The sequence below is a fragment of the Mytilus edulis genome, chromosome 13 (assembly GCF_963676685.1).
Source record: "Mytilus edulis chromosome 13, xbMytEdul2.2, whole genome shotgun sequence".
Lineage (NCBI taxonomy): Eukaryota > Metazoa > Mollusca > Bivalvia > Mytilida > Mytilidae > Mytilus > Mytilus edulis.
Genome location: NC_092356.1, coordinates 58,079,856 through 58,202,386, shown reverse-complemented (window position 1 = coordinate 58,202,386; position 122,531 = coordinate 58,079,856). Strand labels below are relative to the sequence as shown.

The 122,531-nt window shown below is 31.6% G+C and overlaps 5 protein-coding genes and 2 long non-coding RNA genes across 8 annotated transcripts in view; 4 read left to right on the top strand and 3 right to left on the bottom strand.

Annotated features, from left to right (window-relative positions):
* Positions 1 to 25,709: 25,709 nt before the first annotated feature.
* Positions 25,710 to 33,779, bottom strand: LOC139500775 (neuroglian-like). Its single transcript, XM_071289615.1, has 10 exons — positions 33,707 to 33,779; positions 31,644 to 31,700; positions 30,924 to 31,032; positions 30,013 to 30,389; positions 29,430 to 29,564; positions 28,704 to 28,806; positions 28,252 to 28,448; positions 27,577 to 27,720; positions 26,636 to 26,794; positions 25,710 to 25,864 (listed from the first exon to the last, which is right to left on the bottom strand). The coding sequence occupies exons 2-10, from the start codon at positions 31,690 to 31,692 to the stop codon at positions 25,842 to 25,844; spliced, it is 1,296 nt and encodes a 431-aa protein (XP_071145716.1). The 5' UTR covers positions 31,693 to 31,700; positions 33,707 to 33,779; the 3' UTR covers positions 25,710 to 25,841.
* Positions 33,780 to 36,268: 2,489 nt separating this feature from the next.
* LOC139500434 (fibropellin-1-like) lies at positions 36,269 to 88,010 on the top strand. Its single transcript, XM_071289173.1, has 24 exons — positions 36,269 to 36,322; positions 38,137 to 38,349; positions 38,968 to 39,025; positions 39,644 to 39,661; positions 59,754 to 59,777; positions 61,618 to 61,725; positions 62,097 to 62,126; positions 63,117 to 63,137; positions 64,267 to 64,371; positions 65,421 to 65,522; positions 66,762 to 66,776; positions 71,695 to 71,796; positions 73,103 to 73,117; positions 73,629 to 73,730; positions 74,296 to 74,310; positions 75,856 to 75,957; positions 77,682 to 77,705; positions 80,174 to 80,275; positions 81,901 to 82,002; positions 83,243 to 83,251; positions 84,389 to 84,490; positions 85,864 to 85,872; positions 87,339 to 87,440; positions 87,817 to 88,010. The coding sequence occupies exons 2-24, from the start codon at positions 38,137 to 38,139 to the stop codon at positions 88,008 to 88,010; spliced, it is 1,674 nt and encodes a 557-aa protein (XP_071145274.1). The 5' UTR covers positions 36,269 to 36,322.
* Positions 50,947 to 56,236, bottom strand: LOC139502160 (uncharacterized). Of its 2 annotated transcripts, none has more exons than XR_011658742.1 (2): positions 54,791 to 56,236; positions 50,947 to 51,836 (listed from the first exon to the last, which is right to left on the bottom strand). It is a non-coding gene; the product is annotated as an uncharacterized lncRNA (long non-coding RNA). The 2 variants fall into 2 exon arrangements; XR_011658743.1 differs by lacking the exon at positions 54,791 to 56,236 and adding an exon at positions 53,239 to 53,764.
* A 556-nt stretch (positions 88,011 to 88,566) lies between the features above and the next one.
* Positions 88,567 to 95,170, top strand: LOC139502159 (uncharacterized). Its single transcript, XR_011658741.1, has 3 exons — positions 88,567 to 88,577; positions 89,817 to 89,927; positions 93,017 to 95,170. It is a non-coding gene; the product is annotated as an uncharacterized lncRNA (long non-coding RNA).
* An 8,129-nt stretch (positions 95,171 to 103,299) lies between these two features.
* LOC139502158 (uncharacterized) lies at positions 103,300 to 107,691 on the top strand. Its single transcript, XM_071291536.1, has 5 exons — positions 103,300 to 103,338; positions 103,673 to 103,717; positions 106,104 to 106,276; positions 106,931 to 107,047; positions 107,487 to 107,691. The coding sequence occupies exons 3-5, from the start codon at positions 106,178 to 106,180 to the stop codon at positions 107,571 to 107,573; spliced, it is 303 nt and encodes a 100-aa protein (XP_071147637.1). The 5' UTR covers positions 103,300 to 103,338; positions 103,673 to 103,717; positions 106,104 to 106,177; the 3' UTR covers positions 107,574 to 107,691.
* Positions 107,692 to 117,004: 9,313 nt separating this feature from the next.
* LOC139501988 (uncharacterized) lies at positions 117,005 to 119,312 on the top strand. Its single transcript, XM_071291307.1, has 2 exons — positions 117,005 to 117,153; positions 117,947 to 119,312. The coding sequence occupies exons 1-2, from the start codon at positions 117,081 to 117,083 to the stop codon at positions 119,158 to 119,160; spliced, it is 1,287 nt and encodes a 428-aa protein (XP_071147408.1). The 5' UTR covers positions 117,005 to 117,080; the 3' UTR covers positions 119,161 to 119,312.
* Positions 119,313 to 122,267: 2,955 nt separating this feature from the next.
* The window catches only part of LOC139501990 (uncharacterized), a 54,903-nt gene continuing 54,639 nt past the window's right edge, over positions 122,268 to 122,531 (bottom strand). The window contains exon 4 of the transcript XR_011658705.1: positions 122,268 to 122,374. The gene's annotated coding sequence lies outside the window, so the exon portion shown is untranslated. The remainder of the gene's footprint in view (positions 122,375 to 122,531) is intronic.

Sequence of the window (122,531 nt, the reverse complement as noted above, 5' to 3'; positions counted from 1 at the left end):
TTTGTTTTCAAATTGAAGGTTAGATTTTATTCCCGAAAAGTAACTTTAAAATTTCAGTTATTTCTCATACTAGTAGCCCGTTGCATTGTTTCTGTCCCTATCCAATATACCCTCATTTTCCAGTGGCAGTCCAATTTCCCCGACCATCATCTCAAATGGCCTCTATTATGACAAGACCTACCTATTGTATTTATTGTGACCTTGTTCTCGTCCTGATTATGCATGAAATATTTGCCACTGGACGTTAAGCAACCAACAATCAATCAATCGATCATTGTTTCTGGGAAGATTCTTGAAGGGTCATAACCTGCATTAAAGAGAGCAATACTGTTTTGAGTATTAATAGGGCCATTTTATTGACTTCCTGGTTAAAATCTAAATTAAAATTTGGAATATTTACTCACATAATCATCCACCCTATACATTTAAAAATCACTTAAAATTTAGCAGAATTTGAAAGTTTAACGAGTACCCTTTTGATATAGTACACATTTAAACATCTTTTTTCATCTCGGTACAATATCCCATTTTAAAAATAGTACATTTATGAAGGTACTTCATGCGTGGGTACCGGACTGGTATCCTGTAACTGGGATCCTATTAATGACGAACGAAAAGAAGATGTCAATGTATTTATATAGTGGTGTAAATAGTTATTAAAGGTACCAGGCTTATAACTTGATACGACTGACGCGTGTTTCGTCTACACAAGACTCATCCGTGACGCTCAGATCAAAACAGTTAGACAGCTAACACAAGTTTAAAAAGCATTGAGGACCGGAAATTTACCAAAAGTTGTGCCAAATATATGCCAGCTATCTTGAATAATTTCACATTTTAATATGAACTACCTATTTAAAAAGACAATGGATTGCACGTGGAACGTTCATACTTATCACTAGAGAGGTCAGAACAATAATGGTGACATTTACAATCTGATTATATATAACTGTGTTTAATGTTATAACGCACATGTTAATTCAGATATCCGATATCTAAGAACACAATTATTTAGAAGGTTTTGGTTTAGTTTAATGGAGCTTTATAGGGCTGAATTTACAATTTCCCTCGAAGTTTAATATCTGTGTTAGTTTACATATTTCGTTAACTTGGGCTATATCCTTTAAATTAACCGCTTTGAAAATCAGTCTGTGCCTATTATTTCTTATACCTATACCAAACTAATTGCAACTGAAAGTTTAATTATAAACACGTTTTTTAGGATCTCCATGTCGAACATCTTTATTGCGCCTATGCTTATCACCTATTCATATTTAATCCGCAGGGCATGTAATTACCGGAGACCATTAGGAAATGTGTTATCCAAAGGACCGAAATATCGTGAGGCTAAAACAATCAATTAGAAATACAACTTGAAATACTGTTGGATTTAGTCTCTAATTAAGCAAGACAATAGGCAAAACTCGAAGAAGAGGGTTCATTTATACCTATACTACACCAATTTTTAAAGACCAAAATGTTACAAACACTCTGCCCTTCGTAACAAATGTGGTGTTTTCCAAGCTGATAAAGCTCAAAACACAGTCGTGTTCTGTGTTTAAATCATAATTAAATAAAATGCTTGATAAATGATTACTTCTAGTAATTTTAGTCCTCCATGATCTTAAACTTTGTACTTTATTTGGCCTTTTTATCTGTTTGTATTCGAGCGTCACTGGTGAGTCTTTTGTAGACGAAGCGCGCGTCTGGTGTAAATACAAAATGAATCCTGGTATCTATGATAAGTTTATTTAGGTATAAACAATCCACTTGAAAACTCTACAACACTAACTCAAGAGGAAATCCTGGATATGCATAGGTCTGTTCTATATTCCTTTGGAATATCAACGGTAGATGAAAAACTGGATCTTCCATTTGTGAAGTGTAAACCTAAAATTGATAAGTGATCCTACAAACAACGGTATGTTGCTGGGTCTTCAAACTGCTGCACGAAACCTCTTTATAAATCATTAACATCAATTTTATTAGCAGTTAAAGCCAGGCTTCAAAGTTATTATGAAACAGTCTATGTTAGAAGTGGTGAAAATCAATTCATAAGATCTTTAAGGGTACTTAAATTCTAAGACTCTGTCATCTTTAAATAGTAGTAAAACATTTGATCTTTCTACACTCTACACAAGAATTCTATATTCCAAACAATTGACAAATTGAAAGAGTATTGCTTTGTTTAATAAATACATTGCAACTATCTTGTTTTTATGGAGACATACATCCTACTTTGTAAAACAATCACCGTAAATCCATCATTTTCTACTGTGCCAAGCCAGGTATATGAAAGTTGTTGTCCATTCGGTTGATATGTTTTAGCTTATGATTTTAATATTTGATAAGAGACTTCCGTTTTGAATTTTCCTCGGAGTTCAGTTTTTTTGTGATTTTATTTTTCACCTGATTAAAACATAAATTTCTCTTAAATCATAAAGATGCTTCCATTCTTAAATTTATTGATTTTTTTTATTGACAAAATATTTGTTAATTTTTGTAGACGTAGTTTTCAGAACCTATTGGCATACCAGTTGGAAACAAATGCCCTTTTCTTGTCTACTTATTTTTTTATTCTTATGATGCTTATTTCATACATGAATGTCTTAAGAAGAAAGCAAGCCGGCAGTATCCTTTTACTTTACTTTCCGTTATGCATGTTTATACTATTCTCTCACGCCATCACGAGTTGGTTGACCGTTAGGGAATAACCGTTTCACAAATGATAACAGAAACGTTCCTTACGTCGTATCGACAATCCCCATCCCTTTGATGAATGTGACCTACCGAATATGACTATTTACCGGATTTGTTATAACAAAAGCAACACGACGGGTGCCACATGTGGATTAGGATCTGCTTATCCTTCCGGAGCACCTGAGATCACCCCTAGTTTTTGGTTGGGTTCGTGTTGCTTATTCTTTAGTTTTCTATGTTGTGTCATGTGTTTTATTTTTTGTTCGTTTGTTTTTTCATTTTAGCCAGGCGTTGTCATTTTATTTTCGATTTATGAGTTTGACTGTCCATCTGGTATCTTTCGTCCTTCTTTTATTTCTAGGTAGCCACGTTCCAGAGGCACCTGCATACGGCGTATGTATCTCCCAATAGATACGATATTTCTGGAAGTTTTGCTGCTCACAAGCCAAAAGATATTAAAATAAAAGTTCGAAATGGTAAAGTTGAAGTCATCCTTTTCGTAAATTTTTAGACGCGTTCACGAGAGTTGTTGGAATATCCGTTTCACAGATGAGAGCGGATATGTTCCTTATGTCAAAACTACAATCACGTTCATATCTCACGAATGTGTCCTGCCAAATTTAAGTTATTACCAGGTTTGTACTAATATAAGCTACACGACGGGTGTCATTTATGAAGCAGAATTTTCTTACTTTTCCAGAGCACCTGAGATCACCGCAGCTTTAGTTTGGTTCATGTTTTTCTATGTTGTGATTTATGAACTATTGTTTGTCTGATTGTCTTTTACATTTTAGCCATGGCGTCAGTTTATTTTCGATTTATGAGATTGAATGTCCCTGTGTTATCTTTTGCACCTCCTTTAAGTCGAGTAATGGATATCTTTCAAGGATTAAAAAAAAATCATTAAAATAAGTTCATCTACAGAATCAAACCACTATAACAACTAATGGCTTATAAATATAATAATTAATATTAACATGATAAACAAAAACAAATGCATGAAGCATTACAAATGAACAAAGTCATCTACACAATTCATTCAAAAAGGGTTTCTTCGGAAAATGAAATGCACTGATCTCTGCTGTCTTTAAAGGATAAGTTCTGAAATATTTCTGTTTTCCATGCTTGACAGTATTTATAAAACTGGTAAATCAATCAAAGCATCAGCTGGAAGACAAAATTTCTAGGAGAGTAAGTACGCCTCCAAAAATAGCTGCAGCAAACCCATGAGAGTGATGTCTATAGCATTCATTACAAATATCCTTGTCACATGTTTTACAGCGTCGATCTGCAGATCGATTGCGGCATACATCACATTGTGAAAACCCTGATCCCATGCTGAAAGTCTTTTTGATTACGTCTATCTGAAATATGGACAATGATTATACATTATAACATGATGGTTCTAACCTTTCTAAATTAAACCGACAACACTATTAGAAATCTAGACTTAGAAATTTTTCTTGTAACATGTTTAAATGACGATTATCTGAATCAAACTTGATAGTCTGTTACTGAAAATTCCAAATGTTCAGTAGCTTACGTTTGCTAATGGGTTCATAGGTGTTTGCCGTTTCTACCTTTTTAGACCATTGTTTTTTTCAATTTATTTACACTATCATTTCGGGGTCCTTTATACCTTGCTATTTGGAGTGAGCCAGTGCTCCGTGTTGAAGTACTTTGACTAATAATAATTTATTTTTACAAATTGTGACTAAGATGTAGAGTTGTCTCATTTGCACTTATACAACATCTTCTTATATCTACATTAAATAATACAAAAATATGTACGAAATAAAAATGAGCTATAAAAAAAACAATGTTTCCTGTTTGAATTGTTTTACAAGAGTTGGTTTATTGCCCTTTATAGCTTATTCATATGGACAAAAGTTCCGAATTAAAAGCCGTACATTGACCCATAATTGTTCACTGTTACACATCATGACTTTGAAGGAGATATGTATCATTGGTACTGATTTTGATTGATAAGTAAACAATATTGTATCCCCTGCACCTCTCAAAAAAATATCAAAACTGTAAAATGATACATAAATATTAACACGAAGAAACTGAGGTTCGGGAATATTACTATTTACGAAGGTAGTGTCGTCGCAATGGCCCATCATTTTAAAGATTTACTATGACAATTACCGGGATAAATTTTAATTTCGAGGTCTTTTAACACAACGATCTCTTTAATTTTCACATTGAATAAAAATATTAATGGTACATGTAAGATGTTTTTGAAATGTTGGTATCAGTGTAAAGATTGAACAATAGATGAAGTAAGAAGAAAATATTTTTTTATTTTTTTTCAAGAAATACATGTGCCTATTGTGTCAAGTAAAGTTACTTAATTTGAGTGGTTTTTATATTGGCACAAAACATGCGACGTTTTTTTTTTCTTGATTAATTTGATTTAAAACCTCACTTATTTATGGTCAAAGATGAAATTTGCATAGTACAAAAATATAGAAAAGATTACAATACAAAACAAGCTATCAAAAGTGCTAGGTTTGTTATTTGATACACCAGACACTCGTCTCGTCTACATAAGACTTATCACTGACGCTCAGATCAAAATATATAGACAGTCAAACAAATGCAATAGTTGAAGAGCATTGAGGACCCAAAGGCGAAGGTAATCTATGCATCGGATACGAAATTCTTAGTATCTCGAATAATTCATACTTTTGTAATCAGTGAGTGTATAAAAATTACCATATAATTGATATTCATATCAACACCAAAGTGCTCACTACAGCGCTTCTGACTCCTCGTGGACGAAACGCCAACGGCAGTGCCATCGACTCAGTGGTGCAAAAAGTTATTAAAGGTACAAGGCTAACAATTTAATACGCAAAACACCATCACCATACTCTTATGTAGGTATAATAAAAACAGAATAAATACGTATAAGTGAACTCGTATCTATTAAACGTTTAACTTGAAGAAGTACAAATAGACGAGAGCATGCTTTGTTATAAATAATATCATTATGCGTGTTCCATGAAGCTGCATGGTAGAATGTCGATTATTGGTTTGATAAACCAGATTAAAAACTATCTATTTATTGTTTTAAAGCTATATGTTTTCTAGGTTCGTTTATTCAAAAAAGATGTATTGTGATAATTGGTACTATTAGATCTAATTTAACAATTAATCTACAAAACAAATTTTATTGAATAACATATTGATAGCCAAACATACAAAAGAAAAGAAACTTTTTATTGACGATTTGTAAGTTTGAATAACACTTTCGTATCTTTCTCGTTCAAGTTTGTATTTATATATTATTATAACATTAAATTATCGCGTTGGTTAATTCTTTTAAAAAATGTCTACTAATATAAGTAAGACTATGCAAATTTTGTATCTTAGATTGTATATTTGATTAGATAAGAATTTACAAATGTAATAAGTGTAACTGCATCAGTGCTTTTACCAAATATCTAATATCATAATCCTTGGCAGGAGGTAACAATTAAACTTTTACTGCAAATTAATTGTAGTTACAGATAAAAAAAAGTTTGTTTAAAGTTTCCACATGAGTGGAGCGTTTCGTTATAATCTTGAATGAAAAAAAGTCATAAATAAATTTATTAGTTAAACATTTTAAATTCATATAATCATAAAAAACAAATATTTTTTGATTGAAACAGAATGCTAACCATTTCGGAAACATTCCAATAAAAAGTCCAGTCAATCTGACATAAATTTTACCTTAACCTTGAAGTAAGTGCAACAGAATATTTTAAAGTTTAAACCTTAGCGTTTTTTACCCAAATATACAAAGAAAAATGTCCCATAAAATCTTACTTAAGGGAAAACTAAACAAAATATGATTTTTGAATTCCTATGGAGATTTGCATTGATATATGGGAGCTTACTCTACAAAAAAGGGCAAAAATATCAATATAAATTGATTCAAAATTAAAATTTTATAGCTTTTATTCAATTTTTTATGAAGCTACAACCAAGATTTCATAATTCATTAGTTGACCATTAAATAGATTGTTCAGCATTTCAAGGTAAAAAATCTCAAATTTTATAGAACTAATTAAGCATATATTCTTTTTTTTGTGATTAAAAGTTTATTTAAACAAGGTAGATGCTGAAAAAATATAATATACAGATATAAACAATACCAAATATTCACATTATTTTTTCAAAATGACCACAAGCCATAAATTTTTAAATTCTTTAACGAAAAATGTGCCAAAGAACGAAAAAAATACCCACAACACTTCGGTTTGTATATTTCATTAGCAGAAGATTATATAATGAAGTCAAATACGAACTTATAACCCCTTCAGAGTATCATATGTTACATGAATTGTTAGAAAATCAACCAAAAACTGGCAAAAAAGACTATTTTTTTCCGATGTTAATATCCATAAGAAATTAGAAATGCAAAAATTGAGTTTTCCTCGAATTAGATTTTATGGGACTTTTTTCTGTGTATATTTGGGGCTGAATGCTAAATATTAGAATTAAAACATGTTTCGTGCAATAAGTTTGAGGTTCTAACTTAATTTGTCTGTACTAAAAATATAACAAGGGGTCAAATAAAGGTCAACATATAATCATAGATGTTTATCAGTTTTCCAATTACCGGAAGTCTAAAAAGGTTGTCAATTATAGATTGTACAGCATTTACAAATATTAATCCGCAAAAGGAAAACAAATATTTTGGAAACATTCTAAAATCGCGGTCAAAACAATACAAAAGCAGTGATCCTTATGTATTGGCACATCTACAACAATGCAGATTTAATTCAACCTATCTAAATTATAACTTTTAAATTGCTGGAACACATATCTAATACATTTTTGTAATAGTAAACAGAATATGTCGTACATTTTTAATTTGTCTGATGGACGAAAATAGGGGTACAACAGTCACCATTGTGTTATAATTTTATTCACTATAGAACCAAAAACATATGCAAAAAAGAAATACAAAAAAGGCTAATAGACAAAGCATATGAGCAAAAATGAAAGACCATAATACAAATATTAACCATAGCAAAATAACTAGATGACGAGATGTACAAATACCGAACCACGTTAAATGGATATCACCAAATCTACACTAAATAGTAAAGAAATAATCAAGATGACAAAGTAAGGAATAATATATCACGTTATTAAGCATGATAAAATGATAAACACTGTCAGTACCCAGAGTTTATTTGACCAATACGATTATCATATATTGTGAAATTGGAATTTGTCTTGAATTTAATAAAAAATAATAAACATCAATAAATTTGAAGACTTATTAGCGAATAGGAAGTTTCCTTTTATAAATAACAAAAATTACAATTACGGTGTGATATGTAAACGTATAAAAGTATAACCAAACATTTTTGAAAAAAAATAGTTTGCCTTTCCCTTCTTAATATATTTGTATTATTACTCATAAAAGCTCCTACCTTTTCTTATTTTCTGTAACAATCTGACGAAATATGTAGGTTTAATTGTAAATATTTTAAATATTGTTACAAATAACTGTCCGTGTAATAAGTTACAGATGAATTCACAATTGACATTAATTTTTAGCTGACTGCATCTTTATTCTCAATCATTGAGACTTCTTTCTGCTCAAGCGAAACACACTTATATCAGTAGACTACTCTTTTACTGGGAATTTTATTCTTGGTTCCGAGAAACTAATCAGTTAAATATAGCACAATTTGAAATCATAATTACGATTACTTCCAAGTAAGGATAAACGATTCACAGAAAGTAAATAAAAAAAAATAATATATAGGCCATCCCAGATTATGTTACAACCGGGTCCGTGTTGCTTAGTCTTGAGATTTATTTTTGTATTTTTTTTACTGTTGTTTGTATTTTTTATGTTTTATTAAAATCAATTGAGTTGAGGAATGATCCAGTATATCTTACTAAAATCCTTCGTAATTTATTCAATTTTCTATGTGCATACTCAGAGGATGATAAATATTTCTTGTTATGGAATACATTTTTTTCAGCATTTATTCTCATATTTATTAAAATCAATCGGGTTCAGGACCAATCCAGTATATCTCATTGAAGCTTCGTTATTAATACACTTTTCTGTGTATATACTCAGTGTATGATAAATATTCCTTGTTATGGAATACATTTTTCCAGCATTTATTTTTATATTTTGTTAAGAAAGTCAGATCCACAAGAAGAAATTGATATTTTATGTGTATCTATTACGGCAGACACTCCTGATTCATTTTTAGACATTGTAAACAATTCATGATGTAGGTAAGCTGAGGTCTAAAATACGTGGATGTATTTGTTAAGTATACAGAACTAACCAAGCAGCATGCAAGATCGTGTAAACACATGAAGGCAATTTGGTAGAAATATATGATGGATAAAATACACACCATATCTATAACACATTGCAGGATCTATCTAAACGCTCTAACATAGGAGGAAAAATAAGAATGTGTCCCCAGTACACGGATGTCCCATCCGCAATATCATTTTCTATGTTCAATGGACCGTGAAAATGGGGAAAATCATATTATAGGAAACATGTGTACTAAGTTTTAAGTTAATTGGACTTCAACTTCATCAAAAACAACCCCGACTAAAAACTTTAACCATATAGTACTCTCTCAAATAGAGACTACTTAACTATATTATTCTCAAGAAGAAAAGCAAACATACAGTAATCTCTCAAATAAAGACTGCTTATCTTAAGTTGTTCTCCAATAGAATTACAATTTTTTTATATTTGATCTCTCAAATAGAGTATTAAATTTATAAGCAATGATCAAACAAAAAAGATGCTTTAAAAAAGTAATGATAAGAAAAAAAAACATTAAGTAAATTAAATTTTCATAATGGAAGGATATTTTTTTTTATCAAGAACAGTCAACACAATGCAAAAATTAAAAAAAAAAGCGTTGAATAATATAGACATATTTACTACAGAAAACCTACCCAATGATGAAATACCTCTTGAAGCCAAAGGTTTTTAATTTATTCGTAAATCTGCAAATAAAGATGAAAAACAAAAACTATTACATGATTTGGACGAAATGAGATGTAAATTTCAATTTGAAGATATTTCCAATACAGATTCAGAAGAAAATCAGGATATATACCGAAAAATGCAAATAAAACAATTTAATATTATCTATATGCGACAAAACTGGAATTCAGCAAATTAAAAATGAACAAATATTAGAGACAATCTCAGTTAAAAGGAAAGGATAGATTTAAACAATGTACGAGCGAATAAAAATATTATAATTGAAAAAGGTAAAACGAATTCATCAACAATCGTTCTTGATAAGAAACTATACATTAAACAGGCAATGATTATACTTAATAACAACATACATTATGAAACAATCCAGGAGTGTCATACAGGAGAAATTACAGAAACTATATAAAATAGAATGCTGAAAAGGTTACATAATAACAATTACCTTGATAATACTACATATGAGTATTTAACAAGATACGAAAATAAGAGACCATGAAGATTATATATACTACCAGAGACACACAATTTACATCAAATTGATCGAGACAAAATAAAAGCAAAGAGTGGACACTTAAATGAAGTTCAAATCCCTAGCAGACCAATTGTATCGTTATGCAAAAGTCCTGTTGAAAGAATTGGTCAATTTCAAACCAGTTGTAATCAAACTGTTGACATACACTTTTATCAACAAAATTGAAAGTGTATAAAATATCATATTATGCAGTTTTGATATTTCGAGTATGTACAATTTGCTTAATTTACACACAAAGAAATAATTGAAGCGTTCGATAGAGCATGGCCAACAATGATTGAAATTAATTATGATATACCCCTGCCACCTAAGAGTGAAATTATGGAGCTATTGAATTACGTAAAAGCAAATAATGAATTTAATACTTTAATATTCAAACAGAGATGTGGGATTTTTATGGGAAACCCAATGAGTCCTTGTTTAGCTGTTATCAGAATGTTTGAAAAAAAATCAAAAATACTTGATCTATTCCCGTTCAAAAACATATCGCTGATTTACCAATTTATCTGAACGATGGCTTTGTTTTATTTAATTCAAGTGACGATAATCTTATAGTGTACATCGCTAAAACACCGTTTAATTAGATTAACACATGAGATATCACAAGGAAGTATACAGTTTCTAGATATAACTGTCTTCAAAGGGAAAAGAGCAAATTTTTGACATCAAACTATATAGAAAACCGACTGATAATTTCCAATATCTGGTACGAACATCAACCCACCCTACATCAGTAAGGATTCATTACTGCAGAAATTATTCGCTTATAAGATCTTGCAATAACTTGAATGACTTCAATAAAGAAGTTCAATTTTCTACACTTCTTAAAAGAGGATATTACGAACATGAGATTGAAAACATTTAAACCAATACAACAAAACGAGAAAGGAAACACACTTTGAAATATGATTATAAAAACAGAAAGCGGCGCCACCACTCGTTTCTGCAACATGATTTAACCCAGCATTTAAAAGAATCGGCAGAGATTTAAGGAAAGATTCGCACCTAATCGAACAAAACAGAAATACAAAAACTATATTTCCAAAACCACCGATTATTGCGTACAAAAGACATAACAATCTAAAAGAATACTTAACGAATTCAAAAATGATATAATCCTAAAAATGAAAAAAAGATAAAAATATCACACACAATAAAATAACAGAACAGCTAAAATATAGAGAGAAATATATCACAAAACATGAAGGGAGAAAAAGAAATAAACGAACAAGAACGTATAAACAGGTGTCGTATCACCATCAGAGAAATCAAATTGGAACCATTCTAAAAATTACAAGAAAGGCAAATGATAGGCTACGGAAACCTGATGAGGATAAGCCTAGATCTACATGAAAATAACCAAAACACCTATTTCAGTATTTGAACACAGATCGAAATTGGATTTCTATTCTAAAAATGCACACACAATAATTATACTGCAAACATGCAAGCACGAATTTCTTAACAAAATATGAAAATAAATGCTGAAAAAAGTGTTCAATTACAAGGAATATTTATCAAACATTGAGTATGCACATAGAAAATTGAATTAATTACGAAGGAATTTAATAAGATATACTGGATTGGTCCTGGACCTGATTGATTTTAATGTTTACAAAGTTTGTGTAACTTAAAAATAGTGGATTAAACTGGTCTCATTTTTCAATGATGAGCAATAAATACATATCAAAGGTATAATGGTTATATCTTAATAAAGCAAAACTTGCTTGCAATTGCATAGAATATAAAATTCAATGGTTGCCTTTTTTCTGAAAAAATGCAAACATGTTTCTAAAATCTTATATCTTTCGATGTGATGTCAAGTATGAACGTTGTACAGAGATATTTGAATCTTACACGAAAACCCTTTTGTCCTCCATTCTTCAATAAATATACGGAAAACCTTATTACCCTGCGTTAGAGTAATTTATCGCAATTTGATAGGCTGATATTGTCCTAATAAATTTTAGTAAAATAGTTTGCCTTTCCGCTAATAATAGATTTGTATTATAACTCTTTAACAGCTCCTTACCTTTTCTTTTTTCTGTACCAATCTGACGAAACATCAACGTTTAAATTGTAAATATTTTAAATATTGTTATAATTTACTGTTAATGTAATATGTTACAGATGAATTCACAAATGACATAAATGTATAGTTCACATTTTTTTACACTCTATTGAGACTCCTTTCTATTTAAGTGAAAGACACACTTATATTACTAGACGACAGTTAAACTGGGAATTTTCTTGTTGCTTCCAAAAAAACTGATCAGTTAAATATATCATAATCTTAAATCATAATTAAGTTTAAGTAAGCAAAAAAGATTTACAGAAAGTAAATAAAATAGTTAAATATGTTGACCGTTCCGGATTAAATTACTACCGGGTTCGTGTTGCTCAGTCTTTCAAGGTTTTTTTTTGTGTGTGTTTAATTTAGTTTTGTCTTGATTTTTTATGTTTTCTCGGATTCTTTTTTCAGTTGGTTATCATTAAAAAAAACAATGACATTTTAAAAACATATATTCAAGCCAATGCAAATTATTTAAATTGTTGTTATATATTTCGGAAATTGAATAGTATGTTTAAAAGTACAATATACTTTTTGATGACAGAAATCAAGCAAAATACAACTAGACCATTTGGAGATCAGCATACGGTAATAAGCAACGACCAACTGTCCATATAATTTGAAATACTAAACTGGCCCTAGTCTAAACAAGATGTCAATAGATTCAACTATCAACCCTTAAACTCCCCAAATCAAACACATTGAAACATAAAACTTAACAGAACACCTCATCTGATTCCCGACCTGTGTCATGAAAATGCCAAAGTTTCGTTTTGTTTTATTATTTAAACACTTCAAGGGAAAAATAAAAGGAACATAGAATACATTAACAGTAAGTGAAGTAAATGCACTTAGCTCTAAAGTGAAAGTATCAGAGACGAAAAACATAAGCAAGCACATCGATAATATCAAATACAGTACAGAGGTTTATTATATGACTAGAAAAATTTCTGTTTTCTCATTGGTTAAAAGTATAGGAAATCCGTCTTTTATAAAACGTTATATTTACCGCTGCAAAAATAACGAGAGGTTAATATAAACAGCGCCTCTGTACCTATATATAGATTTTTCAAGGTAACGGCAATGACGTAAGTTTTTGACGTCGGGTAAATTCCCATTTTTTCAATGTTTTCCGGTTTTTGGTGATTTTTCTTTCCTTCTTTTTTAGTGTATTTCTTTTTAGTTATATTTTTTGACTGAAAAGCACATAACTTATTTAGTATAAAAACAGTTGGCAGTTTAAACAGCATATTTCGAAAATATTAGAAAAGTAATTTTACAAAAGCAATAGTTGAGTTTCGGTTTCAGTTAATGCAAAAATTTATCAACCTAAGAGATAATGACCTTCACACTCAACCGTTGTTCTCCGTGAATAATATATATCTTAGGTTCATAAAATCATTGTCAGGGGCGGATTCTGGATTTTGGAAAGTGGGGGCGAAATTTTTTAAGATCACCGAGCGGAGCCAGGCGAAAAAAAATTAGTACCTTTTTATGGCTAAAAAATCATAAAATAAGTTTAAAATGCACCGGTTCCTGACGTGGAACATATCTATTTTTCAGTTGCTGTAAAGTGTAAGGGTTGGACATGTTTTATGCTGTATTAATTCTCCCTATCAAGTGCTATCATAAAATGATAGTATTGATCAAAAGCTATTTACTGATATATTTGATGTGGGACTTTTCAGTTAAACATAGACATGGCAAATTCTTGTGTGTTATATGTTAAATTAGGATAAACTTACAGATTTCTGTTTGTTAGCAAAATATACGCCAGGCTATTCAATGAAATTTACAAAACGACCGACACGAGTTAAAATACAAACAAGCAATGTTTAGCCAAATGTTTCGTTGAAACGTTTCACCCAATCAAGAGAAGTAAGGGGTTCCAAATTAACCAAAAGGCTACGAATGAGTCTGAAATGAAAACAAATTTATGAGTGCCGGTCGACAAATGGAGACATAAAGGCAGTAGCCTGGTTGCAGTCTGGTCTTGAAAAAAGTATTTAATATATCAGTTCGGCAAAACAGACATTCCGGTCAGACATGGAAACCCGGCCCCCAAGAAATTACGCCCGTTTTTATTCATCATGTTCATTTAATGCTAAATAATTCTTTTGGAAATTTTTGTTTCTAATATTAAAAAAATATGCACAAGATTATTGTTTTCAATCCAGATATACGGCCTGAATATTTTAGATGATTTCAGCTTTCCAATTGTGAACTTTCCGTTTCTAAGTAGCAACATTCCAGCAGCACCTGCATTCGGGATATATATCTCCAAATTGGTACGATATTCCCGTGCTTGTATTTCCTATCATGATTTTCTTGATAGAGGGTTGCTGCTCACAAGGAAGCTATTAAACCAAGAGTTCCAAATGGTGAAGTTGAAATCATCCCTTCGTAACTTTTAGGGATGCCATCACGAGTTGGTTGGCCGTTTCACAAACGAGATCGGATATGTTCCTTACGTCGTAACTACAATCCCCTTCCCTTTCATGAATGTAACCTACCGGATTAGATTATTTACCGGATGTGTTATCACATAAGCAACACGACGGTTGCCACATGTGGAACATGATCTGCTAACCCTTCTGGAGCACCTAAGATCATCCCTAGTTTTTGGTTGGGTTTGAGTTGCTTATTATTTAGTTTTCTATAATATGTCATGTGTACTATTGTTTGTTTGTTTGTATTTTTCATTTTTAGCCATGGTGTTGTCAGTTTATTTTCGATTTATAAGTTTGACTTTCTCTTTTACTAAATTCTTAACAAAATATGAAAATAAATGCTGAAAAAATGTATCCCATCGCAAGGAATATTTATCATACATTGAGTATGCACATATATATAATGAATTGAATTAATGTGGATAGGAGTGGATAGGTCCTGGAGCCGATTGATTTTTATATGTACAAAATTTGCATAACTTAGAAAATAGTAGATTAAACTAGTCTCATTTTCTTTTAATGAAGAGCAATAGATACATATCAAAAGTATAATGGTTATAACTTAATAAAGCAAAATTTTCTTAAAATTGCATAGAATACAAAATTCAACGGTTGCTTATTTTATGAAAAAAGCAAAAATGTTTCTTAAATCTTGTATCTTTTGATGAGATGTTTAAGCCTCGGTCACACCTTACCGGATAACTCGAACGGACGCCTAACGGATAAATTTGTTTCAATCCGTTCATGTCCTATAGACGTCCGTTGTTATCCGTTAGATGTCCGTGCATATCCGTTGCAAGTCCGTTAAGCGTACGTTTTATCCGTCGACGTCCGTTCTGTCCGGTGGAAAATTTTGAGCATGTTCAAAACTTTGAACGGACGTCCAACGAATAAAATGTCCGTTGAACGTCCGTTAGGTGTCCGTTTTGTACGGTACTCGTCCGTTTCGTTTCCGTTTTGTATCCGTTACGTGTCCGTTATACATCCGTTGGAGGTCTGGAAGATAAGTTCACCAACGGACTTCTACCGGACGTTTAACGGATAACACGGATGTTGAACGAATGTGAAACGGACTTCTACCGGACGTATAACGGATAAAACGGATGATGAACGGATCTGAAACGGATAAACGCCAATTGAAAATTTCGCGTCAGAAATGCCAATTATTGGTATGTCAGATTTTTAAGGTTCATGAATTCGTATTATTCATTATCGACCTTAGAGTAAGGCCGATTCTTCACAATCAAGCGGCTCTTATTCAGGTCATACACTGACCTTTTGCGGTATTTTGAAGAATAAACCAAAACCAGTTACACCTAAACGTTTTGAATATTTATGCGATGTACATGTATTATTATTGTCGCCATTAATTCTTCTGTATATATTGCTCATCCGTTTTATCCGGTACGCTTCCGTTAGGTGTCCGTTTTATGCGGTACTCGTCCGTTGGATGTACGTTCGACATCCGTTCTGTCCGGTACGTTTCCGTTTCTCGTACGTTGCATATCCGGTGTGTGTCCGTAAGGCATCCGTAACACGTCCGTTTTATTCGGTCAGTACATCAACGGACTCCCAACGGATAACAATTTTGCCAACGGACAACTTTTATTTTCATCCGTTAGGCGTCCGTTCGTGCTATCCGGTAAGGTGTGACCGAGACTTTAATATGAACGTTGTATAGAGATGTTTGAATCTTCCAGAAATACATTTTTGTCCTATATTCTTCAATAAATATACGGAATGGTTATTTCTTAATAAGTAAAACATGCTTGAAATTGCATAGAATATAAAAATGTTTCTAAAATCTTATATCTGTCGATGTGATGTTTAGTATGAACGTTGTATTTGGTGTTTGAATCTTCCAGGAAAGACTTTTGTCCTTCATTCTTGAATAAATATTCGGAAAACCTTATTATGGCAATGTAATATTGTATTAAAAGATGTTGGTTCGGTTTGTTTTATGTCAATTGGATTTATCTCCCTTATACCGTTTACCTAATAAAATAAATTGTTGTTTTATAGTCCTAATATTCTTAATATTTCACAATTTAATCTAAATATATTTGGTCGATATTGTTTAAAAAAAATTGAATATAATAATATGTAATATAACAACATTAGGATACATTCGTAACACAGTGTGTAATAATGTGTAAACCAGACATAATAGGTAAATATAGGCATCCTTGTGTTTTAATCGTATTAACTATAAGAACAAACACATATGTCACAATGAAACACAAAAAAGGCAAGTAGACAAAGCAGATCAGAAAAATGAGAGACCAGAATAAAAATATTTACCACAGCACAATAACACAATGACAATGTACAAAAGTACAGAGCCAAGTTAAATGGATTTTACCAAATCTACAATGAACAGTAAAAGTAATATTTTAAATGAAAAATAAAGGATAAGTATAACACCATATTAAGATGATAAACACAGTCAGTACTCTGAGTCTATTTTACCATTGCGATTGTCATTCATTGTTAAATTGGAGTTTGTCTTGAATTTATAAAAACAATAAATAACCATCAATACATTTGAAGAGTATCTAACGAATTGGAAGTTTCCTTTTATAAATAACAAAAAGTTAAAATTACGGTGTTATTTAAACGGATTAAATTATAATCAAAAATTGTTTGAAAATCCAAGCTCATATCATGTACATAGTTAATTTAATATTTAATAGTTTGCCTTTCCGTTTTAGAAAGATTTTTACTATAACTCTTTAACAGCTCCTACCTTTTCTTATTTTCTGTGACAATTCGACGGAACATCAACGTTTTAATTGTGAATATTTTAAATATTGTAACAAATTACTGTCAGTGTAATATGTAACAAATGAATTCAAGAATGACATGAATTTATAGTTAACATTTTTTTACACTCTTTTGATACTTCTTTCAATTTAAGTGAAAAGTAAAATCACAAAAATACTGAACTTGGAGGAAAATCCAATCGGAAAGTCCATAATATAAGTATCTATACTATTACACGAGAAGACCTCATTTTTGGTGTCGCTTCTTTTCTTTCCACAACAAATTAATCAACACGCCTCTGTGTCCTATGGGTACAGTGCATAGTCGCATTTGTCATCCATTCATATGATTATTCAGATTGAGTTATTTTGGGAGAAAAACGAGAAAAAAGGCATCCGGATATTGTCCCGTCATTGGACGAAATTTTTAGTCTGATTAGACTTCCGGTTTGCGTTTTTCTGTATACTGTATTTTAAGAATTCTATCTGCTATCATTTTCAAGTTTACTATCCACGGCGGTGACATAGTTTATTAAATAGAGAGGGTCTGTATACTATATCAATGACCACCATGGTGTCCACGGCGGTCACATAGTTTATTAAATAGAGAGGGTCTGTATACTACATCAATGACCACCATGGATCGATTAGTAAACTTAAAATTGAAAGTAAATACACTATATTATATACAGATAAGCCCTAAAATTATTCTAGTGAACTTTTGATACCTTTTCTGAAATTCTCCAGTTATTAAATCTTTTACAAAATTCATTGATTACAAAAAAAGAAGATGTGGTATGATAGCCATGTTGAGACAACTCTCCACAAGAGACCAAAATGACACAGAAATTAACAACTATAGGTCAACGTACGACCTTCAACAACGTGCAAAGCCCATACCGCATACTCAGCTTTAAAAGGCCCCGAACTGACAAGGTAACACAATCCAAACCAGAAAACTAGCGGCCTTATTCATGTACAAAAAATGAACGAAAAACAAATATGTAACGCATAAACAAACGACAACCACTGAATTACAGGCTCCTTACTTAAATGTTCAGAACATACTCAATGTATTATGTTCATATTGAAATTGATAGAAAACCAAAAATTGAGAATTTTGGAAATAAAGGAGGAGGGATATAAAAAAACATTTTCCTGTCGCCAATAACGTATGACTTATGATACTTTTGCTGAAATTCCCCTCTAAATGTATTATGTTCATATTGAAATTGATAGAAAACCAAAATTGGGAATTTTGGAAATAAAGGAGCAGGGATTAAAAAAACCACATTTTCCTGTCCCCAATAAACTTTGACTTATAATACTTTTGCTGAATTTTTTTTACATAATTCTTCCAACAACACTTTACATACTTTCAACTACGCTCTGAATGCCCGCGATTTCGCGGGTGTGTTCTAGTACAAACTTATATTACTAAACTACAGTTAAACTGGGAATTTTCTTCTAGCTTCCAAAAAACTAATCAGTTAAATATATCACAATTTTAAATCATATATAAGATTACTTTCAAGTAGGCCTAAGGATAAACGGTTTACAGAAAGTATACTGACCGTTCCGGATTAAATTACTACCGGGTTCGTAGCTCAGTCTTTTAAGTTTTGTGTTGTTGTGTTTTATTTACTGTTGTTTTGATTTTTTATGTTTTCTCGGATTCTTTGTTCTGTTGGTTATTATTATTTTGTTTTGGACATTTTTAAACGTACATACAAGACAATGTAAAATTCTTTAAATTGTTGTTATGTAGTTCGGAAATTGCATATGATTAGAGTACAATATACTTTTTGATGACAGAAAACAAAGAAATTAGAACTAGACAATTTGGAGATCAGCATACCCCTATAAGCAACGGCCAACTGTCCATACAATTTGAAATTCTAAACTTGCCCTTGTCTAAACAAGATGCAACAATCAACACAAAAACTCCAAAAACCAAATACATTGAAACATAAGAATGTATTCTTCTGACTTTTCAGTCTCGTTCAGTATCGTTGAAATCTCGTTCTGTAATTATTTCCAAAACATGGGTCACAAGTGGAAAATAGCAATGAATTTGATAAATAGCATAATCAAACTTAACTCTGTGAAAAAATTGGGTATTTCAAATAATTATTTTTGAGTAATCAAATTTTTAAATTTTATTACCAATCAAGTAAGTCTTTTTATCCAAAATTTTGAAAACATGGGTGAGGGATACAAAAAAAGATTTTACCAGAAACATGTACATCCCTCATCCCTTTTTCTTTTAAATTTTTTTAGACATGTATTTTTTCAATCATTTATTACAAAGAAGTTAAAAAGATATGCAATTTGTAATTAAAACTGAGAAAAATCAACAAATTTACAAAATTGACAACATGGTAAATTTGACACAAAAAAGCATCAAATATGATAAAACTTTCTTATATTAACACCTACCTATAGATTTTTTAGTTCAAATTTATTCAGATTGGTCCCCTTCATCTTCATTAAAAGTATGACAAAAAGTTTAATTGTGGAATTATGATTTTTTTTCATGATAATAGCCCAAAAATAGGTTAAAATTGATGAAAATTTGGAAAATCATCAAAATTGGGTACTTTCAAAGGGCCGTAGCAAAACAAAGTGCACCACCATTATTATGAATTTTTTTCACCAGTTATTTTTTTTACAGTCACATAAACCCAAAAATCATGTTTAGAAAAAAGAGTTTAATTCTAGAAATTTGTACACATGTACATCCTTAACAGAACACCTCATCTGATTCCCGACCTTTGTCATGCAAATGTCAATGTTTCGTTTTGTTTCATTACACTTCAAGGGGAAATAAAAGGCACATATAATACATATATTACCAGTAAGTGAAGTAAATGCACTAAACTCTAAAGTGAAAGTATTATAGACGAAAAAACATAAGCAAGCACATCGATAATATCAAATACAGTACAGAGGTTTATTATATGACTAGAAAAATTTCTGTTTTTTCATTGGCTAGAAGTATAGGAAATTCGTTTTTTATAAAACGTTGTATTTACCCCTGCAAAAATAACGAGAGGTTAATATAAACAGCGCCTCTGTACTAAAATATAGATTTTCCAAGATAACGACAATGACGAAGGTTTTTGACGTCAGGTAAATTCCCGTTTTTTCTTTGTTTTCTTGTTTTCGGTGAATTTTTCTTTTCTTGTTTTTTGTGTATTTATTTTTAGTCATCTTTTGTGCCTGAAAAGCACATAATATATTTTGTATAAAAACAGTTGGCAGTTTTAACAGTATATTGAGAAAATATTAAAAAAGTATTTAAGAAAAGCAATTGTTGAATTTGATTTCAGTTGATACATAGATTTATCAACCCCAGAGATAATGACATTCACCCTCGACCATTGTCCTCCGTGAATATCATATTTCTTGGGTTAATAAAATCATTGTATCAACATCATTAATAATCAATACTTGTATACTGGGTACTGTGAATAAGTTCAGGCTGATGGAACATATTCGTTAAAATAAAATAATGCCATACAAAACACTGTTAAGTTTGACTGAACCTCAAAGTTATTATTTAAAGAAAAGATATTTTCTAGGGCGATATCAACAATATATAAGAAACATTACTATAAAATCGAACGCCAAGGTATATTAAAAAACGGAAAGTTTCTTATCAAATGACAAAATCAAAAGATGAAACACTGGAAAACAACTGCCATATTTCTGTACAAAGTTTCCTTACTAAGTAAATATTGGATGTAACCTTGTTTTATTTTTCAATGATGAGCAATAGATACATATTAATGCTATAATGGTTATATCTTGAAATAGCAAAATCGGCTAGAAATTTCATAAAATATAAGATTTAATTGTTGCTTATTTCCTGGGTAAAATGTATGTCTTAAATCTTATATCTATCAATGTGATGTTAAGTATGAACGTTCTGTAGATATTGGAATCTTCTATGGAAGATCTTTTTGTCAATAATAAATATACGGAATAAGAAACTTTTATATGACACAGATAAATTTAAGAAATAACATTTGCACAGTAAAATGAAAAATATTTTATTTATTGAAATTGACTGTCAATTTGATCTTTTATATTCCAAATTAACAAGAGTAACAGGAACAACAAAAATCTTAAGCAATAATCTTGATGAAATGCCACAGTTAAGTAAATCTTAATTTCAATGCTTTTACATTTTGTAATCTTAACGAGTTTAAAAACCAAGTTATATGTTTTACGTACGTAATTCAAGAATTTCTGGAATATAATTCATCCAATGAGAATTATGTATATAATTCAGGTTTGTACAAAAGACAATTTGCCCCTTACCGTTCCTCATTGCATTATCTACATTCAATTATTTTTAGCACGTGAAAACTATTTATAAATTTTCTTTGTTTACGTTGAAGGCATCGCCATTCTTTTTTTTTAATATATTTAACACAATTAATCAACTAATTCGTATATATCAGCTGATATAAAATTCGATTCTAAGTGACATTCCTTATCAATAAGGATTTATCTGAACATTAATGTGTTGTTTTAATTACAAACAGTTTAATACACACATTTCATGAACTATTGGTGAACTTTCGAAACCTGAGATAGTTATTTATAACGTGATACAGAGGATAAATTTCTACACATCTATTTCTTTTAATCGTACGTACGTACATCAACTAAAACAATATGAGTGGTAGAAAAAGGCCACATAAGCAAAACATTGATAATAGTAGAAATTGGCCAAAAGAAACATATCTGGAAAAATTAAAAGAGATTGGTATCGGGGTCAATGCAACGTGGAAGGTAGAAATGCTTCGCCAGTTGTATTTGGCTAATAAAACAAAAACTCCGTCTATAACACTTCCTGAAATATCTAATCAGCCTCCCGTTAATGAGTTGCAAAACTCTACAAATACGAATTTGAATGATCAAGAAGTAGGATTATATCACCCGTCAACGCTTCCTGTCGTTAATGATACGCATATTCATACGCCAGGCATGACAGGTAACACACCTAATCTTAACAGTGAGGTACTCTTCAGGGAATCTGCGGCAGCCTTTACTTCAGCAACAGAAACTCTTTCAAATATCGCTAAGCTCATGTTAAAAACTTCAAATACAGAAAATGTTACCGAAAAGGAAGCAACAACACCTACACTTGAATCTGCAATAAGATGTTCTAATAGCCGACCAACAGATTCCGCTGCCGATGCTACATCGACAGGAAAAGTGTACTACGCCGAAGATCTCCCAAAGATGGATTTCGTTGCACCTTCCATCAAAAAGCAGATAATAGAAGGTAGGGACATTAACCTGGATACATTATTGGCACCTAAATATGATATACCTCAAAACCAAACTATGCAGTCAAGGGGGTTTACCGTTGAGCTTTCGAGTAAGAAAGACGTAAGATTGGACCACAATTTCCAGAAATACCGTAATATTATGGGGAAAGCTTTCCCGCAGAGAAAAGTTGAATTGGAACAATATGAATCTGACATAAACGAAATATCACAAAATTACGGCCCATGTTTCTATACATATCACAAGATGTTTTCTGCTAAAGCAGCTGCTGCCATAGTTGAACACAATATTGTTATCAACTGGTCAAAGGTCGATGACAAATTGTTGAACCTTGTTACTCATAATGTTCAAAGCAGAGCATGTACTCACTGCGGGGAATTTGACCACACATCAAAATTCTGTGAAAAGGCAAAACACGGCAATCCAACTTTATCCCAAGGGGCTACAAATATTCGTAACACAGATAAGAGGGGCAGACCGGTTTCTAGTATTGCAGGGGCAGAACTCTGCAATAACTACAATTACGGCACTTGCTATAGAAGGGAATGCAAATTCATGCACGCATGTAGTCAATGTGGGTCAAGTGGGCATGGTATGAAAACTTGTAGTTTAGCCAAAAAACAGACAAAACAACCAAGGTCAAACAATGAAACTGCAAAATTAGATAAATTATCCAACTTATCTAAAGCTTCACAAAAAGAAATGCCAAAGGCAAACATCTGACTAGATATTTCACCTATAAACGTAAACAGACTTGAATACGAACTTAAAGAACACTCAGATAAACAATTTGTTATGTATCTTTTGAATGGTATACGTTTTGGTTTTGATACATTAGTATCTATACTCGATTTACCTACGTTTGAATGTAAGAATTTACTTTCTGCCATCAGAGACCCCGAAAGTGTTAATATGCTTTTGAAACAAGAAATAGATAAAGGATATGTTACAGGCCCGTTTAGTAGTCCACCTTTCGAAACTTACCGTGTTAGTCCTATTGGGATTGCAGAAGGCAAATATTCTGGCAAAAAACGTCTTATCCTTGATCTATCTTCTCCACACGAACATGAAACACATGAAAGCATCAATAGTCTTATAGATAAGGAGGTATGTTCGCTATCTTATGTAAAAATAGTTGACGCAATAAGGGCCATCAAGCATTTCGGAAAGCAAACAATTCTAAACAAAACCGATATGACCGATGCATTCAAACAGCTAGGGATTCGTAAAGACCAGCATCACTTATATTGCATGAAATGGAAAAACAATTATTATCATTATGTAAGACTTTGTTTTGGTTCTCGCAGCTCGCCTTGCATCTTTGACAATCTATCACGGGCTATTTGTTGGATAGCAAAGGAAAATTACGGCATACCAGTTATACTTCATCTCCTAGATGATTTTCTCACTATTCAACCACCGGACTCTTGCGGATTTAGAACAATGGCGCTAATAACGCTTATATTCAATCGTCTAAATATTCAGATTTCTAAGAAAAAGACTGTAGGTCCCACTTGTACTATCGAGTATCTAGGAATCATACTAGACACTGTAAGTTTTGAAGCAAGATTACCTAATGAAAAGGTAGAAAGAATTTCAAATTTTATTGACAGTTTTCTGCATAAAAAATCGGTAACGAAAAAAGAATTATTACAACTGTTAGGACATTTTAATTTTACGGCCAGAATTATTCGTCCGGGTAGATCGTTTGTCAGCTATCTCATTAAGTTATCTACAAAAGTTGATAAACTACATCACTATATATCATTATCAAAAGACTGTAGAACTGACTTAATCATGTGGCGAGATTTCCTAAAAGGCTGGAATAGAGTTACTTTCTTTTATGACGAACATATAACTTTAGCTAGTGACATTGAACTGTACACATATGCGGCTTCTAACTTTGGTTTCGGAGGTTTTTGTTCAAGGTAAATGGTTTAGTAGTACTTGGCCTTCTGAACTATCAACTTCACTCGATTCAGACATGTCCATGGCTTTTAGAGAACTGTACCCGATTGTTGTTGCATCTTTATTATGGGGGCACTTATGGAATAAGAAACGTATCATGTTCCACTGCGACAATGCAGCCGTTGTTAATATAGTTAACAAAGGAAGATCTGAAGTGCTAGACATTATGAAGTTAATGAGAACACTAACATGGCTATCCGTTAAACAAAACTTTACTATTCAATGTCAACATATTCCCGGAGTTAAAAATGTGATAGCTGACTCTTTATCTCGCTTTGATTTTCAGACCTTCCAATAAGCAGCACCAGCAGCAGAGACAGTACCCACTCCGTGTCCGAAATCTTGGCAAGTAATGTGGAATTAAATGCAAAAGTTAAAAATTTAATTCACAACTCCATCGCAAGCAGTACGCGTTCGCAGTACGAACATGGATTTAAATCATACAAAAACTTTTTGTGTCTCTCCGGTTTTAAGTGGGATGATAAAACAGATATGCCACCTCTAACGGAAGATATTTTAATGCATTACGCTACACATTGTCACGAAAATCTTAAGATAAAATGTTCTACAATCAAAATGTACATTTGCGGTTTACGATACATATATCTTCAATCCGGAGTACAGTGTTTATTCACTGACTGTTGCTCTTCAAAACTGCTTAGGTTAGAAACTATTTACTTTTAGTCTACTGCTGGTTGGTTTGTTTTCGTCAATAAGGAATCGGTTATTCGTTGACTTTATATTACGTTGTTAATATTATTTTACGCTTATTATATGTAAAGCAATATTTGTTTGTTTGTTGTTATAATGTTAGTTTTTTAACCTTATTAAGACATGATTGATTATGGCGAACGAGACTTTAAATTTATAAGCTGGGCTTATTTTAACATTAAACAGACTAAACCGGATCAAAATTGCAATATAGAAATACCCATTTGTGTATTGAATAGTATTCTAACAATTTTAAACACACAGTTGTGAAAAAAGTCCCTTTCACATTGTCTCTAGACAAGTATCTGTCATTTAGTACACTGTCGGTTTATGCACTTGAAAATTATGTATCCCTTTGTTTAAATTCTGAAATAAAAAGAAAATAAACGGATAGTTATAATTTTTATAACGAGTGAGAGTATGGAATCACTTGATATCAACTCTAGCTATTTAATTTATATTTATAATAAAAAGAGGTATTTGTAAATAACGAGAAATAGTATCAAGCGATATCAAATCAGCATACGTTTTTTAATCTCTTTCGGTAAACATTTTCCATTTGTTGAAAAGAAACGTCTGCTACACTTGATCTAGGATTTTGCATATGCCGTCATATGTCATGGCACAGCGAGAAACATTTTAAACTTCTTGTACGTTTCAGAATGTAATAAATCAAGCAAGAGTAGTTTGTATCTTATTGATGAAATGAAATATCGAAAAAAAAATATCGAAAATGTTGACACCTGTATGGCAAAAAAACTATGTTAGAAAATTTAGAATAAGAGAAAACATTTACGGACCTGAATCATTCGATATCTTTAACTGTTTGAACACATGTATCTTAAATGTAATTGTAATCCGTGGTAATCAAATCATTAAAAAAATCTCACAAAGACAATATATTAAACTATAAACTTTACGTCTTTTTTCGAATAATTTAGTTGATGTCTAGTTGAAGTTTCCAAAGCAATACATACATTTTGAATTTCAAACTATATGTATACAAGACATTCTGACAATATACAAAGGGTAAGATATATAACACTGACAAAGAATTATTCATGCATAAAGTAGTACCTTTTGCGCACAGTCTTTCATACGATGTTTAATTTATGTAGAGACTTTATTATATCTTACCAAAGACGTTAAGATAGAAATCTGAGAACAAGTAACCATACATATTTGAAGCATTACATTGGAGTACCATAGCATCGGTCAGTCTTACGTCAGTAATAGTGACGGTGCAATCATTTGGATTCTGAAATCTATTTTCTGACATTGCTGAGATGTTAGATTCTACAAAAATAAATGTGCTGATATCATTATAATACATGTATAAACGTGCCGTTCTTAACATAAACGAACTAAACTGATCATTTCATTAAGAATATAATGCACTATTATTTTGCTATATTTTCAAAGTTACACACTTTTACTATGAATCAAGGTTCTCATTCACAGTCACACTTTTCGACATGTGTTTGTCAGTGTCAGACAATTGACAATTACACGTTGATGAACAATTGATATTTCGTTTGTGGTGACCTGATTTGCTGTCGTTGTTAAAGGGATATTTCCGTTGTTATTCTGTGGTTTACATGTTACAAAGTACTAATATAAAACAAATTGTGTGTGTTTTTTTCTGTGTTGAGTGTTCTTGTGTATGTTTGTACTGTATTCCTCTCAAATAGTATTGTCATTTTAGCGGAATATTAAACACTGCTATATAAGCGGGAGGTTTTGCTAGCCATAAAACCTGGTTAAACCCACAATGTTTTCTTAAAATGTCCTGTACCAAGTCAGTGGTATACTATTTTTGCCTCTATCTAACATTCTAAAAATAGATATCAACCAATAAGATGAATACCATGCGTTTGAGCATAACTCAAAATAGACAACTACATGTTCCGAAATAACAATTCCAACTCGTTATATGTTGTAAGACAACGCTATAAATGAACAGTTAAACATGTGTATTTCCCAGTGCGTTAATCAATAGAAGTCTTAAAATAGAGACGTGCAATGAAATTCATGCAAAAAAACTGCGTATAACAGTCAGACAGATGATATATTCCCACCTTTTAGTGACACGCTATTTATATACCAGCTTATTTCAGGAGTAGGGAATCCTCCTGCTTTACATGAAAAAGTAGCAACTGTTCCTACTCTACTCTCAACATGAATATCACTTGGCTGACCTCCCTCAAGCCAGAACGGATTAGCTAGTGAAAGAAAAAGTAAAGTGCGAAAAAAGACTATTTTAAAAGTTGAAAATACGAAATATATGACATGAATTTCTACCACTCAAACACACGTTTTGAATTGTTATGCATTGTAATATCATTTACAAAGTTCTTCTTGTCGTTCTACAAATGTAATAGGTCTAATAACCTTTTTTTAAACAAGTTATCGTCATAATTGTCGTAACTGAAATTCCTTCCCTTAATCCACGAATGTGTAATCACCCTTTATCACAGGGTGTGTACTAATATGAAACACACGACATGTGTTGTATGTTGAGGAGGGGTTTACCCTTCCAGAACAGCCGAGAAGACAACCAGATTTTGGTTGAGGTCGTGTTCGTGATCAGGGTTTTATTATATCACATTAATAGGTTTTTGTTAAGAGATGCAAGTAGTATTTTTCAATTGACGTAAAAATCAATTCGTTCATTCAGCTATCATATGTTTCTTTTCTGAAACAGGTAATCAATTGATGCTTTACTAGGTATGCACAGAAAATAAAATACAAACCTTTGACGATAAGGTTTATTACGTGTTCTATGCTGTCGCCAGTTCGATCCTCCACGTAGCATGTATATTTTCCTCTATCTGTTAACTGCAATCGATAAAAGCCTAATTCTTGACCATTAATGCTGATTCCTGTTTTGTTTTTCACCAACAAATTATTGTAATTGTTAGAAAATGACCATTGTATGCTTGGGGATGGACTGAAAAGTAAAACATATTTGGAGATCTTTGTGATTTCAAAACTATAGTTACATCCTGGACGTTTTTGCACAGATTTAAAGTTTTCAGTTTGAGTAAAACTGTGAATAGAAGTCGCCTCGATATAATTTTATACAAAAAATGCAAGTTGAACACAAGTTTTCGTCATTTTTTGTTGCATCTTTGAATATATTGACAAACAACTCGAATAACAAGGATTTTTACATTATCTAAACGACTTTAATACTTGAACTTACTTTCCTCCGAATATACATTTCAGCTTCAAAGGATCTCCCATAATTCCAATAGTTTCTTCGGGTGAAGCCCACATTAGATGCGGTCTTATAAATGTATTAGCATCTAAAGACAAAAAACTGCATTGCAAATACAATACTTTCATACTGTGTATAGAGTTGACATTCTTTTGACATGTGTTATTGACATGCTTCACGGTATCATTTAAAATTAACTTAATACAAGGAACTATTGAATGTTGATCGGGTAAACGCTACAAGGACGTTTAGTATTATATTTGGGGCAGTACAATTTGGATTCAAACTTTGTAAAGAAAAGCAGCAGGATGGATTCCTGATTCTTGTTCCAGGTAAGGAAATTGGCCATTCGTTGCCTTTTTATAATCCTTCGTAACATACTTTTGTATAATTTGGAGAATTTGACTTGAAATATGTATCGTTAAACAATTGTTCTTTTGCTACAAGCGTTTTCATGTTCAGGACACATATTGAACAATAACTTTTAAGAGCAACACGATCATACAAGACAATTTCGACATTCAATAGTTAAAACAATTTCAGAAAGCTCCTATTAGGCTGGCTGTGTCTCTTGTCCCCAACACTCGGATGTCAAAATACAAAAATCTTTAAAAGGTTAAAATAGTTATGGCTAAAAATGAAACTTCTTTTACAAAAGAAGTCAATATAATCGCTGGTACTTTACAAATTACACTGTTGAAAAAATACAACCTTTCTTTCCAGTTGGTTTAATGACAGTTCCGTTAGAAAACGTCGTTTGCCCAGCCACGTCATTACTTGCCATACAAACATACAATTTGCCATTTTGATAATCTTCGTCTTTCACGTTTGTAATATACAGATTTCCTGTGAAAAATTAATTTTTATCATTATTCTTGCATTCTTTCCATCATATGCATCTTATCAGAAAACAACCTGATATCAATTTTTTAACATATATAAATAGGCAAATTGTGATTTTGTAATTTACTAAGAAAAGGCATCATTTGAATTATGCCAGAAAATAAATACCTGCAAATTGTCAGGTTTCCATAAAAAATTGACTGTCCACAAACCAAACAAAAGTTACGACAATGGGACGTATGATAACTTTTCCGTGCTAAGACAAATGTTCTAGTATAATGTACATTAGATACGCTGTTTTAGTGCGATTTTAAATCACCTCAGAGTTAGCCATGGCGTTGTCAGTTTATTTTCGATTTATGAGTTTGACAGTCCCTCTGGTATCTTTCGTCTCTCTTTTAAATAGACAATGATTATTATTTTTCTAACAATCATTAAGAAAATGTTTTACCTTTTAGGTCTTGAGAAAACCTTTTATCGTCAAAGTTAACTTGTGTGACTGATGCATCGATTAGACTCCATAAGACCCAGGATACATTTGCTTTGGGCGTGCTGTGAGGAACTAAACAAGAAATCTTCACCGAGTGTCCACGTTTTACTTTAAGGGTAACATCCTTTGGATCAATAAATTCTTCCAGTTTGGCTTTCTTAACTGTAATTTTGTCTGATAGTGACACACCTTCAATATTCCAAGCTTCGCATTGGTATACTCCTTCATCTCTTCGTTTCGTTCTCTTCATAAGGAGTGTACCAGTATTAGATTGCATAAATATTCGGCCCTTGTGTCGAATGAGGTCAAACACCTTTCCATTCTTTGTCCATCTGTAACTTATATAAATATTGTTTAATTTTAAGGTTTAAATTGCTATCCAATTAGTCCATAACAATATTTTATAAATCGCACACATGAACTGAAGGACAGTTTGGAAAAGGGAACAAAAAGACGGCAACTTATCAAATTAGTTTCATATATAGTAATTTATCTGTATGCTATTGCATGTGTTCTTGTAATTGTTTCTTTCATTTGTGCGTTTAATCTGTTTAAATAAAAAGACAGAATAAAATGGAAGACATATCGTCTGAAATTACAAAGTCATCATTATATAGATAAAATGACAAAGATTGCCAAATAAACGGTTACACTCGAAATATATTTCACTATTCTTCCACAGTTGTTGTCGTCTAAAAAACCAACGCCAGATACAGAATTCATAAAACGCTCATGTCGGTGAGACGAAAAAAGTTAGGAGAAGAAAAGGGAATCTCTTTTGATCTCAGATCTTCAGGCAAATGGTGGAGGAAAGTTGTGAGACTTTTCATTTATGTTGTTTTATATACATGTATATATAAAAGATTACATACTGTGGTTTTGGAACACCATTTGCTACACAACTTAGCTTCATTTTTTCTCCTTCTTTGAAATAAACTTCTCTCACTCCAGTTTCTGTTATACTTGGTGGACGATTTTGGTCTGAAAAGCATTTTCTGCTTTAAATTAATTCGAAGTAAAACGCTGATTTTCACAATTCTGTCGTGAAAATAGCACAACATATAATTACTATGTACTAAACTGTAAAAAAAAAAAAAAAAAAAGTTGCAGACCGCTCCCTTGTATTTCGTGTATTTGCAATTTCGATTATTAAAGGATTTATAAGTGGTTGCTAATGAGAACACAAACATTCATGAAAAGTGGGAAAGTAAAAGCTTGCATCAGTTCACTTCAAATTTAAGAGATTTGATTTAGAAAATATATGACTAGGGAAAGAATCTGAATCGTGTTCGCTTGTTTGTCGAGCTCAGTTGTCGTGAGACCTTTATTAGAGAAATATTCTTGAATTTTTTATGCAATTCGTGTGAGTAGTTTATTTGAGACTGTTGAAACCTGAGAGCATGAATTTCATTACAAAACTCGATTGTCTCCAACGGGAATCGTATCCAGGACCTCTGGGTTTCAAGGTAGTGTGTAGACCGACTGAGCTAGAGAAGAACTTATTAAGCTAAACCGCTTACGACTGATAATTTACTAAGGGAAGCAGTTCAGTCACATTGTGAAAAAATAAACAACAAAAACTAAATACTCACTGATAAACACTAAATCTGCAACCAAACGGATAAGGAACGACGGGTTCATAGCACTGTCTGTTCATATAAAATAAAATGTGTGTAAGTCGAGTAATAAACACTAAATCTGCAACCAAACGGAGACGGAACGACGGGTTCATAGCACAGTTTGTTTATATAAAATAAAATGTATGTAAATAAAGTAATAAGCACTAAATCTGCAACTAAGCGGAGAAAACGACGGGTTCATAGCACAGTCTGTTCATATAAAATAAAATGTGTGTAAGTAAAGTAATAAACACTAAATCTGCAACCAAATGGAGAAGTAACGTTGGGTTTATAGCACAGTTTGTTCATATACAATAAAATGTGTGAAAGTAAAGTAATAAACACTAGATCTGCAACCAAACGGAGAAGGAACGACGGGTTCAAAGCACAGTCAGTTTTTATAAAATAAAATGTATGTAAGTAATGTAAAGTAATAAAAACTAAATCTGCAACCTAACGGAGAAGGAACGACGGGTTCATAACACAGTCAGTTTTTATAAAATAAAATGTATGTAAATAAAGAAATAAACACTCAATCTGCAACCAATTGAAGAAGTAACGACGGGTTCATAGCACAGTACGCTCATATAAAATAAAATGTGTGGAAGTAAAGTAATAAACACTAAATCTGTAACCAAACGGAGAAGGAACGACGGGTTCAAAGCACAGTAAGTTTTTTATAAAATAAAATGTGTGTAAATAAAATAATTAACACTAAATCTGTAACCAAACGGAGAAGGAACGACGGGTTCAAAGCACAGTCAGTTTTTATCAAATAGAATGTGTGTTAATAAAGTAATAAATACTAAATATGCAACCAAACGGAGAAGGAACGACGGGTTCAAAGCACTGTCAGTTTTTATCAAATAGAATGTGTGTTAATAAAGTAATAAATACTAAATATGCAACCAAACGGAGAAGGAACGACGGGTTCAAAGCACAGTAAGTTTTTATCAAATACAATGTGTGTAAATAAAGTAATAAACACATAATATGCAACCAAACAGAGACGTATCGACGGGTTCAAAGCAGTCAGTTTTTATAAAATAAAATGGTGGTAAGTAAAGTTAAGTAATAAACACTAAATCTGCAACCAAACGGAGACGTAACGACGGGTTCAAAGCACAGTCAGTTTTTCTGAAATAAAATTAAGTAAGTAAAGTTAAGTTATAAACATTAAATCTGCAACCAAACGGAGAAGGATCGAACGACGGGTTCAAAGCACAGTCAGTTTTTATCAAATAAAATGTGTGTAAATAAAGTAATAAACACTAAATATGCAACCAAACGGAGAAGGAACGACAGGTTCAAAGCACAGTAAGTTTTTATCAAATACAATGTGTGTAAATAAAGTAATAAACACTAAATATGCAACCAAACGGAGACGTATCGACGGGTTCAAAGCAGTCAGTTTTTATGAAATAAAATGTTGGAAAGTAAAGTAAAGTAATAAACACTAAATCTGCAACCAAACGGAGACGTAACGACGGGTTCATAGCACAGTCAGTTTTTCTGAAATAAAATGGGGTAAGTAAAGTTAAGTTATAAACACTAAATCTGCAACCAAATGGAGAAGGAACGACGGGTTCAAAGCACAGTCAGTTTTTATAAAATAAAATGTATGTAAGTAAAGTAAAGTAATAAACACTAAATATGTAACCAAACGGAGAAGTAAGACATGTTCATAGTACAGTCAGTGTATATAAAATAAAAGGTTTGTAGTAAAGTTAGAAATAGTAAATCTGCATCCAAACGGAGAAGTAACGACGGATTCGTAGCACAGTCTGTACATATATAATAAAATGTATTTTAGTAAAGTAATAAACACTAAATCTGAAACCAAACGGAGAAGGAACGACGAGTTTATGGCACAGTCTGTACACGTAAAATAAGATGTATGTTAACATTGTTAGTTGAAAAGATAAGACGTGAAACGTTTTTTTAAAATGTAATATTTCATGAGAAGTAAAACATGAATTAAAAATAATTAAACAAGACAGCTGAATGTAATTACTTATTAAACTAAATCACTTTACCTTAATTATTTAGAAGTTTTACTCATACAAACTAAAATCCATTTATGACAAATAATAAATAGCCAGGCATTCCCTCCCTAAATAGCTCAGACTAATAAATATTTGATTTATGAATCTACAAAAGCTATTATCTTAGCAATTTAATGTAATTTTAGGGAGTAATGTACCATCTCCAGCATAAATCTGAATATCAATTAAAAAAACAACTTTGATATGATATTGTTATAAAAAAAATTATTCTGATGCTTATCTCCTATATTTTTGTCATATGATAATGCTTAAGTATGTACAACTGCACGTAGACAGAGATCAGTAGACATCACATTGCATATTTCTTTATGAATGATAGAGAGGGGTTAAAACAATACACTTTTTTATTCTATGGTTTGCTGTAGTTTTGTATTTTGTTGATTTGTAAATAAATCAGGCCATTGGTTCTTCAGTTTGAAATGTCTTAGATGTATGATTAAGTGTTATTGACTTTGAAAAAGCTGTAAATACGTGTGAGTACTATCAGATCTGCACTTAATGCCTTCTTGTTTTGGAGATGCATGTATAGGTACCCTATCCCGTCCACTGTGCATTTTTGATCGATGCATTTGTAAACTTTGTTTGGGTTGGGTTGGACTGATTTACTGGACTTGCTGATGTTTGTATATGTACTGTGGGTGACCGTGTTATACTTGTATGAACTTGTGCTGGAACTGCACTGAACAGGAACTTTGAATATTGGAATAAGAACAACCTTGTATAAAAAATGATGTTTATTGTTTTCTGGTCACGAATGCAAATTACCAGAAATGCTTGTCCAGGTATCAAGCTGGTTTCCAGGCGAGGTTTATTTAGGGAATTTCTTATGATTAACAAATGAAAACATTCAGTTACGCTGTGTACTGAAGGTAACGCTGTGAATCATGTGACTCGCATACGTCACATATAGACGGATTAACTAAATTATTGAGAAGGAAATTGCGCAAAATTATATAATCCTTTATTTGCTATCTTTTGTGAAAAAGTATTTGTTAATTGACCTGTAAATTCTTTATATAATGCAATTTTACCAAACAATGCTATGAAGATTAAAGTAACGAAACTATACTAAACAGATATCTGTAAAGTTATAAAACTTGGAAATGAACTTTATTATAAAAATTATGAAAATAAGAATCTTTATTAAAACATATTATTTACAATAAAACATTAAAATCTGAAACAAAAGTTAAACGTGAATTTCCGCTGTCACACATTTCTGCTTTTTATCGATTCAACCCCTTTTCAGCTGATTGTACAGTTTGTTCTGATGTTGTACTGTTTCAAATCAGGGGAGGGTTGATTCTGTATGTGTCTGTCCCAAGTCAGGAGCCAGTAATTCAGTTGTTGTGGTTTGATGCTGTATATCACATTTGTTTTAGTCCATTATTTTGTGAATAAATCAGGCCGTAAGTTTCCTCGTTTAATTTGTTTAACAAATGAAAAATGTTCAAGAATTCAAACGAGAAAACTTACAGCCTGATTTATTCATATGCTTTAAAGGAAGAAATGATTGTTCCACCCTACTTTTGTATGATACACCGACTAGTCATTATTTCAGGAGGCTCGCGGGTATAAATATTTCAGAAAAAAATTAATCATTTATTTTTCATTAGAAATTTTATTGATTACCTTAAGTAGTTGTTACTTTATCATATGGTACAAAAATCTTTCCAAAAAAATCAATTCGTGTTGGCGACAGGTGACTTTTAAAATGTAGATATCATTGAAAAACCTCAAAATTATCTCCCTTTGGTGCAAAAATGCCATTTTTGGGCATTAAAATTGAAATATCTGTTTTAACTCATCAGTGACCTCTATTTTATTATTGTTGTTGTTTTCGAATAAGCTGAACATAAACTAAAAAATTGTAAAATTTAAGCGATAAAGTTCATTTATAGAAAAATATAGCGAAATCCTATATTAAATTTAAAAAAAATGATTAAGACCCGCGAGCCCCCTTAATGCATGTGTTTCGGGTGCGGTATGATTTTATTTCGGTTATATAAAATATTGTTTCATTGATTCTTAATTTTCACAGAAAACAATTCACCCAGAAAATCAGAAAAAAACAAATGTGTTTATCTAAATGTATTGAATATCAGACGCGAAATAAACGCAATATTTAGTTTCCAAAAATGCTATTGTATGCTGTTATTGAAAAAAATAATTTATGATTTTTTGAAATACAGTCGAAAAAAATATTTTCCCCGAGAAAAAGCCATTCCTCACCCCTCTCCAAGGGTGAATAGTCGTTCTAAGCTATGTAGATGACCATATTTTAAAATGTACAACAGTCTTATGTCTGGCTTGATTCAGTATGTAAATTAAATGACCTTTGGTTGGTTGTTTTTTAATGAAACATGTATTAATTGAATTGTCGCAAAACATGATGTTGCTGACACAACATAGATTCCGTATAGAAATGATTAATAATATAGTTTATCATGTATTGTAATTATATGTTGTAATCATTATGTCCATATAGAGGTTACAGTACGATTTATTTAGAACATGTCTTATCTTACATATTATTATGTCATGTACATGTAAGTTCCACACAGTGTATGTACAATAACTCGTAACGTAAGTTGTTTCATTTAATTCAAAATGTAATGTATCTCGGGGGAATCATAAGTATTAGAAGGTCTCGCGTTCACCCCGAATGAGGGAGGTCATATTTGGTATGCAGTTGTACTAGCATTTACTTATTTTATTTCCGTGGATATTTGTTTACCCTAACCCCGTCAGTCATTGTCCATTGCGTTTGATACTTTTACTAAGTTGCATATAAAAGTTGTTGATTAGGTCAGTTTGAGGGAGAACCATTGGTTATAAGTCAATGTTAATTGGTATGCAGATGTATAAGATCGTATAAGCAGTTTCATATCAATGGAAGTTTATATATTCGCCAACCTCTCATCATATGAATTTTAAACAGAGATTAAAAGGAAGTCGTTACTGATGTCTTATGAATTTGTTTTCATCTCTTTTCTTTAGAACAAACTAAAACAAATTATTTGAAATATAGATTTTACATCGTTATAGATAATGTATAAATGAACACGTTGGATATTATGTATTTGATGTCGTTTTTTTTTTTGCAGAGTATCTATAAAAAAGAAGATGTGGTATGATTGCCAATAAGGCAACTGTCCACAAGTGACCCAAATGACACAGAAAGTAACAATCATAGTTCATTGTACGGCCTTCAACAATGAGCTAAGCCCATTCCGCATAGTCAGCTATAAAAGGCCCCTAATGACAATGTAAAACAATTCAATCTAGAAAACTAACGGCCTTATGTATATAAGAAAATGCACGAAAAACAAATATGTTGCACATAAACAAACGACAACCACTGATGAATTGCAGGCTCCAGTTAACTCATGTGCATTAGAATTAAACCTTATAACAATCATTTTATCTCGGCGTCTGATATGACATAACATAAGAAATTGAGATTACCTTCCGAAAACTTAATTTACATGGTATTAAACATGTGTAACTGCTTACTGTGAATTATTACGTAATTGTTTAAATACTAAGATTGCATTTATCTCAGATAAAATCGACAACTTGTTGTCCCGTGTTGCCTGTGTTGTATTTGTTTTAAAATCAGGTTGGCTTTTTCCTTTACTCTAAGTAGCTTATTCTTTTAAGAAAATCTATGAGAAGAAGGATTTATTTTAGCTTCCAGATCGCATGTGGTTACCCCTAGTATTGTGTTTGGTTCGTGTTAATCGGTCTTTAGTTTAATTACCAGTATATTTTATAAAAAAGAATAATTGGTATGATTGCCAAAGAAACAACTATCCACAAAATACCAAAATAGAACAGACATTAACAACTATAGGTCACCGTACGACCTTCAACAATGAGCAAAGCCCATACCGCATAGTCAGCTATAAAAAGCCCGATAAGACAATGTAAAACAATTCAAACGAGAAAACTAAACGCCTTATTTATGTCAAAAAATTAACGAAAAACAAATATGTAACACATAAACAAACGACAACCACCTGACTTGGGACAGGCACATACATAAATAATGTGGCGGGGTAAAACATTTTAGCGGGATCCCAACCCCCCCTAACCTGGGACAGTTGGACTTTTTGTCGGTTTTCAAAGTATTTTGCAGTGACGCATCTAGGGAGGGTTGCAGGGGTTGGAACCCCCTTTATAACGATTAATGCATTTGCATAGGTACATAGAGTTTGAAACCCCGTTTTCAAAGGACTGGATCCGCCCCTGTTCATTTTTGCCATGTAACGTTAAATGTATTCAAAACAAATCTCTAGATATATCAGGGATGTATTTATTCTTGTCCTTAGCAGTAGAAAACTAAATATGATGAGACTGTTTATTTATTTCAAACACTTGTTTTTTATTTCATTTAGATGAAGCACGTTTTGTTATTTCTGTGCATATTTTGGATTGGTTGTTCTTGTAAAAATATCCCTTGTTATTATGAACCAAACAATGAGCTAGAGTGTATAGAGTTCATTAAGTTCCCTGAGGAGCACTATGGGTGTAGCTATACCAATAAGTCGCTTGTCTTTACTGGTTCTTCAAAACTTATTGGAAAGGAACTTTGGATACAAGTACAAAAAGTAAGAATTTTAATTTAAATTTGATTTTTTAAAATTAAGTTTTGATCAAACAATGTTTTTACTTAACTGCATATTACAATATTGTTAAGTTGTGCAGAAGTGATCTACACCTTAAATCAATATCTCAAAAACATTCTTATTCTTCACACCAAATGGACACAAATCGATAAAAATGGAAGATATTGATGTGAATATATTAAAGTTTAAAATAATACCGTGCAAATAAAACATTTCACATTCATTGGATTTTTTTTTGCATAACGTGTAACGAGCGATAATATAACTTCCCATACATTCACATCCATTCTGATAACCCATCAGCCCTATGTGACGTCATGTGGTCGGGGGTTGTTAGCTTAGGTGCGTAAGTACATTGGTAATATATGGTAAAAAGGTTAAAACAATTTTCTTTTTTATACCTGCCCGTGTATCAATCATCACCCATATCAGCCTTTAACTAACGCCTCTGGTCGATATCTGTACGTGTATTAATCTGCATTTATATGCGTTGAAGATTAGATTTACAAAAAAACAAATAATAAATCTGATATCAATTGAATTCCGGTAATGACCGTACCGTGCTCATTCTGTACCATGTGTTTTATGTTTTGTTTATAGAACCAAGAAACGTTTTATGTCAGGAGACAGGACGGAGCATGTAAGGATAAGTGTTGTGGTATGTTATCCTTGTAAAAACTACTATTTCGTTTTCTAAATTAATGTTCCTTCTTTGCTTTGAATAGTGATATTTTCTGTGCATTTAAACATTTTATTTATAGTATTTAGTAACAGAATAAGCAACAGTATTGAGTAATGTTCATGTACATGTAGCATAAGGCAAAAGATTAATAAAAATAATAAGATTATAGTACACGTTTATTTGTTGTTTACAACACAACCATAACACATAGAATAATACGATCATGCTGCAGTAATATACAATATTACCACACATTTATAGAACAAACACAATTGACAGCTTTTTAGGTTTTGTTCATATAGAATAAAACATTAAAACTACATGTTTTTGTAATACCGAACCCCAAAAAGGGAGAAGTTCATGAAATCTGACAAAAACAAACGCTTAATTATAATTACTTACAAAACAAATGAAAAGCAACTGTCATATATAACCTAGGAAAGTAGACAAGAACATGATAGGTTTAACATGGTTCTATAGCTAGCTAAGCATTCCACTTTATGGTTTGTCTTCCATTATTTAAAGTAGTTCAATTGTAATGTCATTTCATCTTTCGTATAAACTCTGCATACATGTAGTAAAATTATTTCGCAGATACATTTAACCGAGTTGGTAAGTATATTTATAGTTTCTAAAAACAATGTCAAGATCAAAGATGGACCTGGGAGTTCCCTTTTTTAAATGAGGTTCGTGTCGCCATTTTCTTTGTTTGTTTAATTTTTGGTCAATCAAGCCGTTGTTTCGCTTTCCTTTTCATTTGAACCGATGTGTCATCAGCTGTATACGAGTTTTGTTTTTAAATCCAACTGTTTTACATGAAGACACCCAACTTCCATCGTATAGACTTCATGATGCATTGGATAGTGTTCAGTTTTCGTGTGATAAGGTTCATTTCATAGATACTGTAAGCAATAAGTTTTCATATTAAATTAGTGTCTGACTAGGTTGTAAGGGATCAACCATTTTCAGTGGGTGGTGGGCGTTTGTCTTTAAGTCATTCGACGCCATTAATCAAATTGTTTTTAAACAATATTTTTTTCTCCTCAAATTGAGGATCAAAATATTTCTTAGCCTCATTGTCGATTAAAACAAACATAAGTAGATAGTGGGTCTGGTTTAAATCAGACATTTATCTTTATGTTGAAGACTTTCATCATATAATGATTTCGTTCAATTGTGTAAACACGTGTATTTGTTTATGTGATGATAGTCTAATGTATGGACTTTATTTCAATAAACTGACTGACTAACTGACCGACTGATCTTTTATTAAAACTATTCAACTGAAATGTGACGGGTTAATTACCCGGATATTAATAGCACCCTACCTTTGTTCATCAAAGGATAAGTAAGGTAGCAATACACAGTTAGGAAAAAACTTAAAATTGACACTCATAATTTTTAAACATCCTCTTTCCCCTCCTGTCTAACAAAGAAGGCTTTATATGTGTGTTATGCATGTATATACTTATAGAAAGAGAATCTTTCATAAATATTTCAATCAATTACAGTGATACCTTTCCTGAATCCATAGGTTTATATCTATCAAGTGATCCAAAAAAAAATCATATGCTTTTCTGCTCGTTTTTCCATAAAATTAAATTGAAAAGATCGAGCGCAAAATCTTTGTTGATAATCAAATTGAGGATCAAAATATTTCTTAGCCTCATTGTCGATTAAAACAAACATAAGTAGATAGTGGGTCTGGTTTAAATCAGACATTTATCTTTATGTTGAAGACTTTCATCATATAATGATTTCGTTCAATTGTGTAAACACGTGTATTTGTTTATGTGATGATAGTCTAATGTATGGACTTTATTTCAATAAACTGACTGACTAACTGACCGACTGATCTTTTATTAAAACTATTCAACTGAAATGTGACGGGTTAATTACCCGGATATTAATAGCACCCTACCTTTGTTCATCAAAGGATAAGTAAGGTAGCAATACACAGTTAGGAAAAAACTTAAAATTGACACTCATAATTTTTAAACATCCTCTTTCCCCTCCTGTCTAACAAGGAAGGCTTTATATGTGTGTTATGCATGTATATACTTATAGAAAGAGAATCTTCCATAGATTTCATTTCTAATGGTCATAAGGGTAAAATATAATCACTCTTGGGTGTAACCATGGCAACAATCTGCATTTCTTAGATACAAAATATAGCAAAAAAGGGGGGTGAACATGTCACAAAAGTCTCCAAAATTTGGTCTAAAGGAAAATTTCAATCAATTACAGTGATACCTTTCCTGAATCCATAGGTTTATATCTATCAAGTGGTCCAAAAAAATCATATGCTTTTCTGCTCGTTTTTCCATAAAATTAAATTGAAAAGATCGAGCGCAAAATCTTTGTTGATAAACACTACAATAATTTATGGACCTATGAACGGTACGGATAGGAAAATACAGACTGTCAATCATATAAATGGCCTATAAAACATGTTAAAAACAATCAAAATGTTCATATGAACCCACTTAGAAGGCTATATTATTCTTCAATTATCTAAAAATCAATTTTATTGTACAAAAACGTTCATATTTAAAAAATTCACAGGGGCCATAATGCGAAACTAAACTTCTAACTGTGTATTGCTACCTTAAGGATTAACAATTTTTTTCCCAATTCCACTTTAAATAGATTTCTGTTTTTTACTAGCTAAAACGAGCAAATTGGCATGCTAGTTTGGAAAATCGGTTCAGAAATAAATATTTTATGAAGGTTAGCAGTTGACACTGAAATGCAACAAAAAAGTGATTTTATGAAACATGTCATGTCAAAGTGCATTTTCTCCTTTTTTAGTCAAATTTCTAAAACTATACCTTCTAAGCCTGTATTTTCTAGTTTCAAAACTTAAATTAACCTTAACAGTAGACAAATTATACAAGTTAAAGCTATTTTAAAGCTCTAGAATGTCAATTTTGTTGTGTATTACCATACCAAAGCCTTGGTTAAAATTTAGTAAATACTGAATTCATTTATAACAGCGGGAAAAAAATTAGGCTTAATTCATGCTAAATTGTGACTTTATACTTGCTAAAAAAATTAATTTGATTTAGCCGCATGAAAAAATATAAAGCGTTCCCTTCTAAGGTTTCTACATAACGCGCAATCTTCTTTTCCAAGGGGTAGCCAATAAAGTATCAATGTATGACGGAACCGAGTCTTTGTGTCAAAATGTCTATATTGGTTGCTAAGGACAATAAACAACAAAACTAACATATATTGTCATTCTAAAGGTTGTTTCTTCCTCAGCATTATACCAATAGCCTAATTATCAATAGATTTGTGGTATGATTTGTCTTATAAAAAGCAATTCTTTGCTTTGCCAAGTGCCTTTTGGATTAACAATTTTTTTCCCAATTCCACTTTAAATGGATTTCTGTTTTCTACTAGCTAAAACGAGCAAATTGGCATGCTAGTTTTGAAAATCGGTTCAGAAATAAATATTTTATGAAGGTTAGCAGTTGACACTGAAATGCAACAAAAAAGTGATTTTATGAAACATGCCATGTCAAAGTGCATTTTCTCCTTTTTTTAGTCAAATTTCTAAAACTATACCTTCTAAGCCTGTCTTTTCTAGTTTCAAAACTTAAAATCAACCTTAACAGTAGACAAATTATACAAGTTAAAGCTATTTTAAAGCTCTAGAATGTCAAATGTGTTGTGTATTACCATACCAAAGCCTTGGTTAAAATTTAGTAAATACTGAATTCATTTATAACAGCGGGAAAAAATTTAGGCTCAATTCATGCTAAATTGCGACTTTATACTTGCTAAAATAATAAATTTGATTTAGCCGCATGAAAAAATATAAAGCGTTCCCTTCTAAGGTTTCTACATAACGCGCAATCTTCTTTTCCAAGGGGTAGCCAATAAAGTATCAATTTATGACGGAACCAAGTCTTTGTGTCAAAATGTCTATATTGGTTGCTAAGGACAATAAACAACAAAACTAACATATATTGTCATTCTAAAGGTTGTTCCTCCCTCAGCATTGTATCAATAACCTAATTATCAATAAATTTGTAATATGATTTGTCTTAAAAAAAGCAATTCTTTGCTTTGCCAAATGACATAAGGTAGCAATACACAGTTAGGAAAAAAACTTAAAATTGACACTCATAATTTTTAAACATCTTCTTTCCCCTCCTGTCTAACAAAGAAGGCTTTTTATGTGTGTTATGCATATAAAACTTATAGAAAGAAAATCTTCCATAGATTTCATTTCTAATGGTCATAAGGGTGAATTACAATCCCTCTTGGGTGTAACCATGGCAACAATCTGCATTTCTTAGATACAAAATATAGCAAAAAAGGGGGGTGAACATGTCACAAAAGTCTCCAAAATTTGGCCTAAAGGAAAATTTCAATCAATTACAGTGATACCTTTCCTGAATCCATAGGTTTATATCTATCAAGTGGTCCAAAAATAATCATATGCTTTTCTGCTCGTTTTTCCATAAAATTCAATTGAAAAGATCGAGCGCAAAATCTTTGTTGATAAACACTACAATAATTTATGGACCTATGAACGGTACGGATAGGAAAATACGGACTGTCAATCATATAAATGGCCTATAAAACATGTTAAAAACAATCAAAATGTTCATATAAACCCACTAAGAAGGCTATATTATTCTTCAATTATCTAAAAATCAATTTTATTGTACAAAAACTTTCATATTTAAAAAATTCACAGGGGCCATAATGCGAAACTAAACTTCTAACTGTGTATTGCTACCTTAAGGATTAACAATTTTTTTCCCAATTCCACTTTAAATGGATTTCTGTTTTCTACTAGCTAAACAAGCAAATTGGCCTGCTAGTTTGGAAAATCGGTTCAGAAACAAATATTTTATGAAGGTTAGCAGTTGACACTGAAATGCAACAAAAAAGTGATTTTATGAAACATGCCATGTCAAAGTGCATTTTCTCTTTTTTTAGTCAAATTTCTAAAACTATACCTTCTAAGCCTGTCTTTTCTAGTTTCAAAACTTAAATTAACCTTAACAGTAGACAAATTATACAAGTTAAAGCTATTTTAAAGCTCTAGAATGTCAATTTTGTTGTGTTTTACCATACCAAAGCCTTGGTTAAAATTTAGTAAATACTGAATTCATTTATAACAGCGGGAAAAAATTTACGCTTAATTCATGCTAAATTGTGACTTTATACTTGCTAAAATAATAAATTTGATTTAGCCGCATGAAAAAATATAAAGCGTTCCCTTCTAAGGTTTCTACATAACGCGCAATCTTCTTTTCCAAGGGGTAGCCAATAAAGTATCAATTTATGACGGAACCAACACTACTGGACGAAATAACAACTGTCCATACCAGTAACAGTCGTTCTAAGACTGTAATTGTTTGTTAAAGTTGTAACAGTTGTAAAATGTTACTGTTTCAGTTATTTTATGACTGTCCCAACTTTTAAAGTGTTTGTCTCCAACATAAATCGACTGCAACAACGCTAGAAATAGCTGTCACAAACATTAAAGGACTGATACAACTAATTTCAAGTTGTAACAGTTGGTTTACAACTGTCCCAACTCGAAAAACGTTGTAACAGTCATAAATGCACTGTTAAAACGCCGAAAATGTTGTCACGGTTATAATACGACTGTTGCAACCTTTTGAAAGTTGTTACAGTTATTTAATAACTGTTCCAACACGCAAAACGTTGAAACAGTCGTAAATAAACTGTTTAAACGTCGAAAAGGTTGTTACAGTTAAAATATGATTGCTACAACCATTATACAGCAGCAGTTTAATAATCCATAAGTGTCGCAACTTTCAAATATTGGTAGTCATTTTATAGACTTAAAAGTTACGGATACCAAATTTCTATCTGACAGTCCGGGATAGGTTAAATTATTTTGAATACAATTACATCGTGTGCAATTTTTTAAAAAGGTTGTTATAAAAAAAAAGACACAACTGCCATACCCATTTAATACATTAGTATAAATAGAAACTGATTGTAAAAACAAAAACATACTGAAATATCTGCCGCTGAAAATTTTGGGATTCCCCGCTTATCTGGTAAATGTTGTAAAGTAATAACTCAATTGACACTCCCTTGTCTCGCATCTCTTCGAAAAAAATCAGACCACCGTAAGAGATACCTGCAATTTCACATGGGACTGGTTTATGCACATTTAATGCTTACACAGTTACATCATCTGTTAGATAAATTAAACAAGGTGTCTCAATTTATTTGTAAAAATTTGTATCTTATAATATCATATAAGACACATTTCGAAATTATCATAATGACAACGTTTTAATTTTTATAACCTTGTTGTGAAATCATTCATGCATGTAAGGTTTTACCTCCAATACCCGTAGATTTATGAATCACATAACTTCATAATAAAGGTCAATATACTATAAACCCAGCGGGAATATACACACTTGTCAAACTTTTCCCCGTAGAAAACTGCCGAGGGCTTAGTTCATACGACACGGACACTTTTAGAATTAATTTGTTTGTTTTTAAGTTCTTGTTACTATTTGAAAAGTATACAAGTTACCGTACTCGGTTCTAACAATTTTGATTTATAAATACAAATAAAATCTCAGTTATGCTGAACTTTCAACGCATCTTTTGTAGCTATGGAAAACACTGAAATATTCGTTAATGTCTTGCATCTAATTTCAATTTATATTATTTACCGGGTTTTTTAATAGTCTAGTCAGATTTACTCAACTTTGTACTGTTATTGTACCGAGTGGTGTCTTATATTTGATGTTCAAATGTCTTTATTAATAACTCTCCACATGGACGCAAAAATATTAACCATCGAGTTCATATTTCGCCGTGTTTTATCACATATATAAACCTACATGTATAAGTGAGGTAAATGTACCATGTGAACAGACATGACAGAGATATATTTTTTTCTGAGACAAGTTCGTCGATGGACGATGAATAAATTAGATGACAGGGAATTACGTCACCGTAATAACTATTTTACATTGTAGTGATACAAATCAGTATATACTCTGGTTTGTTGTTATATACATATTTGTATATTTGTTTATACAGTTACATGCATGCTAAATGTATATGATTTTCATCCATTTGAATATATCATTCTATATACATGATATATTTACATATGATATGTTCATGTCGATATATTCTGCTATCATACTATTCTAATATAAATGAAGGACTGCTGAACCAACTCCTCTAAAGTTTCGTGAAGGTAGAGAATCCTTAAATGGATAAGGATGTATGCAGGGTTGTCAAAAGAAATTCTAGTATAAAGTGCAGTGCAAGTGCATGGTAGACACTCTTCTGTAATAACTGATTTTTCTAATAGATTGGATTCGAGTAGGCATTCGTAAAGTCCTTCAAAACATTCTTGAGATATTCTTCTGCATGTGTTAACATATTTTAACACTGATCTATTAAATATTGAGTATTATGTTCGTAGTCATATATACATCTATGGTATTTTGGTTCCATATGATTTTTTTTTGGATACACTGTATCATGTGTATATCAGTTTTTTTTTAATATTTTTTCTTTCATGCTAGAATTGTACATGAAAGTTGCACCACCCTGACACAGGTTTATTTTTCAATGTATGTAGTGTGTTTTGTTGCTTGCTGTTTATCATATTTGTTTATATGTAGCTTTTGTATACAAATCAAACTATCATCACTGTAGGGCTTCTCGTCTGTTTTTTTTTTACATTGACGGTGTTGCGTGCAAGGCAGAACCCTTTATATAGGGTGCTCATTATGAAGTATTAGTTTTGATCATTGTTGAAGGGTGTGGAGTAACCTATTATATAGCTAACAAGCACATCATTTGGTCTACATGGTCTATGGTTGATGGTTGTCTCATCAAAATTCATACCACATCTCCTTATTCATTTGTTATTCAAATTAATGAAAACCATGAAAATGTGCTCATTGTTAGATAAAGCCGGCCAATCAAACATGTACACCTAACATTCATGTCATATGCCAAAAAAATAGTGATCCTATACATGTACAATGTACATGATGTAGCTTATCACTTTTTTATAGTTCGTTCTGATGTTATACTGTTATACCACTGTCCCAGGTTAGGGGAAGGGTTGGGATCCCGCTAACATGTTTAACCCCGCCACATTATTTATGTATGTGCCTGTCCCAAGTCAGGAACCTGTATATTCAGTGGTTGTCATTTGTTTATGTGTAACATATTTGTTTTTCATTCATTTTTTTCCCCCATAAATAAGGCCGTTAATTTTCTCGTTTGAATTGTTTTACATCGTCTTATCGGGGCCTTTTATAGCTGACTATGCGGTATGGGCTTTGCTCATTGTTGAAGGCTGTACGGTGACCTATAGTTGTTAATGTCTGTGTCATTTTGGTCTTTTGTGGATAGTTGTCTCATTGGCAATCATACCACATCTTCTTTTTTATATCACATCTGAGAAACATTGAAAAATAGACAAAACCACAAAAATTCAACATTGACCAATGAACCCATGACATTTAGCTCAATGTCTGATGAACCCTGCCAGTCAGACATACATGACATAGACTCAATTGTTCCATTCTGTCTATACATGTACATTAAATAGACATGAAGTTGATCTACTGGAGTACTGTATAATATTAAGGCCAAAATAAATTTATTGCATGTTTCTGGTTTCTCGACCATACATGTACCTCCGTTTCTAGCCTACCCGAAACAATGTATTCATCATACATGTACATGTCATATTCATCATTTGATTTCTTTCCACATCAGATAACTTGTGTGAATGATAATTACAAATAATACTCATCAGTAAAACATATCAGAAACCAAACTTTGAAACGACTAAGACTGCACAGTGTATTATCTGTCAAATATGGTAAATGTTATCACAGTACACATGTACATTAACAGAAAAAAGTTTAGAACTTTAAAAACTAAATTTTTTAATAGAATAAAATGTTCTTAATTTTTTGGAGAGTAAAATAGGAGACACACAATTATTTATTTTGGCCTAAACTGAAATATCCTAATCAATCACTTATCCATGAAATGTCAGGGTCAGGTCAGCTCAACCTGATAGACCAGTAGACCTTGCAAGATACTCATATTTCTCGTATGAATTGTTTTACATTGTCATTTCGGGGCCTTTTATAGCCGACTATGTAGTATGGGCTTTGTACATTGTTGAAGGCTGTACACAGTACAGTGACCTACATGTATAGTTGTTAATTTGTGTGTCATTTTGGTCTCTTGTGGAGAGTCGTCTCATCATGCTTATTGGCAATCATACCAGTGTAACCACATCTTCTTTTTTTTTATATCATACATGCATATACAAAAAATTTATCCAATTACAAAATGTACATGTACTTGTATAAGAGAGCATCTCACTGTTATAAAAACAGTATTTTTTTTACAAGTAGTCACTAAACAATGAAATGAGGTCAGGTGCAATGGACATATAATGACAGGCTGAAACTTCATAACATATTAGCTATCTGAATACCGACAAGATAAGAAGCATCCAGCTCTTTTAGCTTTTAAAATGTACAGCTTTATAAAAAAGTTTACGTCATCAGCCCAAGTTTGTAATATCTATGTCCTGCATACAATCAACTTTAAATGACTTTTGTGGAAGGCAAGACAATAAAATGATACTTTGACAGGGCTTTCAATAAGTTTAGAAGTAGGAGGATAAAACCAAAAAGTAGGAGTCCCATCAATGCGGACGGCGAAGCCGCCCGCGGCGACGAGCTTGCTCGTCGCACCTACGGCCGGGGGTCTGGGGCCCGCTTAAGGGCCCCAGAATTTTTTTTTAAAATGGTGCAAAATCCTGCATTCTGGGAGTCTCCTGGACCCTGTTTCAGTCCTCTCAAAACATCATTTTTTTAATGAAGATAATGTAAATGTTTGATTAAAATTTGTAGCATGGTTGGATTTTCTGTAAATATTGATTACATTTATATATGCATTTGATCCAGACTTCAACTTAAAGCTTGTATTTGAAGTTGTTTGAGAATAGCAATGACATGGTGATAATATAGGGAAAGATCATATTTATTCATTAACAAAATTTTATTATACTTGAACTTCTTGAGTTGATTTGTATTGATTTTCATTTCAGGTATAAAGGGTGAAAAACTGAAAAGTATCAATTCTTCATCTTATGTTTTACTGCCTAATATTACCAAAACTGTATGAATTCAACTCTAGTAAATTATATATAATGAGTAAAATTTGATGTACCCTAAATACTTTTTACATGGAAGGTAAATTATAAATTATCCCAAGACTTTATGTAAATTTGTAATTTGAACTAGTCTATGATCAATTATGAACATTCACAGACAAGTCAAGGTAAACATATAAAAAAAAGAAGATGTGGCATGATTGCCAATGAGACAACTATCCACAAGAGACCAAAATGACACAGACATTAACAACTATAGGTCACTGTACAGCCTTCAACAATGAGCAAAGCCCATGGTGATAATGATTATGTCAGATGATGGATCTGCTTAATTAAAGAAAATATAATTGATATTGATTAAAATCTTGTATTTTTAATTGGCTTAACATTGTTGTTTCTAAAAGTCAAAGTTGCAATCATCCTCACTCTCTTCATCACAGTCATCTGATTCATTAGTAATCCCCAGAATTGATGCCAGTTTAGAAATTGATGCTACTTTGTCTTTAACAAGTTGTATTTCCTGATCATCTATTTCAAAATGTAAGTTTTAATTTGTGTCCTGGTATGCTGATATTTGAATGTGTTAACATCAGGGAAAGCATCTAAAGATTATATTCATAACCACCACCTTTTTTATTTATATAAAAAACACATAGTACATACCATAAAATTATTTCCTGGATTGAGCTTCACTTAAAATGTTTTTTATCATTTTATAACAAAGTATGTATATCAGAGACATATGTCTCTGTGTATATACACAAAATTAATACCAGATTAAAATTCTATGAGTTCAGGGAAAATAGAAAATAAATTGAATGGGACATTAACATTCAGTTCAGTAGATACAACAGAGGCAGACAAATCCTTAACAGGATAATAAATTATATGATCCTTGACATGGGCATTGAGTGTGGGTACATCGTTGTATCGTGCATTGAAGTCAGAAGACCCTAAAGTGGCACCAAATTTGACAGTGATGCTTTACAGATACAAAGAAAAGATTGCGACACCAATTTATTTAATTTTTAATACAAAGCCAACATAGTTATAAAGGAACATGTCCATGTAGTTCACTCTATGTAATAGGATTTGAATCTAAAACAAACGTGGGATCGGTGTCCTTGCGAACACGTGGGTCAGTGGCTGTACGTTGTTTTATATATTGGCGTTTGTTTGTTTTTTATTTTATTTTAACATTGTGAAAATATACAGTGTTCTCCTTTGAATAAGTTGTATTTCCATTCAATATTTATAAAGCACCTTGTTTTTGTATTTTTCTAATCCATTGACTGATGTCACTTTGTTTTCGTTTACTCATTTTCGTACACGCCTATTAATTACACCAATCGTAGGTCGTTTAAGAAAACCGGTTGTAAATCGACCAATCAGGAGTCTGTTTAGGGACGGTGTTCGGGTGCCTTCTGCTGGTTTCTACTTTCAGTAGTTTCCGCCTTACTCTCCTTGTTGATAGCGATCCCAGCCTAGGCGTTCGTGACTACTCGGGTCACTTCACGTAGATAGGGAAAGGTTATAAATATCAACCACACTTTATCGGAAATCCCCTGGTTGTGTCAACAGCTTAAATTTCCCCTTCAGTCATTTTTATTGATTTTTTAATTTTACAATTTTGAGCAAAGTAGGCGGCGGATTTCCTTCAAGTAGACGACGAAAATCGCTGCCTACCGCCTTCTATTGAAAGCCCTGCAAGTTTGAAGTACATGTATTGTTTAATATTTTTGACTAGTATAAAATGCCAGTTTCAGAATGAACATTAATTTAGATGATAGATTATATTTATATACTGTATGTACATTCAGATCGCGACTCTTATAAAGGTACAGCAAGCAGTCATTTGACATCAACCAATGTCCATGCAAGAGCTGTAAATGCAGTCAAGGTCATTAAAAACTTCCGTCATCATGACACTTACCAATAGTGACCGACCACAACAGACCATCATGGGTAATCAAGGTTGTGTAACACCCCCTGGTGGTACATATAGCTAACAATAGGAATGCAAGCATTAACTTCTATAAATTTCACACAAACCAGATATTCTCAATATCCAAATTCATATAAATTTATTATCCAAGGTATTCATGAATTCAGATATGATGCACTATTGATATTCACTGAAACTGATTTTTTTATTAATCCACTTTGCTATTTTTGAATAACTATCCAAGGTATATCATAGAATTCAAATATGATGCACTACATGTATGATATTAATATTCCCAGAAAACTTTGAATTCTCTTAATTCCAAATTATTATTTCAATTTCAAATAAATTAATTATCGAAGGTATTCACTGTCATCAAATAATGTAGTCTTTCTTTCAAATTGTAAGTTTGCTATTTGTACAATGCACAATTTTCTTCTTGTCCAATTTGATATGAAATCCCAACAACATCATGGCATATTGCTGTAAGCCTTATTTGTTATTTCCAACAACAATAAGTCCATTAGTCCACTGTTTCACAATTTACAGCTACAGGTATGCGAGATACTTAGTGTCACATATACATGCTATATGTATTTCCTTTTTTTGCCGGCTTCATAATCTGGCTGGGAATCATGCTAAAACCAATGTGAATTCTACAAACGAAAAAACATAAATTAAGAATAAAGTATTGAAACTTATCTAATATTGTATAATTACATGTATCATGATTATTATTACTTAATAATTCTTTAAATTTATATAGAAGATAATACTCATGTATAAATACTAGAGATCATAATTTTCTTGACAACAAAGTTCTATGATGTACACAAATGAATTTATGAGACTTATACAATTGAATTTATATGTCCTGTATGAGAAGAAGAATAAAACCCTTTTTTGGGGGTTCTATTTCAAAAAAATATGTTCTCTCTTTCTACATTAATGTTTTCTTAAGTGTGTCACTTCATTGAAGGGTTACTGTTTAATTGAGGCTAGCACTATACAAGATTGTTTTAATCAATTATTTAAAGCCAGACAAAGTTATTTCACTGTAAAACATAACAGGTGATTTCTTTGGATCATTTTAATAGGAAATAAATACTACAAAGATGACCAAAAAAAAATGCACTGTTGACTGTCATTTTGTCATTTTGTGTCATGAATGAATAAACCTTTTTTTTTTATGTAAATCATGAAATGTAGAATCTTTGTTCAAGGGTTAACCCTTTCTTTAATTTAAACATTTTTAGCAACCTAAAAAAGCTAGTATTTCTTTCTTATGATTAGCAGTAAACTTTGAGTTTAATTTGACATCTTAAATGTTACCCAGTATACTTTTTACTAATTACAGCTTGTATTAAATAATGCTTTGTAGTTTATTTAACCAGACAACATATTTTCTTTATTTTATATTAGTTATTTACCCATTTTTATGTTGATAAATCAATACTTGGCTGCATGACTTAGACATGTTAGATAAACTTTTAAAACTTTTAATATAATATCCAAAATAAAAGATTATATCCTGTTGTTTCATATTTTTCATAATTTTAAATGATATTTAAAAATTTTAAATGTCCTTTTCAAATTACAATTTGAAAAGGACATTTAAAATTTATTAATATCATTATATAAAATCATCTTCAATACCTATGACATTTTAATTTTCATCCCTCAAGGCAATAAACTCATGAAACTGTTGTGTCTTAATCTGTTTATTACATATAACATGTATATAAGAAGTCCTGATAATTAACTTTTCAGTGTTAACATCCTGATTATTACCTTTTCTAATATCACATTTACATGGTCATGAATTCAGGCTCAGTAAATATATTTTTTAAATTATTTATTTTGAAGTTAAATTAAACATGTAAAACATGTTTAGTATGTTTTAAACCAAATTGATCTGAGCATGGAAGTAATATTTAAATATTACTTCCATGTGAGACATACCATGTAGTTAATTAAGTTAATTTTTGTAATTCAATATCTATAAAATTCATAAAATGCTTAAGTTTAGGCCATGTTTACATAACATAATATGCTTACAAATAGATTTTTTGTATCCTCCCACATACATGACGTACTGAATGTTTCAACATATGAAATTAAATATAAATAAAATATTTTAGTAATTTGGAAAAGGCAAAATACATGTATCTGAAATCAGATGTGATTATACATGATGAAAGGAGATGTGGAATATACATGTATATATCAATGATACAGCAACCAAACAATGAAGTAGTCAAAGTACAATTTAACACATGTAGAAAAATATGACTGTTGAATGGAAAGTCCTTTAACAGTGGAATAAATTAAAAGACACTTGAAATATGTTTAAAAGGAGATGATTGGTATATATATATATATATATATGCAAAAGAGACAGCAGCCCTAAGACCAAAACAAGTTAAAAGGCATAATTGAATTTTGACTAACCATGCTAACCGGGCAAATGTTATATAAAAAGTTAAACTGACAGAGTTCACATGAAAATAAAAAGTTAAGGCCACACTGATTTGATTAATAGTTCTTTTGATTGATAATATAAGACATGCTTTAGAATTATAAAATATATCCATGTTTTGTTAATCATGACTCAGAAATTATTTAAAAAATATACTCAAACATGCTAGTTTCACATTTTACACATAAATATTTACTTTGTTATAATATTCAACTTGAATTTTCTCAATTTAAAAAAAATCCAGTTAGAAATATTTCAAGCAAATTTAGGATGAGTCATGCAGTTTTCAATACATTAACATACAAGTCAGGACAGTAGCCTGTATTTCAGTGGTTGTCGTTTGTTAATGTGTTACATATTTGTTTTTTTATATAAATAAGGCTGTTAGTTTTCTCGTTTGAATTGTTTTTCATTGTCTTATCAGGGCCTTTTATAGCTGACTATGCGGTATGGACTTTGCTCATTGTTGAAGGCCATATGGTGACCTATAGTTGTTAATGGCTGTGTCATCTTGGTCTCTTGTGGACAGTTGTCTCATTGGCAATCATGCAACATCTTCTTTTTTATATACAATATAAATATAGGTTTTGTAGTATAAGGCCATCCGGCAAAATTAAAACCATTGTGAATGCGCCACATCATCATGTAGGGTTAAACACAGTAAGACCATGAACACGGGTGGATCAAGCCATTTAAAAAAAGGGGGTCCCAACCCAGGATAAAAGGGGGGGGTCAAACTAAATGTACCCTTTCAAATGCAATTGATCTTCTAGTCCAAATAATTATGACGTCTTGTGTCGAAGTAAGGCGTCAAAGAAAAAAATTATAATAGCCTTTCAAGACGTCATAATTATTTGGACTATTGATCTTCCAAAAAAAGGGGGGTTACAATCCCGGGAACAATTTTTACAAGCCCAAATTCTTACTTTGCTTTTGAACATGCTACTATATATATACATAGAAAGATGTGTAATATGCACGAGTGAGGTGATATAGAGAAACCAAAATAGAACGTCGATTCATACCTGAAGCATGAGGGTAGGCACGAAATGTGCACATTTTCGCTTCAAAATCGTGGATCCATGATTATTCTGATAGACATGCTTTAAAATATTGTTCATTTATACTCACCGATTGAAATTTCCAGGTTATCCGTTATATTGTATATAGTTTCCCTTGTACATATCTACCATGGCATGTCTACGATTTTTTGTAAAGTTTGCAGACCCGCTATTTCTGCCGACAAGGGTACAATAACGTCATATCGTTTACGGGTGAAGAATATGATTTCCGTTTTTAATAAAACTTGACAGATTTGATTAATTATCGTCGGGAAATGTCCCTAATGGATAGCAATTAAAATTAATCAGCTTTATTATTCTGTATGATATTATATGTCTGTAATCTGTAATCTGTAAACGAGATTCTGCCAATCAAGGCACACCTCCAACTTAGTCATATTCTTTTAAATTTACTTCAGGTACCCCGACGTAGCAATTAATTTGAAATTAAGACAATTAAATCAATCTTCTGCAATAATATTTTAATTCTATTTTTAAACGAAGGCTTTTGGTATAAAACAAGTTATAAAAGACTCTTGAATAGACTGAATAAAAAATACAGATAAACCGTCAAACGCACAAGTCCGTCACAAATGAACAGACATAATTATAATGCCATAAACGGAATACGACAAAAGACATAGAACGATCGCAAATTAAAAAAAAAAAACCAACAACAACATAAGATGAGGGATCATATAAATTATGGGTAATTTCACAACTGTATCATTAATACGTGACACTTAAATAAAATACATTTATCCATAAATCCTGTATCAAACTTTGAGAAGGCACGGATTTGGCTATACTTTTTTGGAATTTTTGGATTATAGCTCTACATCTTTTATATAAGCTTTGGATTTTACATATTTTGGCCACGACCATCACTGAAGAGACATTATTTGTCGAAATGCGCATCTGGTGCAGAAACATTGGTACCGTTAATGTTATTAGACGTGTACACATTGTTTTAACATTCGCAACCGTCACACTAAAATATTTGTATTACATATTTACCGACTGTAACAACCCATGAAATGTTTGTTTTAAACATTTTACGACTGTGGCAACCTTTTAAAAGTTGTAATGAACATTTAATGACTGTAACAACCTTTAAAAAGTTGTAACAAACATTTTACGACTGTTACAACTCTAAAAACATTGTAACAAACATTTTTTGACTGCTTAAACGTCTGAAAAGTTGACACAAACAAATTTCAACTGTCCCAACTATAAAAAGGTTGGGACAAACATTATACAACTGCCACAACTTTTAGAAAGACTGTTATAAATAGTATTTGGCTGTGACAACGCCGTAAACCACTGCAACAGTCCTAAAATTACTGTTGATAGCATTTAATGTTTTTCACAACCCATAAAAGTGTTGGGACAGACATAATTTAACTGTAACAACGAAATAAGGTTGATTTGACAGTCTTCTTCAGTCTTCCACAGACTAAAATAGTCGTACAATGACTGTTACTGGTATGGACAGTTGTTTTTTCGTCCAGTAGTGCAAGTCTTTGTGTCAAAATGTCTATATTGGTTGCTAAGGACAATAAACAACAAAACTAACATATATTGTCATTCTAAAGGTTGTTTCTCCCTCAGCATTGCATCTATAACCTGATTATCAATAGTTTGTGGTATGATTTGTCTTAAAAAAAAAGCAATTCTTTGCTTTGCCAAATGACATAAGGTAGCAATACACAGTTAGGAAAAAAACTTAAAATTGACACTCATAATTTTTAAACATCCTCTTTCCCCTCTTGTCTAGCAAAGAAGGCTTTATATGTGTGTTATGCATGTATATACTTATAGAAAGAGAATCTTCCATAGATTTCACTTCTAATGGTCATAAGGGTGAAATGTAATCCCTCTTGGGTGTAACCATGGCAACAATCTGCATTTCTTAGATACAAAATATAGCAAAAAAGAGGGGTGAACATGTCACAAAAGTCTCCAAAATTTGGTCTATAGGAAAATTTCAATCAATTACAGTGATACCTTTCCTGAATCCATAGGTTTATATCTATCAAGTGGTCCAAAAAAAAATCATATGCTTTTCTGCTCGTTTTCCATAAAATTGAATTGAAAAGATCGAGCGCAAAATCTTTGTTGATAAACACTACAATAATTTATGGACCTATGAACGGTACGGATAGGAAAATACGGACTGTCAATTATATAAATGGCCTATAAAACATGTTAAAAACAATCAAAATGTTCATATAAACCCACTAAGAAGGCTTTATTATTCTTCAATTATCTAAAAATCAATTTTATTGTACAAAAACTTTCATATCTAAAAAATTCACAGGGGCCATAATGCGAAACTAAACTTATAACTGTGTATTGCTACCTAAGATGTTGCCAAATATGTAAAAAAAAATGTCAATCAAAATATGTTTTTTTTTTTTTATTATTCTTATTCACAATCTTATTAAAACACACAAAACTTGTCTCTTGTTTTTCAAAGATACCGACTGAGTCTAATGCGGAGCAAGAAGAGGATTCCAAATGAACGACGTTCCTTAGTTTATAATATTATTTTACCATTCCGTCCATTTGTCCCGTTCTTTTTTATCGCAGTTTCTTTAAAACCACACAACAACATTTCACGAAACTTACATGTAGCATATAACAAGGACAAAGTATGTAGATGTGCATATCGGCAGGAAATTATCATTCCCATTGTTTTTCAATGGGTTACATGTATGTTCCTTTGAACTTTTTGACTGATTGCCCGATTGCAACAGTTTGACATCGCAACTCCTCTAAATCCACACAATTTCATATCATGAAACTATGTAGATAATAAGAACATACTATGTAGATGTGCGTATTGCCAGGCAAAAATGATTCAATATTTTTCTAGAAGTTAATTATGTCCATTTGAACATATAAAATTTTACCGTACTATACTACTGCAACAATTAGTTATCACAACTCCTCCAAATCCACAAAATATGATTTCATGAAACTTTGTAGAATACTTTTGAGTAGAATGAGTTTACGCTGAAGGATGTATACCTCTGAGGAGGCAAACATTTCTGAACTCTTTTTGTTAACATGATTTTTGGGTTTATATTACTTAAAATAACAATTGGTGAAGAAAAAAGTCATATTGTGGTGCACTGTTTTTTCTACGGCCCTTTGGAAATACCCAATTTGGATTGTTTTCCCATTTTTCATCAATTTTTACCTATTTTTGGGCTATTATCGTTCCACAATTAACTCTGTTTTCATACGTTCATTAAGATGAAGTGGACCAATCAGAATAAATTTTACTTAAGGGAATTTGCTTCTCAGTTTCAAAATAATTAACTTTTCAAAACACTAGTTTATATTGATAGGGGATTAATAAAGGAATCAAAAGAGCAAAAAAAATATATAGGTCAATGTGCTTGTTTTCGAGATATTAGCCAAATTTTGACAGAAAAATATTCGCTCTAGACTTTTCATAGCTTAATCATTGACAAGTTTAAGTTCTAAAAATCTATGAAAAAATAATTAAAATTTTATTAGACTTTTACATATCGTTTATCATTATACATGTAAAAGATTTATAAAAAGAAAAATGAGGGTCAATGGGCAAATTTTTTTAACCCATTCAAATGGATAAAACCAGAGGATTCCGAAAATCTGACAAAAATCACAAAACATGACAAGCAAACTTCCTTAAACAATCTATAGGTAGGTGTTAATATAAGAAAGTTTTATCATATTTTGATGCTTTTTTGTGTCAAATTTACCATGCTGTCAATTTTGTAAAATTTGTGATTTTTCTCAGTTTTAAGAACAAAACGCATATTATTTCATTTTTTTTAATGTTACGAAAATTTGATAAAATATATATCTAAGAAGTTTGAAAAGATAAAAATGATATGGGATGTACATAATTCTTGTAAAATCATGTTTCTACACCTCACCCATTTTCTCAAAATTTTGGCTAAAAAGACTACTTGATTGCTCATAAAGTTTGAAAACTAGATTATTCATAAACTATTCATTGCAAGTATAAAATTGTTTCACAAAGTTATGTTTGATTATAATATTTTTTAAAATTCATTGATATTTTACACTTGTATCACATGTTTTGGAAATAATTTTAGAACGGGATTTCAACGAGAGTGAAACGTCAGAAGAATACATCCTTAAAAGTGTTTTTGGTGTTTTCATTATTATTGCTTTATTATGTTGTCGATTGTCTTTGAACTAAAGAATCTCATGATATTTTGTTTGCATAGTGACAATGTTTGGGGATGGAGTATTTAATTTCCTTTCTATACAGTTTGATGGAACATGATATTAATAGCATGTTTCTTCTATAAAATATAGCAAAATTAAGTAAATGTTCTATGCACTATTTTATTACATTATGCGATATAATTTGCTCGGTCAATTTGAAAAAAATCCTGTATCTTGAAAATTACGGCATGTTGGTTGGTTGTATAAGCAATAGCTCCCTCCCCCATATATAAAAATAGGAAGACGTGGTTTGAATACCAATGAGACAACTATCCACCAATGTTCAAGAAACGGATGTATGCAATTATAAGCCTATGTGATGAACTAGTACCAGAGCAGCGAATAGAAATGAATCCGCGAGTTGAAACTGATTAGGAAACATTATTTTAAAAGTCGCAAATATTGGAAATGTGTTGTTGTTCTATCCTTATTCACGGTGACCCCTTTCTAACATTCCAAGGAAAATATTGTATTACGTAAAATCAAATATGTTGAAATTTGTTTTTGTAAAGTATATCAAAACACCGAACTTCAAGTTAACTAAAGATTTGGAAGTCCAATAAAACTAACAAAACCAAACGTTATCAACTATATGAACAAGTGAACACGGACTTCTTTATTTTATTGTTCTTAGATTAGTTACTGTTTAATTAATTTATTGCATATTTCATCGATTGATGATAATTGAACAGTGGTATACTATTGTTGCCCTTATTTGCTTTCCCTTAATGTCAAGTAGGAGTTTGGTGATTTAAAGTTTTCTCAAATTCTCTGGTTTACAGATCGTACTCACCATCATGAAGATCGTAAGTATCGACGGTTTTCTTTTTTATTAGAGTCTGAGTTATCATTCCAGTATTACATAACTGTAAGATGTAAATAATTTATGACTTTTAATGCTTTACATATTAAATTGTTTTATTTAACTTACTGTCGTTGAAACATCATATAAATTTAAAACGGGAACTTATCATAATTCATGTTTAAAGCTCAAACATTACAATGAAATGCACCACTGCATATCATAGATAATTTCTCTTTACAAAGTTTTGTGGAAAAAGGGTGTCCGTTAACATGTTAACAACACCTCGATTTTGGCAAAAACGGTTAACAACAAATGCAAACATTTTTATATCAGCTAACACAGTGGGTTGGAAACAGTTAACAGTTTAAATTTATCTCAGATAACAGTTAACAACACCTTAAAAAAGGCTAAAACAGGTTAGCATAAAAAGGTATTGCCCCCTTTGATTGTGCGTTTAAGAGTTAAATAATCAAGTTTTGTTGTTATAATGAACAAAATATCAAACATAATGAGGGAAATGTGTGACTTGCTTCTATCAAGAAACCTTGTTTTGCATGGCTATCAAGCGTATTTGACATACTAATTTTTTTTGCATATTTGTCACATAATTTATCCCGAAATGATTTATCAAAATAAGTGCATGTGAAAAAGCAGTAAGAAGAAAGATATTGATTACTGTATTGCATTCACGAACAATGAAAAGTTCGACGATTAATCCCCAATATTACCACCCAAACCTAACAGAATACCATTAGAAACTATCAGGATACAATGAGAAACTAACAGGATCCCATCAGAAACTAACAGAATACCATCAGAAACTAACAGGATACCATCAGAAACTTACAGTTCACAGGCAGTGGAAACGTTCATTCATCCGCTGATTTGAAAACTTAATATATTTTACTGTTTAATTCTTGAACCTGTACAATGAATCGTACAAATATATTACAAAATTATAAATATTAAAAATCTTTACACTAGACTTATGGAAGCGTTTAAAGTAATTTATAATTCGTTGAAATTCAAATTTTATTTTTAACTTCAATCCCTGTATCGAGTGGGGATCGTGCTTTTTGATTTTAGTTTTCGTTGTACTGATTTCTGAACGTTTGAATGTCTTTAATTTATTGTTTGTTTAATTGTAGTTTGATTGTCCCTCTGGTATCTTTCGTCCCTCTTTTAAGACGCGTTTGCTTATATGTTTAAATTTGATTTGGATTTCTGGTTGCCTCCTTTTGTACCTTTTCGATCCTTTTCTAAGTCATTTTTTTGTGTTTTAATTATTTAATCAAAATGTAATTCGTTTACTGCAAACACGCTTATATTTCTTGTGAAGTAGCACAGTGTCAATTTGACCAATTTTACATATAACGCAAAAACAGCATCCATTATAGTTAATAAATATTACAACCCTGTCTTAAATGCACTAAAAAATCGGACTTTGATAGGAAGTAACAGTTTATATTTTTAAATTTAGTCAGAGCAACGTGATCTATATTAGACATTGTTTCTCTGTGAACCTCATAAACGATACTTCTTCAAATGTTTACAGCCGTTTCCATTGAGTGTGTAGGTAAAGCTTATATCTTAGGTAGGCTTTCTTGTGAAGTCATTATTAGGTACGGTATACTACCATCCTGTTGAAGTAGTCTAGTCATACAGAAAGATAAATAGGTTATCTGCCGGGCTAGTCCACTCTTAAAGGAACATAGCTTACTTAATATGATAATGACTTCACGGTACAGCTGGCAAACAAGCTAAACAAAGCTATTACCTTGATCTACAAACTCATTGAAATCGGTTGTAAAATGCTAGTTTGTCCTGTCGTTCATTGCCAGACTGTGCCAGCCATCCGTGTGTCAATGGTGGAACATGTCATACTGATGAACACGATTTTGTGTGTACCTGTAAACCAGGCTTTTATGGAACTCATTGTCACCACCATGGTAAGTGATCTAACATAAGATACGGATGACTAGTTAGTCTATAACGTTACTTAACTAAAAGCATAGGTCTATACTACACGAATGAGTTTGGAATAAATGATTTGTGCCTTTAAATTTATTATAAAAAATGTAACAATAAACTTCGAACTCCAGGTCCTTCAGAAAATCACTTTACAAACGAACAACAACAAACTTTCAGAACTAGGGAAAACCAACTTCTTTTTACTATATTTGTCTTAAATACGTAAATTGTTAAAACGTTTAGTTTAAGGAATATAGCTTTTGTCCATGTTTGACTCTCAACTGTTGCCTTTGTGTACTGTCAAGTTTACTGTTAAGTATTTAAGCATTCTTATGTTCTTTTTTTACAGAAACGTATCACCATATATCGTATGGACAACGTAAGTGTCAAATGTCTTTTTTTCTTTTTTTAATTTCCAGTTCAGTGTTATAATCATGATCGAAAGTTGTCAATAATCTTGGACATCACTTATGATGCTTCCTATATTGAATTGTTTTATTTAAATAAATGTCGTTCACAAATCAAAAAACGAACAACTTTTTGGAACTTTTAGTCCTCAACGCTCTTCAACCTTGTACTTGTTTTGGCTTTCGAACTTTGTTTATCTGCGCGTCACTGTGTGGACGAAAAGTGCATCTGGCCTATTAAATTATAGACCTGATACCTATTATTCGTGTGTTTCTCTGTCCTATATGTTCTCCCATTTATTTGTATTGTAGTCTTGTCATGTAATGTTTCCATTTAATGTTATATTTAGCATGCCATAAAAGCGGGAGGTATTAGCTAGCCACAAAACCAGGTTTAAAACACCATTTTGTTTTTAAAATGTCCCGTACCAAGTCAGGAAAATGGCCATTGACATATTGTAGTTTGTTTCTGTGTGTGCTTCATTTTAGTGTTGTGTTTCTGTTGTGTCGTAGTTCTCCTCTTATATTTGATGTGTTTCCCTCAGTTTTAGTTTGTAACCCGGATTGGTTTTTTTTCTCAATACATTTATGAATTTCAAACAGCAGTATACTACTGATTCCTTTATTAAAGAACTAACTCTAAAAAGATACAATGAAATTTCTCTTTACATTTTTTATAGCGCATTTCATATATCCTTTATGTTCTTTGATCACGAGTTTAAGAACTAAAACTATCAAATATGTTTTGCTACAACCTTGTATTATGAACATAATCACAGACATGTGTGGCATGCGTCTATCAATACATCTCGTTTTTTCATTCTTTTCAAGTTATTTTGACATTCTCAATTTTATTTGCATAGTTGTCACACAGTTTATCCCGTAAGAATTTTTCAATTAGCTACCCTTCATTTCAAGTAGATAGTTACGTATTAAATCGTTTTCATATTTCTTGTTTACAGATCATGTAAATCTTGTAAATCGTAAGTGTTGACATTTTTTCCTCATATTTGAGTTTTCATTTGAATAATATATTCCTGTTAGTTATTAATTAATTTTGGACTACATTGTTTATTCATATGCTAATCATATTATCATATTAAATTGTTTGTATCTGACTTACTGTTGTTTATAAATCATAGAACATATATTCGCTCTTCTCATAATGCATGTTCAAACAAGTAAAAACTCGAAAATTACAATGACATGCACTGTATATTATTTATAATTTGCTCAACAAAATTGGTTAAAGCGCATTCCATATATCGTTTATGTTCTTTGATCACAAGTTTGAAAATTAAAACTATAATAAGCAGTTGATTTTTGTTGTATATTTAATAACAATAAATGTTAAAAAACGTTACACTGGAAATGTAAAAACGTTTGAAGTAATTTATAATTCGTTAAAATGTAAATTATTTGTAAACTTCAACCCCTGTTTCGGGTGGGGATCGTGCAACTTTATTTTAGTTTTCCTTGAACTGATTTCAAAACTGTTGTATGTCTTTTAGGTGTATTTGCCAACCTGTTGGTGTTTTTTTTTTTTTTTTTTTTTTTTTTTTTTTGTACATTTTCCTTTTTTAGTATAAGTTTAGCATTTTAATCGTTCAATTAAAATGATGAATTCGAACCCCGCTTGTGCCGGTGCACATGACTCTAATCTTTATTGACAAGGATTGTTAGTTTTCCTATCGAAGGTCGGTGGTATTCTCCGGCACTCCGGCTTCCTCTACCAATATAAACTGGCCGCCACGAAATAGCCTAAATGTGTTGCTTAAAAAAAATGTGTTAAAACACCAAAAATAAATAAATGTAATCAAAATGTTATTCGTTTACTGCCAACACGTTTATGAGTCTTGTCAAGTAGTGTCAATTTGACCAATTTTACAAATAACGCAAAAATAGGATACATTATAGTTAATAATTATCACAAACCTCTCTTAAATGCACTATAAAATCGAACATTTATTGGAGGTAGCTGTCCACTATTTTATATTGAGACACAACAAAAAAAAACGTGATCTATATTCTACAGTTTATTTCCCTCGGAATTCATAACGGATACTTCTTCCAATGCTTAAAATACTAAATTGCCATGTTGTTTATTGTCAGATTGTGCTGGCAAACCGTGTAATAATGGTGGAACATGCCATAATGAGGAACACAATTTTGTGTGTACCTGTCCACCAGGCTTTAAAGGAACTCACTGTCATCAAGGTAATGGTCTAATCCCTAAAAAAAATCACGAGAATACTGAACTCCGAGGAAAATTCATAACGGAAAGTGCCTAATCAAATTGCAAAGTCAAATGATAAAACATATAAAACGAATGGACCACAACCGTAACATTTCTGACTTTGTACCTGCGTTATGTTAGATATAGGCGCCCGGTAAACATCTTACGTTATTTAACCAAAATCGTCGGCCTTTATTACATGTATGGTTAAATTTAACATTTCCAAATTAACCTGCATGTCATAACTATGATAATTGTTATTATGACTTAGCAACATGAACTCCACCAAACACGGGGTATGTGCAAGATGCTCCTCGGAGATACGTTGATCCTTCTCTATGTTCGGAGTTACATTACTTTTTCATGTGTTGTAGAGTTTTATCAACGTTTTCCATGATGAATAAAAGACGAGATTGTTACCTTATTTTCAAAACAGCAATTGATAAAATAAATTAAAAGCACAATAAGATTTAGAACAAATAAACATGGATCCCTTTGAAACAAAGAAGAGCGATATATGTGCTCCGGAGGTGTAAGCAGATACTGCTCTTTATTAAGAACTCTTTATATGCTCATGCATGTACAATATCTTGAATAAGTGTAACTCAGTAGGTCACAATCAAGGAAAAGAGGACGCGATTGAGGTAACAACATATCCGTCGTTATCTATGAAACACACACTAAGTATTCAATAACAATCAACCAACTCGACATGGTAACCGTAAGGAAAACTTACTGACAGAAACAGCAAGTAATTGTTGAGGGCGAATGTTAGACAGAACTATCGTACGAACATTGTTACCCTTGAAGCGTTCGAACATCTTATACATTAAATATTATACCCAATCTGAAGGTAATGTTTTTCAAATCATTATTAATTTCATTGTGAACTTTAAAACAGGAATATGATAAACAAAAAACGCACATGTAAATAAATAAACTAAAACCGCCATGAAATTTATTCTGAAATCATTTCCGGTTTCATTCCTATGTTTTTCGGCCATATTCATTTAAAAAATATGCTTTCAAGTTTTGGATTGCGGGTGTCACCATGGAAAGTGTTTTCAAGGTGCTCTTCATCGCTACCACTGTAAATGTGACGCCGGATATACTGGAGCAAAGTGTGAAACCGGTAAGATCAGCATGTAGTGTTTCATTTTATAGGGTTAGTGTTTTGTGTAAATACTTTTTTTCTATTATACATGTACACGTAATAGGTATTTAGTTTTACAGTTTTGGTTAAATTTGCTCTAGAAAGGTTTTGTTCCGAATAATGTACTCATCACGTCGGCAACTGACGTGAACAAGTTGTCAATTGACGGGACCATTTGTTTTGCCCTAACACATTTAGTTCCTATTTCAGTAATTACTTAACCTTATTCTGAAAAACAAAAAATAAACTGTATACAAAATATATATTAATGAATTTACTAAAAGCGTATATTGGAATTGCAGAAAAAGTCCGTTAATAATATTGAATAAAACGAAACGATGCAAATGACATGACTGAATAAGCGCGCAATGTTTTTATCATTTGTTTCTTACTAACGTTTGCAAAGTTAACCTAAACTTTGACAAACTATGCACTCGCTAAAAATGCGTCTATAGTTTGTCCTTCGTCGTTTGCTAGTACACACGCTACATTTGTTTCTAACTTCAGCCTGATAAAACGATGTATTTGTTTAAACTTTTATAATAAGTCTGTTTTTAACAACATTTCCATGCATTATTCAAAGTTAAACAGGGTCAGTTAACACGGATTAAACGATGAATTATTTTCTACTCTTGTAGCGTTTAGTAAACGACAACAAACGGCACACAACGTTCATGAACTGTTGGTAATTAGTTATCAAAAGTACCAGGATTATAATTTAGTACGCCAGACGCGCGTTTCGTCTACATAAGACTCATCAGTGACGCTCATATCAAAATAGTTATAAAGCCAAACAATACAAAATTAAAGAGCATAGAGGATCCAAAATTCCCAAAAGATGTGCCAAATACGGCTAAGGTAATCTATTCCTGGGACAAGAAAATCCTTAGTTTTTCGAAAAATTCAAAGTTTTGTATCAGGAATTTTATAAAAATTATCACATTATTGATATTTATGTCAACACCGAAGTGCTGACTACTGGGCTGGTGATACCCTCGGAGACGAAACGTCCACCAGCAGTGGCATGACAGAAATGCACCCTTAAACTCGAGTAATAATATATTACATTAACAAATTGCTTCAAAAAGAGATACAGGTATTTTGCGAAAGAAAAAAATTGAAACACAAATTTTATTTATTCTTCTTATATATATTCAATATCAATCATATTTTCATTATTATTCTTTACTTATCTAATATGTCTGTTTTATATTACAGTCACTGTAATAAATCGTAAGTAAAGCTACAACACAACTGGATTGTATCGCTCTTTTAATAGAAATTGGCAGATATTTAGGCGAACAATTGAGATTATTGAACCCTGCTAATATATAAACCTTTTGCATACATAAAATATTTTACATTTTGTGCCTAAATGTTTGTCATAATCTTTCAAGCTATTTGATTACGTAATAGATTAAAATAACAGTTGTGGCTACATGTGTGAACTTTCTGTAGAACAAAGCACGTTTTGACTCTTTAGTGTTTTTGTTACCCGTGAATTTCCCATTGGTTTATTTTACTTTGTCTGTCGTGTTATCCGTTTATAACAGGCGGTTTCCTTTTTCAATTTACTTACTTATTTTTTGTCAATTTTTATTGCTGTTTTCCCTAATATAATCACAATTGAATACTTTATTAGTATGATATCTCTGTTAAAACACTTTAAAGCAATTAGTGACCTCTTCAACACTGTATTATCGACAAGTTAATTAATTGAATAGCAAACAATGTACCTTCTCTAAATCTCTTCACTCATCCGCCTTTTTAAACAAGATTAAAAAGAATCTTTTATATATCTTAATATGTACAATGCATAAGAATATACTAGTATACTATATGTAACAATCAATGTGCATACAACGTGTACAGTTATGACGGAATGAGAAGACTGAGTGTTTCCCTCAAAGTACAAAATAAAAGCTAATAATATTATATGTAAATAATATACAAAAGGAAAGTAATGATGGTATGTAAATTAAGGTGACGGCAATGTTCGTTATAAAAATATATCTACAGTCATACCTTTATTTTAGATCAAAAGAAGTTTTGTTATTATGATTTGTTCACCTGTATTAATTGAATATTTGAAAGTTAATTAGAAGTTGACTGCAGATAAAACGTACCATCTATACTATTAAACGAAGACCTCATTTTGTGTGTCGCTTCTCTTCCGTCCACAATAAATTAATCAGCGTGCTTCTGTGTCCTATAGGTAACATGCATAGTCGTATTTGTCATCCATTCTTATGATTATCCGGATCGAGTTATTTTGGGAGAAAAACGACAAAAAAGGTGTCCGGATATTGATCCGTCATTTGACTGACTTTAAGTTATAGACAGGTTTTCCGGTTTTAAACATGCACAAGTACAACCAATCGTACGATTGATAACAAAAAATGAAAAACATAAATAAGCCAATCAGACCGTTCTCCATATCATGGTTTTTAATCTCAAGAACCACAACTATTATACCTCTTAGAGAGGACAATTTATCTCCATGCATAAACTACAATTATACTACTATTGTAAACTACAATTATACTACTATGATGTAGAACTATATATAGAGACTCTCTGTATTCTGTCTACTGTTTTCGTTGAAATGACTATTTAAGGGGTCATACCAGTTGAATATATATTGAAATAAGTAAAACATGTAAAAAAAAAAGAATGTGTCCATTGCACACGGATGCCAAATCGTCACTAGCATTTTCTACTTTCAGTGGACCGTGAAATGGGGTAAAATCTCTAATTTGGCATTACAAATGAGAAAGAGTATATCATAGGGAATATAATTATTTACTAAGTTTCGAACTGATTGGACATTAACTTGATCAAAAACTACCTCGACCAAAAAGTTTAACCTGAAGACGGACGGACGGACGAACGAACGAACGAACAGACGCACATACTAGAAAACATAATGCCCTTAAATGGAGTATAAACATTTATTGTTGAAAGTGAAAGTAGTGATTTGGCCAAAATGAAAGTAGGATACAGATTTGAAGGAGGCCGGACTTTTTCGGGACGTCGGGATCGGGTGTTTTTAAGCTCGGGATTTTGGGATTGATCCTTACGTGATCTTGGAATATTTTTTTCGAATTTCGGGATGTCGGGATATGAATTTCTTTAAATTCGGCACCTCGGAGTTTCATGTCTTAAAGTGAAGAATTTCGGGATCGGGACTCCTCCTACCCGTGACTCCTTCAAATTAGCCTTCGTCATTTATACAAGATTTAAATCCTACCATTGACATGTTAATACACGTGATAGGGCTCTCAAAAGAAAACGCACTCATGAATTGTCCTTGAAGCATATTTAATTTTATTAGAATAATAATGGTATATATAAGCAGTTGCACTGATTTATTTCATGTTTGAAAGGGTGCAAATTTTTAATTTGATTAATTTGATTGACTTACCGAAAATGCATTGTAGCAAAGAGGAAGAATAATTGTGGTCTGAGGCCAGAAACATAAAAATAATTGAATTTAACAGAAAGGAAAAAGATAACGGACTTTGGAAAAAAGTGAGAGGGCTTTTGATACCTTTTATGAAATTCTCCAGACATAATATTTTTTGCAAAAAATCATCCTACAACAGTTTACAACTGTGTATGCCCGATAATTCGCGGGTGAGATCTAGTTAATTTTTAATTTGAGTGTAATAAGACGTACATAATGTTAAACTTAAAAGTTTTGGTCACGTTTCTAAAATATAATGGTAGTAAAGAGTGTAAATCGTGTTGATTTTTGTACCATATCATAAAGTAACAACTAATAATGTCATAAATAATATTTGAAATGAAAAAAACAAATGTTTCAAGCTTTTCTAAAGTTGTACCCTCGAGTCTTCTTAATAAGGGATATACAAATATGAAGAGCTCAAATAACATAGAAGTTGACAATTATAGGTCACGGTACGGCCGTCAACAATGATCAAATCTAATACCGTATATAGACAGCTTTAAAATGCCGACTGTGACATTTTCCGTAATCTGCTTCATGTTTATCTAATTAAAAAAGTCTGTATCACTGATATAGAATTAATTACTAGATATAAGAAGATGTGATATGAATGCCAATGAGACAACCCTCTATCCATGCTACTATTTGTAAAAGTAAACAAAATTCAGTTCATGAGTATAGAAAAAAAGACACAATTTTCTCATACTTTGCTAAAATTAAGATTTTACAATGCTTTAAAAAAATATGATATAAAGTATGGATTACCGTGCTATTTTTCAAGGTACGGATTGTTCAAAATTGCTAAAATTTTCTTAGATTGTTCATGAAAAACACATTTTGTGCATAAAAAGAAATATATGATACAGAATTTTGAAATAAAATAAGTGAAAATAGGTTATATAATATTTTTTAAGAAAATAAAAATAAAATGGTGTCACTGAACTTGTTTTCTTGCTACAAGTAAAAAACCGAAAATTCCTAATATGTGCAGTATAAATTTTGTACTAAAGGAGTTATCTCCCCTGAAATGGCTTATTTGTAAAACATTTTCGATAAATCAATGAATACCTAACTCTTTTTTCTATAAATAAACATTGTAACCAATAGATTGCAAATCTGTCTCCAAATGTTTAGATTTTGGCAAATAGCTAGACCGTTTATTTACTGTGATTGTGCAATTTAAAATGGCGCTATACTCCTAAACTACCTTGTACAAAGCCAGTCAAGGTCGTTAAAAGCATCCACTTGTTGTAACTACCATAAATTAAATGATTTAATGCCCAATAAGGCGCAACTCAGGGCCGATCGTGCAAGGGCTGTATAGCAGTCAAGGTTGGTTGAAACTTCCATTTGTTGGCCTACCTTAATATAACATTTAGAATGTTAAGGAAAAGAAGTAAAAATGAGCCGATATGACCAAGTTTGAACGGGTGTATGACCGAAACGGCATAAGGTTGAACGGTTTAATGGCGGAAACGTCTCAAAAGAACGGCAAAATACCAATGTCCAGTACGTTGTAAGTAAAATTGTTAAAGATATTATAGGGAACTGCAAACTTTTTTGAGTCGAAAATAACTGAAAATTCCATTGCGAAAAAATACGAAAGACAAAAATACAGGTAGGACACCAACTGTAAAAAAAAGCAAATCAACAAAACAGTCGAAGGTGTTTATGTTTACTGTTTATAAAATGTTGAAATTGTCAATACTATAATATTAGCAAAAATAGATTTAACAAAACTTGTGAAACTGAAATCTGAAACTTTCTGATGGGGAAAAATGAAATACAAAATCGACTTTCGCATTGTTTTACAAAGTCCTAAGCATGTTACAATTTCCAAAAACAAATTATATGGTGTACTCTTGTGATGTGAATATTCTATATAGAAGTATTGAACTCTTTAAAAATCTGTTAGTGCACGTTCAAAAATTAGTAAAGATTAATATATATTTGTAAAGTCGATATCTTTTTTTGTATTATTTTCTATAAAATGTAAGAAAAGGTCGTCTCATATTTTGTGCAGGTATTTGCAGTCTGTTCGATCTATTCACATTCAATGTTACATTTTAACATCATAAGCGGTCCGTTTTAATGTGCCTCTTAACATAATTTTAAAAATCTTTGCTGAATATCAAAACGTTCATTCTGAATATTTTCCTTGAACTTCCGTGACCTTGCCGCATATATGTATATTTAAGTATAATAAGCCTGTTTCAGAGAGAAAAAAAGCCAATAGAAAAAAAAAATTGAAGTCAGTTCTTCAGAAATATTCCCGAATAGCAAACATTTGAAACAATTTTACATCAAGCTCTTATATATTTTGCTGTAGTCGTTAGATATCAAAAGGAGAAACGGTAACACTTAATGGAAGTTTTGTTTTTATTCAAATTTTTTTAAAATTTTTACCAGATCGTTTTCTCGTGAATTTATGATTGGTAAGGGCCTTGCCGGTACAAGCAATAAAAAGACCCAGTTTTTAGTCTTTTCAAGGGAGGTAATATGATGTCACTTGTTTTTAAACCATGGTGACACATGACATAAATTATATCTTTCTAATGTGAGGAATACTGTAGTAATAATGAAGGTTGAGTATCCTTGAAGCAAATAATAGATAAAGCTACACATAGTTGTAGACGATATAAAATTAAAAAATAACATTTTCATTCCTATATTTTACCATAGACTGTCATGGTTCACCCTGTGCCCATGGTCTTTGTTTAAATCTAGCCACTGGCTTCATGTGTTTTTGTTATCATGGGTATACCGGTTTGACGTGTAAAAACAGTAAGTATTCATCGTAATGTGTGTTTTTAATTAAACAATCTATTGACATACATTATTCAATTGGATTTTTCGACAGATCTAAATACATGCATAAATTAAAAAGTATAAAAAAGAGATGTGGTACGATTGCCAATGAGACAACTGTCCACAAGGGACCAAAATGACACAGACATTAACAACTATAGGTCACCGTACGGCCTTCTACAATGGGCAACGCATATACCGCATAGTCCCTTATAAAAGGCCCCGATATTACAATGTAAAACAATTCAAACGAGAAAACTAACGGCCTTATTTATAGGTTATAAGGTTTATTTAGAGTCAGTATAGTAAACAAATAAGGACATAACATAAGCTCAACTGAGCTGTTAACCAACCGAATGGCATTTTTCAAAAAACATGAGACATCATTGGATGATATTATATTCTGAGAGAGGAAGAAAGTAAGAAATCGTGGGAATTTGTAGCTATATTAAAGATAACACAAAAATATCGAAACGATATGTAAATAAACTCATCATAAATACCAGGACCAAATTTAGTATATACGCCACACGCGCGTTTCGTCTACAAAAGACTCACCAGTGACGCTCGAATCCAAAAAATTTAAAAAGGCCAAATAAAGTACGAAGTTGAAGAGCATTGAGGACCAAAATTCTTAAAAGTTTTGCCAAATACAGCTAAGGTAATCAATGTGTTTACATCTGAAAGGCACTGAATCAGTAAATTCTTCTAAGAAATTGAAGTAAAGTTTAAATCAACAAATGATTAAATAAAAAGTTGACCAATAAATCGTTTAAATGCGTTGGATTGAAATGTTAATTGGTACTTTGAAAACCAATTTACATATTCCATCTTTCGTTCAGAAATATATGGTAAGTGACAGTTCTTATATTTGATAATATGCATTGTTGGTCTTTTGTGGATAGTTGTCTCATTCCAATCATACCACATCTTCTTTTTTATATTGTCCATACTTATATCATTCTACATTTAGAATTCATATCTGACAAATAAATATAGTACTAGACAAAATTCAAAAGAAGTTATATAACCTTGTTATTTCACTTTTTAATTAACATGAATTTAAGGTGTACAAGTAGACAATACAACAATCTGACTGAGAGAAAACAAACAATAGTTCATACCACCACAATTTTGATGAGACGTAAAACATCTGTTACATTTGTACAGATTTGATATTGGAGAATTCAGATTTTCTTTGTTGATTAAAGCAAAATTACATATCATGATCGTTACAAGTAGCCAGTTAATTTGTAGTTATGGGATATTTGTTTTATTTCAGCTATTGCAGTTGATCGTAAGTATCAACCTTTCTGTCTTTATCAATACCAGAATAACGGTCATAATATTTTTGTAATTCTATAAGTATTATAACTGTTATGACAAGCTTGATAAATATTGATACTTAACACGCTGATTACATTTGTTGCTTGCAACTACTGCCATATACACATACATTAGATTTTGGTGGTCCTTGAGGTGACTTGTCTCTCTGCTTGTCCTTTAAATTATCAAGGGTACAAATTTCATTGTATACAAATTGTTTAAACAGTGTGATAACGACAAAATACAATTTGCTTCGTCTATGCAACCATTAAGCGAGTTTGAATACATCAAGGATTATAGAAGGTGTAGGTGTTTAAGTTTTTTACGTTCATTAGTTTATACATTTTTTTTAGGTTTTAAGAGGCAGCACGATAATGCAAAACAGCTTGCAAAACTAGATTAGATTGTTTTCAGTATGTAAAATGTGTTTTCAAGAAAATCTGTTGTTTTTGTTTTTATATATTGGATCTTTTTTTTCGTAGATTGCAGTATCAATCGTTGTGTTCATGGAAAGTGTATAAGTTCCTTACATGGATTCACATGTCAATGTGACAGAGGTTTTACTGGAAGTACATGTAGCATAGGTATTATTGGCTTTAGTGATTTTTAAAAATGAATCATATTAAGTAAATCAAGTTTCGTACATTTCTATACAGAACTGTAATTTTGACCCAAAAAAACGCTATATTTGTATAGATTGGATAATAAGGAATTATGATTTTCTTCGGATTTATAATTTCTGAGGAAAAGTATTTTGACTATTTTTTACAATTGTTAGTGATTCGATTTACAAAGCCGTTTTCTTAATGAGTCCAATAGAAGATTATGTTTGACATTTAAAAGTAATGTTTTAGCAACCATTAAAAAACATATGAACATTCGTTATGAGTGAGGTTATTTAGTACATATTTGATGTAATAAGAATGTTTCAACTTATCACTACCCTAAATGATTAGTCGAATTCAACATGCATATGGAACATGTGGAGACACTTGGACTCCTGATGGATACTGTAAAAAATCATTATTTCAAATAGATATTTAATTATCTTGTTAAAAGAAAATAATTCTTTGTTGATTAAATGAAATAAACATTTCATGATCAAGTAGCCAGTTAATTTGGAGTTCTGGGATATTTATTTTATTTCAGCTATTGCAGTTAATCGTAAGTATCAACCTTTTGTCTTGATCAATACCAGAATAACGCGCATAATATTTTTGAAATTCTATGAGCCTTTTAACTTGTAATGACAAGCTTAGTCAATATTGACTCTTAACACGCTGATTACGTATGTTGCTTGTAACTCCTGCCATATACACATAAATTTAATTTTTAGTGATCCCTTGGGTGACTTGTCTCTTTGTTTTTCCTTTAGATTATCAAGGATACAAATTTCACTGTATACAAATTGATTTTAAATGACGTTTAAACGGTCTAATAGTGAGAGAATACAATTGGATTCGTCTTTGCAAACCATGAACCTAGTTTGAATATATAATTATTTATATGACATCAAGGATTCTAGAAAGTGTAGTTTTTTTTAGTTTTTAATTTTCAAAAGTTAGTACATGTTTGTGTTGTGTTGCTACATGATGATGAGAAAACTGCCAGATCTCCATCAGTGAAAGCCATGTGTTTTCATGAAAATCCATCAAAGGAGTAGGTCCGGTAAGGACCGATTTTGGCCTCAAATTTCGGGTTCATTTTACGAAAGATTTTGAGCACTTTTTAAACACTTAAGTGTCTATTTCATTTGAATCAATTAGTTTATGTGAAAGATTTCAACTGATTTAGTCATTAAAAACGACCCGATTCAAGCTCAAATATGAAAAATCTACCAAATATGCCGAAAAATGATGGTTTTTGTCAAAAAAGAAAGTGGCCGCATTCGTGTTCATCCTCAACCTTTATATATGTTATGTATTATCATAAAATAGAATGAAATTCAAAACAGTGTGGCTGTGGCCATTGATTGACACATTAAATTCATCCATTGACCGGGACAATTTAGGTGAACGTTTGTATGTAACGACCATTGCTCACGGTGTACCTTTTAAAGACACTTAAACTATGGGGTCACCAAAGGTTCTCAACACCTTAATAAAGTAATTCGAAAAAATTAATCAGAAATAACACGATGTTTTGATTTATATCAATTATATAAATCAAAACATAAAGGTTATTTCTGATTAATTTTTCGAATTATTTTATAATAAAAGGCGTTAAGAAACCTTGGTGACCCCACAGTTTAAATGTCTATCGTAGGTACGTCGTGAACAGTGGTCGTTACAGACAAACGTTCACGTAAATTGTCCCAGTAAATGGATGAATTTAATGTGTCAATTAATGGCCACAGCCACACTGTTTTGAATTTCATTCTACAACTTACATTTCAATATTAATGATGAACACGAATGCGGCCACTTTCGTTTCACACAAAAACCGTCTAAAATTTAACTAAAATGCTAGAATTGTGAAGATTTTAGTAATTTAGCATGCCTTAATGGTGCTAGTACCCGATATATGTGTATTGTATTGTCAAAAACAGCCCATATCTATGTAGCAGAAGCATTCTACTGTCCAATAAATAACTAAAAGTTTACCTTTTAACAATTTTGTAAAACTGCTATATTTTCGTGCCAAAAAGGGGTCTTACTGGACCTACTCCTTTGTTATTTTTGTTTATAATATTGATCTTTTTATGCGTAGATTGCAGTAGAAATCCTTGTGTTCATGGAAGCTGTACAAACTCTATAAATGGATTTGCATGTCGATGTAACAGAGGTTATACTGGAAGTACATGTAACACAGGTATTGGCTTAAGTGATTAAATTGAATCATATTACTGTGGATTCATGTATTTTCGTCAGAACCAATTTTCGTGGTTTGAGAAAAATCGTAATTTCGTGGATATTTGATTTCTTGGTTTCCCAAAGACTGCATAGGAGCCAATAGAAATTTTGTACGTCGTTGATCATTGAAACTCGTCGTTTACATGTAACCACGAAATCCACGAAATTGGTATCCGACGAATGTTAATGAATCCAGAGTAAGTAGGTTAAACTTCGTAAATTTTTATACAGATTTTTAACTTTGACAAAAAACATATGTTAAGCCTCGGTCACACCTTAACAGATAGCTAGAACGGATGCCAAACGGATAACTTTTTTTATATCCATATCCGTTGCATGTCCGTTTATCGTACGTTTTATCCGTCGACATCCGTTCTGTCCGGGGGAATATTTTTAGCATGTTTAAAACTTTAAACGGACGTCCAACGGATAAAAAGTCCGTTGAACGTTCAGTAGGCGTCCGTTTTGTACGGTACTCGTCCGTTTCGTTTTTGTTTTGTATCCTTTTCGTGTTCGTTACACATCCGTTGGAGGTCTGGAAGATAAATTCACCAACGGACTTCTCCCGGACGTTTCACGGATAAAACGGATTTTGAACGAATGAAAAACGGACTTTTACCGGACGTATAACGGATAAAACGGATCTAAGACGGATATTGCCAATTAAAAATTTCGCGTCAGAAATGACAATAATTGCTACGTCAGATTTCTTAAGGTTCATGAATACATATTATTCATAATCGATCTTAGAGTAAGGGCACGTCTCCACAATCAAGCAGATCTTATTCAGGCTATACACTGCCCTTTATCGGCATTGTGAAGAACAAACCAAAACCAGTTACACAAAAGCATTTTGAATATTTTTTCGATTTACATGTATAAATTTTGTCGCCATTAATTTTACCGTATATCTTGTTCATCCGTTTTACCCGGTACGCTTCCGTTAGGTTTCCGTTTTATGCGGCAGTCGTCCGTTGGATGTACGTTCGACATCTGTTCTGTCCGGTACGTTTCCGTGTCTCGTACGTTGCATATCCGGTGTTTGTCCGTTTTGCATTCGTTACACGTCCGTTTTATTCGATTAGTACATCAACGGACTCCCAACGGACAACTTTTATGTTCATCCGTTAGGCGTCTGTTAGTGCTATCCGGCAAGGTGTGACCGAAGCTTTATATTTGTATATACTAGATATGAAGGAATAATGATTTTCTTTGGATTTATAATTTTTGACGAAAACAAAATTGACTGTTTTTTAACAATTGTTTGTTTTTCAATTTACAAAGCCTATTTCATATCTGATCAAAAGCCCCAAGGGTCATGAATGGTTTCTCAATTTGTTTTAATGAGTTCCGTAGAAAAATATGCTTTAAAATTTAAAAGTAATGTTTCATTAACCATAAGAAAACATATGAACAATCGTAATGAGTGATATTATTTGATATATATTTGATGTAATAAGAATGTTACAACTTATCACTATCCTGAGTGATTAGTGGAAATTTAATGGAACATGAGAAGAAACTTAAACTCCTGAAGGATATTGTAAAAAAATCATTATTTCAAATAGATAATATTTAATTATGTTGTCAAAAGAAACAGTTCTTTGTTAATTAAATTAAATTAACATTTCATATTCAAGTTGCCAGTTGATTTGGAGTTATGTGATATTTATTTTATTTCAGCTATTGCACATGTTGCAGTTGATCGTAAGTTTCAACCTCTTTGTCTTGATCAATACCAGAATAACGGTCATAATAATTTTGGAATTCTATGAGTATTTTAGCTTTTAATAACAAGCTTAGTAAATATTGACACTTAACGTGCTGATTACATTTGTTGCTTGTACTCCTGTCATATACACATACATTACATTTTTTTGTGATCCCCTGGGGTGACTTGTCTCTCTGTATGAAAATTTGCCTTTTAATTATCAAGGGAAACGGAACGGAATACAAATTTATATAAATTGACGTTCAAACAGTTTTAAAACGACAAAATACAATTGGCTTCGTCTGAGCCACCATTAACCTAGTTTGAATATATATGTATGACATCAAGGACTATAGAAGGTGTAGGTGTTTAAGTTTTTTACTTTCATTAGTTTATACATTTTTTTAGGTTTTAAGAGGCAGCATGATGATGCAAAAACAGCTTGCAAAACAAGAATAGATTGCTTTCAGTCTGAAAAATGTGTTTTCATGAGAATTTATTGCTTTTGTTTTTAATATTGGATTTTTTTTTGCGTAGATTGCAGTATCAATCGTTGTGTTCTTGTAAAGTGTATAAACTCCTTACATAGATTTACATGTCAATGTGACAGAGGTTATACATGTAGCATAGGTATTATTGGCTTTAGTGATTTAGGTGAATCATATTAAGTAAATCAAATTTCGTAGATCTTGAACTTTGACCAAAAAAAATGGTTATATTTGTAAAGATTGGATATTAAGGAATTATGATTTTATTGGGATTTATAATTTCTGACGAAAAATATTTTTGACTATTTTTTTAACAATTGTTAGTTTTTCAATTTACAAAGCCTATTACATATCTGATCAAAAGGCAAACCAGTGTCAATTATTTCTCAATTTTTCTCAATGAGTGCAATAGAAGATTTTGTTTGACAATAAAAAGTAATGTTTTAGCAACCATTAGAAAACATACTAACAATCCTTCTGAGTGACATTATTCAATATATATTTGATGTAATAAGAATGTTACAACTTATCACTACCCTGAGTAATTAGTGGAATGTAACATGGAACATAAGGAGAAACTTAGATTCCTGAAGGATATTGTAGAAAAATAGATATTTAATTATGTTGTTAAACATAAATAAGTCTTTGTTGATTAAATTAAATTGACATTTCATGTTCAAGTTGCCAGTTAATTTGGAGTTCTGTGATATATATTTTCTTTTAGCTATTGTAATTGATCCTAAGTATCAACCTATTAGGGATATACTTATCATTCCGGTGCACCCAAGATCAGCCCCAGTGTTTGGTGGGGTTCGTGTTACTAAGTCTTTAGTTTTCTATTTTGTGTCTTGTGTACTATTATTTGTTTGTTTGCATCTTTATTTTTTAGCCATGGCGTTGTCGGTTTATTTTCAATCTATGAGATTGAATGTCCCTTTGGTTTCATTCGCCCCTCTTCTATTGTACTTAATAAATACCAGAATAACTGTCATAATATTTCTGTAATTCTGTTATGACAAGCTTAATAAAGTATGCTACATTACGTGGGGTCTCTTGTGTGACTTGGCTTATACTTTTAATGACACTGGTAATTGTCATAATGAAAACACTTTTTTATTTGATTTCTACGAAGTACTAACGAACTCGTTATTTTTTGTAAATGTGTCTTTTATGATTTTTTCGATCTAAATTGTTCTGTTTATATGTATTACACTGTTTTTTGTAGGTTTTTTTGTACAATAATTAGTTAAAGGTGTTTTTTTCTATCTACGTAAATATTGAGTGCCATGAATGGAAAACTTCAAACAGTTAATTTAAAAAAAAAACAGTTAAATGGATTTTTCTAAATTATCCAACACATTAAATGATAGTTGTCTCGTTGGCAATCAAATCATGTCGCCTTATACTAATATACTTACGATGAACTGTCTTACATGAACACGATGAACACGACGTTTGCCACATGTGGAGCAGGATCTGCTTACCCTTCCGGAGCACCTGAGATCACCCCTAATGTTTTGGTGGGGTTCGTGTTGTTTATTCTTTAGTTTTCTATGTTGTGTCGTGTGTGCTCTTGTTTGTTTGTCCTTTTCATTTTTAGCCATGGCGTTGTCAGTTTGTTTTAGATTTATTAGTTTGACTATCCCTTTGGTATCTTTCGTCCCTCTTTCATAGTGACTTTTGACATAGTGGTCATTTGTCCTATCACTTCGATTACAAATGCAGTTAATTTGGATTTACAATATTTCGTTGGATACCATTTTTTTTAATGAATTTCACAGGTAAAGGAAAACCACGAATTTAAATCTTTAACGAAGTGCAAGTATGCCTTTGATAACTTTTATGTATAGTCTTATGTATGAAGACTTATGCAAAACAACGAAGTCAGGTATCCACAAAAAACAAATTCTTCCTTCATCAACGAAAATTGGTACACATGAAAATAAATGAATCCACAGTTACGTTATTCTTTGTAGATTGTGCCGCTGATCCCTGTAAACATGGATTATGCATCAACTCTCATTTAACCTTTAGCTGTGTTTGCTATGCTGGATACAAAGGACATCAGTGTGACACATGTAGGTTTATAAATAGAAAATGTATACTTGAAAAAAGTAAAATCACTCCGACGAAAATTCAAAACGGATAGTCCTTAATCAAATTGCAAATTCCAATGATAAAACACATCAAACGAATGGACAACACCTGTCATATTCCTGCTTTGGTACAGTCATTGTATGACATTCGCACCAAATTATATCATATTTACAACGATGCGTGAACAAAACAGACATAATAGCTAGCTAGTATAGGTAAAATAGTCAAATATGGGTACAGCAGTCATCACTGAACTCAATTTAAGTTATAAATGAAGCTATCACAATTAAAATAATACGAGTTTCTCATTGGCAATCATACCACATCTTCTTTTTATATTTAGAAATTTTAAAGGAAAAACAGGTTAAAAAATAAACCTGTGTTTTCCGAAGTAACAATAATTTTATTTATAAACCTGTCTTAACATAAATAATGGTTACTCATTGTTCATTTCAGTCATCAATCGTAAGTTACTTTAAAATCAAAGATCAACCGTTCGGGGAGTTAAGATACTTGTATAATATTGTCTTTTGTTTCTACGAAAAATTAAGAATTATGGACATCGTTTTATCGGTACATATTAATGGAATACATAATTGTAGTAAAACAGTTTGTTTTGCATTTGTTTGTGAATATAAAGATATACGGGTTTTACGGCAATTGTACCAAACTATTGCACATAAATTGCAAAACAAACATACTTAAGAAAAAAATCAATGCGAAAAGTCCATATTATATGGCAAAATCAAAAGCTAAAAACATCAAACAAATGGATAACAACTGTCATTTTCGTGACTTCCTACAGGCATTTTCCTATGTAGAAAATTGTATATTTAATATGTTTTTTAGCTAGCTTAAACTCTCACTAATATGACAGTCGCAAAAAAAATGCATTATAATGACACCTGTGTATTCAGCCGTATCATTTCTATTACTTTTACAAGTATTATCAGTTGATGTTTTCACACATAGTTGTCAATATGATTGGAATTTGATGTGACTGTCATACAAGTGAGAGGTTTATTTAGCTTAAAACAGGTTTAATTTGATTCTTACAAGTTTTACAATATCCATTACTTTATCATATCGGTGCCTTTGTCAAAAGGGAGTTTTGAGATCATTTCTTGCACGTTGTGATTTAACAGGTTGGGTGTGTTTTGCATTATTCTGTGTAAATAGGAATACTGGTTCTCGGTCAATAATGCTGAATAGTACAATCAATGGTACTGTGTCTTTTCAGCATTAATATATCTTTCAATATTATTAATGATATTAGTTAAAGTATTTAAGCTGAACAATAGTGTTGGCCTAATTTATTTTTACAAAATTTTTTGGTTAATCAATTCGGTACTAGTGTAAAATAGTGAGTTATGAAAACATCAGGAACGATGCGAAAATGTAATAAATTAGCCTCACAGATAGGATAACAATTCACCTTTTAAACGGGAACTAATTCGTTTTTAGCTAAGGAAAATAATTAGTTTGACAATAAATTATTGACGATTTGTAATCGATGCAATTCTAAATTTTGCACATTAATAAGAACTTTTATGTGAAGACTTGAGTTTATTTTGTACATACGTACAATATTATTTGTTGATTGTAGATTGCAGCCCTAATCCTTGTAATCATGGCAGGTGTTTAAATGGTCCAACGTCATATACCTGTGTATGTGATGCAGGCTATTCGGGAGCAATATGTAATACAAGTAAGTTAAACAAAGGACGTATGACATCTTATCTATTTTATTCTTTATTTTTTAATAAAATACAAATTTAATCGTTTGTGGAGCATGCAGAAAGCTTTGTCAATGTATGAATGGCTGTGAACCCGAATATACATTTTGTTTCCAATCTTTCCTTACACTCTTTTTTACCTGATGTATTGGGAAATCACGGGCTTGTGTTTTTATTTAAGGATCTTAATAGAAATTATAATGCAGTGGTATAAAATCGGTTACAGTTTAAAGCTATGGTGATGCACTGAACTCCGACGAAAATTTGAAACGGATAGTCCCTAATCAAATGGCAAATTACAATGATAAAACACATCAAACGAATGGACAACAACTGTCATATTCCTGATTTGGTACAGTCATTTTAAATGTAGAAAATGGTGGATTGAACCTGGTTTTATAGCGCTAAACCTCTCGCTTGTATGACAATCGCATCAAATTACATTATATTTACAACGATGCGTGAACAAAACAGACATGATAGGTAAAATAGTCTGGAGCTGGCATGTCAGTTAACTGCTAGTAGACTGTTGTTATTTATGTATTATTGTCATTTTGTTTATTTTCTTTGGTTAAATCTTCTGACATCAGACTCGGACTTCTCTTGACCTGAATTTTAATGTGCGTATTGTAATGCGTTAACTTTTCTACATTGGTTAGAGGTATAGGGGAGGGTTGAGATCTCACAAACATGTTTAACCCCGATGCATTGTTGCACCTGTCCCAAGTCAGGAGCCTCTGGCCTTTGTTAGTCTTGTATTATTATTTCAATTTTAGTTTCTTGTGTACAATTTGGAAATTAGTATGGCGTTCATTATCACTGGACTAGTATATATTTGTTTAGGGGCCAGCTGAAGGACGCCTCCGGGTGCGGGAATTTTTCGCTTCATTGAAGACCTGTTGGTGACCCTCTACTGTTGTTTTTTATTTGGTCGGGTTGTTGTTTCCTTGACACATTCCCCTTTTCCATTCTCAATTTTATCAGATATGGGTACAGCAGTCATCACTGAACTCAATTTTAGTAACAAATGAAGCTATAACAATTAAAATAATACGAGTTTCTCATTGGCTATCATACCACATCTTCTTTTTATATTTAGAAATTTTAAAGGAAAAACATGTTAAATAATAAACCTGTGTTTTCCGAAGTAACAATAATTTTATTTATAAACCTGTCTTAACATAAATAATGTTTACTCATTGTTTATTTCAGTCATCAATCGTAAGTTACTTTTAAATCAAAGATCAACCGTTCGGGGGTTTTAAGATACTTGTAAAATATTGCGTTTTGTTTCTACGAAAATTTGCGAATTATGGACATTGTTTCATCGGTACATATTAATGGAATACATAATTTAGTAAAACAGTTTGTTTTGCATTTGTTTGTGAATATAAAGATATACGGGTTCTACGACAATTGTACCAAACTATTGCACATAAATTGCAAAACAAACATACTTAAGAAAAAAATCAATTCGAAAAGTCCATATTATATGGCAAAATCAAAAGCTAAAAACATCAAACAAATGGATAACAACTGTCATTTTCGTGACTTCCTACAGGCATTTTCTTATGTAGAAAATTGTGTATTTAATATGGTTTTTTAGCTAGCTTAAACTCTCACTAATATATAACAGTCGCAAAAAATGCATTATAATGACACCTGTGTATTCAGCCGTATCATTACTATCATTTTTACAATTATTATCAGTTGATGTTTTTCACACATAGTTGTCAATATGATTGGAATTTGATGTGACTGTCATGCAAGTGAGAGGTTTATTTAGCTTAAAACAGGTTTAATTTGATTCTTACAAGTTTACAATATCCATTACTTTATCATATCGGTGCCTTTGTCAAAAGGGAGTTTTGAGATCATTTCTTGCACGTTGTGATTTAACAGGTTGGGTGTGTTTTGCATTATTTTGTGTAAATAGGAATACTGGTTCTCGGTCAATAATGCTGAATAGTACAATCAATGGTACTGTGTCTTTTCAGCATTAATATATCTTTCACTATTATTAATACTATTAGTTAAAGTATTTAAGCTGAACAATAGTGTTTGCTTAATTTATTATTACAAAATTTATTGGTTAATCAATTCGGTACTAGTGTAAAATAGTGAGTAATGAAAACATTAGGAACGATGCAAAAATGTAATAATTTAGCCTCACAGATAGAATAACAATTCACCTATTGAACGGGATTTATTTTTAGCTAAGGATAATATTTAGTTTGACAATAAATTATTGACGATTTGTAATCGATGCAATTTTAAATTTTGTACATTAATAATAACTTTTATGTGAAGACTTGAGTTTATTTTGTACATATGTGCAATATTATTTGTTGATTGTAGATTGCAGCCCTAATCCTTGTAATCATGGCAGGTGTTTAAATGGTCCAACGTCGTATACCTGTGTATGTGATGCAGGTTATTCAGGAGCAATATGTAATACAAGTAAGTTAAACAAAGGACGTATGACATCTTATCTATTTTATTCATTTTTGAATAAAATACATCTTTAATCGTTTGTGGAGCATGCAGAAAGCTTTGTCAATATATGAATGGCTGTGAACCTGAATATACATTTTGTTTTCAATCTTTCCTTACACTCTTTTTTACCTGATGTATTGGGAAACCACGGGCTTGTGTTTTTATCAAAGGATCTTAACAGAAATTATAATGCAGTGGTATAAAATCGGTTACAGTTAAAGCTATGGTGATGCACAAGAAAATCGAAAAATAAAATTGTCGAGAGAGTTAAAAAGAAGACATGCTGAAATTGTCATCAATTGTAAACAAGATGTTAAGCTGCAGGTGTATGTGTTTTTATCGCCTGAAACAGGTCCTTATCATTTAAAATGATAAAACGACTCTGGACAAATTCAACTGCGAAACAGTTCAAAAACAAAAAACCGAAGTCCACATTTAAGCTTCTTACTTCAAAAGAAAAATAGGGATGGCCGAAATTAACTAAAGACAACCACTGAACAAACTAATAATGTGATAGGTTGATACATGTTTATTGGCACCCAACCCTCCCATTATACTAGAAAAGTAATCAAACAGTATAACATCGGTCTTAGAGCAACCTAAACAGATCATTTGAACAATTGCTGGACATATTATAACCATATGTAGCGCAAACACCATTTCACGAAAGCCAGCTTAAATTAAAGTCTCATTTCAATAATTAATATACCCAGTTTTCAAAGACAAAATCACACCTTGTGTAAGTTATAACGTTATTATTGGTTTAAAGAAGTCAGTCGGTGACCCGCTATGGATCCGTATAGGGTTAGTAAATTACATATGCGGTTTATGAAGTCGAGTCCACTGCCAATGGGGACGACCTCTATTGGTGTTGTTGTACATCATTGTTTACCTTTCTACAGGAAAAACTTCCTGCATTAAATTCGTTAGACGGTTCATTACTGACCCACTACGGACCATATGGCTGAGTAAAATACATATGTGACGCAGCCTTCTTCCTCACCCTTATGGATGTTACTAACCTTCTATGGATCTATAAGGGATCAGCGTCGAACTATATAACTTATAGTACACCTACAACGGATAAGTAAACCAAATGCCAAAACAGTCATTAGAAACAACTAATGGTGCAATTTTAATTTGATTTAATCTACAGAGTATAGCACCATAAGCATTATTAAATGGAACGAAAGATATTCATAATGCGTTTAGCAATAAATATAATATTCAATTATTAAATAAACACATAGATTGCAAACCTTTAGAAATACATTTGTTTTCAAAAGTTTTTTATGAGAAATGATTAATTTTTTATTGATTTTTTTCATCTATTTCAGTCATCAATCGTAAGTAATATACAAGTGAGGATATCAAATGCGTATACAAACTAATAAGTCGAAACATACAACTGACAATGACATGTATATACTTGATTCAAACAACCATTGTGAGTGATTATTGTCATTTAAAATGCCTTTCGGCATATAAAAAAAGTTAAAACCACAAAAATTCTGAACTCCGTCAAAAATTCAAAACGGAAATCTAAACCCATCAAACGAATGGATAGCAACTGTCATATTCCTAACTTGGTACAGGCATTTTCTTATGTAGAAAATGTTGGATTAAAACCTGGCCTTAAAGCTAGCTAAACCTCAAATTTTTATATGACAGTCGTATCAAATTCCAATTATATTGATTTTTTAAACATAATTAGAAACAGATACAATAGGTAAAAATGTCACAAACAGGGGTACAATAGCAACACGAACCCTACAAAAACTACGGGTGATCTCACGTGCCCCGGAAGGGTAAGCAGATCCTGCTCCATATGTGGCACCCGTCGTGTCGTTCATGTTATTACAAAGGCACTTAAAGGTCTAATTCGGTGGGTCACATTCGTGAAAAGGGAATAGGATTGTAGTTACGACTTAAGGAACATATCCGATATCATCTGTGAAACGGATATTCCATAACGGTCAACCAACTCGTGATTGTGTCGGTTGAAACTAGTTTCTTGAAATTTAAGTGTTATCTAAATTATTGAACCAATGCACGCATATATACTAAACTAAGTATTGCATGCACGGTTTTTTTTTCTTCATTTTTTATTACACATCAATAGCATATTATCGACAAATATTATTGCATTCATTGTTTGTCGATAATACGCTAATAAACTTTTGAGTTATTGCCAAAGTAAACTGAATCTTGACATTGATAAACAGTAAAACATGGAACACGTGACAGATAAGTGAATTGAAAGAGCCATGTCATTATTTTTCATACGTTCCCATTTGTTAATTAAACTATTCCTTACAGCTGTTCAATAATTTATTGTATTAAATTTTATCCTTTATAAATCGAGTATTTCTATTAAACTTTAAGAGCATGTGTGTTACATTCTTTCACCACGGTTTAACCCCTTTAAATTAAAAAGATCACATCTTAGGGAAAAAATGTACTTACTTTCAAATTATTCGGACTTCAACCTCATCAAAGACTACTTTGACCAAAATCTTTAACCTGAAGCGGGACAGACGGACGAACGAACGAACGGACGGACGGACACACAGAACAAAAAACGTAATGCCTATCTTCTATCATATGTAGTGCATAAAAATCGACACTTTGCACGAGAACAGAAATACATTTGTTTTACTTAGGAGGCAACGAATGAAAAAAATAAACTTGTGACCAAATTTGTAATCGATACATTATTTTATATAATTTTTTAACAGTAATAACAACTTTTAATTTGAAAATTATTAACGGGTATTTTGTACATTTCTGTAATATAATTTGCTGATTGTAGACTGCAGCCCAAACCTTTGTCATCATGGCAGGTGTGTAAATAATCGAGCTTCGTATTCCTGTGCATGCGATGCAGGCTATTCTGGAGCAATATGTGATAAAGGTAAGTTTCACAAAAGAATGTTACACATTTCAATCTTTTTTTCCCCTTACTTTGGATAAAGTTGAACATTTAATTCATTGGGGTACATCTGAAAAGGTTTATCAATATAATATTGGTTAAGACAAAGAATATGGATTTTGATTTTAAACTTTTCGTATAATATTTAAACACAATTATTGGGAATTATCAAAAGGTCTTAGAAGAAATTATACCGAATGTTTATAAAATTGGTTTGAGTTAAGATTGTTGATAAGATACTGTGAAACACAAGAAAACAAAATAAAGCAATAAAAGAGTTAAGAAGAAGAGAAGATTAGATTACCATCAGATACGAAAGTACAAGATGTAAAACTACAGATTAATGTGTGTTTTACAGATATAAATAAAAACCCATCCTATAAAACTATAAAACAATTCTGGAATAATTCGAATGTGAAACAGTTCAGAAACAAAACTTATGGAAGCATGATTGAGACTTACCACATCGAACATGAAATAATGTATGACCGGCATCAACCAAAGAAACCCAGGGAACGACAGATGCATTGTTTAAAACATGCACATAAATAGTGTGACATGATTAAATATTATGTGAATGAACGGCTAACCCTACATGTATGCTAGGCTAGTACCTAAAAAGTAAAACTTCAATCTATAAAGAGTTTAAAACATCAATTGAAAAGTAGCTTGAACGATTAAGAACAATACTAAGAACAGAAACCAGCTAATAAATTATCTAAAGGAACTGGCAGTACGCGAAAGCTAGATCAATGTCTCATTTCAATGAATTAGTATACAATGTTTTCCAAGACAAAGTAACAATCTACAATGAATAGGAAAAAAGAATGTCAAATCAGTCTTTAGAAAGAACTACCGCTTGCAGTAGTTAACTATATGGAATGAAAGAGTGTAGGACCAGATAATATATGGAAAGCAAAATATTCATATTGTGTTAAATTATAAATATTATCCTAGCTTTAACTGTACAAGACCATACTTAATAATTAAATATACATATTAATTGCAAACCTTTAGGAATAATTTTTTGTCAAAGGACCAATAAGATTATTATTGAAAATGACTTACGATAAAGGATAATGTTTAATATATAAGTTTTATTTATTTCAGTCATCAATCGTAAGTAAAATACAGTCGAGGATACCAAAGGGATATTTAAACTCATAAGTCGAAAACAAACATGTTACAATGCCATGCAATTTTAATGAAAAAAACAAACCTTGAGATGTGTTTAAGCTGAATTGCCTTTCGGTGAAATTAAGATATCAATTGCATATTGTGTTCTAAGAAATATATTACAAAGAAAAATCACAAAAATACTGAACAACGAGGAAAATTTAAAACGGAAAGTCAAATGGCAGTATCAAAAGACCAAACACATTAAACGAATGGAAAACAACTTCTATATTCGGGATTTTGTGCAGGATCTTTTGTGTAAAAAAATGTTGGATTAACTCTGTTTTTTAAGCTAGCTTAACCTCTATATTGTATTAAAGTCGCATTAAATTCCATTATAGTGAGCAAAACAAACAGACATAAGAAGAAACAAGAATGTGTCCTGAAGCGGGACGAACGAACGGACGAACGAACGGACGAACGAACGGAGGCACAGACCAGAAAACATAATGCCCCTCTTCTATCGTAGTTGGGGCATAAAAATGTCAAGATATGGCTCAAACAGTCAACATTGTGTTTTAATCTTTATCAATATAAAAACAAAGAAAATTGTAACAAAGAAACGCAAGACGGAACATCTGACACAGTATTGATCACATAACAGCTGTTTTTTTGCATTTTTCTTTGCGAATATAGATACGGGTTCTCCGTCAATAGTGCTCAGCAACATATCAATTGAAAAGTAAACTGTGTATATTCACCAATAGCATATCTTTAAAAAGTAAAGGAGTTTAAGCAAATAATAATGTTTGCGTCATGAATTTTTCACAGCATATATCAGTCTATCAATTCAGAACCAGTTTTAAAAAAAAACGAATTTTGAGAAAATTTGGTACACTTTGTAAAAACAATTTCCATATCTATTACCGGCATTTAATGAACTTTTGACAGTTACAAGTTATATTACTCCAAAGTGTCCTTTCGTGAATGACCTTGATCAGAAATGCTAAAGAAATGTGTTTAAAGTATCAAATAGTAGAAAGAAAAAAACCTATTATACGAGAATGAAAATTGATGTTTCACCTTGGACGGAAAGTATGAAGAATAAACTATAGACCAACTTGTAATCAATACAAATTTTTTAATAACATTTTGGAGATTTTAAACATCAATGATAACTTGTTTGTGATAATGACTAAAGTTTATATTGTACATACGTGTAATGTAATTTGTTGATTTTAGACTGCAGCTCAAGCCCTTGTCATCATGGGATATGTTTAAATGATCGAGCTTCGTATACCTGTGTATGCTATGCAGGCTATTCTGGAGAAATATGTAATACAAGTAATACAAGTAAGTTTACAAAAGGATGACTATTTTTTTATCCATTTTTTATATTGAATAAACATTTAATACTTTTTGAAACATGCAGAAAGCTTCATTAATAATTGAATGGTTGTGAGGTAGAAGATAATATTGTTTTTTTTTCACATTCCGTATATTCTGTTTTACAACATTTATTATCACCATGAACTAGTGCTTTCCTCGAAGTGTCTTGGCAGAAATTATAGCATAATTAGGCTTTTGTTAGCTCGGGTAAAGCTTTGGCAGAAGGGTTCTCTTTATGTTAAGTTCCGAGGTGACATATTGTATCTTCTAATTGCAAGACTAAATGTTATAGGATTAAACGCCTTTTTTAAAGGAATTTATTGGTGTATAAACTCGACCATTTCACTCAAAAAACATATAAAAGTCGGACTTTAATGCTATGTTTGTGAGTGACTCGGTCCAGTTTATACACCAATAAATTCCTTAAAAGGTGCGTTTAATCCTTATAATTCTTTAAAATTGGAGATAAGAAATATATTTTTCAACACTCGTCACCTCTATCATACGTTATTTGTATATTTGTGTCATTGAATAGGCATGGCGTATGAATTTATTTGTTGGTTAACGCAAACATATGTACTCTAAATATGTACTCTAAATTTTCTATATGATAACAAATAAACTAAAACAACTCGTAGTATCATTAATAGTAATGTTTTTGTGTTATTAACGCCGCCATCTTGTTTACATTGGTTACGAAAAAAAGTTCAGTCAACGTCGTCTATCGAAAAATAAACAAAGTCAGGATCAACTTTCGGAAGTCCTCTCGACCAAGCACATCAACGTATTCCCTTATATGCAAATCATCAAAGAATTATGTTTGTAAAGGTTAACTCGCATTACTATAAGACGTGGTACGGTACTTATCCATCTCAAATTCATGTATTTAGTTTAAATGTTTAATGTTATATTTGTAATTCTCATCGGATTTTGTCAAATGTGTTGACGTCTTTTCTATTATATTTATGTGTTATGGTAAAGAAAATTAATCACCGCCTTCATTTATCAGATTTGATTTCGTTCAAAGTAATCAGTACGATATTTTACGTTTGAAGTTAGATTCATAACAAACCTGACATAGTTTTATAATATAGTTAATTGCTACCTCAGTTTTATATTAATAAGAATTAAAATGTGCTTTGTTATTAAATGCAATATCAGTATTTAGTTCAAATATATAATCTTAAATTAATCCTAATTCTATCTTATTCATTCTTATATATGTGACGTCATTTTTCATTTTTTGATGCTCTGTTTTACTAATTCAAATGACGTCATTTTTTCGTCATTTTTCAGTTTCAAATAGGACGTCACTTGGCGTAGAGGTTTAAACGTATTCGGATGTGTCTACTTTTGTGTTTCAAATGTCTGGTTATGTAAATGTATTTCAGTTGTTTCCTGTAATTAGTTAATACTTCAGCTTTATCATGTACATCTTTTGTATATTCATTTTATTAAATTTACTGTTTGCAAAAGTATAAATTACTCTAAATTATAGGGATTTTCTGGTAACTTAACAGAAAACCCTTGCCGTTTTTGGCACAACCTTTTTGATCTTTTGGTCCTCGATGCTGTTCAACTTTGTACTCGTTTCGGCTTTCAAACTTTTGTATCTGTGCGTCACACATAGGTCTTGTGTGGACAAAATACACTTCTGACGTATAAAAATTTTGAACTTGTTGCCTTTTGTTGGCTGTTGTTCGTGTGATTCTTTGTCAATTGTGTTCTCCAATTTATTTATATTGTAGTCCTGTGTTGTCATTTTGATGTTATATTTCATATGGCTATAAAAGTGCGAGGTTTGGCATGCCACAAAACCAGGTTCAACCCACCATTTTTTCCTTTAAAGATGCCCTGTACCAAGTCAGGAATATGGTCATTGTTATATTATAGTTCGTTTCTGTGTGTATTACATTATAACGTTGTGTCGTTTGTTTTCTCTTATTTTTGAGTGTAAATTCACATTGCGATAAGACGTGTCACGGTACTTGTCTATCCCAAATTCATGTATTTGGTTTTGATGTTATATATATATGTTATATTTGTTACTCTCGTGGGATTTTGTCTATGTGTGTTACATTTTAGTGTTATGTCGTTGTTCTCTTCTTATATTTAATGCGTTTCCCTCGGTTTTAGTTTGTTATCCCGATTTTGTTTTTTGTCCATGGATTTATGAGTTTTGAACAGCGGTATACTACTGTTGCCTTTATTTATCAAATGTCTAATACGCAATATTAAAATTCAATGTTTTAACAACCAATACTGAAACAGTCATGCCTTTGTTAGGTATGAATTTGAATTTTAGAATCTTGTGTATAATTCGGAGTTTAGTATGACGTCCCTTATCGGGCCAGCTGAAGGACGCCTCCGGGTGCGGGAGTTTCTCGTTACATTTAAGACCCATTTGGTGGCCTTCGGCTGTTGTCTGCTCTATGGTCGGGTTGTTGTCGCTTTGACACATTGTCCGATACCACAAATAATTTGTAGTGCATTTCTTTAAGACAATAAATGCAAATTAAAAAATCCCACCTGCGCTTTTTCTTAATAAATTGTTTACAGTGTTGTAATCCTTTGGGGACAAATTATATCAAAATTATAGAAAACTTCATCGGCTCTAACTCAAAATATAGACAATTTTATGTTAATGAGGTCTTGAAATCTTTTGACAACATCCGAAGTGCTATTTTTTAACCTTTTTCAACTGGACCAAATCACTACTTTACTTTAAAATTCATTACCCAAATTTTGTGACGGTGTCATTTCGTCCTTAGGCTTACTATATGAAGCATAAAACATTGAGAAAAACATTTGGAAGGTGTATAAATAATAATTGGCAAGTAACACACTGTCCACACTAGGGACTATATTCGTAGACAGCGAAAATTAAGGGACGACAATTGTGGTCTCGGATCACATTCCCCATTTCCATTCTCAATTTTATAATTTACCTACGTTTGCATCGTTGATCTTCATCGAATGAATGAAGTCATATTGAACATTTATTTTTGATCAAATGAATATCTTAAAAATGATAAAATATATTCCTTTTGCAGGAGTCGACCGTAAGTATCATTACATATATACATATATTCTTGAAACTGAACGTAAATAACATGCTTGAATAGAAAAATTAACTAGGTTCCCTAAACAAAACATGGAGAAAATGGATACAGAACACATTAAATAATCTATCCTATACATAATACTTTGAAGTTTGTCCTGTTCGAGATAAACAAAACAAACAAAACTTAAATACCGATTAATGCCACTCCTATAAATCCGAATTCGTGCGAGTCTAAAAACACAAATTAAAAGACGTAATCATTAAATCTGTTAGTATCAGCTCTTAATTTGAAATAATGTGATTGATCGAAATTAACATTTACTTCAAATATTGTCCCATGTAGTTTATGGACACAGACGTTTCAAACGTTCCTGTTGACAATTAACTCCGAAGATCAGCCAAAAATATATATGAAATTAGTGAATTGATTTCAGAAAGTAATAAAACTTCATGATTGTTTAAAATGTCTGTGACTATTATATTTGATGCGGGATTGTTGTTCATTGGTTTCGTTATCTGTTAAACTGTAATTATATAGTAAAGTGCTAATCCTGCATAAATTTGAGTGTATGTACTTATGTAAGCTTTTTGTTTTATAACTGGTCACGCTTAGGATAAGGGGATCGTGATCCTTCACAACTAAATCAAATCTCTATTTCGTCATGTATATATGTATATAAAAAGTTGATTAAGTATGGCTTTACAACGAAACAAAATGCAAAAGAGATTTTGACATCTTTATCTATTCAATATATATTTTTGATCCTCAATGCTCTTCAACTTGGCTTTAAAACTATTTTGATCTGAGCGTCATTGATGAATCTTATGTAGACGAAACGCACGTCTGGAGTTTTAAATTTCAATCCTGGTACCTTTGATAGCTTATCCATTGTCAATGATGTTTTCTTTTTCTTTGCAGATACTCTTTGGGTCAATCATGTTAAAGCGTAACATAGTTGCATTGTATATATACATTATAGATTTCTGTGTATTTTTATCATATTGAGATCTTCTCTATTTAACAAATAAAAGCAGCATGCATACGTTCTACCTGATTTTGACACCATAAACAATCTTACACGACACGAGATAAGCAATAAGAATGAAAGAAAAGATGAAATTTTCTTTTCGATTTTTTTTTTCGTGTCTTCCACTGTCTCATTAAGGGCATACGATACAGTTACGGGGGATGTAATGACGTTGCTCGTAAATTGTAATTTTCGAGACGTCAAACTATAACTTATCGGGAAAAGACTCAGTTTTTTTTACTATTTTTTTTATCATTCAAACTTATCTAACTTGAAAACGAGTCATGGACCCCTCTTTTTTAAAATGCCATTTGGTTTGATTACGTAAGAAGATTATGAGTGCCACTTTTTATGAAGGTAAATAGTGCAATTTTTTTTAATTTGATAAATATACAGCAAAAAATGACATTTTATTTCTACATTCGTGAACATTTGATAAATATGAGTTATTAGAAAAGAAAATTGCACAAATTTAAAGGACATTAATTTATAAAAAACAGAATTTACAAATAATTTAACAAAAAACAGCTTGTGTTTATCTTTTAAAATAAAAAAAGTTATATATTTCAGTCGAAAGGAAAAATACATCCACAAATCCGAATTTTGAGCAAATATATAAAATTTGGACCTCATTTTACTCAAAAAGTAGCACATGAAGGTATATTTTTTATAACATATTTGATTTAATCAGGCAAAAATAAGCCTATAAGCAAAATTGTCAGCAAAATTTAAATATGGGATCAAAACTGTATCGTATGTCCTTAATGACTGTTAACATGCATTGAATTTAAAATAGGCAAAACTGTACCATTATATTATTGTGTAACAGATTCCGTATGAGAATAACTTACTTTTTTTATAAGTACCCAGAAACAGAAACAGAAACAATCATATATGCAACTTACGAGACGTAATTTAAAAACAGCCAAATATCAAAATATCAAACCTAAGCTCTCCATTTCAAATGTATTATTTCTCTCCTTATTTTCGTCAAATTTTAATGATATCTTTTAAAGATTGCAGTTCAAGTCCTTGTGTTCATGGATCATGTAGCAATACGTTATCAGGCTATAAATGTACATGTCTTACTGGATTTATTGGAACAAGATGTGACAAAGGTAACTGATTAATGCCTTATAGATACTGCAAAATATAAGCCTCTGAAAAATAATGATTTAATTCTTAGTATCCAAATTTGAGGATTTTTTTTCAGAGAATTATTTGCTATGTCAAATGAAAAATAAATCAGTGAAATCTGCATTATAAAACTGACTCGGAGGACACGTTTCAACTCTAAGAATATTATCTGTCGAATGAATCTTAAGAGCTCTAATCAAGAGCGTGTTTCGTCCTTAAATCGTAGTATTCGATTTCAGTATGTAAACAACACACTTTAGCAATTTGCCTTAACAACTAACGTTTTGTTGATGACTTTTTTGGTAAAGGTATTTTGTAGTGAAGAGTAAAATAACAAAAATCCTGAACTCCGAAGAAGATTGAAAAGTCCCTAATCAAATGTTAAAATCAAAGGGCAAACACATAGATAACAACAGCCATACTCCTGATTGTATACAGTGATCTATACTTATAGAACCAATATAACGATTTATTTGACTCTTAATTATTTCCCTTGTGAAACAAAAACATAAATGCAGCAAAACGAATTTGTATACAAATGTGATGGCGTAGAATGCTTGGCAAGTAACATCAATTTGGCAAATATTATTAGAAATCGAAACCAAAAAACAATTGTTTGTGCAAACGTATAATCGTCATGATCGTAGTCGAGAGATTTCAATTTTTCATAATGCATTTTAATATTCAATTTAAACTTCTCAAAATACGATGAATATATCGATTTAAGAACTTATTAAAAGTTCAAATGAGCCACACACCAATGAGGTATTACTGGAAGAAATCTAATCAGGAAGCACTATGACAAAAACTATTACCACAGCAAAACCCAAACTAAAATGAGAATGAAAGTGGTCCGGAAGTAAAGGCTGTTGGTAGTGTTTTACTATTTCCCGTACTGTTGAGAACAAAAACAACTTGCCCAACTTTTCCTATAATATTTCAAACTATCAAATAATTTCTATTACAATGTCATCAACGTTTGCGTTATGAATTGCATATTAAAGCGTGTACACAACATGTTAACCACGTCGGAACATCAAAATTCACAAAATTGCACATAACTAGGATCATTTTACAACTAGGATATTTGAAACTTTCATATTGTAATTAACGAGCTGCATTCAAACGAATAGAGAATTATTATTAATCATAATTTCATGTCTTTGTATTATTCAAGTTATAGACCGTAAGTACAAACTAAACTAGAACTGAAACTATAATAAAAAAAACACTTTCTTCGCGGAGCAGCTTTGATATAATTTGGTATTCCATTAATTATAGACATGAGAAATATCACGTGACAAATATATCACGTCCATGTTGATTTTTCCTAGAAAAGGGGTTTCATGTATAATACTAATACGACCCGGATGTCATTTCTCAGTGTAATACTATATCAAAGCGAGTACGTAACCACGCGAGTCGGTAATAAAGTTTTTCATTGATTTTGATGCTCTCAATAGTTCTTTATAGATTTGTCTTCCAACAAATATTGAATTCCAGTTTAAATATTGAAGTTCATTATATGATCATATGTCAAGTACAATGAAATATGCAACAAATATTTTTGATATTGGGACAGATACTAGTTGCTTTTATACAAGTCATCATGATGCTTTTTACAATTTCCCCTTAGTTCAATATCAATTGTAATGCACAAGATGCACATTTTAACAAGTAGTGTCGCTTCATTGATGCTTGAGGTCAAGATATCCAGAAGTTTGAATCGCACCGGGTTTTTTTTACCATAATCGACAGAAACATACACCTTTGCATTTTAGCATATTTACCTCTTGTTATTAACAGTCTAAATAAAATACATGTAACAAACTCACAATGATTACAGTGGCACCTGATAAACATTTATGAGTTAATGTTTATAAGTTGGTATACAACTTTACAATTGCTGCATGGGATGGAAAAAAGCCGTCATTAGTTGATTGGTTTTCAAATTCTTTACAACCAATTAGTCAAAAGTAATATGATAAAATTACCGAATTCCGAGTTCAAAACATAAAGTCAGTACTCAAATGGTAAAGTCAAAAGATCAAACACATATAGAATGGTTAACAACTATCATACTCCTGACTTCGAACAGGCAAATTAAGGTTACAAACAAAATTCCGAGGGAATGTCATGAATTCTAAAGAAGTAAAACCAGTCAACAGTGTTAGCGTCTCCATCAATGCAAGCATCGTGTATGTATATACAATTTTAAAGTAATTATCATAGAGTTACACATGAACGCCTAGCATAATATGTGTGTTAAGCTAAGTATAGCAAGAAATATGACAAGTTTAATACTGTCGTTGTCAGTTTATTTTCGATTTATGATTTTGACTGTTCCTTTTGTATCTTTCGTCCCTCTCTTTAATAGCTAGTTTTTTTTTAATTCAAAATTCCATCCTAACTTAAACGAAACAATGTATGTGTGTTACAATATGTCCAACGTCTCATAGAAACCTGAGTAGTTTGGGGAAAGATTTCTCGTACAGTATTTACACGAAATAAAAAAATAATTTCAGATTGTTCTTCGAATCCATGTGTACATGGCACTTGTACAAATACACTGTTATCATTTAGTTGCGTCTGTCCTGCTGGATATGCCGGAGTTACCTGTGAAATGGGTAATGTTGATTGAAATCATTACTTAAATTTTTATTTACTTACCTATTGAACAATCCGTTGACATACATATATAGATATAGGAAGATGTTGTATGAGTGTCAATGAGGCAACTCTCGATCCAAGTAACAATTTATAAAAGTAAACTATTATAGGTCAAGGTATGGCCTTCAACACGTAATCTTGGCTCACACCGAACAGCAAGTTATAAATGGCCCCAAAAACTACTGGTGTAAAACCATTCAAAAGGGAAAACCAACGGTCTTATCTAAATAAAAATACCAGAATATATGTATGTATATGTATGTTTGTATGTTGAGTTCACTTTTTGTTATCTTTATACAATAATAAGACAAAGGTCATGGGTAAACTCAAAAACCACCACCAACTAGACATTATGTGCGTCCAAAATCAATAAGCGTTAATGAAATCATGTTGTTATCAAAACAATTTACTTCAAAAGACTTTCGAATTTATGTCCAATAGAATTGGAAAACTAATATGTTTAATTGTTCATGGCTAATAAGTCTAAAAGACGAATTCCGGCTTTTTTTTAATTTTTCTAGATGGTTTTTTATGAGGGGAGATGATTTATTTTGACCTTATTTTTCTACTGGCAAAAGCCAGCAACAAACATCGCTCTTGAATGCAGTTTATTAAAATAAGCGGAATAAGGGTAGAACAAGACATAAGTATTTGTTGTAACAATGAATTTATATTACTTTCATTTTATCTTTTTCAGGGATCGATCGTAAGTAAGAATGAAGAGAAAGTTTCGGTAAACGCTTACAACACATAAAGTAAAGTATACTTTCCATATTTGTAGGGACTTTCCGTTTTGAATTTTCCTTGGAGTTCGGTTTTTTGTTAAAAATTCAAATTGTACATCTTCATTCCTTCATTCAATCATTGAAAAAGTAAAATTACAAAAATATCGAACGCAAAGAAAATTTCAAAATGGAAAGTAATTAATCAAATGGCAAAATCAAAAAGCACAAAACACATCAAACTAATTGATAATAATTATCATATTCCTGACTTGATTCAGGCATTTCCTTATGTATAAACAGGGGAGTAAACGTATGTTCCGATCTATTTACTATTTAATTATCGATTGTTAAAACGAAAAGGCTATTTAGCTTTCTTGTCTGTAAAGGTTAACTGAATACAACGTCCTTGAGGTCAAATTCTGCAGTAAATGAAAACAACACTTTACTATTTGGTGCGTCCGAATCTGTTTTCTGGATTCACCTTCACTGGAAAGCTCAAAACTTAAAATGTGAAAACTAGGATTGTGAATGTACAAATATCCACGTTAGGAGCTTATCGTCAAAATGACGGTACATAAATGAAACATTAATCCTTTTAAGAGATGTCATACTTTAAAATCATAATTATGACTTTAGGTAAACTATTTTTGCTCCAACATCTAAATGTCTCGTGTTTGGAGGAGAAGCATATCATGTCAGTCTTAATGTTATTTGTTTAATAGGTGTCTTATCTCAAAGCGAGCACAAGCGTTCTTTCAACTCATTCGTTTTAACTATACTTGTTTTCTTGTCTTGTTGATTGTTGTGATTTTTATCTATATTACTCGTGCAGTTTAATTTGTAACTTTGTTTATATGAAGACAGTATTTTTGATAGATAATAATCATGTTTCTCTTTGGGCTGTATAGATTGTAAGTCAAATCCATGTGTGTTTGGGTCATGTGTAAATTCGGCAGCAGATTTTCAGTGTATGTGTCATAATGGATATGCGGGGAAATTGTGTGACTACGGTAAGCGCAATAATTACATTAACAAATAAAAGTACCTCTTTGTATTGTGTTGTTCACGAGAAGAGCTCTAAGCCAAATATTTCAAAGTCAAAGATGTATGCTATATGATATGTAAGAACCTTAAATGATTGTCAAAACTGTCAGATGTCAACTTTGCCCAAGAAATTTTTTCTGTACAATTCATAAATCTATAAACGAATGATTTTTGTAATCTTCCTTGTAAACATATTTATAGATAATATCTCTTCATACACAGACCGGATTTTTGCTACATTACAGGTCCTTTTTGGTTGTCCCGCTCTTCGACAATTGTTTTAGATTAAGATTATTCCATGGATTGGCCTCATGCATCCCTAAAGGACATTATATTATCGAAATGCACATCTGGTGCATTGACATTGGTATTGTTTATGCTTTTCAATCAATCGTGTGTAAACCGAACCATTTGAATATAGAATACTTAAATCTGATATGTCTATCGTATGATTAGTATTTCAGAACCTCGATATAAAACACATTTTTTTAAAGGCAGAGATAAGAAAAAAATGAAAAATATCTGAATTTTAGGTTTTGATGATTGATTTATTGATATTTAATTTATTGTTTCAGTGATTGATCGTGAGTATTTTTTTCTCCTATTATTAAGCAATTTGACAAAATTGTAGGATACAGACAGTTTTTAATATCTATAAACAAAACAACACTGGGTGGATGTTTTTAAAATCATGATACGTATCACCAGTACTGTTCGTACTAGTGCAGTTAGTTTTTGTATAATATATTGCAGAACAATTGCATTACTGGAAAAAAGTGTAAACAATTTTGCCGAAAAAAAAATGCGTTTTTATAATTTTCAAATACTAAAAATGCTGAAGATAGATTGCAGGCATCTAGTAACTGGTTAAACTTGTACTATGATAGTTCGTACCTGTGTGTATTCTGCCTATCTTGACTATGTGTTGATTTTAATTATTTGTTCGTATATAAATATATACTATATGAAACTCCTGTTTCATTATTTAAATAGATCAGATTTTGTATAATTGCCAAGACAAAACTTTCATTTTTAGATTAAAGGATATGTACAGCTTACTGTCCCTGTATGTCGTTCACGTTAACTGAAAAAGTAAAATAAGAAGAAAAAAAATCCGAGGAAAAAACAAAATGGAAAGTCCCTAATCAAATGGCAAAAATAACAGCTCAAACACAAAAAACGAATGAACAACAACTTTCATATTCCTGACATGGTACAGGCATGTTCTTATGTAGAAAATGGTGGGTTAAACCTGGTTTTAAAGCTTGATAAGACTCCCACTTGTATGACAGTCGTATAAAAATCCATTATATTGACCACGATTTGTGAACCAAACAAACTGACATCAAAGGTAAAAATGTCAAAAATAGGCATACAGCAGTCAACGTTGTGATATTATCTTAATCAATATAAAAACAAACAGATATATTAACAAACATTTACCATGACACAACAACACAATTACGGGATGTATTAGTACAGTACCACGTCACATACAAAAACAAAACAAAAAAAGGCACACAAACAACGCAAATATCAAAAACGAAAAAACAAGAATACAGAAATAATCATAGAAAAAAACGCAAAAACGGGATGTATCAGTACACAGCTACTTCATATGTAACTTTGAAACACAAAAAGGTATACAGAATAAAGCATTTTAGAAAAATGAAAGACAAAAATACAAAAAGTAGACAGAACAATAACACAACGACGGGATGTATATTAAGTGCCAAGCCACATCAAATTGATACCACCAAAAGAAGACTAAGAATAAAAGTAACACACATTTTGCGTTTCTTTCTATAAAAGATAAACATAACATTTTGAAATAAGAAAATCAGAATTTGACTTTGCCACGAAAGGGGGACGATTGTGTTTCCAATATATTCATATATCCGTAATGAACTGTATAAATGACTTTTAGACTGTTCAAATGTAAGATGTCAACATGGTGGTGTGTGTCGAAGTAGTTTTCAAGATTTCCACTGTTACTGTACCAATGGTTATAACGGTACTTACTGTCAGAGTAGTAAGTATATCGTCCATTATTTCTAATTTGAATATACATAGTAAACATTTTCCTGGTGTCAGTGTGCATAATGAAGTTCAATTTACTGTAAAGAAGTAAGTAAATATTGATGATGGAAGTTTTAAACGACCTTGACTGGCTATACAGTAAAGTAAATCGTGCATTATTTCAACGTTATATGTACATAGAAGACATATTCCTGGTGTCAGTGTGCATAATGACAGTTTGAAAGTTCATCAACTTGAACGAGTGATCTTCAGTTGACATGAAGCAAAAACAAATATTCTGTATCATAATGTGGTAAGGGAACATAAGGTATGGAATGCTCACTGACCGCCACCTTGTATTACATTCTCACCTAGTGACTTAAAAAATAAAGGTTAAAAAAGGCAAATTGTTAGACGACAAACCTCTTTCTTGCAAAACATAACAGTTCATTTGATGAATTGAATAGAGCGATAACTACCTTGCGATTTAATCAAAAATGACGACAGGTATTCATTGAGCATGATCATGATGAAAAGGTGGAAATTGTTTAAGTAATAGTGTACTTCGATGAATGATTCATAATAAGGTTCAAAAACTTCAAACTGTCACTAACTCGAAGTGAAAACTACACTTATAAATGAATTCAACAGTTAGAAATATTCATAAAAATAACATGACATACAGTATGTATGACTTTTAAAACGTTTTTCCTAATAACATTTCTGCGAAAAATTACAGCTGTTTGCTTTGCTTTACTTTAATTTTCATGAACGTTATCTATTACAGTTTGCATGTTAAGTAATATATATACGATTGTATGTTGATAGGTACAGCAACCAAACCATCTGTGTTAACGACAAGTGAGTACAATGCTAGCACTTAAATTTGATTTGCTTAGATAAAGGCAGATGTGGTGTGAGTGCCAATGAGACAACTCTCCATCCAAATAACAATTTAAAAAAGTAAACCATTATAGGTTAAAGTACGGCCTTCAACACGGAGCCTTGGCTCACACCGAACAACAAGCTATAAAGGGCCCCAAAATTACTAGTATAAAACCATACAAACGGGAAAACCAACGGTCTAATCTATATAAACAAAACGAGAAACGAGAAACACGTATATATTACATAAACAAATCATATAAGCAGATTGGTCCGTCATTAAGACTCTTTGACTTTTGTTGTTAAATTCAAAGACATAGGTCGAAAATATTTTTGTGTTGTTATAGAAATTCTAGTCGATTGCTTTCCGGAATTACTTACTAAATTCATATGTACGGGAGGCTTTGATCATACAACCAGTTTTATTCTTAACTATGGTACAATTGTACTGTATGCAAAATACATTAAATTTCATAAATAAAAATGTCCACATTATTTTGTGTAAGTTTTAATAAGTTCATTTACAGACAGGAAGACACCTAATTCTAGAACGCAATCGTAAATCTGAAAAATGTATTCTACATGCTGTTATCAGGACTAAATTTTAACCTTATAGCTAGAACCAAAATATTTTATATATTTGATTCAAAGTATATAATTTTGAAATGATATAGTCTAATATACATAATTAAATTATCTACTCACTTCTTTCTATCTTATTCTAAAACAAAATTGTGATATGTTCCCATTTATTTTAGCTTTTACTCCTCCTACTACAGCTCTTCCAACTATTCCAACGACAGGTGAATATTAAAACCCTTGCTGAAGTTTTCAGTGTTTATTGTTAAAATAAGAAGATGTGGTTTGATCGCCAAAGCGACAGCTCTCCACAGGAGACCAAATGACAAAGAAATTCACAACTATTCTTACAACGATATATATTTGGACCCAAATATAGAATATTGAAATGATATAGCCTATCCTTGATAATTTAAATAACAGTTTATCGCATTTAATCTAATTTTATCAGAGAAGTTGCGGCACAATGAAGTCGTTCTCCTCCGTTCGTAGTATAGATATTAAGAAATCTGATCTCATCGTAAAACAAAACTGCAATATGTTTACATTTACTTGTAGCTTTACCTCCCACTACTACAGCTATTCCGACACTTCAAACCACAGGTAAATTTTTAATTTATTGCTTAATTTTTAATTACCATAGTATGTTGATAGCAACCAAAAGACAACTGTTAAAATACCAGCTTTTAGAATTGCTTTGCTTATCCATCTAAGCAATTATTATTTCGTCATTCTAACTCTATTTTGCTGATGAATTTACAGACATAGGTTTCAACTATGTGTGTGTTGCTGAAATGATATAGTCAATAATTGATTATTAAAATATCTAATTAATGTTTTTTTTATCTTAGTTTAAGAAATCTTATCTTATCTTAAAACATAGTTTTCATTTACATTTACATTTTAACTCTACCTCCCACTACTACAGCTCTTCCAGCTCTTCCAACCACAGTAGTATAATTACTCTGTTGCTGAATTTTTAATTACCATTGATGATGAGTTTAAAAACCTGATATAACTAAAGTTCTTAACAATGATATAAAAAATAAGAAGTTGAGGCATAATTGTGAATGGGGCATCTCTCCACAAGAGACCAAAGGAAATTAACAACTATATGTCACCGTGGGTTTTCAAATCGTTTTAAACCCATAATGCAAAGTCAGCTAAATAAAATCCCCGAAATAATAAATGTAAAATAATCCAAACGAGAAAAATAATGGCCTGATTTTATATAAAAAGAAGAAGGAAATACACATATGACATACAGCAATGAACGACAACCACTAAATAACAGGCTCATGACTTGGGACAGTTACATGCAGATTGTTTTGAACTAGTTATCAGGCGTACCAACCTTCCCCTAACCTGGGACAGCGGGGTAACACTACGACATAAGAACAAATTATAAGAATCAGTTGGAATGAGCTGTACATGAAAACGAAATTTAGTATGATTTTAATTGTCTGATAACAAAATCTTGTATTACAAATAAAACCATTATTCAAAGAATGTACGCTTTAACAATTTTTACTATAGCAAAGGTATCATCTATACCAAATATGGATCAAGTATAGTACTAACATGACGATATTCTTTTTATACACCCGTCAACATTTTGACGGGACGTATATACGTATTATGGTATACAAATGTCCGGTGTCCGTCCGTCCGTCCGTCTGTCCGTCTGTCCGTCTGTCTGTTCGGCGTAAACATGTCGCACCGTAACTTAAGAACGACTTATGCAAATTTCATGAAACTTAATAAAGTTGTTTCTTATGATGGTCAAATGATCTTTATACTTTTGGTGAAAATAAAATTAAAACTTTTTATGTTAGGGCACTTTGTAACTAAAACAGGGGTGTGTTTTTTTCACATGTCGCACTGTATCTCAAAAACTATTTTTGATTATTGCTTAAAACTTTACACACTTCTTAGTTATATTAATCGCAAGATCTGTATACTTTTTGGTGATTATTCAAAATTTCATTTTTGAGTTTTGAGTATTTTGTAAAGAAGAGGGAGGTTTTTTTTACATGTCGCGCCGTATCTCAAAAACCATTTATGATTATTGGTTAAAACTATACACACTTCTTTGTTATATTAATCTTAAGATCTGTATACTTTTTGATGAGGATTCAAAATTTTATTTTTGAGTTATTGAGTATTTTGTAAAACAGGGGGAGATTTTTTTTACATGTCGCGCCGTATCTCAAAAACAAATTATGATTATTGCTTAAAACTTTACGCACTTCTTTATTATATTAATCTAAAGATCTGTATCCTTTTTGGTTTTGATTCAAAATTTTATTATAGCAATATTTATTTTTTGGTAAAAAAAAAAAAAGAAGGGGGGTCACATGTCCCGCCATATCTCAAAAACAATATATGGGTATCGCTTAAAACTTTCTCAGAAACTATTTATGATTATTGCATAAAACCTCCACACAAGACGTCGGACGTATCATACGCTCATGGCGCAGCTGTTTATTTACAAATCTAGAACCTTATTGAAGACACATGGTTTAATTTGAATTTAAATTTCTACAATTACATCAGCTAAAATGAAATGTCTGTTATACTCGCTCGTATACATGTGCATAAATTAATTAGGTTCAATGTTGTTCAATGTGTATTGTCATCATGATCATAATTTCGAAAAGCAAGGACATTTTGTACTGTACACTGACTTCGAGCATTGTACAAGATTGTGTCATGCATGTGTTAGTTACTTACGAATGAAAACAGTTAGAAAGTATACGAGCTTTCAGAACCAAAATTTTCCAAATGTTGTTCCAAATCTTTGTCTATAATACCGAATCGAATGAGTTATCATTTTTTTTACAGTGATATTTCTGTTAAAAAAATCTTTGCCTTCACCTTTAATATACATTTATATTTATGGTTTTACACACAAGTCTGTAAATTTCATAGAAATTGTCACGTGGTAAAAATTTAATTTTGATATTAACATTTCGTGTCTTTCAACAAGCATCCAACGCACATGTATGTGATAAATTTAGAGCCATACAAAGTTTGGTCAATAAGGCAAGTGTGTCTGCTCCAATGTCCAGAGGTTGTTTGGACGGCACAAACTCAGCAGATGCCTTACTCATGAGTTTCTGTAGTGCTCCTGAAATGTCCATGTGGAAACGAGGTCTCAAAGTAAGTCTTGCAATATTTAAGCATGTTAACGTACTTAGGTAAAATTAAGGATGTAAAATTGATATTATAGATCCAGAAGAGCATAAGTTAATAACTGATAAGCTACAACTATTGATAGTTCATGGAGCTCCTTCTCGAGATATTTAAGGTTTTTTCGAAATGGTGAAACACTGATATTTACCTTATAATCACAGTGGTATTAAATTTTGGTAAAAGACCTTTTATGAGATAATAGGGTCTTGCGTTAAGAGAAGAAAGAGTTTTAGGGCAAAATATATAACCCTGTATCTTATAAAAAAAAACCAAGGAGTTCGAAAATTTGACAAAAAATTCTAAACCTCACCTAGGTACATACGAGTTGATATAACAACTTTCTAAAATGATGTTGTTTCAATTTTAGATTTCTAAAGTTGATTTTAAGTTTCTCTTCCTTCATTTCGTTGAAGTGTTACTGTTTCCAGTCTCAGTTTAAACATAACAATAGAAAGGGAGTTTTCACAGGCTGTTATTTCATTTTACCCCAAAGTTTATATTTATTTTCAGAACAAACAAATAATTACTGTTTTATCAATCTAACACAATCTAGTGTAATAATAATTGTCAGGTATTTAGATATTATCCCTTATCAATAAAAGTTTGAATATGTATATTCAGGTTATTTCAAATTGCTCCAATCTACCAACTTATATTCCCATTGGAAGAATTCGGCACGACCATTTTACAGACATTTCTGGCATTATGACTAACTGTCACAGCAATGGTGTTATAGAGGTAAATATATCTACGGATAATAATGAAAACAACTCGAATTAAATTGCATACGCTTGGAGCATTTTCAGGGATTTACCTTCATCAGGAACGCTAAAAGCAGAATATTAGAAGGCCAAATATGTATAAGGACAGAAAACGTTGAAGAGCTATCAAATAAAAAAAATCTATTTAAGGCCAACTTTGCCTGAGGAAGTTGAAATCTTAGTTTCTGTATAAAAAAATCAAAATCTATTATTTAAAATTTATAAACGGGCAATTTTAGATACTTTCAAATGAGGAGAATTAACAAAATCAGCTCTCTTTTTGGTAATTGTTGTAACTCTTTATAATGTCTAAATCAAATTATTTTAGATTTTAGACAGATAATAATGTGTGACTTCATAATTATGGTGAATACGACTTCTGTTGCATTAATATTCTGTATTTTGTCTGCTTTCAGATCGTCGAACAATCATGTGGTACTACAACACATTTAAAAAATATCACAAGTCCGGGTTCCAATTCATACGAGGTTATAACGTGGTGATACAACAACAACTATCAGAAATAATATTAGGAATACAACAATACAAGTTGTTCAATAAACTTTTCAAAATGGATTTTCTTTTATCGACCCTGAAAAGTAAATTTTTCATAAAACTGTATTTTATGATTAAACAAAAATAATAAAAGCAATAGAAAAATGACATGCCATTTTGTACATGATTGAAATGTTAAAAAAAGGCTTATATAGATTAGACCGTTGGTTTTCCCGTTTGAATGGTTTTACACTAGTAATTTTTGGGGTCATTTATAGATTTTTGTTCGGTGTGAGCCTATGCTTCGTGTTGAAGACCGTACATTGACCTATGATAGTTTACTTTTATTAATTGTTACTTGCATAGAAAGTTGTCTCATTGGCACTCATATCACATCTTCCTATATCTATGTATTATGAATACCATCCCGGAATGATTCAGTCTTATATCAATTAAATCTTATGGTATGGATACGGATATATATTATGATGCAACAAATTCAAGATATGCATTTTTTATAATACGTTTGTTTAAAAGTTAAAAGAAAACAGGGTTGTTTTGTGGACCATCAAGTGTGTATTTTGCCTTAAAATCAGATGAACATATTTTAACACATGAGTTTTTGTTTTGGTGACATTTTAAAACAACACTTTGTCTTAGTGAAAAGATCAATAAATTAAATGAGATTCATTGCTTGGTAAAATTGACAATGGTTTATATCCTGTTGATGCAATGGCGAAAATATTCAGCATTACTTCTGTTTATGATAGTTTTATTAGAGTATTTAACATCAAATAATGTCCTAAAATAAATCATTATACACAGTCTATCTTAGATGCAAGATACCAAGCGGACAACCAAAGCAACAAAAAACACACAACATGGTAAAAAGACAAAAATTAAAAAGTCTATAAAAGAAAATTGAATAAAAAAACTCCGCCAAAATTGCGGCAAACTCGTGTGATTTAAACAGATCCATGGTCCAAGCTTTATCACTGACAATAACCGTGTTGTTCCTGGTAACATCTGTTGTTGAGAGAATGATATCAGATAATCAAATGTATATTATCTTACTCTAAGACGTCTTCAAATATATTTGGTCATCTACTACTAATTATGCAACCCCAACACATGAAAGATTGTGAATGTTGTAAAGGACAACACTGGCAAAGGACAAATGATCGACCAGCAAAAACAAGGTAGACTAACACTGTTAAAGAAAAGAATCTGACCAAGTCACTCACAAAAATATCATGAAAGTCCTTCGGATTTTCATATATTTGTGAATTGGCTCAGTTAACACATCAATAATTTCCTTTTAAAAGGCTTGTCTTCCTATCAAATATGTTAAGACGTTCAATTCTCGCTATAACTAAATATGCGAGGAATGTTAATATAATCCTTTGTTTTCCTCACATAGTTGATGTTTTCCTTTCGGATTTGTTTTCGATTAAATGAGTTATGACCATTGCATAGGGTATTCCAGTACTGTTGTTGTCTTTTATCCAAACTTCTGTTCATATGGTTATGTTAAAAATAGCGCTGAAATGACACCATTACGTGACAGAAAAATACATAAATACATACTATAAAAGTACATACATTATGTAAACAACAGAATAACAACACCGTGAATTAATTTACGACAGTACAACAGGACAGCACAATATAATTTTAAACTGTGTGTCACACGAATGAATCAACGCACAAAAAACTCACATATTTTGTGACGTTTGTTTTATCACAAGCAAAGGAGTAGGTACGGTAAGACCCCTTGTTGCCTCAACACAAAGAATTACAAAAAATAAGTCAACTTATAGATATTTTGTGGAATGAAAAATACTTTTGTTACGTAGATGTAATCTATTTTTGGCATTAAACTGCACAAGCATCAGGTACAGACTAAACATGAATGCGGCCACTTCCATTTTAGACAAAACCCACCTAGAAAATTACTTTTTATTGCATATATGATAGATTTGACATATTTTGAATTTAGGCGTCTTTAATGACCAAATCAGTTAAAATCCTTTGCAATAACTAGTTGAATTGACTAAAGTTGACACTTAAGGAAGCTCGAGGGTACAAAAAAATCACCAAAAATTGAAACATTTTTTTTTTCATTATAAATTTTATTTATTACATTATTAGTTGTTGCTTTATGATATGGTACAAAAATCATCCAAAGAAATCAATTCGTTTTTGCCCCAGTTAATTTTTAAAATGTATATCATTGAAAACGCTCCAAATTATCTCCCTTTGTTGACAAAATGTAATTTTTTGCAGTAAAATTGAAATAACTTTTTTTAACTCATCGGTGACCTATATTTTTTAGTATTTTATTCAAATAAACTGTACTTAAGTGCATACGTTTTAGTTTTGATCCCGTATTTACATTTTGATAAAAAAAAAAAAAAAAAAACATATAGATTATTTCTTACCTGATTAAATCAAATATGTAATAATAAATATACCTTCATACGCTACTTTTTGAGTAAAATGAGTTCCAAATTTTGTATATTTGCTCAAAATTCGGATTTGTGGCCTTTCAGAAATAACTCATATTTATCAAATGTTCATGAATTCTGAAAAAAAAAAAACATCATTTATTGCTGTATATTTATCAAATTTTAAAAAAAATGCACTATTTACATTTTCATGAAAATTGGCACACATAATCTTCTCGCGTAATCAAACCAAATGGCATTTTAAAAAAGAGGGGTCCATGAACTCATTTCATTTTCAAGTTAAATAAGTTTGAATGATAAAAATCAGTCGAAAACTGAATCTTTTCCCGATAAGTCATAATTTGACGTCGCGAAAATAACAATTTCGTTTGCAACGTCATTATCTCCCCTGTAACTGTATCGTATACCCTTTAACTAAACTATTGTAAGATTTAAGCGATTTCTGTAATTTCTTTTTTTATTTCGATATTACTTTTTTTCTCCTATTAGTTCGACAGAAAAAACGTACCTCAACAAAAAATGCATGCTTCTTTCAAAGTCAGATTGTGAGCTTAAATTAATGGTGATCCCATATTTTTATTTTATTTTTCCATTAAGTTTAGGATAAAGATTATAGAAAAAATAGCGAAATCCTATATTTAGAAAAAAAAATGATTTATACCCGCGAGTCCCCTTTAGTGTAAAAAAAATCAAACATCCTTCATCAGATGTACTTAAATCCTTGGTCAATATAAACCCGTACATTCTATTTTCTTGAAATAGAATACATATTAGGGATTTGAGCTTGTGATGGTGTAATTGTTTGTATAATCTAACCATGTCGGGTTTGTTTTCAAAACCAAAACTGCGTATGATTAAAAGGCCTGTATAAATAAAAAATTATATAAATGAAATTGTTGAATAATTATTCTCATACCTAAAGAAAATGAAAATAGAATTAAAACCACAAACAATATGACATAATGCATAATCCTCCTAGTCTTACAAAACAAACATCATAACTAAATGCATGTTAATTGGATGGATAGTAACAGTGAGATGTTGTTTAGCAATGCACTCGACAAAACAGTCATATTCGGTAATGCTAGTAGGTCACGGTCGGTACTTTGCAAACCAGACGGCGTAAATGGTAAACCACAAAGTAAGACAGGGTAAAAAACTCGTAAATTAGTTTACACACAGACACATCGTATATATAGATCAAGTTGTACGCGATGGTATCCATGTACGGATTGTAATTCTTAATCTTTCTCCCTATACCTCTATTGAGGAGATGGTGGCCATGTACGGATTGTTATTCTTAAACTCTTTCTCCCTATACCTCTATTGAAGAGAGGGTGTCCATGTACGGATTGAAATTCTTAATCTTTCTCCCTATACCTCTATTGAAGAGATTGTGTCCATGTACGGATTGTAATTATTAATCCTTCTCCCGATACATCTATTGAAGAGATGGTGTCCTTGTACGGATTGTAATTATTAATCCTTCTCCCTATACCTCTATTGAAGAGATTGTGTCCATGTACGGATTGTAATTATTAATCTTTCTCCATATACCTCTATTGAAGAGATTGTGTCCATGTACGGATTGTAATTCTTAATCCTTCTCCCTATACCTCTATTGACAAAGTTTCTACATAAGGAGCAGACTCTTATATATGAAGTTCGTATACTGTGAACACGAACGAGTTTAACGTATCAACTAATATATTTAAACCCACATACGATTGGACAGAGGGTGTGTTAATGCTGAGAAATAGGGAATTAGTAATTGTGAAGTTGAAATCATCCCGTTTGTCATAGATGTTAGTGTAAAATCGTCCATCTGTGTTAATATTGAGGAAAATATCAAGGTATAAAACAAATATTCTTGTTTTAGTACTATCCTGAATTTCAAAAGTCATTAATCGATTGAGAGAAAATAAAGACGGGTTACAAACTAAAACCGTGGAAAACACATCAACTATAAAAGAAAAACAACAGATTAACATTTCACAGAAGTGCAAAAAACAACAATACAACATTCATATAAAAGAACGATGATGTAAATAAAGTTAAAAACAAAATGTATGATTCACAGTGTTGCTGTTTATGTCAAGCTCTTTTAAGAGACTGTTCAAGTAATTGTTTTTGCATATAAAGACAAGACAATATTATTGAGGGCCTTTGCTGCTGGAACAATAACATATTTGTCATGCAAAGAGAATAAAACATCCACAACCTCTGTGTCACTGCGTTTAAATAGTACATCTTAGTTTCTGAATGCGTTTTTGAATGCATGATCGAATAGGTTGGATCCATTCAGACAAAGTGTCAAGTTCTGGTACATCTGGCTCGCGCTTTCTCCATTGTCTAGCATAGTAGTTAACTGCATCCATTAGTAACCTGACATTCTTTTTCCAGTTGGTAGGCTCGGGATTTATATATTTCGTTTCCATGGCTAACAACTCTCTAACTTGTTCATTGACAACGATTCATAGGTCACCAGTAATAACTTGACTCGTTGGACTATAATTGTATTTTGATGATGCATATGAACAAACCGGGGTTTATGATTTCAGATCTTTGAGGTTAAATGTCTCTAAAATTCTTTTGCAGTTGAATGTAAAATAACAGGTGTAGCTTGATTTTGTAGGTAAATAGCAATAGGTTTTTTTGTACAGATTGCTGGTGGGAAAAGATCTCCGAGGAATTGAAACCCTAAGCAAATGGCAAAATCAAAATCATAAACACATCAAACGAGTGGAAAACAAAATATTGCAAATATTGAAGGCATATAATCCTTAATTAGCGAATTCTACTGTAAACAATAGCAAGTGCCTTTATAATATGCATATATTTTCTAAATGTATGACGGTTTCAAATATATCTTACAAAAACAGTCATATTTCTGACGTTAACGCTCAGTTCTTCAAATACAAAGAGTATTACATTCCTATCGAGTAACATATTTTGCATTTAACAAATGAGCTTGAGTTTCTCAACGTATTCAATTCGCTCGTGTATGTAACAACGTATTTAAGACTAACGAAAGAAATCTCTGTTACTGAAAACAAATTTACACCAGGGTATTATATACAACAAAACTAGGTTATATCATCGGTACCAGGGCACCATTAGTAAATATTAATCAACCTGTAATTCAGTGATTGGCGTTTGTTTATGAATTGTTTTACATTGTGATTTAGGGCCTTTTATAGCGGAATATGCGGTTTGGGCTTTGCTCATTGTTGCAGACCGTGCGGTGACCTATAGTTGTTTATTTATGTGTCATTTTGGTCTATTGTGGAGTGTTGTCTCATTGGCAATCATATCACATCTTCTCTTTTTATATGCATACATCTTCTACGTTAAAGTATTTCACATCCATTCTTTAATAGTCATAGTCTTTACAAAGCACAAAAATGTCAGCATTCAGCTTTAAAACTAACCAAACCTTTAGGCAGACTTATTCAGAAGGAATATAGTTACAATACTGTTGTCATGTCATAAAAGGTGACATATTGTGGTTCAAATATTGATTCACGGATATGATATATGCACCGGAAATGAATAGTTAACAAAGGTACCAGGATTATAATTTAATACGCCAGTCGCGCGTTTCGTCTACATGAGACTCATCAGTGACGCTCAGATCAGAATAGTTATAAAGCCAAACAAGTACAAAGTTGGAGAGCATTAAATACCCAAAATTCGAAAATGTTGTGCCAAATACGGCTTAGATAATCTATTCCTGGAATAAGAAAATCCTTAGTAAACACATTTATTCTCAAAGCAGTTGCTGGCATGATACGGGTTATTTTCTTCCCAAATAATTTATAATTGTATGATACTAAACCCCTAATGGGAGGGAGTGTGCTTGATTTCATATGATTAAGACAATTATTTTAATTGAGAATTTGTTTTTTACCTAATCTGACATCGGACTCGGACTTATTTTAAAATGAGTTTTACTATGTGTATTGCTGTGTGTTTTTTTTTCTCTAGAGGTATAGAGGTAGGGTTTAGATCTCACTAAACATATTCAACCACACCAAATGCTTGTGTCTGTACCATGTCTCGAGCCTCTGGGCGTTGTTAGTCTTGAATGGTTTTAAATTCTAGTTCATTTATTTGTTCTGGAGTTTAGTATGACATTCCTTTTAATGAACAAGTAATCGCTGTGTTGAAGAGTCATTAATGGCCTACGGCTGTTTCTCCTCTTTTGTCAGGTTGTTGTCTCGTTTGCACATTCCCCATTCTCATTCTAAAATTTACTGGTATGAATCAATGAATAAAGAATATTTGATTGCATTAGGTTCTGTTCAAGAAGTGTGAACATTTATTGATATTTCATTTCCCGCGTAGGAACACAATTAAATGTCCTTATGTAAGTCGCCATTTCCTTGCTTGAGCAAATCATCTTACCAAAACGATTAAAATAAAACACAGACATTGTCCTTGAAAACTTTCCGGACTTTTGTGAACAACGATTAATATGTTTCAATTTTACTACCTTTCGGTATAGATATAATTGACTTATGGTAAATAATCTAATTTGTCATCGTAACTTTTCATCTTGTTATCTTTGTCTTGTTGTAGTTAAGATCTGTTAAATGATGATTGATGCTGTCTAATTACCGTCTCCATGTCGATTTTATAAGTACAGTTCATCGTAGGTGTAAACAGTATATATTTGAATAAAAGGCAATGTAATTAAATCAATCTAGCACAAAAAAGTATCCTTAAAAAATAGTTTGATGTCATTATTTAAACGTAACAATAGAACAGCGTGGATATTGTTTTAAGCTCTAAATGTCATAGAATATAGAAAAAGCTTCAACATTTCTTTCAATGTGTAAAAAGTAAATTATCAAAAATACCGAACTCCAAGGAAAATTTGAAAATGGAAATTCTCTAATCAAATGACAAAATCAAAAGCTCTTACACATCAAATGAATGGAAAGCATCTGTCATATTCCTGACTTGGTACAGACGTTTCCTTGCATAAACAATGGTTGCGTAAACCTGGTTTTATAGCTAGATAAACCTCTTTCTTGAATGACAGTTGCTTACATTTCTATTATATTTACAACAATGTGTGAATAAGACGAATTTACATAACAGGTATAAATGTCAAAAATAGGGTTAAATCATCATTATTGTGTTATAATCTAAATCACTATAAAAACTAACAAATATGTCAAAATGTCAATGTGTCGCTTTTCAATTAATAAACAAAAAGATATCAACTCCACAATTATTGCCCTCGCTGAGGTTATACTTTTCATATGAAACAGTTTGTTACATAAAATAACATCAAAATAAATGTTTCAAATCTGTAATATGTTATTCGTTCAATGGTTGATATGTTATAACGTATGATAAGTGTCAGGATTACTGGACTTCCCCCGTTTTGAATAGTTTAAAGAGATCAGTACTTTTAAGACTTTGTTAATGGAACATAAAAATTTGGAACAATGATGAATTTGCTCTATCAGGTAACACGATTTAACGCTTCTTAGAATAAAACAAACCATAGTCTATAAAATTAAAAGAATGCTTTAATTTACTGCCAGAAAGATTGATGCTGAAGTTTTATATCTTAACATTAATGTTAACTGAACTTCTTAAAACCTGCTCGGCACACGTTACGTTCCACTTTGATATCCAATAAGTAGAATTGCTAGTTATTCTACCGAAGGTCGTCGGTTGTATCAGAGATTTCAGGCTGCCTCCACTAATAAAAAGTGTCCGCTATAATATGAGCCAGGAGCGATGAAAATGACATCAAAAACCAGCAAGCTATCAAAATATCTTAATACTGAAAAATTCGAATGTTTAAGCAATGTCATCAACATTTGTTGATACAAAATACGACATGCATTACCATTAATAAAGAATCTTGGCATGAAAATTGAAAAGATGCCATTGTTATCAAATTTTAAGTGATAAAAAAATGAGTATATATCAGACATACCCTTTTAAGAAGAACGTATTAAAACTATTACCTCCATCCAAAAGTTGAATAAGTCTTCTTGTGGCAATTTTTAAAGATTTTTGGCTTGTTTGTTCTACTTTCATTCTACTTAATCAGAACTTGTTGAACTATACCTTATGGGTATGAACTCCAGTTTAATATAATCAAATCAACCACATTTAGTGTTGTACTGAATTATTCTTAATATGAATCAATTGTGGTAAAATCATTTGGGTTTTTTCCGAAGTATAGTTTATAACATTTAAACAAATATTCCAATTACATGTACACAAAAAATATCATACTATATATGTGAACTACTTTATCTAAAAATTACAAAAGTTGAATACGCAAGACAATCTGGATAATATATTTTGTTTTGTATCACACAAAAAACTTTATAACAGCATCCGTGTTCACGCTTTGCAAATATTTTCAACATTTTAAGATTTTTGATGGTTCAAGTATTTGACAGAAGGACGATTTTTATTCTTATTTAAGTGTTTTAGGCATGGTAAAATTACATTTATGGTACCAGATTTTTGTCTGCACCACTTGCGCATTTCGACAATGAATTTTTTCTTGACCCATATATGTTATACACAAATATTAGTTTTTTCTTTAATTATGACAATCCCTATTGTCTCTGTTTCCTCGTGTAGCTCTGCTCCTACAAGAACTGAAGAGAAAAAGGAGTATAATTCTGATGACTGATCAAATACTTCTTCATTTAGTATCGTAATCATCTTTTATTGATGTGTAAGTATCAGATGATAAGTAACCCAATACATATCATGTATTTTTCGATAATTAAAACAAACATTTAAAAATGAAAATCATAGTTTAAGTTTCAAGATCAACATGTAGAAAACATCATTTACTGATCATATAGTCATACCGACGCATTGTAAGAATTATAACAGTTTGACTGATTATGATATGTATAAAGGTGACACTTTTGAAAAGATATGTTTTATATTTTAAATTTTGTGATTTATTCTGTAGAACATTAGCATAAATTCACACTCATAGCCATGTTCATTTCGTTACTTTCGACACATTGTAGTTGTCACACTAGTGACTAGACAATGTTTTCTATGGTTATATTTTTTCTAGGATGTTTAGTTACTTTTCATTCAGTTCTACCTGTATCCGCAGAATGTAAGTATGAATGTATATCTGTTCTATGTCGCGTTTCTGCATGTATCGGTAGGATACCTTGCAAACTTCATGAGTTTTCAATGTTTCAATTGATTCAAAAGACGGAAAAGTGTTCGGTTCAATGGCATATCTGATTGTGCATGGACTATAAATAAAAAGTGGTATAATGTATCATCAGATCAGCAGCTTGGGAATGTTTTACTGCCAGCATGAACATTTGAATATGTTTTTTTTTTTATATAAAACTTGAATTGATAAAATCAAAAAATCGGTTGTAACTAAGGATTATATCTTCTTCCATGTAAGCGCTGATTTAATTCCCGATGTAACTTTTTTCGCATCACGTCTCAACTTTAAGTACATTATATTTGATTGTTTACGATATGTTAGCTTCGAGTATCACTATAGATTCATTATTTGTCAAATTGTTCATCTGGCGTAAACTTTTGTTAATTTGAAATTGGTGGAAAGGAAAATAAGATGTAATATAGATATTGGTTTCTTACCAATATATGATTTTTGATTTTTTAAGGTCGATTAACTACTATTGCCTTAGTTTATGGTTAAGAACATGTATGATGAAATCGTCCTAAATACACATGTCATGATATGTTCATTGGTCGTATCGTTTATGTGTATTTATTATAATTCGTTGGATTATAAAAGCAAATATGCATATCATTTCACAATCTGAACATGCAACAAGATATTTTCATTTTGTTTTTTTTAATTCAACATTTCACATGCTATATAATGTCCTTCAAATGTATTTTTTCATGTCCTTTAATTGCAGTTGTCTACAGGTGCACGTGTAAGGAGTCTTGTAGTGAAACAGAAATAAACTCTACAATCACATGTGGACAATATGTTTGGTGTTGTAACAAAACACTAGAAGAGTCAAACGATGACGGAAATGAAGGGTCAAACGATGAAGGTAAAAGCAATAAAACAGTTATACAAAAAGGAAAAAAAGAAGAACGTTCCGATTTTTCAAATGAAGATGCTATTGATCCTGCTAATGATACAATCAGGAATGAACAGGGTAGTTCAGACATTGACAGTCAAAAGGATCAAACTAATAACAAAAGTGAAGATCATGACAAAACAATACATCGTCACAAAGCTGTTGGAATTTTTCAAAGCCCTGAAACAAGTACAACTTCCATCTTAAGAAATGGTATCAAATATACGTTTCCTACTCAGAAATATCCTCAAGTGAAACCAATAATCAGTGATTCAGACAAGCTGCAGGATAGAGCCACATCGTTCAGACTTTTTGTTGACAGATATAAACATCCTTCATATAGTTCTAAACGATGGTTTAGAAAGGACCCCGTCTGGCATAAATCATTCGGTTCAATTCAAATGCCATTAAACAGCGATAATAGTTATCGACTATCTCAGAGGGATGGGGATATATTCAATGGAGACCTGCATCATCCGACTGTTTCCGAGGAGTATCAGGATGCAGTGTGGAACTTAATGAAAGGTGAAATACGGAAATCTCGCGAACCTTCATACAGACACCCATTCGAAACCGGATACGGTGTTACGTTAGATTCTAGAAACGAAAATCTAAACTTTTACTTTAATAATGAAAATGGAAAAGAATCAAAAGATATATCATTGATTGATATCTTAGATCATCAGATCAGAATGCTAACTCAAATACCGTTTTCGACTACTACGATCGCCAAGAAGGACACGTTCAGCAACAAAGACCATCAAATTCCACTCATTATACACAAAGAGAGTGTATGGACTGATTATTTCAGAGATCTAAAGCTGAAACGAAAACGGCGGGAAAAAGAAATTGAAGAGCGTCACAGACAGTCATTGTTGCATGAGTTGTTTCCCCTACAGCAGACATCATCCGTCAGTATGCATAATATCATGTTTCCTTTTAATCAAATTATGTCAATGAATCCGTGGATAAAACCTAAAATAATTCCAAAATTTCCAAGGAAAAACGAACTTTCTCCACGTGGTTTTGGTATGAAACCATGACATTTTGCATAATGAGACAAACACAAATTTTCGAGGAAGCGTCATATGCAAGTAGTAAATACTGTTCTTCCAGATTACTTCGTTTCCGCTCACAAAAGGATGCGGGTGCAAACCAAAAATATATGAGGTGGCCAAACTTACTAGATGGTAGAGTAACAATGATTTTGGTGTATATATGAAAGACCCATGTTGACGTCCAGTCTCTGGTTGATTTCTTCAATCGAACTTCACATTTTCAAACCTCTATAGTATCGACGTATAATGTGACGTCATGTATTACCAAAGCAATTTCCGTTTGATCGGAGTCTCAAGATGACAAAAGCAGCTGTTTCGTTGTTCTGGAGATGTGCTCTTTACGAAATACCTTTCTGGTAGATATCATAAAACAATCAAGGACAACAAAAAGGGACAGCAATAACAAAAACAAAACTCTTAGTTTGCGTGGCTGTACAATTCATTCTTGATCTAGGACATGTTGATTAATTTTAAATCCGTATAACGCTATTTTCAACTATATAGTTACTAGTATATAATTTAGTATTCACAACTTTTTCTATTTTGCAACATCATTATTCGTCGTTTTATTATATTTTCATAAATATTTCGTTCGACAATTTTTAACACCTGTATATAAACAGTCATCATAATGAAAGCATTCAATCAAACTCAATTCTACGTATTGATAGTGAATAAATTACGGAACTTAAAAATCAGAAAATAATGACAGGTTCGTGTTCTTGTTTCTGAGATATACTCAAGTGAAAATATTGCGGGAAATTCTTCTCTCTAATTACATAGATATTTATTATATTTAGAATTGGCACTTTTTTCTTTTAAATTTTATGAAGAATTGGTGAGGATTTCATATGATTTTCATAAATGGCTTTTAAACTATTAGTATATAAATATTATAAAAAGGGTAACTAGGAAATATTTTTATTGGCATTGCATGGATAGAATCAGAGGATTCAGAACAGACTATCTGCAAAAAGGTCAAAAGCAAGAGTAGCGAACATCTTTTAACTCAAATATGACTTAACAGGTTGTTCTTACAATGTTTGAAACTGAGGCGGAAGATAGCACAGTGTCAATCAAAATTTGACTTGCGTCTCGAGCTGATATTGAAGTCTCTAGGTGATACCCGGGAGTTTATGGGAAAAAACATGTATTAATCTGTTTATAGCAGTTTTCTTAACGAAAATGAAAGCTAGGAAACTTACAAAGGTTGCGTTCAATATCGTAGCGGCTACGTAGATATTTTTCTACTGAACGATAGAATTGAGAATGGAAAGGGGGAATGTGTCAAAGACAACAACCCGACCATAGAGTAGACAACAGAGTAGCTAGCCTAGCTACTATCAATATATATGTAGCAGCTAGGCTAGCTACACGTTAAATAGTCATAAATCTACGTAGCCCTATGTAACTGCTACGATATTGAACGCAACCCTGTAAATACGTACTTTTTTCGTGGATACACAAAATACACAAAATAAGTGAGAGGGTTCGGAAAGTGGACCTCCAAGATGATGGCATATGCTAAAATGTAATACGTTCTCGTAATTTAAGGAATTGGCATAAGATCAAAACAGTAAATAATATCCAACATGTTCAAACATTTACAAAAAACACACGGACATTGATTTAGAAGTTAGATACACTTTCATATTAGAACGCATGCATGTGCATGTATCAAGGAGCTATAAATTGAGTTGCCGAGAAAAGGGTTTAGGCAGACAGACCACGGGGATGTGATGAAAGCCATTATTTCATTAAAAAAAGTTTAGTTATAATTTAAAAAAAAATAGTACGTAAACATCAAAACACCTGGTTAAATCATTATAATATAACATTGACAACAAATAAATTAAGAAATAAAAAACGTCAAGATCAAAAGAATTACATATTAATAAATAAATTATAGATAATAATTAATGCATAACGAAGATAATTTACAAAATTTAATCAAATTCGGTGTATTGCAACGTGTGAGTTTTTCATTTAGTATAATATTTCGAATATATGCAGCGCTATTATTCACATCAATCATTTGTTTAATTTTCATCTGCTTTCATGTGGTTAACAATGCGAAATTTTATTTATCTTTTGTCAAATGAATTCCGCACGTAATTAGTTTGAAAACTGATAAGAAATAAATACTACAACCAATGATAAAACCAATACAGCCATGTATGTTCTGTTCATTTGGAACTTAGAATTAGCCATTTTGTCATTCGGAACATTTAGTTCTTCTCCCCATTCCGGTGTCCAGTTAGGTCCGTTACTTTTTTCGTCCTTAAAATTATATAAAATGACACCACATAGTTCCTTTGCCGTTTTTGATTTAGCCGTTTCACACTGTTCTGTTGGCATGGTAACATCACTCCGGCAAAATGATGGGATTTGTGACTTCATCATATTGACTCCTTGACAAGGCCAATGTGTTGTCTTAGCGACCGAATTGTAAAGGTCTCTTTTCGATTCAATGTCTTTTTTCGACGCCCAAATTGCAGGACCCATGCAAGACAGTACAACAAAACGCCATCGATCAGGGTTTTTACGACCTTCAACAGGCCTTACATTTGCATGAATTAATCTTGAGTCCCATAACACCATTCCTCCTTTGGACCTGCTACTCTCGTCTGTTTACAACCTTTGTCTTTGAACCACTCAATATTTTCATCTTTCATGTGGCAATAATTGTTCAAACTACTTCTGAAAGCCGCCTTTTTATTTTCGTTATAAAACTCGCCGATGAATTCGTGTGAACCTTTTAACACATGGAATGTCCAATCATCTTCGTCGGCTGTCTCTAAGTAGAGGCCGCCTTGGTAAGCATGGAGACCTATTCTCTGCGCATCCTGGTCACAATGCAACCAGTGTTGGCCCGCACGTGTAAAATCTTCGTCACTTGTTTCAGGTGGTCGCCCAATTGCAATGGCATCAACACTTGACAGAAGTTTTTCTGTGTGCCATATTTCGCTGAAAACTTTCTTTGTTGCCAATCGTGCTTTCCACGTCTTTTCAAAATTGCCAGTATTGTATCTTTGAAGCAGTGAATGAGCGGTGAACGGCCATTCGTCCTCGTTAAATTAGGATAACCAAGTTTTATATTCATCTATCCATTTATCACATGTTTTTTCGTGACGACATTTTCTATTACAGTGTAACCCTGGTTCTGTAATTCTTGTCGGTGTTTTTCTGTTACATACATCTGAAACAAGAGAATTTATTTTGTTTGAGGTTTTAAACTCTTAAAACACTCTATGGGTTGTGTAAGCGTTCATTAAAAACAAAAGGACGTAGTTTAACTGCTTTTCACCAGAGACAATTTTTTTTTAATTTTTGCCTTTTTATTGACTTCTATTATT

What these genes read in the sequence shown, in the direction of transcription:
- LOC139501988 (XM_071291307.1), top strand. Translation starts at nt 117,081, where the DNA reads ATGTTTTCTATGGTTATATTTTTTCTAGGATGTTTAGTTACTTTTCAT. An exon ending in TCTACCTGTATCCGCAGAAT is followed by an intron (nt 117,154 to 117,946) that starts GTAAGTATGAAT and finishes CTTTAATTGCAG; the next exon opens with TTGTCTACAGGTGCACGTGT.
- LOC139500775 (XM_071289615.1), bottom strand. Translation starts at nt 31,692, where the DNA reads ATGAACCCGTCGTTCCTTATCCGTTTGGTTGCAGATTTAGTGTTTATC. An exon ending in AAATGTATATTCGGAGGAAA is followed by an intron (nt 28,449 to 28,703) that starts GTAAGTTCAAGT and finishes TTTACTTTTCAG; the next exon opens with TCCATCCCCAAGCATACAAT. An exon ending in AAATAGCGTGTCACTAAAAG is followed by an intron (nt 26,795 to 27,576) that starts GTGGGAATATAT and finishes TTATTTTTGTAG; the next exon opens with AATCTAACATCTCAGCAATG.
- LOC139500434 (XM_071289173.1), top strand. Translation starts at nt 38,137, where the DNA reads ATGAAGCACGTTTTGTTATTTCTGTGCATATTTTGGATTGGTTGTTCT. An exon ending in CCATATATCGTATGGACAAC is followed by an intron (nt 62,127 to 63,116) that starts GTAAGTGTCAAA and finishes TCTTGTTTACAG; the next exon opens with ATCATGTAAATCTTGTAAAT. An exon ending in AGGAACTCACTGTCATCAAG is followed by an intron (nt 64,372 to 65,420) that starts GTAATGGTCTAA and finishes TATGCTTTCAAG; the next exon opens with TTTTGGATTGCGGGTGTCAC.
- LOC139502158 (XM_071291536.1), top strand. Translation starts at nt 106,178, where the DNA reads ATGTCCAGAGGTTGTTTGGACGGCACAAACTCAGCAGATGCCTTACTC. An exon ending in TGTGGAAACGAGGTCTCAAA is followed by an intron (nt 106,277 to 106,930) that starts GTAAGTCTTGCA and finishes ATGTATATTCAG; the next exon opens with GTTATTTCAAATTGCTCCAA. An exon ending in ACAGCAATGGTGTTATAGAG is followed by an intron (nt 107,048 to 107,486) that starts GTAAATATATCT and finishes GTCTGCTTTCAG; the next exon opens with ATCGTCGAACAATCATGTGG.